This window comes from Coturnix japonica, chromosome 28, assembly GCF_054131305.1.
Source record: "Coturnix japonica strain WE chromosome 28, WE-NBRP24, whole genome shotgun sequence".
Classification (NCBI taxonomy): Eukaryota; Metazoa; Chordata; class Aves; order Galliformes; family Phasianidae; genus Coturnix; species Coturnix japonica.
Window position 1 is genome coordinate 779,579 of NC_140690.1, and position 144,179 is coordinate 923,757.

A 144,179-nucleotide genomic window follows, 5' to 3' on the forward strand; every position below is an offset into this window, starting at 1 on the left:
GCCCCACAGCAGCTCCTGCCCCATAGATCTGACCCACATCTGCCCCACAGCAGCTCCTGCCTCATACATCTGACTCACAGCATCTCCTGCCCCATAGAACTGGCCCACATCAGCCACCGCAGCTTCTGACCTATAGATCTGACCCAGATCTGAACCACAGCAGCTCCTGCCCCATAGATCTGACCCACATCTGCCCCACAGCAGATCCTGCCCCACAGACCCTACCAACATGTGCAGCACAGCAGCTCCTGCCCATAGATCTGACCCACATCTGCCCCACAGCATCTCCTGCCCCATAGATCTGACCCACATCTGCTCCACAGCATCTCCTGCCCCATAGATCTAACCCACATCTGCCCCACAGCAGCTCCTGCCTCATACATCTGACTCACAGCATCTCCTGCCCCATAGAACTGGCCCACATCAGCCACAGCAGCTCCTGACCTATAGATCTGACCCACATCTGACCCACAGCAGCTCCTGCCCCATAGATCTGACCCACATCTGCCCCACAGCAGCTCCTGCCCCATAGACCCTACCAACATGTGCAGCACAGCAGCTCCTGCCCATAGATCTGACCCACATCTTCCCCACAGCAGCTCCTGCCCCATAGATCTGACCCACATCTGCTCCACAGCATCTCCTGCCCCATAGATCTAACCCACATCTGCCCCACAGCAGATCCTGCCTCATACATCTGACTCACAGCATCTCCTGCCCCATAGAACTGGCCCACATCAGCCACAGCAGCTCCTGACCTATAGATCTGACTCACATCTGACCCACAGCAGCTCCTGCCCCATAGATCTGACCCACATCTGCCACACAGCAGCCTTTGCCCCGTAGATCTGACCCACATCTGCCCCACAGCATCACCTGCCCCATAGATCTGACCCACATGTGCCCCACAGCAGCTCCTAACACATAGATCTGACCCACATGTGCCCCAGAGCTGCTCCTGCCCCATAGATCTGAACCACAGCAGCTCCTGTCTCATAGATCTTACCCACATCAGCCCCACAGCAGATTTTGCCCTATAGTTATGCCCCACATCTGCCCAACAGCAACTCCTGCCCCATAGATCTGACCCACATGTGCCCACAGCAGCTCCTGCCCCATAGACCTGACCCACATGTTCCCCACAGCAGCTCCTGCCCCATAGATCTGACCCACAGCATCTCCTGCCACATAGATCTGACCCAAATCAGCCCCACAGCATCTCCTGCCCCATAGATCTGACCCACATGTGCCCCACAGAAGCTCCAAACTCATAGATCTGACTCACATCAGTCCAACAGCACAATTTTGCACCATAGATATGTCCCTCATATTCCCCACAGCAACTCCTGCCCCATAGATCTGACCTACATCATCCCCTCTGCAGCTCCTGCCCCATAGGTCTGACCCACATGTGCCCCACAGCAGCTCCTGCCATATAGATCTAACCACCATCAGCCCCAAAGCAGCTCCTGCCCCATAGATCTGACCCAAGTCAGCCCCACAGCAGCTCCTGCCTTATAGATATGACCCCCATCAGCCCCACAACAGCTTCTACCGCATAGATCTGACCCACATGTGCTCCACTGCAGCTCCAGTCCCGTAGATCTGAACCACAGCAGCCCATGCCCCATAGATCTGACCCTCATCAGCAACACAGCAGCTCCTGACCCATACATCTGACCCAAATCTGCCCCACACAATCTCCTGCCCCATAGATCTAACTCACATGTGCCCCGCAGCAGCTCCTGCCCATAGATCTGACCCACAGCAGCTCCTGCCCTATAGATCTGATTCAAATCTGCCCCACAGCAGCTCCTGCTCCATAGATCTGACCCACATGTGCCCCAGAGCAGCTCTGCCCCATTGATTTGACTCACATCAGCCCCACAGGAGATCCTGCCCCATAGATCTGACCCACATCAGCCCCACAGCAGATTTTGCCCCATAGATATGTGCCACGTCTGCCCCACAGCAGCTCCTGCGACATAGATCTTACCCAGATCTGCTCCACAGCAGCTGCTGCCCCAAAGATCTGACCAACATCAGCCCCACAGCAGCTCCTGCCCCATAGATCTGACCCACATCTGCCCCACAGCAGCTCCTGCCCCATAGACCCTACCAACATGTGCAGCACAGCAGCTCCTGCCCATAGATCTGACCCACATCTGCCCCACAGCAGCTCCTGCCCCATAGATCTGACCCACATCTGCTCCACAGCATCTCCTGCCCCATAGATCTGACCCCCATCTGCCCCACAGCAGCTCCTGCCTCATACATCTGACTCACAGCATCTCCTGCCCCATAGAACTGGCCCACATCAGCCACAGCAGCTCCTGACCTATAGATCTGACCCACATCTGACCCACAGCAGCTCCTGCCCCATAGATCTGACCCACATCTGCCACACAGCAGCCTTTGCCCCATAGATCTGACCCACATCTGCCCCACAGCATCTCCTGCCCCATAGATCTGACCCACATGTGCCCCACAGCAGCTCCTAACACATAGATCTGACCCACATGTGCCCCAGAGCATCTCCTGCCCCTTAGATCTGAACCACAGCAGCTCCTGTCTCATAGATCTTACCCACATCAGCCCCACAGCAGATTTTGCCCCATAGTTATGCCCCACATCTGACCAACAGCAACTCCTGCCCCATAGATCTGACCCACATGTGCCCACAGCAGCTCCTGCACCATTGACCTGACCCACATGTTCCCCACAGCAGCTCCAAACTCATAGATCTGTCGCATCAGTCCAACAGCAGATTTTGCACCATAGATATGTCCCTCATATTCCCCACAGCAACTCCTGCCCCATAGATCTGACCTACATCATCCCCTCTGCAGCTCCTGCACCATAGGTCTTACCCACATGTGCCCCACAGCAGCTCCTGCCATATAGATCTAACCACCATCAGCCCCAAAGCAGCTCCTGCCCCATAGATCTGACCCAAGTCAGCCCCACAGCAGCTCCTGCCTTATAGATATGACCCCCATCAGCCCCACAACAGCTTCTACCCCATAGATCTGACCCACATGTGCTCCACTGCAGCTCCAGTCCCGTAGATCTGAACCACAGCAGCCCATGCCCCATAGATCTGACCCTCATCAGCAACACAGCAGCTCCTGACCCATACATCTGACCCAAATCTGCCCCACACCATCTCCTGCCCCATAGATCTAACTCACATGTGCCCCACAGCAGCTCCTGCCCATAGATCTGACCCACAGCAGCTCCTGCCCTATAGATCTGATTCAAATCTGCCCCACAGCAGCTCCTTCTCCATAGATCTGACCCACATGTGCCCCAGAGCAGCTCTGCCCCATTGATTTGACCCACATCAGCCCCACAGGAGATCCTGCCCCATAGATCTGACCCACATCAGCCCCACAGCAGATTTTGCCCCATAGATATGTGCCACGTCTGCCCCACAGCAGCTCCTGCGACATAGATCTTACCCAGATCTGCTCCACAGCAGCTGCTGTCGCAAAGATCTGACCAACATCAGCCCCACAGCAGCTCCTGCCCAATAGATCTGACCCACATCTGCCCCACAGCAGCTCCTGCCCCATAGACCCTACCAACATGTGCAGCACAGCAGCTCCTGCCCATAGATCTGACCCACATCTGCCCCACAGCAGCTCCTGCCCATAGATCTGACCCACATCTGCTCCACAGCATCTCCTGCCCATAGATCTGACCCCCATCTGCCCCACAGCAGCTCCTGCCTCATACATCTGACTCAAAGCATCTCCTGCCCCATAGAACTAGCCCACATCAGCCACAGCAGCTCCTGACCTATAGATCTGACCCACATCTGACACACAGCAGCTCCTGCCCCATAGATCTGACCCACATCTGCCACACAGCAGCCTTTGCCCCATAGATCTGACCCACATCTGCCCCACAGCACCCCCTGCCCCATAGATCTGACCCACATGTGCCCCACAGCAGCTCCTGCCCCATAGATCTGAACCACAGCAGCTCCTGTCTCATTGATCTTACCCACATCAGCCCCACAGCAGATTTTGCCCCATAGTTATGCCCCAAATCTGCCCAACAGCAACTCCTGCCCCATAGATATGACCCACATGTGCCCACAGCAGCTCCTGCCCCATAGACCTGACCCACATGTGCCCCACAGCAGCTCCTGCCATATAGACCTAACCACCATCAGCCCCAAAGCAGCTCTTGCCCCATAGATCTGACCCAAGTCAGCCCCACAGCAGCTCCTGCCTTATAGATCTAACCACCATCAGCCCCACAACAGCTTCTACCCCATAGATCTGACCCACATGTGCTCCACTGCAGCTCCAGTCCCGTATATCTGAACCACAGCAGCCCATGCCGCATAGATCTGACCCTCATCAGCAACACAGCAGCTCCTGACCCATACATCTGACCCAAATCTGCCCCACACCATCTCCTGCCCCATAGATCTAACTCACATGTGCCCCACAGCAGCTCCTGCCCATAGATCTGATTCAAATCTGCCCCACAGCAGCTCCTGCTCCATAGATCTGACCCACATCTGCCCCAGAGCAGCTCTGCCCCATTGATTTGACCCACATCAGCCCCACAGGAGATCTTGCCCCATAGATCTGACCCACATCAGCCCCACAGCAGATTTTGCCCCATAGATATGTGCCACATCTGCCCCACAGCAGCTCCTGCGACATTGATCTTACCCAGATCTGCTCCACAGCAGCTGCTGCCCCAAAGATCTGACCAACATCAGCCCCACAGCAGCTCCTGCCCCATAGATCTGACCCACATCTGCCACAGAGCAGCCTTTGCCCCATAGATCTGACCCACATCAGCCACAGCATCTCCTGCCCCATAGATCTGACCAACATAAGCCCCAAAGCAGCTCCTGCCCCATAGATCTGACACACATCTGCCCCACAGCAGCTCCTGCCTCATACATCTGACTCACAGCATCTCCTGCCCCATAGAACTGGCCCACATCAGCCACAGCAGCTCCTGACCTATAGATCTGACCCACATCTGACCCACAGCAGCTCCTGCCCCATAGATCTGACCCACATCTGCCACACAGCAGCCTTTGCCCCATAGATCTGACCCACATCTGCCCCACAGCATCTCCTGCCCCATAGATCTGACCCACATGTGCCCCACAGCAGCTCCTAACACATAGATCTGACCCACATGTGCCCCAGAGCTACTCCTGCCCCATAGTTCTTAACCACAGCAGCTCCTGTCTCATAGATCTTACCCACATCAGCCCCAGAGCAGATTTTGCCCCATAGTTATGCCCCACATCTGCCCAACAGCAACTCTTGCCCCATAGATCTGACCCACATGTGCCCACAGCAGCTCCTGCCCCATAGACCTGACCCACATGTTCCCCACAGCAGCTCCTGCCCCATAGATCTGACCCACAGCATCTCCTGCCACATAGATCTGACCCAAATCAGCCCCACAGCATCTCCTGCCCCATAGATCTGACCCACATGTGCCCCACAGAAGCTCCAAACTCATAGATCTGAGTCACATCAGTCCAACAGCAGATTTTGCACCATAGATATGTCCCTCATATTCCCCACAGCAACTCCTGCCCCATAGATCTGACCTACATCATCCCCTCTGCAGCTCCTGCACCATAGGTCTGACCCACATGTGCCCCACAGCAGCTCCTGCCATATAGATCTAACCACCATCAGCCCCAAAGCAACTCCTGCCCCATAGATCTGACCCAAGTCAGCCCCACAGCAGCTCCTGCCTTATAGATCTAACCACCATCAGCCCCACAACAGCTTCTACCCCATAGATCTGACCCACATGTGCTCCACTGCAGCTCCAGTCCCGTAGATCTGAACCACAGCAGCCCATGCCCATAGATCTGACCCTCATCAGCCACACAGCAGCTCCTGACCCATACATCTGACCCAAATCTGCCCCACACGATCTCCTGCCCCATAGATCTAACTCACATGTGCCCCACAGCAGCTCCTGCCCATAGATCTGACCCACAGCAGCTCCTGCCCTATAGATCTGATTCAAATCTGCCCCACAGCAGCTCCTGCTCCATAGATCTGACCCACATGTGCCCCAGAGCAGCTCTGCCCCATTGATTTGACCCACATCAGCCCCACAGGAGATCCTGCCCCATAGATCTGACCCACATCAGCCCCACAGCAGATTTTGCCCCATAGATATGTGCCACGTCTGCCCCACAGCAGCTCCTGCGACATAGATCTTACCCAGATCTGCTCCACAGCAGCTGCTGCCCCAAAGATCTGACCAACATCAGCCCCACAGCAGCTCCTGCCCCATAGATCTGACCCACATCTGCCCCACAGCAGCTTCTGCCCCACAGACCCTACCAACATGTGCAGCACAGCAGCTCCTGCCCATAGATCTGACCCACATATGCCCCACAGCAGCTCCTGCCCCATAGATCTGACCCACATCAGCCACACAGCATCTCCCGCCCCATAGATGTGACCCACATCTGCACCACAGCAGCTCCTCCCCATAGATATGCCCTACATCTGCCCCACATCAGCTCCTGCAACATAGATCTGACCCACATCAGACCCACAGCAGGTCCTCCCCAAAGATCTGACACACATCTGCCCCACTGCTGCTCCTACACCACAGATCTGACCTACATCATCTCCACTGCAGCTCCTGCCCATAGATCTGACACACATCAGCCCCACAGCAGCTCCTGCCTAATAGATCTGACTCACAGCATCTCCTGCCCCATAGATCTGACCCACATCAGACCCAGAGCATCTCCTGCCACATAGATCTGACCCACATTTTCCCCAAAGCAGCACGTAAACCATAGATCTGACCCACATGTGCCTCACAGCTGCTCCTGCCCCATAGATCTGAACCACAGCAGATCCTGCCCCATAGATCAGACCCAAATCTTCCCTACATCAGCTCCTGGCCATAGATCTGACCCACATCAGCCCCACAGCAGCTCCTACCCCATAGATCTGACCCACATCAGACCCACAGCAGATTTTGCCCCATAGATATGTGCCACGTCTGCCCCACAGCAGCTCCTGCGACATAGATCTTACCCAGTTCTGCTCCACAGCAGCTGCTGCCCCAAAGATCTGACCAACATCAGCCCCACAGCAGCTCCTGCCCCATAGATCTGACCCACATCTGCCCCACAGCAGCTCCTGCCCCATAGATCTGACCCACATCTGCCCCACAGCAGCTCCTGCCCCATAGATCTGACCCACATCTGCCACACAGCAGCCTTTGCCCCATAGATCTGACCCACATCTGCCCCACAGCATCTCCTGCCCATAGATCTGAACCACAGCAGCTCCTGTCTCATAGATCTAACCCACATCTGCCCCACAGCAGCTCCTGCCCCATAGATCTGACCCACATGTGCTCCACAGCATCTCCTGCCCCATAGATCTGACACCCATCTGCCCCACAGCAGCTCCTGCCCCATAGACCCTACCAACATGTGCAGCACAGCAGCTCCTGCCCATAGATCTGACCCACATCTGCCCCACAGCAGCTCCTGCCCCATAGATCTGACCCACATCTGCTCCACAGCATCTCCTGCCCCATAGATCTAACCCACATCTGCCCCACAGCAGATCCTGCCTCATACATCTGACTCACAGCATCTCCTGCCCCATAGAACTGGCCCACATCAGCCACAGCAGCTCCTGACCTATAGATCTGACTCACATCTGACCCACAGCAGCTCCTGCCCCATAGATCTGACCCACATCTGCCACACAGCAGCCTTTGCCCCGTAGATCTGACCCACATCTGCCCCACAGCATCACCTGCCCCATAGATCTGACCCACATGTGCCCCACAGCAGCTCCTAACACATAGATCTGACCCACATGTGCCCCAGAGCTGCTCCTGCCCCATAGATCTGAACCACAGCAGCTCCTGTCTCATAGATCTTACCCACATCAGCCCCACAGCAGATTTTGCCCTATAGTTATGCCCCACATCTGCCCAACAGCAACTCCTGCCCCATAGATCTGACCCACATGTGCCCACAGCAGCTCCTGCCCCATAGACCTGACCCACATGTTCCCCACAGCAGCTCCTGCCCCATAGATCTGACCCACAGCATCTCCTGCCACATAGATCTGACCCAAATCAGCCCCACAGCATCTCCTGCCCCATAGATCTGACCCACATGTGCCCCACAGAAGCTCCAAACTCATAGATCTGACTCACATCAGTCCAACAGCAGATTTTGCACCATAGATATGTCCCTCATATTCCCCACAGCAACTCCTGCCCCATAGATCTGACCTACATCATCCCCTCTGCAGCTCCTGCCCCATAGGTCTGACCCACATGTGCCCCACAGCAGCTCCTGCCATATAGATCTAACCACCATCAGCCCCAAAGCAGCTCCTGCCCCATAGATCTGACCCAAGTAAGCCCCACAGCAGCTCCTGCCTTATAGATATGACCACCATCAGCCCCACAACAGCTTCTACCCCATAGATCTGACCCACATGTGCTCCACTGCAGCTCCAGTCCCGTAGATCTGAACCACAGCAGCCCATGCCCCATAGATCTGACCCTCATCAGCAACACAGCAGCTCCTGACCCATACATCTGACCCAAATCTGCCCCACACAATCTCCTGCCCCATAGATCTAACTCACATGTGCCCCGCAGCAGCTCCTGCCCATAGATCTGACCCACAGCAGCTCCTGCCCTATAGATCTGATTCAAATCTGCCCCACAGCAGCTCCTGCTCCATAGATCTGGCCCACATGTGCCCCAGAGCAGCTCTGCCCCATTGATTTGACTCACATCAGCCCCACAGGAGATCCTGCCCCATAGATCTGACCCACATCAGCCCCACAGCAGATTTTGCCCCATAGATATGTGCCACGTCTGCCCCACAGCAGCTCCTGCGACATAGATCTTACCCAGATCTGCTCCACAGCAGCTGCTGCCCCAAAGATCTGACCAACATCAGCCCCACAGCAGCTCCTGCCCCATAGATCTGACCCACATCTGCCCCACAGCAGCTCCTGCCCCATAGACCCTACCAACATGTGCAGCACAGCAGCTCCTGCCCATAGATCTGACCCACATCTGCCCCACAGCAGCTCCTGCCCCATAGATCTGACCCACATCTGCTCCACAGCATCTCCTGCCCCATAGATCTGACCCCCATCTGCCCCACAGCAGCTCCTGCCTCATACATCTGACTCACAGCATCTCCTGCCCCATAGAACTGGCCCACATCAGCCACAGCAGCTCCTGACCTATAGATCTGACCCACATCTGACCCACAGCAGCTCCTGCCCCATAGATCTGACCCACATCTGCCACACAGCAGCCTTTGCCCCATAGATCTGACCCACATCTGCCCCACAGCATCTCCTGCCCCATAGATCTGACCCACATGTGCCCCACAGCAGCTCCTAACACATAGATCTGACCCACATGTGCCCCAGAGCATCTCCTGCCCCTTAGATCTGAACCACAGCAGCTCCTGTCTCATAGATCTTACCCACATCAGCCCCACAGCAGATTTTGCCCCATAGTTATGCCCCACATCTGCCCAACAGCAACTCCTGCCCCATAGATCTGACCCACATGTGCCCACAGCAGCTCCTGCCCCATTGACCTGACCCACATGTTCCCCACAGCAGCTCCTGCCCCATAGATCTGACCCACAGCATCTCCTGCCACATAGATCTGACCCAAATCAGCCCCACAGCATCTCCTGCCCCATAGATCTGACCCACATGTGCCCCACAGCAGCTCCAAACTCATAGATCTGTCGCATCAGTCCAACAGCAGATTTTGCACCATAGATATGTCCCTCATATTCCCCACAGCAACTCCTGCCCCATAGATCTGACCTACATCATCCCCTCTGCAGCTCCTGCACCATAGGTCTTACCCACATGTGCCCCACAGCAGCTCCTGCCATATAGATCTAACCACCATCAGCCCCAAAGCAGCTCCTGCCCCATAGATCTGACCCAAGTCAGCCCCACAGCAGCTCCTGCCTTATAGATATGACCCCCATCAGCCCCACAACAGCTTCTACCCCATAGATCTGACCCACATGTGCTCCACTGCAGCTCCAGTCCCGTAGATCTGAACCACAGCAGCCCATGCCCCATAGATCTGACCCTCATCAGCAACACAGCAGCTCCTGACCCATACATCTGACCCAAATCTGCCCCACACCATCTCCTGCCCCATAGATCTAACTCACATGTGCCCCACAGCAGCTCCTGCCCATAGATCTGACCCACAGCAGCTCCTGCCCTATAGATCTGATTCAAATCTGCCCCACAGCAGCTCCTTCTCCATAGATCTGACCCACATGTGCCCCAGAGCAGCTCTGCCCCATTGATTTGACCCACATCAGCCCCACAGGAGATCCTGCCCCATAGATCTGACCCACATCAGCCCCACAGCAGATTTTGCCCCATAGATATGTGCCACGTCTGCCCCACAGCAGCTCCTGCGACATAGATCTTACCCAGATCTGCTCCACAGCAGCTGCTGCCCCAAAGATCTGACCAACATCAGCCCCACAGCAGCTCCTGCCCAATAGATCTGACCCACATCTGCCCCACAGCAGCTCCTGCCCCATAGACCCTACCAACATGTGCAGCACAGCAGCTCCTGCCCATAGATCTGACCCACATCTGCCCCACAGCAGCTCCTGCCCATAGATCTGACCCACATCTGCTCCACAGCATCTCCTGCCCATAGATCTGACCCCCATCTGCCCCACAGCAGCTCCTGCCTCATACATCTGACTCAAAGCATCTCCTGCCCCATAGAACTAGCCCACATCAGCCACAGCAGCTCCTGACCTATAGATCTGACCCACATCTGACACACAGCAGCTCCTGCCCCATAGATCTGACCCACATCTGCCACACAGCAGCCTTTGCCCCATAGATCTGACCCACATCTGCCCCACAGCACCCCCTGCCCCATAGATCTGACCCACATGTGCCCCACAGCAGCTCCTGCCCCATAGATCTGAACCACAGCAGCTCCTGTCTCATTGATCTTACCCACATCAGCCCCACAGCAGATTTTGCCCCATAGTTATGCCCCAAATCTGCCCAACAGCAACTCCTGCCCCATAGATATGACCCACATGTGCCCACAGCAGCTCCTGCCCCATAGACCTGACCCACATGTGCCCCACAGCAGCTCCTGCCATATAGACCTAACCACCATCAGCCCCAAAGCAGCTCTTGCCCCATAGATCTGACCCAAGTCAGCCCCACAGCAGCTCCTGCCTTATAGATCTAACCACCATCAGCCCCACAACAGCTTCTACCCCATAGATCTGACCCACATCTGCTCCACAGCATCTCCTGCCCCATAGATCTGACCCCCATCTGCCCCACAGCAGCTCCTGCCTCATACATCTGACTCACAGCATCTCCTGCCCCATAGAACTGGCCCACATCAGCCACAGCAGCTCCTGACCTATAGATCTGACCCACATCTGACCCACAGCAGCTCCTGCCCCATAGATCTGACCCACATCTGCCACACAGCAGCCTTTGCCCCATAGATCTGACCCACATCTGCCCCACAGCATCTCCTGCCCCATAGATCTGACCCACATGTGCCCCACAGCAGCTCCTAACACATAGATCTGACCCACATGTGCCCCAGAGCATCTCCTGCCCCTTAGATCTGAACCACAGCAGCTCCTGTCTCATAGATCTTACCCACATCAGCCCCACAGCAGATTTTGCCCCATAGTTATGCCCCACATCTGCCCAACAGCAACTCCTGCCCCATAGATCTGACCCACATGTGCCCACAGCAGCTCCTGCCCCATTGACCTGACCCACATGTTCCCCACAGCAGCTCCTGCCCCATAGATCTGACCCACAGCATCTCCTGCCACATAGATCTGACCCAAATCAGCCCCACAGCATCTCCTGCCCCATAGATCTGACCCACATGTGCCCCACAGCAGCTCCAAACTCATAGATCTGTCGCATCAGTCCAACAGCAGATTTTGCACCATAGATATGTCCCTCATATTCCCCACAGCAACTCCTGCCCCATAGATCTGACCTACATCATCCCCTCTGCAGCTCCTGCACCATAGGTCTTACCCACATGTGCCCCACAGCAGCTCCTGCCATATAGATCTAACCACCATCAGCCCCAAAGCAGCTCCTGCCCCATAGATCTGACCCAAGTCAGCCCCACAGCAGCTCCTGCCTTATAGATATGACCCCCATCAGCCCCACAACAGCTTCTACCCCATAGATCTGACCCACATGTGCTCCACTGCAGCTCCAGTCCCGTAGATCTGAACCACAGCAGCCCATGCCCCATAGATCTGACCCTCATCAGCAACACAGCAGCTCCTGACCCATACATCTGACCCAAATCTGCCCCACACCATCTCCTGCCCCATAGATCTAACTCACATGTGCCCCACAGCAGCTCCTGCCCATAGATCTGACCCACAGCAGCTCCTGCCCTATAGATCTGATTCAAATCTGCCCCACAGCAGCTCCTTCTCCATAGATCTGACCCACATGTGCCCCAGAGCAGCTCTGCCCCATTGATTTGACCCACATCAGCCCCACAGGAGATCCTGCCCCATAGATCTGACCCACATCAGCCCCACAGCAGATTTTGCCCCATAGATATGTGCCACGTCTGCCCCACAGCAGCTCCTGCGACATAGATCTTACCCAGATCTGCTCCACAGCAGCTGCTGCCCCAAAGATCTGACCAACATCAGCCCCACAGCAGCTCCTGCCCAATAGATCTGACCCACATCTGCCCCACAGCAGCTCCTGCCCCATAGACCCTACCAACATGTGCAGCACAGCAGCTCCTGCCCATAGATCTGACCCACATCTGCCCCACAGCAGCTCCTGCCCATAGATCTGACCCACATCTGCTCCACAGCATCTCCTGCCCATAGATCTGACCCCCATCTGCCCCACAGCAGCTCCTGCCTCATACATCTGACTCAAAGCATCTCCTGCCCCATAGAACTAGCCCACATCAGCCACAGCAGCTCCTGACCTATAGATCTGACCCACATCTGACACACAGCAGCTCCTGCCCCATAGATCTGACCCACATCTGCCACACAGCAGCCTTTGCCCCATAGATCTGACCCACATCTGCCCCACAGCACCCCCTGCCCCATAGATCTGACCCACATGTGCCCCACAGCAGCTCCTGCCCCATAGATCTGAACCACAGCAGCTCCTGTCTCATTGATCTTACCCACATCAGCCCCACAGCAGATTTTGCCCCATAGTTATGCCCCAAATCTGCCCAACAGCAACTCCTGCCCCATAGATATGACCCACATGTGCCCACAGCAGCTCCTGCCCCATAGACCTGACCCACATGTGCCCCACAGCAGCTCCTGCCATATAGACCTAACCACCATCAGCCCCAAAGCAGCTCTTGCCCCATAGATCTGACCCAAGTCAGCCCCACAGCAGCTCCTGCCTTATAGATCTAACCACCATCAGCCCCACAACAGCTTCTACCCCATAGATCTGACCCACATGTGCTCCACTGCAGCTCCAGTCCCGTATATCTGAACCACAGCAGCCCATGCCGCATAGATCTGACCCTCATCAGCAACACAGCAGCTCCTGACCCATACATCTGACCCAAATCTGCCCCACACCATCTCCTGCCCCATAGATCTAACTCACATGTGCCCCACAGCAGCTCCTGCCCATAGATCTGATTCAAATCTGCCCCACAGCAGCTCCTGCTCCATAGATCTGACCCACATCTGCCCCAGAGCAGCTCTGCCCCATTGATTTGACCCACATCAGCCCCACAGGAGATCCTGCCCCATAGATCTGACCCACATCAGCCCCACAGCAGATTTTGCCCCATAGATATGTGCCACATCTGCCCCACAGCAGCTCCTGCGACATAGATCTTACCCAGATCTGCTCCACAGCAGCTGCTGCCCCAAAGATCTGACCAACATCAGCCCCACAGCAGCTCCTGCCCCATAGATCTGACCCACATCTGCCACAGAGCAGCCTTTGCCCCATAGATCTGACCCACATCAGCCACAGCATCTCCTGCCCCATAGATCTGACCAACATAAGCCCCAAAGCAGCTCCTGCCCCATAGATCTGACACACATCTGCCCCACAGCAGCTCCTGCCTCATACATCTGACTCACAGCATCTCCTGCCCCATAGAACTGGCCCACATCAGCCACAGCAGCTCCTGACCTATAGATCTGACCCACATCTGACCCACAGCAGCTCCTGCCCCATAGATCTGACCCACATCTGCCACACAGCAGCCTTTGCCCCATAGATCTGACCCACATCTGCCCCACAGCATCTCCTGCCCCATAGATCTGACCCACATGTGCCCCACAGCAGCTCCTAACACATAGATCTGACCCACATGTGCCCCAGAGCTACTCCTGCCCCATAGTTCTTAACCACAGCAGCTCCTGTCTCATAGATCTTACCCACATCAGCCCCAGAGCAGATTTTGCCCCATAGTTATGCCCCACATCTGCCCAACAGCAACTCTTGCCCCATAGATCTGACCCACATGTGCCCACAGCAGCTCCTGCCCCATAGACCTGACCCACATGTTCCCCACAGCAGCTCCTGCCCCATAGATCTGACCCACAGCATCTCCTGCCACATAGATCTGACCCAAATCAGCCCCACAGCATCTCCTGCCCCATAGATCTGACCCACATGTGCCCCACAGAAGCTCCAAACTCATAGATCTGAGTCACATCAGTCCAACAGCAGATTTTGCACCATAGATATGTCCCTCATATTCCCCACAGCAACTCCTGCCCCATAGATCTGACCTACATCATCCCCTCTGCAGCTCCTGCACCATAGGTCTGACCCACATGTGCCCCACAGCAGCTCCTGCCATATAGATCTAACCACCATCAGCCCCAAAGCAACTCCTGCCCCATAGATCTGACCCAAGTCAGCCCCACAGCAGCTCCTGCCTTATAGATCTAACCACCATCAGCCCCACAACAGCTTCTACCCCATAGATCTGACCCACATGTGCTCCACTGCAGCTCCAGTCCCGTAGATCTGAACCACAGCAGCCCATGCCCATAGATCTGACCCTCATCAGCCACACAGCAGCTCCTGACCCATACATCTGACCCAAATCTGCCCCACACGATCTCCTGCCCCATAGATCTAACTCACATGTGCCCCACAGCAGCTCCTGCCCATAGATCTGACCCACAGCAGCTCCTGCCCTATAGATCTGATTCAAATCTGCCCCACAGCAGCTCCTGCTCCATAGATCTGACCCACATGTGCCCCAGAGCAGCTCTGCCCCATTGATTTGACCCACATCAGCCCCACAGGAGATCCTGCCCCATAGATCTGACCCACATCAGCCCCACAGCAGATTTTGCCCCATAGATATGTGCCACGTCTGCCCCACAGCAGCTCCTGCGACATAGATCTTACCCAGATCTGCTCCACAGCAGCTGCTGCCCCAAAGATCTGACCAACATCAGCCCCACAGCAGCTCCTGCCCCATAGATCTGACCCACATCTGCCCCACAGCAGCTTCTGCCCCACAGACCCTACCAACATGTGCAGCACAGCAGCTCCTGCCCATAGATCTGACCCACATATGCCCCACAGCAGCTCCTGCCCCATAGATCTGACCCACATCAGCCACACAGCATCTCCCGCCCCATAGATGTGACCCACATCTGCACCACAGCAGCTCCTCCCCATAGATATGCCCTACATCTGCCCCACATCAGCTCCTGCAACATAGATCTGACCCACATCAGACCCACAGCAGGTCCTCCCCAAAGATCTGACACACATCTGCCCCACTGCTGCTCCTACACCACAGATCTGACCTACATCATCTCCACTGCAGCTCCTGCCCATAGATCTGACACACATCAGCCCCACAGCAGCTCCTGCCTAATAGATCTGACTCACAGCATCTCCTGCCCCATAGATCTGACCCACATCAGACCCAGAGCATCTCCTGCCACATAGATCTGACCCACATTTTCCCCAAAGCAGCACGTAAACCATAGATCTGACCCACATGTGCCTCACAGCTGCTCCTGCCCCATAGATCTGAACCACAGCAGATCCTGCCCCATAGATCAGATCCAAATCTTCCCTACATCAGCTCCTGGCCATAGATCTGACCCACATCAGCCCCACAGCAGCTCCTACCCCATAGATCTGACCCACATCAGACCCACAGCAGATTTTGCCCCATAGATATGTGCCACGTCTGCCCCACAGCAGCTCCTGCGACATAGATCTTACCCAGATCTGCTCCACAGCAGCTGCTGCCCCAAAGATCTGACCAACATCAGCCCCACAGCAGCTCCTGCCCCATAGATCTGACCCACATCTGCCCCACAGCAGCTCCTGCCCCATAGATCTGACCCACATCTGCCCCACAGCAGCTCCTGCCCCATAGATCTGACCCACATCTGCCACACAGCAGCCTTTGCCCCATAGATCTGACCCACATCTGCCCCACAGCATCTCCTGCCCATAGATCTGAACCACAGCAGCTCCTGTCTCATAGATCTAACCCACATCTGCCCCACAGCAGCTCCTGCCCCATAGATCTGACCCACATGTGCTCCACAGCATCTCCTGCCCCATAGATCTGACACCCATCTGCCCCACAGCAGCTCCTGCCTCATACATCTGACTCACAGCATCTCCTGCCCCATAGAACTGGCCCACATCAGCCACAGCAGCTCCTGACCTATAGATCTGACCCACATCAGCCCCACAGCAGATTTTGCCCCATAGATATTTGCCACGTCTGCTCCACAGCATCTCCTGCCCCATAGAACTGGCCCACATCAGCCACAGCATCTGCTGCCCCAAAGATCTGACCAACATCTGCTCCACAGCAGCTCCTGCCCCATAGATCTGACCCACATCTGCCCCACAGCAGCTCCTGCCCCATAGACCCTACCAACATGTGCAGCACAGCAGCTCCTGCACATAGATCTAACCCACATCTGCTCCACAGCATCTCCTGCCCCATAGATCTGACCCACATCTGCCCCACAGCAGCTCTTGCCTCATAAATCTGACTCACAGCATCTCCTGCCCCATAGAACTGGCCCACATCAGCCACAGCAGCTCCTGACCTATAGATCTGACCCACATCTGACACACAGCAGCTCCTGAACTATAGATCTGACCCACATCTGACACACAGCAGCTCCTGCCCCATAGATCTGACCCACATCTGCCCAACAGCAACTCCTGACCCATAGATCTGACCCACATCTGCCCCACAACATCTCCTGCCCCATAGATCTGACCCACATCTTCCCCAGAGCAGTTCCTGCCCCATAGACCCTACCAACATGTGCAGCACAGCAGCTCCTGCCCGTAGATCTAATTCACATCTGCCCCACAGCAGCTCCTGCCCCATTGATCTGACCCACATCTGCTCCACAACATCTCCTGCCCCATAGATCTGATCCCCATCTGCCCCACAGCAGCTCCTGCCTCATACATCTGACTCACAGCATCTCCTGCCAAATAGAACTGGCCCACATCAGCCACAGCAGCGCCTGACCTATAGATCTGACCCACATCTGACCCACAGCAGATTTTGCCCCATAGATATGTGCCACGTCTGCCCCACAGCAGCTCCTGCGACATAGATCTTACCCAGATCTGCTCCACAGCAGCTGCTGCCCCAAAGATCTGACCAACATCAGCCCCACAGCAGCTCCTGCCCCATAGATCTGACCCACATCTGCCCTACAGCAGCTCCTGCCCCATAGACCCTACCAACATGTGCAGCACAGCAGCTCCTGCCCATAGATCTGACACACATCTGCCTCACAGCAGCTCCTGCCCCATAGATCTGACCCACATCTGCTCCACAGCATCTCCTGCCTCATAGATCTGACCCCCATCTGCCCCACAGCAGCTCCTGCCTCCTACATCTGACTCACAGCATCTCCTGCCCCATAGAACTGGCCCACATCAGCCACAGCAGCTCCTGACCTATAGATCTGACCCACATCTGCTCCACAGCATCTCCTGCCCCATAGATCTGACCCCCATCTGCCCCACAGCAGCTCCTGCCTCATACATCTGACTCACAGCATCTCCTGCCCCATAGAACTTGCCCACATCAGCCACAGCAGCTCCTGACCTATAGATCTGACCCACATCTGACCCACAGCAGCTCCTGCCCCATAGATCTGACCCACATCTGCCACACAGCAGCCTTTGCCCCATAGATTTGACCCACATCTGCCCCACAGCATCTCCTGCCCCATAGATCTGACCCACATCTGCCCCACAGCAGCTCCTGCCCCTTAGATCTGACCCACATCTGCCCCACAGCAGCTCCTGCCCCATAGATCTGACCCACATCTGAACCACAGTAGCTCCTGCCCCATACATCTTACCCAGATCTGCCCCACAGCAGCTCCTACCCAAAGATCTGACCCACATCATCTCGACAGCAGCTCCTGCCCCATAGATCTGACCCACATGTGCCACACAGCAGCTCCTAACACATAGATCTGACCCACATGTGCCCCAGAGCTGCTCCTGCCCCATAGATCTGAACCACATCAGCTCCTGTCTCATAGATCTTACCCACATCAGCCCCACAACAGATTTTGCCCCATAGTTATGCCCCACATCTGCCCAACAGCAACTCCTGACCCATAGATCTGACCCACTTCTGCCCCACAGCATCTCCTGCCCCATAGATGTGACCCACATCTGCCACACAGCAGCCTTTGCCCCATAGATTTGACCCACATCAGCCCCACAGCAGATTTTGCCCCATAGGTCTGACCCACATGCGCCTCACAGCAGCTTCAGCCCCATAGATCTGACCCACATGCGCCCCACAGCAGCTCCTGCCCCATAGATCTGACCCACATGCGCCTCACAGCAGCTTCTGCCCCATAGATCTAACCACCATCAGCCTTAAAGCAGCTCCTGCCCCATAGATTTGACCCACATCAGCCACACAGCATCTCCCGCCCCATAGATGTGACCCACATCTGCACCACAGCAGCTCCTCCCCATAGATCTAACACCCATCAGCCTCACAGCAGCTCCTGCCCCATAGATATGCCCTACATCTGCCCCACATCAGCTCCTGCAACATAGATCTGACCCACATCTGCAACACAGCAGCTCCTGCTCCAGAAATCTGACCAACATCAGGCCCACATTTGTTCCTGCCCCATAGATCTGACCCACAGCAGCCCCTGCCTCATAGATCTGACCCACAAGTGCCCCACAGCAGCTGCAGCCCAATAGACCTGACCCACATCTGCCCCAAAGCATCTCCTGCCCCATAGATCTTTCCTACATCAGCCCCACAGCACCTCCGGCCCAATAGATCTGACCCACATGTGCCCCACAGCAGCTCCTGCCCCATAGATCTGACCCACATCAACCATGTTGATAAACATGAAAACATACAACATGGGTTGTATCAACCATGTAATCCATGGTGTCTCTATGTGTCCCAATGTCACCCTATGGGTCCCAGTGTCTCCCTATGGGTCACTATGTGTCCCTATGTGTCCCAATGTCCCCCCTATGGGTTGCTATGTGCCTCTATGGGTTCTCTATGGGGCTCTATGGGGTGCCTATGGAGCTCTATGGGGCGTTCTGAGGTTTCTATGGGGTGTCTATGGAACGCTATAGTGTGTCTATTTGGTAAATTAGTTTCTATGGGTGGCTATGGGAGCTCTATGGGGCACAATGGGTTGCCTACGGGGCTCTATGGGATGTCTGTGGGGCTCTATGGCGCGGCTATATGTCCTTATGTGGTGTCTATGTGGCACTATGTTGTGCTATGGGGTGCTGTGAGGCACTATGGGGTGCTATGGGGCTCTATGGAGCAGTATAGGGTGTCTATGGGTCTCTATGGGGTGCAATGGGGCGCTGTGAGGCACAAGAGAGTGTCTATGAGGCTCCATGGGCTGCTATGGGGCACTATGGAGTAGCTATGGGGTGCTATGGGGTCTCTTTGGGCCCCTATGGGTCACTATGGGTCACTATGTGGTGTCTATGGGGCTCTATGGGATGGCTATGCGGTGCTGTAGGGTGGCTATGGGGTGCTTTGGGGTATCCTTGGGTTCCTATGGGGTGCTATGGGTGACTATGGGGTGCTATGGTTTGCTATGGGGCTCTATGCGGAAGAATGGGGTTTCTATGGGGCGCTATGAGGTCCCTATGGGGCTCTATGGGGAGTCTATGGGGTGTCTTTGGGGATCTATGGGTTGTCTGTGGGGCTCTATGGGGTCTGCATGGGGTCTGTATGGGGTTCAGTGAGTTTCTATGGGGCTCTATGGGGTGTCTACAGGCAGTATGGGGCGATATGGGGTGTCTATTTGGTTCAATTGGGCTCTATGGTGTGGCTGTAGGGCCTTATGTGGTGTCTATGGGGCACTGTGGGCTGCTATGGGGTGCTGTGGGGAACTATGGGGTGTCTATGGGGCTCTATGGAGCAGTATGCTGTGTCTATGGGTCCCTATGGGGTGCAATGGGGTGCTGTGGGGCACAATGGAGTGTCTATGAGGCTCCATGGGCTGCTATGGGGCACTATGGAGTAGCTATGGGGTGCTATGGGGTCTCTTTGGGCCCCTATGGGTCACTATGGGGCTCTATGGGGTATCTTTGTGTTCCTATGGGGCGCTATGGGTGACTATGGGGTCGCTATGGGTTTCTTTGAGGCACTATGGGTCTCAATGGGGTCTCTATGGGTCTCAATTTATCCTTATTGCTCCCAATGACTGTCTATGGGTCTCTATGTGTCCCTATGGGTCCCAGTGTCTCTCTATGTGTCCCTATGGGTCCCAATGTCTTCCTCTGGATCTCTATGGGTCCCTAGGGGTCCCAGTGTCTCTCTATGTCCCCCTGTCTAGGTGGTAACTCTACAGATGGTAACAAAGATGGTAACAAATGTACAGAGGTTCTAAGCGAGAGAGAAACTCACCAGTGTTGATGCCTTCGCTGAGGAAGCTGGGGCGGTCTTCACTGCAGAGCGATGTCCAAGAGATGCTGCCTCACAGAATCACAGAATTCTCAAGGTTGGAAAAGGGCTGCCAGCTTTTGTAGGAGAATAGCATGGGAGACAGTTGTGAAGGCTTTGCTGAAGTCCAAGTAGAGCACATCAACAGCCTTTCTTTCTTTCCTTCATCCATCAGATGGGTCACAGGATCGTAGAAGGAGATCAGATTGGTCAAGCAGGAGCTGCCCTTCACGAACCCATGCTGGCTAGGTCTGATCTCCTGCTCATCCCACACCTGCCGCATCTGTCATCTCCCTCAAGACAATTCGTTCCATTCCCTTCCCTGGCACCGAGGTCAGGCTAACAGGCCTGGAGTTGCCCGGATCCTCCTGACAACCTTGCTTGGAAATGGGAGTCACGTTGGCAAGCCTCCAGTCTTCTGGGACCTCACCCGGTAACAGGGAGCTCGGAAAGATAATGGAAAGCGGCTCGAGTGAGGCTCAGCCCTTAAATGAGGTCTCAGAGGAGGTGGAGTCGAGCTCCAGCCCTCCCGGGAGCACAGCTCCATGACTCTCACCTGTGCTCCCGCAGCTGACCCCACACTTGCCTCAGCTGATTAATCAGAGGTTCAGGCTGTGATTCCCAATCTCCCACACAGCCCCTGTGGGTCCCAATGTTTCCCTATGGATCTCTGGGTGTCCCTATAGGACTCTATGGGGTTATTATGCCTCTAAATGGGTCCCTATATGTCTCTATGTCTCTCTATGGGGTCCCTATGTGTCCCAATGTCCCCATATGGGTCACAGTGTCTCCCTATGGGTCAGAATGTTTCCCTACGTGTCCCAATGTCCCCCCTATGGGTTGCTATGTGCCTCTATGGGGTCTCTGTGGGGTCTCTTATGGATATCTCTGGGCCCAAATATCTTCCTACAAGTATCTATGAGTTTCAATGTGGTCCCTAGGTGCCTCTATGGGGTCTCTTATGGGTCTCAGCGGGGTCCTTATGTATCTCTATGGGTCTCACTGTCCCCCACTGTAATTCATTGGGTCCCTATGTGTCCCAATGTCCCCCTATGGGTCCCAGTGTCTTCCTACGGGTCACAATGTGTACCTATGTGTCCCAATGTCCCCCCTATGGGTTGCTATGTGCCCCTATGGGGTCTCTATGGGGTCTCTTATGGTTATCTCTGGGCCCAAATGTCTTCCTTTGGGTATCTATAAGTTTCAAAGTCGTCCAATGTGTCCCTATGGGTCTTAATGGCTCCTAATGTGTCCCTATGAGTCTATATGTGGTCTCACTGTCCCAGTGGGTCTCTATGTGTTCCTATGTGTCTATATGGAGTCTCTATCTGGTTTCTATGGGTCTTGGTGTCCCTCTATGTGTCACTTTGTGCCTCTATGGGGTCTCCATGGGTTTCTATGGGGTCTCTATGTCTCTCTTTGGGTCCCTATTGGTCCCAATAGGTCCCTATGAGTCTCTATGATGTCTCCCTTTGTCCCCATATGGGTCCCAGTGTGACCCACATGTGCCCACAGCAGCTCCTGCCCCATAGACCTGACCCACATGTTCCCCACAGCAGCTCCTGCCCCATAGATCTGACCCACAGCATCTCCTGCCACATAGATCTGACCCAAATCAGCCCCACAGCATCTCCTGCCCCATAGATCTGACCCACATGTGCCCCACAGCAGCTCCAAACTCATAGATCTGAGTCACATCAGTCCAACAGCAGATTTTGCACCATAGATATGTCCCTCATATTCCCCACAGCAACTCCTGCCCCATAGATCTGACCTACATCATCCCCTCTGCAGCTCCTGCCCCATAGGTCTGACCCACATGTGCCCCACAGCAGCCCATGCCCCATAGATCTGACCCTCATCAGCAACACAGCAGCTCCTGCCCCATAGATCTGACCCAAGTCAGCCCCACAGCAGCTCCTGCCTTATAGATATGACCCCCATCAGCCCCACAACAGATTCTACCCCATAGATCTGACCCACATGTGCTCCACTGCAGCTCCAGTCCCGTAGATCTGAACCACAGCAGCCCATGCCCCATAGATCTGACCCTCATCAGCAACACAGCAGCTTCTGACTCATACATCAGACCCAAATCTGCCCCAAACCATCTCCTGCCCCATAGATCTAACTCACATGTGCCCCACAGCAGCTCCTGCCCATAGATCTGACCCACAGCAGCTCCTGCCCTATAGATCTGATTCAAATCTGCCCCACAGCAGCTCCAGCTCCATAGATCTGACCCACATCTGCCCCACAGCAGCTCCTGCCCCATAGACCCTACCAACATGAGCAGCACAGCAGCTCCTGCCCATAGATCTGACCCACATCTGCTCCACAGCAGCTCCTGCCCCATAGATCTGACCCACATCTGCTCCACAGCATCTCCTGCCCCATAGATCTGACACCCATCTGACCCACAGCAGCTCCGGCCCCATAGATCTGACCCACATCTGCCACACAGCAGCCTTTGCCCCATAGATCTGACCCACATCTGCCCCACAGCATCTCCTGCCCCATAGATCTGACCCACATCTGCCCCACAGCAGCTCCTGCCCTATACATCTTACCCACATCAGCCCCACAGCATCTCCTACCCAATGATCTGACACACATCATCTCGACAGCAGCTCCTGCCCCATAGATCTGACCCACATCTGCCCAGCAGCAGCTCCTGCCCCATAGAATTGACCCACATCAGCCACACAGCATCTCCTGCCCCATAGATGTGACCCACATCTGCACCACAGCAGCTCCTCCCCATAGATATGCCCTACATCTGCCCCACATCAGCTCCTGCACCATAGATCTGACCCACAGCAGCCCCTGCCTCATATATCTGACCCACAAGTACCCCACAGCAGCTCCAGCCCAATAGACCTGACCCACATCTGCCGCAAAGCATCTCCTGCCCCATAGATCTTTCCTACATCAGCCCCACAGCAGCTCCTGCCTTATAGATATGACCCCCATCAGCCTCACAACAGCTTCTACCCCATAGATCTGACCCACATGTGCTCCACTGCAGCTCCTGCCCATAGATCTGACCCAGAGCAGCTCTGCCCCATTGATTTGACCCATATCAGCCTCACAGGAGATCCTGCCCCATAGATCTGACCCACATCAGCCCCACAGCAGATTTTGCCCCATAGATATGTGCCAAGTCTGCCCCACAGCAGCTCCTGCGACATAGATCTTACCCAGATCTGCTCCACAGCAGCTGCTGCCCGAAAGATCTGACCAACATCAGCCCCACAGCACCTGCTGCCCCATAGATCTGACCCATATCTGCCCCACAGCAGCTCCTGCCCCATAGATCTGACCCACATCTGCCCCACAGCAGCTCCTGCCCCATAGATCTGACCCACATCTGCTCCACAGCAGCTCCTGCCCCATAGATCTGACCCACATCTGCTCCACAGCCGCTCCTGCCCATAGATCTGACCCCCATCTGCCCCACAGCAGCTCCTGCCTCATACATCTGACTCACAGCATCTCCTGCCCCATAGAACTGGCCCACATCAGCCACAGCAGCTCCTGACCTATAGATCTGACCCACATCTGCCCCACAGCAGCTCCTGCCCCATAGATCTGACCCACATCTGACCCACAGCAGCTCCTGCCCCTTACATCTTACACAGATCTGCCCCACAGCAGCTCCTACCCAAAGATCTGACCCACATCATCTCGACAGCAGCTCCTGCCCCATAGATCTGACCCACATCAGACCCAGAGCATCTCCTGCCCCATAGATCTGACCCACATCAGACCCAGAGCATCTCCTGCCACATAGATCTGACCCACATTTTCCCCAAAGCAGCATCGAAACCATAGATCTGAACCACATGTGCCTCACAGCTGCTCCTGCCCCATAGATCTGAACCACAGCAGTTCCTGCCCCATAGATCAGACCCAAATCTTCCCTACATCAGCTCCTGGCCATAGATCTGACCCACATCATCCCCACAGCAGATTTTGCCCCATAGATATGTGCCACGTCTGCCCCACAGCAGCTCCTGCGACATAGATCTTACCCAGATCTGCTCCACAGCAGCTGCTGCCCCAAAGATCTGACCAACATGAGCCCCACAGCAGCTCCTGCCCCATAGATCTGACCCACATCTGCCCCACAGCAGCTCCTGCCCCATAGACCCTACCAACATGTGCAGCACAGCAGCTCCTGCCCATAGATCTAACCCACATCTGCCCCACAGCAGCTCCTCCCCATAGATCTGACCCACATCTGCTCCACAGCATCTCCTGCCCATAGATCTGACCCCCATCTGCCCCACAGCAGATTTTAGACCATAGATATGTGCCACGTCTGCCCCACAGCAGCTCCTGCGACATAGATCTTACCCAGATCTGCTCCACAGCAGCTGCTGCCCCAAAGATCTGACCAACATCAGCCCCACAGCAGCTCCTGCCCCATAGATCTGGCCCACATCTGCCCCACAGCAGCTCCTGCCCCATAGACCCTACCAACATGTGCAGCACAGCAACTCCTGCCAATAGATCTGACCCACATCTGCCCCACAGCAGCTCCTGCCCCATAGATCTGACCCACATCTGCTCCACAGGAGCTCCTGCCCCATAGATCTGACCCCCATCTGCCCCACAGCAGCTCCTGCCTCATACATCTGACTCACAGCATCTCCTGCCCCATAGAACTGGCCCACATCAGCCACAGCAGCTCCTGACCTATAGATCTGACCCACATCTGCTCCACAGCATCTCCTGCCCCATAGATCTGACCCCCATCTGCCCCACAGCAGCTCCTGCCTCATACATCTGACTCACAGCATCTCCTGCCCCATTGATCTGACCCACATCTTCCACACAGCAGCCTTTGCCCCAAAGATCTGACCCACATCTGCTCCACAGCATCTCCTGTCCCATAGATCTGACCCATATCTGCCCCACAGCAGCTCCTGCCCCATAGATCTGACCCACATCTGACCCACAGCAGCTCCTGCCCCATACATCTTACCCAGATCTGCCCCACAGCAGCTCCTACCCAAAGATCTGACCTACATCATCTCGACAGCAGCTCCTGCCCCATAGATCTGACCCACATGTGCCCCACAGCAGCTCCTAACACATAGATCTGACCCACATGTGCCCCAGAGCTGCTCCTGCCCCATAGATCTGAACCACAGCAGCTCCTGTCTCATAGATCTTACCCACATCTGCCCCACAGCATACTTCGACCCATAGACCTGACCCACATCTGCCCAACAGCAACTCCTGCCCCATAGATCTGACCCCCATCTGCCCCACAGCAGCTCCTGCCCCATAGATCTGACCCCCATCTGCCCCACAGCAGCTCCTGCCTCAGACATCTGACTCACAGCATCTCCTGCCCCATAGATCTGACCCACATCTGCCCCACAGCAGCTCCTGCCCCATAGACCAGACCTACATCTGAACCACAGCAGCTCCTGCCCAATACATCTTACCCAGATGTGCCCCACAGCATCTCCTACCCAAAGATCTGACCCACATCATCTCGACAGCAGCTCCTGCCCCATAGATCTGACCCACATGTGCCCCACAGCAGCTCCTAAAACATAGATCTGACCCACATGTGCCCCAGAGCTGCTCCTGCCCCATAGATCTGACCCACATGTGCCCTACAGCAGCTCCTGCCCCATAGATCTGAACCACATCTGCCCCACAGCAGCCCCTGCCCCATAGACCCTACCAACATGTGCAGCACAGCAGCTCCTGCCCATAGATCTAACCCACATCTGCCCCACAGCAGCTTCTGCCCCATAGATCTGACCCACATCTGCTCCACAGCATCTCCTGCCCCATAGATCTGACCCCCATCTGCCCCACAGCAGCTCCTGCCTCATACATCTGACTCACAGCATCTCCTGCCCCATAGAACTGGCCCATATCAGCCACAGCAGCTCCTGACCTATAGATCTGACCCACATCTGCTCCACAGCATCTCCTGCCCCATAGATCTGACCCCCATCTGCCCCACAGCAGCTCCTGCCTCATACATCTTACTCACAGCATCTCCTGCCCCATAGAACTGGCCCACATCAGACACAGCAGCTCCTGACCTATAGATCTGACCCACATCTGCTCCACAGCATCTCCTGCCCCATAGATCTGACCCCCATCTGCCCCACAGCAGCTCCTGCCTCATACATCTGACTCACAGCATCTCCTGCCCCATAGAACTGGCCCACATCAGCCACAGCAGCTCCTGACCTATAGATCTGACCCACATCTGACCCACAGCATCACCTGCCCCATAGATCTGACCCACACTGCCCCACAGCATCTCCTGCCCCATAGATCTGACCCACATCTGACCCACAGCAGCTCCTGCCCCATACATCTTACCCAGATCTGCCCCACAGCAGCTCCTACCCAATGATCTGACCCACATCATCTCGACAGCAGCTCCTTCCCCATAGATCTGACCCACATGTGCCCCACAGCAGCTCCTAACACATAGATCTGACCCACATGTGCCCCAGAGCTGCTCCTGCCCCATAGATCTGAACCACAGCAGCTCCTGTCTCATAGATCTAACCCACATCTGCCCCACAGCAGCTCCTGCCCCATAGATCTGACCCACATCTGCTCCACAGCATCTCCTGCCCCATAGATCTGACCCCCATCTGCCCCACAGCAGCTCCCGCCTCATACATCTGACTCACAGCATCTCCTGCCCCATAGAACTGGCCCACATCAGCCACAGCAGCTCCTGACCTATAGATCAGACCCACATCTGAACCACAGCAGCTCCTACCCCATAGATCTGACCCACATCAGCCCCACAGCAGATTTTGCCCCATAGATCTGACCCACATCAGCCCCACAGCAGATTTTGCCCCATAGATATGTGCCACGTCTGCCCCACAGCAGCTCCTGCGACATAGATCTTACCCAGATCTGCTCCACAGCAGCTGCTGCCCCAAAGATCTGACCAACATCAGCCCCACAGCAGCTCCTGACCCATAGATCTGACCCACATCTGCACCACAGCAGCTCCTCCCCATAGATATGCCCTACATCTGCCCCACATCAGCTCCTGCAACATAGATCTGACCCACATCTGCGCCACAACAGCTCCTGCCCCATAGATCTGACCCACATCTGCCACACAGCAGCCTTTGCCCCATAGATCTGACCCACATCTGCCCCACAGCTGCTCCTGCCCCATAGATCTGACCCACATCAGCCCCACAGCAGATTTTGCCCCATAGATATGTGCCACGTCTGCCCCACAGCAGCTCCTGCGACATAGATCTTACCCAGATCTGCTCCACTGCAGCTGCTGCCCCAAAGATCTGACCAACATCAGCCCCACAGCAGCTCCTGCCCCATAGATCTGACCCACATCTGCCCCACAGCAGCTCCTGCCCCATAGACCCTACCAACATGTGCAGCACAGCAGCTCCTGCCCATAGATCTAACCCACATCTGCCCCACAGCAGCTCCTGCCCCATAGATCTGACCCACATCTGCTCCACAGCAGCTCCTGCCCCATAGATCTGACCCTCATCTGCCCCACAGCAGCTCCTGCCTCATACATCTGACTCACAGCATCTCCTGCCCCATAGAACTGGCCCACATCAGCCACAGCAGCTCCTGCCCCATAGATCTGACCCACATCTGCACCACAGCATCTCCTGCCCCATAGATCTGACCCCCATCTGCCCCACAGCAGCTCCTGCCTCATACATCTGACTCACAGCATCTCCTGCCCCATAGAACTGGCCCACATCAGCCACAGCAGCTCCTGACCTATAGATCAGACCCACATCTGACCCACAGCAGCTCCTACCCCATAGATCTGACCCACATCAGCCCCACAGCAGATTTTGCCCCATAGATCTGACCCACATCAGCCCCACAGCAGATTTTGCCCCATAGATATGTGCCACGTCTGCCCCACAGCAGCTCCTGCGACATAGATCTTACCCAGATCTGCTCCACAGCAGCTGCTGCCCCATGATCTGACAAACATCAGCCCCACAGCAGCTCCTGCCCCATAGATCTGACCCACATCTGCCCCACAGCAGCTCCTGCCCCATAGACCCTACCAACATGTGCAGCACAACAGCTGCTGCCCATAGATCTAACCCACATCTGCCCCACAGCAGCTCCTACCCCATAGATCTGACCCACATCTGCCCCACAGCAGCTCCTGCCCCATAGACCCTACCAACATGTGCAGCACAGCAGCTCCTGCCCATAGATCTAACCCACATCTGCCCCACAGCAGCTCCTACCCCATAGATCTGACCCACATCTGCACCACAGCAGCTCCTCCCCATAAAATATGCCCTACATCTGCCCCACATCAGCTCCTGCAACATAGATCTGATCCACATCTGCGCCACAACAGCTCCTGCCCCATAGATCTGACCCACATCTGCCCCACAGCAGCTCCTGCCCCATAGACCCTACCAACATGTGCAGCACAGCAGCTCCTGCCCATAGATCTAACCCACATCTGCCCCACAGCAGCTCCTCCCCATAGATCTGACCCACATCTGCTCCACAGCATCTCCTGCCCCATAGATCTGACCCCCATCTGCCCCACAGCAGATTTTAGCCCATAGATATGTGCCACGTCTGCCCCACAGCAGCACCTGCGACATAGATCTTACCCAGATCTGCTCCACAGCAGCTGCTGCCCCAAAGATCTGACCAACATCAGCCCCACAGCAGCTACTGCCCCATAGATCTGACCCACATCTGCCCCACAGCAGCTCCTGCCCCATAGATCTGACCCACATCTGCTCCACAGCAGCTCCTGCCCCATAGATCTGACCCCCATCTGCCCCACAGAAGCTCCTGCCTCATACATCTGACTCACAGCATCTCCTGCCCCATAGAACTGGCCCACATCAGCCACAGCAGCTCCTGACCTATAGATCTGACCCACATCTGCTCCACAGCATCTCCTGCCCCATAGATCTGACCCCCATCTGCCCCACAGCAGCTCCTGCCTCATACATCTGACTAACAGCATCTCCTGCCCCATAGATCTGACCCACATCTTCCACACAGCAGCCTTTGCCCCAAAGAGCTGACCCACATCTGCTCCACAGCATCTCCTGTCCCATAGATCTGACCCACATCTGCACCACAGCAGCTCCTCCCCATAGATATGCCCTACATCTGCCCCACATCAGCTCCTGCAACATAGATCTGACCCACATCTGCGCCAGAACAGCTCCTGCCCCATAGATCTGACCCACATCAGACCCACAGCAGATCCTCCTTAAAGATCTGACACACATCTGCCCCACTGCTTCTCCTACTCCACAGATCTGACCTACATCATCTCCACTGTAGCTCCTGCCCATAGATCTGACCCACATCAGACCCAGAGCATCTCCTGCCACATAGATCTGACCCACATTTTCCCCAAAGCAACACCTAAACCATAGATCTGACCCACATGTGCCTCACAGCTGCTCCTGCCCCATAGATCTGAACCACAGCAGTTCCTGCCCCATAGATCAGACCCAAATCTTCCGTACATCAGCTCCTGGCCATAGATCTGACCCACATCAGCCCCACAGCAGCTCCTACCCCATAGATCTGGCCCACATCAGCCCCACAGCAGATTTTGCCCCATAGATATGTGCCACGTCTGCCCCACAGCAGCTCCTGCGACATAGATCTTACCCAGATCTGCTCCACAGCAGCTGCTGCCCCAAAGATCTGACCCACATCTGCCCCACAGCAGCTCCTGCCCCATGGACCCTACCAACATGTGCAGCACAGCAGCTCCTGCCCATAGATCTGACCCACATCTGCCCCACAGCAGCTCCTGCCCCATAGATCTAACCCACATCTGCCCCACAGCATCTCCTGCCCCATAGATCTGACCCATATCTGCCCCACAGCAGCTCCTGCCTCATACATCTGACTCACAGCATCTCCTGCCCCATAGAACTGGCCCACATCAGCCACAGCAGCTCCTGACCTATAGATCTGACCCACATCTGACCCACAGCAGCTCCTGCCCCATAGATCTGACCCACATCTGCCACACAGCAGCCTTTGCCCCATAGATCTGACCCACATCTGCCCCACAGCTGCTCCTGCCCCATAGATCTGACCCACATCAGCCCCACAGCAGATTTTGCCCCATAGATATGTGCCACGTCTGCCCCACAGCAGCTCCTGCGACATAGATCTTACCCAGATCTGCTCCACAGCAGCTGCTGCCCCAACGATCTGACAAACATCAGCCCCACAGCAGCTCCTGCCCCATAGATCTGACCCACATCTGCCCCACAGCAGCTCCTGCCCCATAGACCCTACCAACGTGTGCAGCACAGCAGCTCCTGCCCATAGATCTAACCCACATCTGCCCCATAACAGCTCCTGCCCCATAGATCTGACCCACATCTGCTCCACAGCATCTCCTGCCCCATAGATCTGACCCCCATCTGCCCCACAGCAGCTCCTGCCTCATACATCTGACTCACAGCATCTCCTGCCCCATAGAACTGGCCCACATCAGCCACAGCAGCTCCTGACCTATAGATCTGACCAACATCTGACCCACAGCAGCTCCTGCCCCATAGATCTGACCCACATCTGCCACACAGCAGCCTTTACCCCATAGATCTGACCCACATCTGCCCCACAGCATCTCCTGCCCCATAGATCTGACCCACATGTGCCCCACAGGAGATCCTGCCCCATAGATCTGACCCACATCTGCCCCACAGCAGCTCCTGCCCCATAGATCTGACCCACATCTGACCCACAGCAGCTCCTGCCCATACATCTTACCCAGATCTGCCACACAGCAGCTCCTGCCCCATAGATCTGACGCACATCTGACCCACAGCAGCTCCTGCCCCATACATCTTACCCAGATCTGCCCCACAGCAGCTCCTACCCAATGATCTGACCCACATCATCTCGACAGCAGCTCCTTCCCCATAGATCTGACCCACATGTGCCCCACAGCAGCTCCTAACACATAGATCTGACCCACATGTGCCCCAGAGCTGCTCCTGCCCCATAGATCTGAACCACAGCAGCTCCTGTCTCATAGATCTAACCCACATCTGCCCCACAGCAGCTCCTGCCCCATAGATCTGACCCACATCTGCTCCACAGCATCTCCTGCCCCATAGATCTGACCCCCATCTGCCCCACAGCAGCTCCTGCCTCATACATCTGACTCACAGCATCTCCTGCCCCATAGAACTGGCCCACATCAGCCACAGCAGCTCCTGACCTATAGATCAGACCCACATCTGACCCACAGCAGCTCCTACCCCATAGATCTGACCCACATCAGCCCCACAGGAGATTTTGCCCCATAGATCTGACCCCCATCTTCCCCACAGCAGATTTTAGCCCATAGATATGTGCCACGTCTGCCCCACAGCAGCTCCTGCGACATAGATCTTACCCAGATCTGCTCCACAGCAGCTACTGACCCAAAGATCTGACCAACAACAGCCCCACAGCAGCTCCTGCCCCATAGATCTGACCCACATCTGCCCCACAGCAGCTCCTGCCCCATAGACCCTACCAACATGTGCAGCACAGCAGCTCCTGCCCATAGATCTAACCAACATCTGCCCCACAGCAGCTCCTGCCCCATAGATCTGACCCACATCTGCTCCACAGCATCTCCTGCCCCATAGATCTGACACACATCAGCCCCACAGCAGCTCCTGCCTCATAGATCTGACTCACAGCATCTCCTGCCCCATAGATCTGACCCACATCAGACCCAGAGCATCTCCTGCCACATAGATCTGACCCACATTTTCCCCAAAGCAGCACCTAAACCATAGATCTGACCCACATGTGCCTCACAGCTGCTCCTGCCCCATAGATCAGAACCACAGCAGTTCCTGCCCCATAGATCAGACCCAAATCTTCCCTACATCAGCTCCTGGCCATAGATCTGACCCACATCAGCCCCACAGCAGCTCCTACCCCATAGATCTGGCCCACATCAGCCCCACAGCAGATTTTGCCCCATAGATATGTGCCACGTCTGCCCCACAGCAGCTCCTGCGACATAGATCTTACCCAGATCTGCTCCACAGCAGCTGCTGCCCCAAAGATCTGACCAACATCAGCCCCACAGCAGCTCCTGCCCCATAGATCTGACCCACATCTGCCCCACAGCAGCTCCTGCCCCATAGACCCTACCAACATGTGCAGCACAGCAGCTCCTGCCCATAGATCTGACCCACATCTGCCCCACAGCAGCTCCTGCCCCATAGATCTGACCCACATCTGCCCCACAGCAGCTCCTGCCTCATACATCTGACTCACAGCATCTCCTGCCCCATAGAACTGGCCCACATCAGCCACAGCAGCTCCTGACCTATAGATCTGACCCACATCTGCTCCACAGCAGCTCCTGCCCCATAGATCTGACCCACTTCTGCCCCACAGCAGCTCCTACCCAAAGATCTGACCCACATCATCTCGACAGCAGCTCCTGCCCCATAGATCTGACCCACATCTGCCCCACAGCAGCTCCTGCCCCATAGATCTGACCCACATCTGCCCCACAGCAGCTCCTGCCCCATAGATCTGACCCACATCTGCCCCACAGCAGCTCCTACCCAAAGATCTGAGCCACATCTGACCCACAGCAGCTCCTGCCCCATACATCTTACCCAGATCTGCCCCACAGCAGCTCCTACCCAAAGATCTGACCCACATCATCTCGACAGCAGCTCCTGCCCCATAGATCTGACCCACATCAGCCCCACAGCAGCTCCTAACACATAGATCTGACCCACATCATCCCCACAGCAGATTTTGCCCCATAGATATGTGCCACTTCTGCCCCACAGCAGCTCCTGCGACGTAGATCTTACCCAGATCTGCTCCACAGCAGCTGCTGCCCAAAAGATCTGACCAACATCAGCCCCACAGCAGCTCCTGCCCCATAGATCTGACCCACATCTGACCCACAGCAGCTCCTGCCCCATAGATCTGACCCACATCTGCCCGACAGCAGCTCCTGCCCCATAGATCTGACCCACATCTGCTCCACAGCATCTCCTGCCCCATAGATCTGACCCCCATCTTCCCCACAGCAGCTCCTGCCTCATACATCTGACTCACAGCATCTCCTGCCCCATAGAACTGGCCAACATCAGCCACAGCAGCTCCTGCCCCATAGATCTGACCCACATCTGCCACACAGCAGCCTTTACCCCATAGATCTGACCCACATCTGCCCCACAGCATCTCCTGCCCCATAGATCTGACCCACATGTGCCCCACAGCATCTCCTGGCCCATAGATCTGACCCACAACTTCCCCAGAGCAGCTCCTGCCCCATAGATCTGACCCACATCTGACCCACAGCAGCTCCTGCCCCATACATCTTACCCAGATCTGCCCCACAGCAGCTTCTGCCCCATAGATCTGACCCACATCTGACCCACAGCAGCTCCTGCCCCATACATCTTACCCAGATCTCCCCCATAGCAACTCCTACCCAATGATCTGACCCACATCATCTCGACAGCAGCTCCTTCCCCATAGATCTGACCAACATGTGCCCCACAGCAGCTCCTAACACATAGATCTGACCCACATGTGCCCCAGAGCTGCTCCTGCCCCATAGATCTGAACCACAGCAGCTCCTGTCTCATAGATCTAACCCACATCTGCCCCACAGCAGCTCATGCCTCATAGATCTGACCCACATCTGTTCCACAGCATCTCCTGCCCCATAGATCTGACCCCCATCTGCCCCACAGCAGTTCCTGCCTCATACATCTGACTCACAGCATCTCCTGCCCCATAGAACTGGCCCACATCAGCCACAGCAGCTCCTGACCTATAGATCTGACCCACATCTGACCCACAGCAGCTCCTACCCCATAGATCTGACCCACATCAGCCCCACAGCAGATTTTGCCCCATAGATATGTGCCACGTCTGCCCCACAGCAGCTCCTGCGACATAGATCTTACCCAGATCTGCTCCACAGCAGCTGCTGCCCCAAAGATCTGACAAACATCAGCCTCACAGCAGCTCCTGCCCCATAGATCTGACCCACATCTGCCCCACAGCAGCTCCTGCCCCATAGACCCTACCAACATGTGCAGCACAGCAGCTCCTGCCCATAGATCTGACCCACATCTGCCCCACAGCAGCTCCTGCCCCATAGATCTGACCCACATCTGCCCCACAGCAGCTCCTGCCTCATACATCTGACTCACAGCATCTCCTGCCCCATAGAACTGGCCCACATCAGCCACAGCAGCTCCTGACCTATAGATCTGACCCACATCTGCTCCACAGCAGCTCCTGCCCCATAGATCTGACCCACTTCTGCCCCACAGCAGCTCCTACCCAAAGATCTGACCCACATCATCTCGACAGCAGCTCCTGCCCCATAGATCTGACCCACATCTGCCCCACAGCAGCTCCTGCCCCATAGATCTGACCCACATCTGCCCCACAGCAGCTCCTGCCCCATAGATCTGACCCACATCTGCCCCACAGCAGCTCCTACCCAAAGATCTGAGCCACATCTGACCCACAGCAGCTCCTGCCCCATACATCTTACCCAGATCTGCCCCACAGCAGCTCCTACCCAAAGATCTGACCCACATCATCTCGACAGCAGCTCCTGCCCCATAGATCTGACCCACATCAGCCCCACAGCAGCTCCTAACACATAGATCTGACCCACATCATCCCCACAGCAGATTTTGCCCCATAGATATGTGCCACTTCTGCCCCACAGCAGCTCCTGCGACGTAGATCTTACCCAGATCTGCTCCACAGCAGCTGCTGCCCAAAAGATCTGACCAACATCAGCCCCACAGCAGCTCCTGCCCCATAGATCTGACCCACATCTGACCCACAGCAGCTCCTGCCCCATAGATCTGACCCACATCTGCCCGACAGCAGCTCCTGCCCCATAGATCTGACCCACATCTGCTCCACAGCATCTCCTGCCCCATAGATCTGACCCCCATCTTCCCCACAGCAGCTCCTGCCTCATACATCTGACTCACAGCATCTCCTGCCCCATAGAACTGGCCAACATCAGCCACAGCAGCTCCTGCCCCATAGATCTGACCCACATCTGCCACACAGCAGCCTTTACCCCATAGATCTGACCCACATCTGCCCCACAGCATCTCCTGCCCCATAGATCTGACCCACATGTGCCCCACAGCATCTCCTGGCCCATAGATCTGACCCACAACTTCCCCAGAGCAGCTCCTGCCCCATAGATCTGACCCACATCTGACCCACAGCAGCTCCTGCCCCATACATCTTACCCAGATCTGCCCCACAGCAGCTTCTGCCCCATAGATCTGACCCACATCTGACCCACAGCAGCTCCTGCCCCATACATCTTACCCAGATCTCCCCCATAGCAACTCCTACCCAATGATCTGACCCACATCATCTCGACAGCAGCTCCTTCCCCATAGATCTGACCAACATGTGCCCCACAGCAGCTCCTAACACATAGATCTGACCCACATGTGCCCCAGAGCTGCTCCTGCCCCATAGATCTGAACCACAGCAGCTCCTGTCTCATAGATCTAACCCACATCTGCCCCACAGCAGCTCATGCCTCATAGATCTGACCCACATCTGTTCCACAGCATCTCCTGCCCCATAGATCTGACCCCCATCTGCCCCACAGCAGTTCCTGCCTCATACATCTGACTCACAGCATCTCCTGCCCCATAGAACTGGCCCACATCAGCCACAGCAGCTCCTGACCTATAGATCTGACCCACATCTGACCCACAGCAGCTCCTACCCCATAGATCTGACCCACATCAGCCCCACAGCAGATTTTGCCCCATAGATATGTGCCACGTCTGCCCCACAGCAGCTCCTGCGACATAGATCTTACCCAGATCTGCTCCACAGCAGCTGCTGCCCCAAAGATCTGACAAACATCAGCCTCACAGCAGCTCCTGCCCCATAGATCTGACCCACATCTGCCCCACAGCAGCTCCTGCCCCATAGACCCTACCAACATGTGCAGCACAGCAGCTCCAGCCCATAGATCTAACCCACATCTGCCCCACAGCAGCTCCTGCCCCATAGATCTGACCCACATCTGCTCCACAGCATCTCCTGCCCCATAGATCTGACCCCCATCTGCCCCACAGCAGCTCCTGCCTCATACATCTGACTCACAGCATCTCCTGCCCCATAGAACTGGCCCACATCAGCCACAGCAGCTCCTGACCTATAGATCAGACCCACATCTGACCCACAGCAGCTCCTACCCCATAGATCTGACCCACATAAGCCCCACAGCAGATTTTGCCCCATAGATCTGACCCACATCAGCCCCACAGCAGATTTTGCCCCATAGATATGTGCCACGTCTGCCCCACAGCAGCTCCTGCGACATAGATCTTACCCAGATCTGCTCCACAGCAGCTGCTGCCCCAAAGATCTGACCAACATCAGCCCCACAGCAGCTCCTGCCCCATAGATCTGACCCACATCTGCCCCACAGCAGCTCCTGCCCCATAGACCCTACCAACATGTGCAGCACAGCAGCTCCTGCCCATAGATCTAACCCACATCTGCCCCACAGCAGCTCCTGCCCCATAGATCTGACCCACATCTGCTCCACAGCATCTCCTGCCCCATAGATCTGACCCCCATCTGCCCCACAGCAGCTCCTGACCTATAGATCTGACCCACATCAGCCACACAGCAAATTTTGCCCCATAGATATGTGCCACTTCTGCCCCACAGCAGCTCCTGCCCCATAGATCTGACCCACATCTGACTCACAGCATCTCCTGCCCCATAGAACTGGCCCACATCAACCACAGCAGCTCCTGACCTATAGATCTGACCCACATCAGCCCCACAGCAAATTTTGCCCCATAGATATGTGCCACTTCTGCCCCACAGCAGCTCCTGCGACATAGATCTTACCCAGATCTGCTCCACAGCAGCTGCTGCCCCAAAGATCTGACCAACATCAGCCCCACAGCAGCTCCTGCCCCATAGATCTGACCCACATCTGCACCACAGCAGCTCCTCCCCATAGATATGCCCTACATCTGCCCCACATCAGCTCCTGCAACATAGATCTGACCCACATCTGCGCCAGAACAGCTCCTGCCCCATAGATCTGACCCACATCAGACCCAGAGCATCTCCTGCCACATAGATCTGACCCACATTTTCCCCAAAGCAGCACCTAAACCATAGATCTGACCCACATGTGCCTCACAGCTGCTCCTGCCCCATAGATCAGAACCACAGCAGTTCCTGCCCCATAGATCAGACCCAAATCTTCCCTACATCAGCTCCTGGCCATAGATCTGACCCACATCAGCCCCACAGCAGCTCCTACCCCATAGATCTGGCCCACATCAGCCCCACAGCAGATTTTGCCCCATAGATATGTGCCACGTCTGCCCCACAGCAGCTCCTGCGACATAGATCTTACCCAGATCTGCTCCACAGCAGCTGCTGCCCCAAAGATCTGACCAACATCAGCCCCACAGCAGCTCCTGCCCCATAGATCTGACACACATCTGCCCCACAGCAGCTCCTGCCCCATAGACCCTACCAACATGTGCAGCACAGCAGCTCCTGCCCATAGATCTGACCCACATCTGCCCCACAGCAGCTCCTGCCCCATAGATCTGACCCACATCTGCCCCACAGCAGCTCCTGCCTCATACATCTGACTCACAGCATCTCCTGCCCCATAGAACTGGCCCACATCAGCCACAGCAGCTCCTGACCTATAGATCTGACCCACATCTGCTCCACAGCATCTCCTGCCCCATAGATCTGACCCACATCTGACCCACAGCAGCTCCTGCCCCATAGATCTGACCCACTTCTGCCCCACAGCAGCTCCTACCCAAAGATCTGACCCACATCATCTCGACAGCAGCTCCTGCCCCATAGATCTGACCCACATCTGCCCCACAGCAGCTCCTGCCCCATAGATCTGACCCACATCTGACCCACAGCAGCTCCTGCCCCATAGATCTGACCCACATCTGCCCCACAGCAGCTCCTACCCAAAGATCTGAGCCACATCTGACCCACAGCAGCTCCTGCCCCATACATCTTACCCAGATCTGCCCCACAGCAGCTCCTACCCAAAGATCTGACCCACATCATCTCGACAGCAGCTCCTGCCCCATAGATCTGACCCACATGTGCCCCACAGCAGCTCCTAACACATAGATCTGACCCACATCAGCCCCACAGCAGATTTTGCCCCATATATGTGCCACTTCTGCCCCACAGCAGCTCCTGCGACGTAGATCTTACCCAGATCTGCTCCACAGCAGCTGCTGCCCAAAAGATCTGACCAATATCAGCCCCACAGCAGCTCCTGCCCCATAGATCTGACCCACATCTGACCCACAGCAGCTCCTGCCCCATAGATCTGACCCACATCTGCCCGACAGCAGCTCCTGCCCCATAGATCTGACCCACATCTGCTCCACAGCATCTCCTGCCCCATAGATCTGACCCCCATCTGCCCCACAGCAGCTCCTGCCTCATACATCTGACTCACAGCATCTCCTGCCCCATAGAACTGGCCAACATCAGCCACAGCAGCTCCTGCCCCATAGATCTGACCCACATCTGCCACACAGCAGCCTTTACCCCATAGATCTGACCCACATCTGCCCCACAGCATCTCCTGCCCCATAGATCTGACCCACATGTGCCCCACAGCATCTCCTGGCCCATAGATCTGACCCACAACTTCCCCACAGCAGCTCCTGCCCCATAGATCTGACCCACATCTGACCCACAGCATCTCCTGCCCCATACATCTTACCCAGATCTGCCCCACAGCAGCTCCTGCCCCATAGATCTGACCCACATCTGACCCACAGCAGCTCCTGCCCCATACATCTTACCCAGATCTCCCCCATAGCAACTCCTACCCAATGATCTGACCCACATCATCTCGACAGCAGCTCCTTCCCCATAGATCTGACCCACATGTGCCCCACAGCAGCTCCTAACACATAGATCTGACCCACATGTGCCCCAGAGCTGCTCCTGCCCCATAGATCTGAACCACAGCAGCTCCTGTCTCATAGATCTAACCCACATCTGCCCCACAGCAGCTCATGCCCCATAGATCTGACCCACATCTGTTCCACAGCATCTCCTGCCCCATAGATCTGACCCCCATCTGCCCCACAGCAGTTCCTGCCTCATACATCTGACTCACAGCATCTCCTGCCCCATAGAACTGGCCCACATCAGCCACAGCAGCTCCTGACCTATAGATCTGACCCACATCTGACCCACAGCAGCTCCTACCCCATAGATCTGACCCACATCAGCCCCACAGCAGATTTTGCCCCATAGATATGTGCCACGTCTGCCACACAGCAGCTCCTGCGACATAGATCTTACCCAGATCTGCTCCACAGCAGCTGCTGCCCCAAAGATCTGACAAACATCAGCCTCACAGCAGCTCCTGCCCCATAGATCTGACCCACATCTGCCCCACAGCAGCTCCTGCCCCATAGACCCTACCAACATGTGCAGCACAGCAGCTCCAGCCCATAGATCTAACCCACATCTGCCCCACAGCAGCTCCTGCCCCATAGATCTGACCCACATCTGCTCCACAGCATCTCCTGCCCCATAGATCTGACCCACATCTGCCCCACAGAAGCTCCTGCCTCATACATCTGACTCACAGCATCTCCTGCTCCATAGAACTGGCCCACATCAGCCACAGCAGCTCCTGACCTATAGATCTGACCCACATCAGCCCCACAGCAGATTTTGCCCCATAGATATGTGCCACTTCTGCCCCACAGCAGCTCCTGCGACGTAGATCTTACCCAGATCTGCTCCACAGCAGCTGCTGCCCCAAAGATCTGACCAACATCAGCCCCACAGCAGCTCCTGCCCCATAGATCTGACCCACATCTGCCCCACAGCAGCTCCTGCCCCATAGATATGACCCACATCAGACCCACAGCAGATCCTCCTTAAAGATCTGGCACACATCTGCCCCACTGCTTCTCCTACACCACAGATCTGACCTACATCATCTCCACTGCAGCTCCGGCCCATAGATCTGACCCGCATCAGCCACACAGCAGGTCCTTCCCCATAGACCTGACACACATCAGCCCCACAGCAGCTCCTGCCTCATAGATCTGACTCACAGCATCTCCTGCCCCATAGATCTGACCCACATCAGACCCAGAGCATCTCCTGCCACATAGATCTGACCCACATTTTCCCCAAAGCAGCACCTAAACCATAGATCTGACCCACATGTGCCTCACAGCTGCTCCTGCCCCATAGATCTGAACCACAGCAGTTCCTGCCCCATTGATCAGACCCAAATCTTCCCTACATCAGCTCCTGGCCATAGATCTGACCAACATCAGCCCCACAGCAGCTCCTACCCCATAGATCTGGCCCACATCAGCCCCACAGCAGATTTTGCCCCATAGATATGTGCCACGTCTGCCCCACAGCAGCTCCTGCGACATAGATCTTACCCAGATCTGCTCCACAGCAGCTGCTGCCCCAAAGATCTGACCAACATCAGCCCCACAGCAGCTCCTGCCCCATAGATCTGACCCACATCTGCCCCACAGCAGCTCCTGCCCCATAGACCCTACCAACATGTGCAGCACAGCAGCTCCTGCCCATAGATCTGACCCACATCTGCCCCACAGCAGCGCCTGCCCCATAGATCTGACCCCCATCTGCCCCACAGCAGCTCCTGCCTCATACATCTGACTCACAGCATCTCCTGCCCCATAGAACTGGCCCACATCAGCCACAGCAGCTACTGACCTATAGATCTGACCCACATCTGCTCCACAGCATCTCCTGCCCCATAGATCTGACCCACATCTGACCCACAGCAGCTCCTGCCCCATAGATCTGACCCACATCTGCCCCACAGCAGCTCCTGCCCCATAGATCTGACCCACATCTGACCCACAGCAGCTCCTGCCCCATAGATCTGACCCACATCTGCCCCACAGCAGCTCCTACCCAAAGATCTGACCCACATCATCTCGACAGCAGCTCCTGCCCCATAGATCTGACCCACATCTGCCCCACAGCAGCTCCTGTCCCATAGATCTGAGCCACATCTGACCCACAGCAGCTCCTGCCCCATACATCTTACCCAGATCTGCCCCACAGCAGGTCCTATCCAAAGATCTGACCCACATCATCTCGACAGCAGCTCCTGCCCCATAGATCTGACCCACATGTGCCCCACAGCAGCTCCTAACACATAGATCTGACCCACATCTGACCCAGAGCTGCTCCTGCCCCATAGATCTGAACCACAGCAGCTCCTGTCGCATAGAACTGGCCCACATCAGCCACAGCAGCTCCTGCAACATAGATCTGACCCACATCAGCCCCACAGCAGATTTTGCCCCATAGATATGTGCTACGTCTGCCCCACAGCAGCTCCTGCGACAGAGATCTTACCCAGATCTGCTCCACAGCAGCTGCTGCCCGAAAGATCTGACCAACATCAGCCCCACAGCAGCTCCTGCCCCATAGATCTGACCCACATCTGCACCACAGCAGCTCCTGCCCCACAGACCCTACCAACATGTGCAGCACAGCAGCTCCTGCCCATAGATCTAACCCACATCTGCCCCAGAGCAGCTCCTGCCCCATAGATTTGACCCACATCTGCTCCACAGCATCTCCTGCCCCATAGATCTGACCCACATCTGCCCCACAGCAGCTCCTGCCTCATACATCTGACTCACAGCATCTCCTGCCCCATAGAACTGGCCCACATCAGCCACAGAATCTCCCGACCTATAGATCTGACCCACATCTGCTCCACAGGATCTCCTGCCCCATAGATCTGACCCACATCTGCCCCACAGCAGCTCCTGCCTCATACATCTGACTCACAGCATCTCCTGCCCCATAGAACTGGCCCACATCAGCCACAGCAGCTCCTGACCTAAAGATCTGACCCACATCTGCTCCACAGCATCTCCTGCCCCATAGATCTGACCCCCATCTGCCCCACAGCAGCTTTTGCCTCAGACATCTGACTCACAGCATCTCCTGCCCCATAGAACTGGCCCACATCAGCCACAGCAGCTCCCGACCTATAGATCTGACCCACATCTGCTCCACAGCATCTCCTGCCCCATAGATCTGACCCACATCTGACCCACAGCAGCTCCTTCCCCATAGATCTGACCCACATCTGACCCACAGCAGCTCCTACCAAAAGATCTGACCCACATCATCTCGACAGCAGCTCCTGCCCCATAGATCTGACCCACATCTGCCCCACAGCAGCTCCTGCCCCATAGATCTGACCCACATCTGACCCACAGCAGCTCCTGCCCCATACATCTTACCCAGATCTGCCCCACAGCATCTCCTACCCAAGGATCTGTCCCACATCATCTCGACAGCAGCTCCTGCCCCATAGATCTGACCAACATGTGCCCCACAGCAGCTCCTAACACATAGATCTGACCCACATGTGCCCCAGAGCTGCTCCTGCCCCATAGATCTGAACCACAGCAGCTCCTGTGTCATAGAACTGGCCCACATCAGCCACAGCAGCTCCTGACCTATAGATCTGACCCACATCAGCCCCTCAGCTGATTTTGCCCCATAGATATGTGCCACGTCTGCCCCACAGCAGCTCCTGCGACATAGATCTTACCCAGATCTGCTCCACAGCAGCTGCTGCCCCAAAGATCTGACCAACATCAGCCCCAAAGCAGCTCCTGCCCCATAGATCTGATTCACATCTGCCCCACAGCGTCTCCTGCCCCATAGACCTGACACACATCAGCCCCACAGCAGCTCCTGCCTCATAGATCTGACTCACAGCATCTCCTGCCCCATAGATCTGACCCACATCAGACCCAGAGCATCTCCTGCCACATAGATCTGACCCACATTTTCCCCAAAGCAGCACCTAAACCATAGATCTGACCCACATGTGCCTCACAGCTTCTCCTGCCCCATAAATCTGAACCACAGCAGTTCCTGCCCCATAGATCAGACCCAAATCTTCCCTACATCAGCTCCTGCCCATAGATCTGACCCACATCAGCCCCACAGCAGCTCCTACCCCATAGATCTGACCCACATCAGCCCCACAGCAGATTTTGCCCCATAGATATGTGCCACATCTGCCCCACAGCAGCTCCTACCCAAAGATCTGACCCACATCATCTCGACAGCAGCTCCTGCCCCATAGATCTGACCCACATGTGCCCCACAGCAGCTCCTAACACATAGATCTGACAAACATCTGAACCACAGCAGCTCCTGCCCCATAGATCTGACCCACAACTGCCACACAGCAGCTCCTGCCCCATAGATCTGACCCACATCTGCTCCACAGCATCTCCTGCCCCATAGATCTGACCCCCATCTGCCCCACAGCAGCTCCTGCCTCATACATCTGACTCACAGCATCTCCTGCCCCATAGAACTGGCCCACATCAGCCACAGCAGCTCCTGCCCCATAGATCTGACCCACATCTGCCACACAGCAGCCTTTACCCCATAGATCTGACCCACATGTGCCCCACAGCATCTCCTGGCCCATAGATCTGACCCACATCTGCCCCACAGCAGCTCCTGCCCCATAGATCTGACCCACATCTGACCCAGAGCAGCTCCTAACACATAGATCTGACCCACATGTGCCCAGAGCTGCTCCTGCCCCATAGATCTGAACCACAGCAGCTCCTGTCTCATAGATCTAACCAACATCAGCCCCACAGCAGCTCCTGCCCCATAGATCTAACCCACATCTGCCCCACAGCAGCTCCTGCCCCATAGACCCTACCAACATGTGCAGCACAGCAGCTCCTGCCCATAGATCTAACCCACATCTGCCCCACAGCAGCTCCTGCCCCATAGATCTGACCCACATGTGCCCCACAGCAGCTCCTAACACATAGATCTGACAAACATCTGAACCACAGCAGCTCCTGCCCCATAGATCTGACCCCCATCTGCCCCACAGCAGCTCCTGCCTCATACATCTGACTCACAGCATCTCCTGCCCCATAGAACTGGCCCACATCAGCCACAGCAGCTCCTGACCTATAGATCTGACCCACATCTGACCCACAGCAGCTCCTACCCCATAGATCTGACCCACATCAGCCCCACAGCAGATTTTGCCCCATGGATCTGACCCACATCAGCCCCACAGCAGATTTTGCCCCATAGATATGTGCCACGTCTGCCCCACAGCAGCTCCTGCGACATAGATCTTACCCAGATCTGCTCCACAGCAGCTGCTGCCCCAAAGATCTGACAAACATCAGCCCCACAGCAGCTCCTGCCCCATAGATCTGACCCACATCTGCCCTACAGCAGCTCCTGCCCCATAGACCCTACCAACATGTGCAGCACAGCAGCTCCTGCCCATAGATCTAACCCACATCTGCCCCACAGCAGCTCCTGCCCCATAGATCTGACCCACATCTGCTCCACAGCATCTCCTGCCCCATAGATCTGACCCACATCTGCCCCACAGAAGCTCCTGCCTCATACATCTGACTCACAGCATCTCCTGCTCCATAGAACTGGCCCACATCAGCCACAGCAGCTCCTGACCTATAGATCTGACCCACATCAGCCCCACAGCAGATTTTGCCCCATAGATATGTGCCACTTCTGCCCCACAGCAGCTCCTGCGACATAGATCTTACCCAGATCTGCTCCACAGCAGCTGCTGCCCCAAAGATCTGACCAACATCAGCCCCACAGCAGCTCCTGCCCCATAGATCTGACCCACATCAGCCCTACAGCAGCTCCTGCCCCATAGATATGACCCACATCAGACCCACAGCAGATCCTCCTTAAAGATCTGACACACATCTGCCCCACTGCTTCTCCTACACCACAGATCTGACCTACATCATCTCCACTGCAGCTCCTGCCCATAGATCTGACCCGCATCAGCCACACAGCAGGTCCTGCCCCATAGACCTGACACACATCAGCCCCACAGCAGCTCCTGCCTCATAGATCTGACTCACAGCATCTCCTGCCCCATAGATCTGACCCACATCAGACCCAGAGCATCTCCTGCCACATAGATCTGACCCACATTTTCCCCAAAGCAGCACCTAAACCATAGATCTGACCCACATGTGCCTCACAGCTGCTCCTGCCCCATAAATCTGAACCACAGCAGTTCCTGCCCCATAGATCTGACCCACAGCAGCCCCACAGCAGCTCCTACCCCATAGATCTGACCCACATCAGCCCCACAGCAGCTCCTACCCCATAGATCTGACCCACATCAGCCCCACAGCAGATTTTGCCCCATAGATATGTGCCATGTCTGCAGCACAGCAGCTCCTGCGACATAGATCTTACCCAGATCTGCTCCACAGCAGCTGCTGCCCCAAAGATCTGACAAACATCAGCCCCACAGCAGCTCCTGCCCCATAGATCTGACCCACATCTGCCCCACAGCAGCTCCTGCCCCATAGACCCTACCAACATGTGCAGCACAGCAGCTCCTGCCCATAGATCTGACCCACATCTGCCCCACAGCAGCTCCTGCCCCATAGATCTGACCCACATCTGCCCCACAGCAGCTCCTGCCCCATAGACCCTACCAACATGTGCAGCACAGCAGCTCCTGCCCATAGACCTGACCCACATCTGCCCCACAGCAGCTCCTGCCCCATAGATCTGACCCACATCTGCTCCACAGCATCTCCTGCCCCATAGATCTGACCCCCATCTGCCCCACAGCAGCTCCTGCCTCATACATCTGACTCACAGCATCTCCTGCCCCATAGAACTGGCCCACATCAGCCACAGCAGCTCCTGACGAATAGATCTGACCCACATCTGCCCCACTGCATCTCCTGCCCCATGGATCTGACCCACATCTGCCCCACAGCAGCTCCTGACCCATAGATCTGCCCCACATCTGCCCCACAGCAGCTCCTGCCACTTACATCTTACCCAGATCTGCCCCACAGGAGCTCCTACCCAAAGATCTGACCCACATCATCTCGACAGCAGCTCCTGCCCCATAGATCTGAGCCACGTGCCCCACAGCAGCTCCTAACACATAGATCTGACCCACATGTGCCCCAGAGCTGCTCCTGCCTATAGATCTGAACCACAGCAGCCCCTGTCTCATAGATCTAACCCACATCTTCCCCACAGCAGCTCCTGCCCCATAGATCTGACCCACATCTGCTCAACAGCATCTCCTGCCCCATAGATCTGACCCACATCTGCCCCACAGCAGCTCCTGCCCCATAGACCCTACCAACATGTGCAGCACAGCAGCTCCTGCCCATAGACCTGACCCACATCTGCTCCACAGCATCTCCTGCCCCATAGATCTGACCCCCATCTGCCCCACAGCAGCTCCTGCCTCATACATCTGACTCACAGCATCTCCTGCCCCATAGAACTGGCCCACATCAGCCACAGCAGCTCCTGACCTATAGATCTGACCCCCATCTGCTCCACAGCATCTCCTGCCCCATAGATCTGACCCCCATCTGCCCCACAGCAGCTCCTGCCTCATACATCTGACTCACAGCATCTCCTGCCCCATAGAACTGGCCCACATCAGCCACAGCAGCTCCTGCCCCATAGATCTGACCCACATCTGACCCACAGCAGCTCCTGCCCCATTGATCTGACCCACATCTTCCACACAGCATCCTTTGACCCATAGATCTGACCCACATCTGTCCCACAGCATCTCCTGCCCCATAGATCTGACCCACATCTGCCCCACAGCAGCTCCTACCCCTTACATCTTACACAGATCTGCCCCACAGCAGCTCCTACCCAAAGATCTGACACACATCATCTCGACAGCAGCTCCTGCCACATAGTTCTGACCCACATCTGCCCCACAGCAGCTCCTAACACATAGATCTGACCCACATGTGCCCCAGAGCTGCTCCTGCCCCATAGATCTGAACCACAGCAGCTCCTGTCTCATAGATCTTACCCACATCAGCCCCACAGCAGATTTTGCCCCATAGTTATGTCCCATATCTGCCCAACAGCAGCTCCTGCCCCATAGATTTGACCCACATCAGCCACACAGCATCTCCCGCCCCATAGATGTGACCCACATCTGCACCACAGCAGCTCCTACCCATAGATATGCCCTACATCTGCCCCACGTCAGCTCCTGCAACATAGATCTGACCCACATCAGACCCACAGCAGCTCCTGCCTCATAGATCTGACTCACAGCATCTCCTGCCCCATAGATCTGACCCACATCAGACCCAGAGCATCTCCTGCCACATAGATCTGACCCACATTTTCCCCAAAGCAGCACCTAAACCATAGATCTGACCCATATGTGCCTCACAGCTGCTCCTGCCCCATAGATCTGAACCACAGCAGTTCCTGCCCCATAGATCAGACCCAAATCTTCCCTACATCAGCTCCTGCCCATAGATCTGACCCACATCAGCCCCACAGCAGCTCCTACCCCATAGATCTGACCCACATCAGCCCCACAGCAGATTTTGCCCCATAGATATGTGCCACGTCTGCCCCACAGCAGCTCCTGCGACATAGATCTTACCCAGATCTGCTCCACAGCAGCTGCTGCCCCAAAGATCTGACCAACATCAGCCCCACAGCAGCTACTGCCCCATAGATCTGACCCACATCTGCTCCACAGCATCTCCTGCCCCATAGATCTGACCCACATCTTCCCCACAGCAGCTCCTGCCTCATACATCTGACTCACAGCATCTCGTGCCCCATAGAACTGGCCCACATCAGCCACAGCAGCTCCTGACCTATAGATCTGACCCACATCTGCTCCACAGCATCTCCTGCCCCATAGATCTGACCCCCATCTGCCCCACAGCAGCTACTGCCTCATACATCTGACTCACAGCATCTCCTGCCCCATAGAACTGGCCCACATCAGCCACAGCAGCTCCTGACCTATAGATCTGACCCACATCTGACCCACAGCAGCTCCTACCTCATAGATCTGACCCACATCAGCCCCACAGCAGCTCCTACCCCATAGATCTGACCCACATCAGCCCCACAGCAGATTTTGCCCCATAGATATGTGCCACGTCTGCCCCACAGCAGCTCCTGCGACATAGATCTGACCCACATCTGCTCCACAACAGCTGCTGCCCCAAAGATCTGACCAACATCAGCCCCACAGCAGCTCCTGCCCCATAGATCTGACCCACATCTGCCCCACAGCAGCTCCTGCCCCATAGATCTGACCCCCATCTGCCCCACAGCAGCGCCTGCCTCATACATCTGACTCACAGCATCTCCTGCCCCATAGAACTGGCCCACATCAGCCACAGCAGCTCCTGACCTATAGATCTGACCCACATCAGCCCCACAGCAGATTTTGCCCCATAGATATGTGCCACGTCTGCCCCACAGCAGCTCCTGCGACATAGAGCTTACCCAGATCTGCTCCACAGCAGCTGCTGCCCCAAAGATCTGACCAACATCAGCACCAGAGCAGCTCCTGCCCCATAGATCTGACCCACATCTGCCCCACAGCAGCTCCTGCCCCATAGACCCTACCAACATGTGCAGCACAGCAGCTCCTGCCCATAGATCTAACCCACATCTGCCCCACAGCATCTCCTTCCCCATACATCTGACCCCCATCTGCCCCACAGCAGCTCCTGTCTCATACATCTGACTCACAGCATCTCCTGCCCCATAGAACTGGCCCACATCAGCCACAGCAGCTCCTGACCTATAGATCTGACCCCCATCTGCCCCACAGCAGCTCCTGCCTCATACATCTGACTCACAGCATCTCCTGCCCCATAGAACTGGCCCACATCAGCCACAGCAGCTCCCGCCCCATAGATCTGACCCACATCTGACCCACAGCAGCTCCTGCCCCATTGATCTGACCCACATCTTCCACACAGCAGCCTTTGCCCCATAGATCTGACCCACATCTGCCCCACAGGATCTCCTGCCTCATAGATCTGATCCACATCTGCCCCACAGCAGCTCCTGCCCCATAGATCAGACCCACATCTGACCCACAGCAGCTTCTGCCCCATACATCTTACCCAGATCTGCCCCACAGCAGCTCCTACCCAAAGATCTGACCCACATCATCTCGACAGCAGCTCCTGCCCCATAGATCTGACCCACATGTGCCCCACAGCAGCTCCTAACACATAGATCTGACCCACATGTGCCCCAGAGCTGCTCCTGCCCCATAGATCTGAACCACAGCAGCTCCTGTCTCATAGATCTTACCCACATCAGCCCCACAGCAAATTTTGCCCCATAGATCTGACCCACATCTGCCCAACAGCAGCTCCTGCCCCATAGATTTGACCCACATCAGCCACACAGCATCTCCCGCCCCATAGATGTGACCCACATCTGCACCACTGCAGCTCCTCCCCATAGATATGCCCTACATCTGCCCCACATCAGCTCTTGCAACATAGATCTGACCCACATCTGCGCCACAACAGCTCCTGCCCCATAGATCTGACCCACATCAGACCCACAGCAGATCCTCCCCAATGATCAGACACACATCTGCCCCACTGCTGCTCCTACACCACAGATCTGTCCTACATCATCTCCACTGCAGCTCCTGCCCATAGATCTGACCCGCATCAGCCACACAGCAGGTCCTGCCCCATAGACCTGACACACATCAGCCCCACAGCAGCTCCTGCCTCATACATCTGACTCACAGCATCTCCTGCCCCATAGATCTGACCCACATCAGACCCAGAGCATCTCCTGCCACATAGATCTGACCCACATTTTCACCAAAGCAGCACCTAAACCATAGATCTGACCCACATGTGCCTCACAGCTGCTCCTGCCCCATAGATCTGAACCACAGCAGTTCCTGCCCCATAGATCAGACCCAAATCTTCCCTACATCAGCTCCTGGCCATAGATCTGACCCACATCAGCCCCACAGCAGCTCCTACCCCATAGATCTGACCCACATCAGCCCCACAGCAGCTCCTACCCCATAGATCTGACCCACATCTGACACACAGCAGATTTTGCCCCATAGATATGTGCCATGTCTGCAGCACAGCAGCTCCTGCGACATAGATCTTACCCAGATCTGCTCCACAGCAGCTGCTGCCCCAAAGATCTGACCAACATCAGCCCCACAGCAGCTCCTGCCCCATAGATCTGACCCACATCTGCCCCACAGCAGCTCCTAACACATAGACCCTACCAACATGTGCGGCACGGCAGCTCCTGCCCATAGATCTGACCCACATCTGCCCCACACAGCAGCTCCTGCCCCATAGATCTGACCCACATCTGCTCCACAGCATCTCCTGCCCCATAGAACTGGCCCACATCAGCCACAGCAGCTCCCGCCCCATTGATCTGACCCACATCTGCTCCACAGCAGCCTTTGCCCCATAGATCTGACCCACATCTGCCACACAGCAGCCTTTGCCCCATAGATCTGACCCACATCTGCCCCACAGCATCTCCTGCCCCATAGATCTGACCCACATCTGCCCCACAGCAGCTCCTGCCCCATAGATCTGACCCCCATCTGCCCCACAGCAGCTCCTGCCTCATACATCTGACTCACAGCATCTCGATAGCAGCTCCTGCCACATAGATCTGACCCACATGTGCCCCACAGCAGCTCCTAACACATAGATCTGACCCACGTGCGCCCCAGAGCTGCTCCTGCCCCATAGATCTGAACCACAGCAGCTCCTGTCTCATAGATCTTACCCACATCAGCCCCACAGCAGATTTTGCCCCATAGTAATGTCCCACATCTGCCCAACAGCAACTCCTGCCCCATAGATCTGACCCACATGCGCCCCACAGCAGCTCCTGCCCCATAGGTCTGACCCACATGCGCCCCACAGCAGCTCCTGCCCCATAGGTCTGACCCACATGCGCCTCACAGCAGCTCCTACCCCGTAGATCTAACCACCATCAGCCCCAAAGCAGCTCCTGCCCCATAGATTTGACCCATATCAGCCACACAGCATCTCCCGCCCCATAGATGTGACCCACATCTGCACCACAGCAGCTCCTCCCCATAGATCTAACACCCATCAGCCTCACAGCAGCTCCTGCCCCATAGATATGCCCTACATCTGCCCCACAGCAGCTCCTGCAACATAGATCTGACCCACATCTGCAACACAGCAGCTCCTGCTCCATAAATCTGACCAACATCAGGCCCATATTTGTTCCTGCCCCATAGATCTGACCCACAGCAGCCCCTTCCTCATAGATCTGACCCACAAGTGCTTCACAGCAGCTCCTGCCCAATAGACCTGACCCACATCTGCCCCAAAGCATCTCCTGCCCCATAGATCTTTCCTACATCAGCCCCACAGCACCTCCGGCCCAATAGATCTGACCCACATGTGCCCCACAGCAGCTCCTGCCCCATAGATCTGACCCACATCAACCATGTTGCTAAACATGAAAACATACAACATGGGTTGTATCAACCATGTAATCCATGGTGTCCCTATGTGTCCCAATGTCACCCTATGGGTCCCAGTGTCTCCCTATGGGTCACTATGTGTCCCAATGTCCCCCCTATGGGTTTCTATGTGCCTCTATGGGTTCTCTATGGGGCTCTTTGGGGTGCCTATGGAGCTCTATGGGGCGTTCTGTGGTTTCTATGGGGTGTCTATGGAACGCTATAGTGTGTCTATTTGGTAAATTAGTTTCTATGGGTGGCTATGGGAGCTCTATGGGGCACAATGGGTTGCCTACGGGGCTCTATGGGATGTCTGTGGGGCTCTATGGCGCGGCTATATGTCCTTATGTGGTGTCTATGTGGCACTATGTTGTGCTATGGGGTGCTGTGAGGCACTATGGGGTGCTATGGGGCTCTATGGAGCAGTATAGGGTGTCTATGGGTCTCTATGGGGTGCAATGGGGCGCTGTGGGGCACAAGAGAGTGTCTATGAGGCTCCACGGGCTGCTATGGGGCACTATGGAGTAGCTATGGGGTGCTATGGGGTCTCTTTGGGCCCCTATGGGTCACTATGGGTCACTATGTGGTGTCTATGGGGCTCTATGGGGTGGCTATGCGGTGCTGTAGGGTGGCTATGGGGTGCTTTGGGGTATCCTTGGGTTCCTATGGGGCGCTATGGGTGACTATGGGGTGCTATGGTTTGCTATGGGGCTCTATGCGGAAGAATGGGGTTTCTATGGGGCGCTATGAGGTCCCTATGGGGCTCTATGGGGAGTCTATGGGGTGTCTTTGGGGATCTATGGGTTGTCTGTGGGGCTCTATGGGGTCTGCATGGGGTCTGTATGGGGTTCAGTGAGTTTCTATGGGGCTCTATGGGGTGTCTACAGGCAGTATGGGGCGATATGGGGTGTCTATTTGGTTCAATTGGGCTCTATGGTGTGGCTGTAGGGCCTTATGTGGTGTCTATGGGGCACTGTGGGCTGCTATGGGGTGCTGTGGGGAACTATGGGGTGTCTATGGGGCTCTATGGAGCAGTATGCTGTGTCTATGGGTCCCTATGGGGTGCAATGGGGTGCTGTGGGGCACAATGGAGTGTCTATGAGGCTCCATGGGCTGCTATGGGGCACTATGGAGTAGCTATGGGGTGCTATGGGGTCTCTTTGGGCCCCTATGGGTCACTATGGGGTGTCTATGGGGCTCCATGGGGTATCTTTGTGTTCCTATGGGGTGCTATGGGTGACTATGGGGTCGCTATGGGTTTCTTTGAGGAAGAGCCAACTCCTGCCCAACGTGTGATATCTCCTGCACCACAAGTTCCAAGTCTTGCCCCACAAGTTCCACCTACCATCCCACAAGTGCCACCTCCTGCCCCACAAGTGCCACCTCCTGCCTCACAAGTTCCACATCCCGCCCCACAACTTCCAACTCCTGGCCCACAAGTGCGACCTCCTGCCCCACCATTACCACCTCCTGCCCCACAATTTCCACCTCCTGCCCCACAAGTGCCACAACCTGCTCCACAATTTCAACGTCCTGCCTTACAAGTGCCACATTCTGCCCCACAAGTGTAGGCTCCTGCTCCACAAGTGCCACCTCCCGAACCACAACCTCAACCTCTGGCCCCACAAGTCCCACCTCCCGCCCCACAAGTGCCACATCCAGCCCCACAAGTGCCACCACCCGCCCCACAAGTGCCACCTTCTGTTCCACAACTTCCACCTCCTGCCCCACAAGTTATAACTCCTGCCCCACAAGTGTTGCATTTTGCCCCACAAGTGCCACCTCCCGCCTCACAAGTGCCACCTCCCGACCCACAAGTGCCAACTCCTGCCCCGCAACTTCCATCTCCTGCTCCACAAGTGCCACCTCGAACCGCACAATTGCCACCTCCTTCCCCATATCAACCACCTCCCATCCAACAAGTGCCACCTCCTGCCCCACAAGTGCCACCTCCTGCCCTACAACTTCCACCTCCTGGCCCACAAGTGCCACCTCCTGCCCTACAACTTCCACCTCCTGGCCCACAAGTGCCACCTCCTGCCCTACAACTGCCAAACCCTGCCCCAAAACTTCCACCTCCTGCCCAACAATTTCCAACTCGTGCCCCACATTTGCCACCTCCTGCCACACAAATGCCACCTTCTGCCTCAAAATGCCACCTCCTGCCCAACAACTCCAACCTCCCGCCCCACAAGTACCACCTCCTGCTCCACAAGTTCCACCTCCTGCCCCATAAGTTCCACCTTACGCCCCACAAGTGCCATCTCTTGCCCCAAAAGCTCAATTTCCTGCCCCATCAGTGCCACCTCCCGCACCACAAGTGCCACCTCCTGCCCCATAAGTGCCAATTTCTGCCCCACAAGTGCCACTTCCCGCCTTACAAATTCCACCTCCCACCCCACATTACCACGTCCTGCCCCAAAAGTGCCAATTCCTGCTTCACAAGTGCCAGCTCATGCTTCACAAATGCCAGCTCATGCCCCACATCATCAACTTCCTGCCCCACAAGTGCCACCTCTAACCCCACAAAGACAGCCTCCTGCCCCACATCATCCACCTCCTGCCCCACAAGTGCCAATTCCTGCCCCACAAGTGCCAGCTCATGCCCCACAAGTGCCACCTCCTACCCCACAAAGACCACCTCCTGCCCCACATCATCCACCTCCTCCCCCACAAGTGACAATACCTGTTAGACAAGTGCAACCTCCAGCCCCACAACTTCAACATCCCGCCACACAAGTGCCGACTCCTGGCAACGTGTGCCACATCCTGCCCCACAAGTGTCAACTCCTGCCCCACATCGTCCACCTCCCATCCAACAAGTGCCACCTCCTGCCCCACAAGTGCCAATTCCTGCCCCACAAGTGCCAGCTCATGCTTCACAAGTGCCAGCTCCTGCCCCTCATCATCCACCTCCTGCCCCACAAGTGCCACCTCCTGACCCACAACATCAATCTCCAGCCCCACAAGAGCCGCCTCCTGCCCGACAAGTTACACCTGCTACAAGTTCCACAAGTGCCACCTCCCTGCTCACGAGTGCCACATCCCGCCCCACATGTACCACCTCCTGCATCACAACTTCCACCTCCCGCCCCACATGTACCACCTCCTGCATCACAACTTCCACCTCCCGCCCCACATGTACCACCTCCTGCATCACAACTTCCACCTCCCGCCCCACATGTACCACCTCCTGCATCACAACTTCCACCTCCCGCCCCACATGTACCACCTCCTGCATCACAACTTCCACCTCCCGCCCCACATGTACCACCTCCTGCATCACAACTTCCACCTCCCGCCCCACATGTACCACCTCCTGCATCACAACTTCCACCTCCCACCCCACATGTACCACCTCCTGCATCACAACTTCCACCTCCCGCCCCACAAATGCCACCTCCTGCCCTACAAGTGCCACCTCAGGCCCCACAAGTGCCCCCTCCCGCTCCACAAGTGCCACGTCCTGCCCCACAAGTGCCACCTCCCGCCCCTCTATGGCCACCTCCTGCCCCACAAGTTACACATCTTGCCCCACAACGTCGACCCCCGCCCCACATGTGCCTCCACCTGACCCACAAGTGCCAACTCCTGCCCCACAAGTGCCATTTCCTGCACCACATTTGTCGCGTCCTGCCCCACAATTGCCGGTTCCTGCCCCACAAGTGCCAACTCCTGCCCCACAAGTGCCACCTCCCGCCCCACTACTTCCACGTCACACCCCAAATCTTCTTACCTTCCACCCCACAAGTGCCACCTCCTGCCCCAAACCTTCAACCTACTGCCCCACAACTGCCACTTCCCACCCAGCAATTGCCACCCCCCGCCCCACAAGTGCCTCCTCCCACCCCACAAGTGCCAACCCTTACCCCACAAGTGCCAACTCCTGCCCCACATCATCCACCAACCGCCCCACAAGTGCCACCTCCCGCCCCACAAGTGCCGCCTCCAGCCACACAAGTGCTAAATCGTGCCGCACAACTTCCACCTGCCGCCCCACAACTGCCACCTCCCGCCTTAAAAGTGCCACCTCATGACCCACATGTGCCTCCTCCTGTCCCACAGTTGTCACCTCCCGCTCCACAAGTTACACCTCACCCCCCACAAGTTCTACCACCCACCCCACAAGTGCCACCTGCAGCCCCAGAATTGTCAAATCCTGCCACACAACTTCCACATCCAGCCCCACAAGTGCCACCTCCCACCCCACAACTTCCACTTCCCACCCAACAACAGCCTCCTCCTGCCCCACATGTGCCTCCTCCTGCCACACAAGTGCCACCTCCTGCCCCACAAGTGCCACTTCCTGCCCCACAAGTGCTACCTACTTCCCCACAAGTGCCACCTCCTGCCCCACATCATCCACCTCTTGCCTCACAAATGCCTCCTCCTGACCCACAATTGCCACCTGCCGCCCCACAACTTCCAACTCACACCCCACAAGTGCCACCTCCCGCCCCACAAGTGCCACAACCCGCCCCACAAATCCAACTCCTGACCCACAAGTTCCACCTCCCGCCCCACAAGTTCCACCTCCCGCACCACAAGTGCCACCTCCCGACCCACATGTGCCAACTTCTGCCCCACAAGTGCCAGCTCCTGCCCCTCAAGTGTCACCTCTTCCCCACAAGTGCCACCTTCTGCTCCACAAGTGCCACTTCCTGCCACACAAGTGATACCTCCAGCCCCACAACTGCCACCACCCGCCCCACAACTTCCACCTCCCGCCTCACAAGTGCAACATCCAGGCCCACAAGTGCCACCTCCAGATCCACAAGAATTAACTCCTGCCCCACAAGTGCCACCTTCTGCCCTTCAAGAGCCACTTCTTGCCCCACAAGTAACACTTCCTGCCCCACAAGTGCCAACCTCTGCCCAACAAGTGCTATGACCCAGCCCACAAGTGCCATCTCCTGCCCCACTAGTGCCACCTCCCGCCCCACAAGTGCCACCACCCTCCCCACAACTTCAACCTCCTTCCTCAAAACATCTACCTCCCGCCCCACAGGTGTCATCATCTGCCCCACAACTTCCACCTCACGCCCCACAAGTGCCACCTCCCGCCCCACAAGTGCCACAACCTGCCCCACAAATCCAACTCCTGACCCACAAGTTCCACCTCCCGCCCCACAATTTCCACCTCCCGCCCCACAAGTTCCACCTCCCGCCCCACAAGTGCCACCTCCCGACCCACATAATCCACGTCCTGCTCCAAAATTGCCACCTCCTGCCCCACAAGTGCCACCTCCAGCCCCACAAGTACCACCTCCTGACCCACAAGTGCCACTACGTGACCCACAATTGCCACCTCCCGTCTCACAATTGCAACTCTCGCCCAACAAGTGCCACCTCCTGCCCCAGAATTGCCACCACGCCCCCAACAAGTGCCACCTCCCGCCCCACAAGTACCACATCCCACCCCACAAGTGCAACCTCCTGCCCCACAAGTGCCAACTCTCGCCCCACAAGTGCCACCTCCTGCCCCACAAGTGCCACCTCCAGCCCCACCAGTTCCACCGCCCACCCCACAAGTACCATCTCCTGACCCAAAAGTGCCACTACGTGACCCACAATTGCCACCTCCCGTCTCACAATTGCAACTCTCGCCCAACAAGTGCCACCTCCTGCCCCACAATTGCCACCACCCCCCCAACAAGTGCCAACTCTTGCCCCACAAGTGCCAACTCCTGCCCCACAACATCCACCTCACGCTCCAAAAGTGCCACCTCCCGCCCAACAAGTGCAACATCTCGCCCCACTAGTGCCACGTCCCGGCCCAAAATTGCTGCCTCCTGCCCCACATCATCCACCTCCAGTTCCACAAATGTCACCTCCTGACCCACAACTTCCACCTCCTGCCCCACAAGTGCCACCTTCTGCCTCACAAGTGCCACCCCTTGCCCCACAAGTGCCACATCCCACCGCACAATTTCCACCTCTTGTTACACAAGTCCCACCTCCCGCCCAACAACAGCCTCCTCCTGCCCCACAAGTGCCACCTCCTGCCCCACAAGTGCCACCTCCCACCCCACAAGTGCCACGTCCTTCCCAATTGCCACGTCCTGTCCCACAAGTGCCACCTCCTGCCATACAAGTGCCACCCTCTGCCCCACAATTGCCACTTCTTGCCCCACAATTGCCAATTCTTGCCCCACAACTTCCACCTCCCACCCCATAACTTCCACCTCCCGTCCCACAGCTTCCACATCCTGCCCCACAAGTGCCCGATCCTGCCCCAGAAGTACCACCACCTGCCCCACAAGTGCCAACTCCTGCCCCACAAGTGCCACCTCGCATCCCGCAAGTGCCACATCCCGCCCCACAAGTTCCACCTCCTGCCTTACAAGTGCCCATTCCTGCTTCACAAGTGCCAGCTCATGTTTCACAAATGCCAGCTCCTGCCCCACATCATCAACTTCCTGCCCCACAAGTGTCACCTCCAACCCCACAAAGACAGCCTCCTGCCCCACATCATCCACTTCCTGCCCCACAAGTGCCAATTCCTGCCCCACAAGTGCCAGCTCCTGCCCCACAAGTGCCAGCTCCTGCCCCACAACAGCCTCCTCCTGCCCCACAAGTGCCACCACCCTCTCCACAACTTCAACCTCCTTCCCCAAAACATCCACCTCCCGCCCCACAGGTGTCATCATCTGCCCCACAAGTGGCACATCCCGCCCCACAATTGCCACCTCCTGCCCCACAAGTGCCGCCCCCAGCCCCGCAAGTGCCACCCCTCGCCCCACAATTTCCACCTCCCACCCCACAATTTTTACCTCCCGCCCCACAAGTGCCATCTCCTGCCCCACAGGTGCCACCTACTGTTCCACATCATCCACCTCCTTCCCCACATCATCCACCTCCTGTTCCACAAATGTCACCACCTGACCCACAACTTCCACATCCTGCCCCACAAGTGCCACCTCCTGCCCCACATAATCCACGTCCTGCTCCAAAATTGCCACCTCCTGCCCCACAAGTGCCAACTCCCACCCCACAAGTGCCACCTCCAGCCCCACCAGTTCCACCGCCCGCCCCACAAGTACCACCTCCTGACCCACAAGTGCCACTACGTGACCCACAATTGCCACCTCCCGTCTCACAATTGCAACTCTCGCCCAACAAGTGCCACCTCCTGCCCCACAATTGCCACCACCCCCCCAACAAGTGCCACCTCCCGCCCCACAAGTACCACATCCCGCCCCAGAAGTGCCAACTCTCGCCACACAAGTGCCAACTCCTGCCCCACAACATCCACCTCACGCTCCAAAAGTGCCACCTCCTGCCCCACAAGTGCTACTTCCTGCCTTACAAGTGCCACTTCCCGCTGCACAAGTGACACCTCCAGCCCCACAGCTGCCACAACCCGCCCCACAACTTCCACATCCCGCCTCACAACTGCAAGCTCCTGCCCCACAATTGCCACCTCCTACCACACAAGTGCCAACTCCTGCCCCACAAGTGCCACCTCATGTCCCTCAATTTTCACCTTATGCCCCAAAAGTGCCACCTCCCGCCCAACAAGTGCAACATCTCGCCCCACTAGTGCCACGTCCCGGCCCAAAATTGCTACCTCCTGCCCCACATCATCCACCTCCTGTTCCACAAATGTCACCTCCTGACCCACAACTTCCACCTCCTGCCCCACAAGTGCCACCTTCTGCCTCACAAGTGCCACCCCTTGCCCCACAAGTGCCACATCCCACCGCACAATTTCCACCTCTTGTTACACAAGTCCCACCTCCCGCCCAACAACAGCCTCCTCCTGCCCCACAAGTGCCACCTCCTGCCCCACAAGTGCCACCTCCCACCCCACAAGTGCCACGTCCTTCCCAATTGCCACGTCCTGTCCCACAAGTGCCACCTCCTGCCGTACAAGTGCCACCCTCTGCCCCACAATTGCCACTTCTTGCCCCACAATTGCCAATTCTTGCCCCACAACTTCCACCTCCCACCCCATAACTTCCACCTCCCGTCCCACAGCTTCCACATCCTGCCCCACAAGTGCTTGATCCTGCCCCAGAAGTACCACCACCTGACCCACAAGTGCCAACTCCTGCCCCACAAGTGCCACCTCGCATCCCGCAAGTGCCAAATCCCGCCCCACAAGTTCCACCTCCTGCCCCACAAGTGCCAATTCCTGCCCCACAAGTGCCAGCTCTTGCCCCACAAGTGCCACCTCCTGCCCCACAAGTGCCACCTCCTGCCTCACAAGTGCAAACTCCTGCCCCACATGTTCCACCTACCACCCCACAAATTCCAACTCCTGCCCCACAAGTGCCAGCTCCTGCCCGACAAGAGCCACTTCCTGCCCCACAAGTACCTCTTCCCTCCCAACAAGTTCCAATTTCTGCCCCACAAGTGCCACCTCCTGCCCCACAAGTGCCACCTCCTGCCCCACAAGTGCAACCTCCTGCCCCACAAATGCCACCTTTCGCCCCACAAGTGCGACCTCCCGCTCCACAACTTCCACCTCCCACTCCACAACTTCCACCTCCTGCCCTACAAGTGCCACCTCCCGACCCACAAGAGCCACCTCCCGCCCTACATCTTCCATCTCCTGGCTCACAAGTTCCACCTCCTGCCTCAAAAGAGCAACCTCCCGCCCCACAACTTCCACGTAACGCCCCATAAGTTCCACCTCCTGCCCAACAAGTGCCACCTCTCGTCCCACAAGGACCACCTCCTGCCCCACAAGTGCCACCATTTGCCTTACAAGTGCCACCTCCTGCCCAACAAGTGCCACCTCCTGCCCCACAAGTGCCACCTCTCGTCCTACAAGTGCCACCTCCTGCCCAACAAGTGCCACCACCCTCCTCAAAATGCCAACTCCCGCCCCACAAGTGCCACGTCCAGCCCCACAACTTCCACCTCCTGCCCCAAAAGTGTCAACTCCTGCCCCATAAGTTCCATATCCCGCCCCACAAGTGCCACTACCTGCCCCACTAGTGCCATCTCCATTTCCACAGGTGCCACCTCCCGCCCCACAACTTCCACGTAACGCCCCATAAGTTCCACCTCCTGCCCAACAAGTGCCACCTCTCGTCCCACAAGGACCACCTCCTGCCCCACAAGTGCCACCTCTTGCCCCACAAGTGCCAAATACTTCCCCACAACTTCCACCTTCTGCCGCACTAGTGCCAACTCCAATTCCACAAGTGCCACCTCCCACACCACAAGTGCCACCACCTGACCCACAAGTGCCAACTCCTGCCCCACAAGTGCCATTTCTTGCCCCACAAGTGCCACCTCCTGCCCCACAAGTGCCATTTCCTGCCCTACAACTTCCACCTCCTGCCCCACAAGAGCCAGTTCCAGCCCCACAAATGCCACCTCCCGCCCCACAACTTCAACATCCCGCCATACAAGTGCCACCTCCTGCCAAACGTGTGCCACATCCTGCCCCACAAGTGCCAAATCCTGCCCCGCAACTTTTACCTCCTGCTCCACAAGTGCCAACTCCTGCCCCACATCATCCACCTCCTGCCCCACAAGTGCCACCTCCAGCCCCACAAGTGCCAACTCCTGCCCCACAAGTGCCAACTCCTGCCCCACAAGTGCCACATCCCTCCCCACAAGTGCCAGCTCCTGCCCCACAAGTGCCACCTACCACGCCACAAATTCGACCTCCTGCCCCACAAGTTCAGCCTCCCACCCCACAAGTGCCAAATCCTACCACGCAACGTCCACATCCTGCTCCACAAGTGCCACCTCCTGCCCCTCATCATCCACCTCCTGCCCCACAAGTGCCACCTCCCGCCCAACAATTGTGGCCACATGACAAACAAGTGAAAAATCCCACCCCACAAGTGCCACCACATGCCCAACAGGTGCCACCTCCCACCCCACAACTTCAGTCTCCCGCCACAGAAGTGCCAACTCCTGCCCAACGTGTGATATCTCCTGCACCACAAGTTCCAAGTCCTGCCCCACTAGTTCCACCTCCCGCCCCACAAGTGCCACCTCCAGCCCCACAAGTGCCATCTCCCACCCCACAAGTACCAAATCCTGCCCCACAACTTCCACCTCCTGCCCCAGAAGTGTCATCTCCTGCCCCACATGTGTCACCTCCTGCCGCACATCATCCACCTCCAAACCCATAAGTGCCACCTCCTGCACAACAAGTGCCAATTCCTGCCCCACAAGTGCCAGCACATGCTTCACAAGCGCCAGCTCCAGCCTAACATCATCCACCTCCTGCCCCACAAGTGCCACATCCCGCCCCACAAGAGCCACTTCCTTCCCCACAAGTACCCCATCCCACACCACAAGTTCCAATTCCTGCCATACAAGTGCCTCCTCCTTCCCCACAAGTGCCACCTCCTGCTTCACAACTTCCACCTCCCGACCCACAAGTGCCACCTCCTGCCCCACAACTTCCACCTTGCGACCCACAAGTGCGAACTCCCGCCAAACAACTGACACCTCCTGCCTCACAAGTGCCAACTCCTGCCCAACAAGTGCCACCTCCTGCCCCACTAGTGCCACCTCCCGACCCACAAGTGCCACCTCCCGACCCACAAGTGCCACCTCCTGCCATGCAAGTGCCAGCTCCTGCCCCACATGTGCCACCTCTCGCCCCACTAGTGCCACCTCCCGCCCCATAAGTGCCACCTCCCTCTCCACAAATTCAGCCTCCCGCCCACAGGTGCCACCTCCCGCCCCACAAGTGCCACCTCCTGCCCCACAAGTGCCAACTCCCACCCCACAAGTGCCAACTCCCGCCCCACAAGTGCCAACTCCCGCCCCACAAGTGCCAACTCCTGCCGCACAACTGCCAATTCCAGCCCCCCAAGTGCCAGCTCATGCTTCACAAGTGCCAGCTCCTGCCCCTCATCATCCACCTCCTGCCCCACAAGTGCCACCTCCTGCCCAAAACCTGCCACCTCCCTCCCCACAATGCCACCTCCTGCCATATTAGTCCAGCCTCCTGCCCCACAAGTGCCAACTCCCGCCCCAAAAGTGCCACTTCCTGCCCCTCTATCGCCACCTCCTGCCCCAGAAGTTCCACTTCCTGCACCACAAGTCACACCTACAGCCCCACAATTTCCACCTCCTGTTTTACAAGTTCCACTTCCGCCCCACAAGTGCCACCTCCTGCCCAACAAGTGCCAGTTCATGCCCCACAAGTGCAAGGTCCTGTCCTTCAACTTCCACCTCCTGCCCCACAAGTGCCACCTCCTGCCCCACAACGACCACCTCCCGCCCCACAACTTCCACCTCCCGCCCCACAATTGCCACCTCCTGCCCCACAAGTGCCACCTCCCGCCCAACAATTGTGGCCACATGACAAACAAGTTCCACTTCCGCCCCACAAGTGCCACCTCCTGCCCCACATCGTCCACCTCCCACCCAACAAGTGCCACCACCTGCCCCACAAGTGCCAATTCCTGCCCCACAAGTGCCAGTTCATGCTTCACAAGTGCCAGCTCCTGCACTACGTCATCCACTTCCTGCTCACAAGTGCCACCTCCTGACCGACAAAGACATCCTTCTGCCCCACAAGTGCCAATTCCTGCCCCACAAGTGCCAGTTCATGCCCCACAAGTGCCACATTTGTCCACACCACTGCCTCCTCCCCCCCAAATAATCCACCTCCTGCCCCACAAGTGTCACTGACTGACCAACTTCCTCCTCCTGACCCACAAGTGCAACCTCCTGCCCCACAAGTGCCAGCTCCTGCCCCACAAGAGCCACTTCCTGCCCCACAAGTACCTCTTCCCTCCCAACAAGTTCCAATTTCCGCCCAACAAGTACTACCTCCTTCTGCACAAGTTCCACCTCCTGCCCTAAAAGCTCCATTTCCTGCCCCAGAAGTGCCACCTCCCGCCCCACAAGTGCCACCTCCTGCCCTACAACTTCCACCTCCTGGCCCACAAGTGCCACCTCCCGCCCTACAACTGCCAAACCCTGCCCCAAAACTTCCACCTCCTGCCCAACAATTTCCAACTCGTGCCCCACAATTGCCACCTCCTACCACACAAATGCCACCTTCTGCCTCAAAATGCCACCTCCTGCCCAACAACTCCAACCTCCCGCCCCACAAGTACCACCTCCTGCTCCACAAGTTCCACCTCCTGCCCCATAAGTTCCACCTTACGCCCCACAAGTGCCATCTCCTGCCCCAAAAGCTCAATTTCCTGCCCCATCAGTGCCACCTCCCGCACCACAAGTGCCACCTCCTGCCCCATAAGTGCCAATTTCTGCCCCACAAGTGCCACTTCCCGCCTTACAAATGCCACCTCCTGCCCCACAACTTTCACCTCCTGCCCCTCAAGTGCAACCTCCCTGCCCACGAGTGACACAATCTGCCCAAGTGCCACCTCCTGCCTCACAACTTCCACCTCCCGCCCCACAAGTGCCACCTCCTGTCTCACAAGTGCAACCTCCCGCCCCACAACTTCCACAACCTGCCCCACAAGTGCCACCTCCCGTCACTCAACTTCCAACTCCCACCCCACAAGTGCCACCTCCCGCCCTACAACTTCCACATCCCGCCCCACAACTTCCAACTCCTGGCCCACAAGTTATAACTCCTGCCCCACAAGTGTTGCATTTTGCCCCACAAGTGCCACCTCCCGCTCCACAAGTGCCACCTCCCGACCCACAAGTGCCAATTCCTGCCCCACATCATTCACCTCCCGCCCTACAAGTGCCACCTCCTGCCCCACAAGTGCCACCTCCCGCCCCACAAGCGCCACCTCCTGTCTCACAAGTGCAACCTCCCGCCCCACAACTTCCACAACCTGCCCCACAAGTGCCACCTCCCGTCACTCAACTTCCAACTCCCGCCCCACAAGTGCCACCTCCCGCACCACAACTTCCACCTCCTGCCTCATAACTTCCACATTCTCCCGCCCCACAACTTCCAACTCCTGGCCCACAAGTGCAACCTCCTGCCCCACCATTACCACCTCCTGCCCCACAATTTCCACCTCCTGCCCCACAAGTGCCACAACCTGCTCCACAATTTCAACGTCCTGCCTTACAAGTGCCACATTCTGCCCCACAAGTGTAGGCTCCTGCTCCACAAGTGCCACCTCCCGAACTACAACCTCAACCTCTGGCCCCACAAGTCCCACCTCCCGCCCCACAAGTGCCACATCCCGCCCACAAGTGCCACCACCCGCCCCACAAGTGCCACCTTCTGTTCCATAACTTCCACCTCCTGCCTTAGAAGTTATAACTCCTGCCCCACAAGTGTTGCATTTTCCCCCACAAGTGCCACCTCCCGCCTCACAAGTGCCACCTCCCGACCCACAAGTGCAAACTCCTGCCCCGCAACTTTTATCTCCTGCTCCACAAGTGCCACCTCGAACCGCACAATTGCCACCTCCATCCCCATATCAACCACCTCCCATCCAACAAGTGCCACCTCCTGCCCCACAAGTGCCAATTCCTGCCCCACAAGTGCCAGCTCATGCTTCACAAGTGCCAGCTTCTGCCCCTCATCATCCACCTCCTGCTCCACAAGTGCCACCTCCTGCCCCACAATGACCACCTCCTGCCCCACATCATCCACCCCCTGCGCCACAAGTGCCAATTCCTGCCCTACAAGTGCCAGCTCATTCCCCTGAAGTGCCAGCTCCTGCCCCACAAGTGTCACTGACCGCCCAACTTCCTCCTCCTGACACACAACTGCAACCTCCTGCCCCACAAGTGCCACCTCCCGCCCTACAACTTCCACCTCCCGCTCCACAACTTCCACCTCCTGCCCCACAAGTGCCACCTCCCGCCCTACAACTTCCATCTCCTGGCTCACAAGTTCCACCTCCTGCCTAAAAAGAGCCACGTCCTGCCCCACAACTTCCACGTAACGTCCCATAAGTTCCACCTCCTGCCCCACAAATGCCAACTCCTGCCCCACAAGTGCCACCTCCTGCCCAACAAGTGCCACCACCCTCCCCAAAATGCCAACTCCCGCCCCACAAGTGCCACGTCCAGCCCCACAACTTCCACCTCCTGCCCCAAAAACAAAAACTTATGGGGCAGGAGTGTCAACTCCTTCCCCATAAGTTCCATATCCCACCCCACAAGTGCCACTACCTGCCCCACTAGTGCCATCTCCATTTCCATAGGTGCCACCTCCCGCCCCACAACTTCCACGTAACGCCCCATAAGTTCCACCTCCTGCCCAACAAGTGCCACCTCTCGTCCCACAAGGACCACCTCCTGCCCCACAAGTGCCACCTCTTGCCCCACAAGTGCCAAATACTTCCCCACAACTTCCACCTTCTGCCGCACTAGTGCCAACTCCAATTCCACAAGTGCCACCTCCCACACAACAAGTGCCACCACCTGACCCACAAGTGCCAACTCCTGCCGCACAAGTGCCATTTCTTGCCCCACAAGTGCCACCTCCTGCCCCACAAGTGCCATTTCCTGCCCTACAACTTCCTCCTCCTGCCCCACAAGAGCCAGTTCCAGCCCCACAAATGCCACCTCCTGCCCCACAACTTCAACATCCCGCCATACAAGTGCCGACTCCTGCCCAACGTGTGCCACATCCTGCCCCACAAGTGCCAACTCCTGCCCCACATCGTCCACCTCCCACCCAACAAGTGCCACCTCCTGCCCCACAAGTGCCAATTCCTGCCCCACATGTGCCAGCTCATGCCCCACAAGTGCCAGGTCCTGTCCCACATCATCCACCTTCTGCCCCACAAGTGCCACCTCCTGCCCCACAACGACCACCTCCTGCCCCACATCATCCACCCCCTGCACCACAAGTGCCAATTCATGCCCTACAAGTGCCAGCTCACTCCCCTGAAGTGCCAGCTCCTGCCCCACAATGCCACCTCCTGTCCCACATGTGCTAATTCCTGCCCCACAAGTGCCATTTTCTGCCCCACAACTTCTACCTCACGGCCCACAAGAGCCAGTTCCAGCCCCACAAATGCCACCTCCTGCCCCACAACTTCAACATCCCGCCACACAAGTGCCACCTCCTGCCCCACAACTGCCAAATCCTGTACTGCAACTTCCAACTCCTGCTCCACAAGTGCCACCTCCTGCCCCACATCATCTACCTCCCACCCCACAAGTGCCACCTCCTGCCCCACAAGTTACATCTCCCGCCCCACAAGTGCCACCTCCTGCCTCACAACTTCCAACTCCCACCACAACAATTTCCACCTCCAGTCTTACAAGTTCCACTTCCGCCCCACAAGTGCCACCTCCAGCCCCATAAGTGCCTAATCATGCCCCACAACATCCACCTGTGCCCTACAAATTTCCGGCTCCACATCATCCAACTCCAGCCCCACAAGCGCCACCTCCTGCACAAAAAGATCCACCTCAAGCCCCACAGGTGCCACCTCCCGCCCCACAACTTCCACCTCCCGCCCCACAATTGCCACCTCCTGCCCCATAAGTGCCACCTCCCGCCCAACAATTGTGGCCACATGACAAACAAGTTCCACTTCCGCCCCACAAGTGTCACCTCCTGCCCAACAAGTGCCATTTCTTACCCCACAGGTTCCAAATCCTACCCCACTGGTGCCATTTCCTGCCCCACAAGTTCCACCTCCTGCCCCACAAGTGCCAATTCCTGCCCTACAAGTGCCAGCTCATTCCCCTGAAGTGCCAGCTCCTGCCCCACAAGTGCCACATTTTGCCACACCACTGCCACCTCCCCCCCAAATAATCCACCTCCTGCCCCACAAGTGTCACTGACTGACCAACTTCCTCCTCCTGACGCACAAGTGCAACCTCCTGCCCCACAAGTGCCAGCTCCTGCCCGACAAGAGCCACTTCCTGCCCCACAAGTACCTCTTCCCTCCCAACAAGTTCCAGTTTCCGCCCCACAAGTGCCACCTCCTGCCCCACAAGTGCAACCTCCTGCCCCACAAATGCCACCTTTCGCCCCACAAATGCCACCTCCCGCTCCACAACTTCCACCTCCTGCCCCACAAGTGCCACCTCCCGCCCTACAACTTCCATCTCCTGGTCCACAAGTGCCACCTCCTGCCTCAAAAGAGCCACCTCCCGCCCCACAACTTCCACGTAACGCCCCATAAGTTCCACCTCTCGCCCAACAAGTGCCACCTCTCGTCCCACAAGGACCACCTCCTGCCCCACAAGTGCCACCTCCTGCCCCACAAGTTCCACCTCTTGCCCCACAAGTGCCAAATACTTCCCCACAACTTCCACCTTCTGCCGCACTAGTGCCAACTCCAATTCCACAAGTGCCACCTCCCACACCACAAGTGCCACCACCTGACCCACAAGTGCCAACTCCTGCCGCACAAGTGCCATTTCTTGCCCCACAAGTGCCACCTCCTGCCCCACAAGTGCCATTTCCTGCCCTACAACTTCCACCTCCTGCCCCACAAGAGCCAGTTCCAGCCCCACAAATGCCACCTCCTGCCCCACAACTTCAACATCCCGCCATACAAGTGCCACCTCCTGCCAAACGTGTGCCACATCCTGCCCCACAAGTGCCAAATCCTGCCCCGCAACTTTTACCTCCTGCTCCACAAGTGCCAACTCCTGCCCCACATCATCCACCTCCTGCCCCACAAGTGCCACCTCCAGCCCCACAAGTGCCAACTCCTGCCCCACAAGTGCCACATCCCTCCCCACAAGTGCCAGCTCCTGCCCCACAAGTGCCACCTACCACGCCACAAGTGCCACCTCCTGCCCCACAAGTGCCACATCCCTCCCCACAAGTGCCACCTCCTGCCCCACAAGTGCCAATTCCTGCTTCACAAGTGCCAGCTCATGCTTCACAAGTGCCAGCTCCTGCCCCACATCATCAACTTCCTGCCCCACAAGTGCCACCTCCAACCCCACAAAGACAGCCTCCTGCCCCACATCATCCACCTCCTGCCCCACAAGTGCCACCTCTCGTCCCACAAGGACCACCTCCTGCTCCACAAGTTCCACCTCTTGCCCCACAAGTGCCAAATACTTCCCCACAACTTCCACCTTCTGCCCCACTATTGCCAACTCCAATTCCACAAGTGCCACCTCCAGCCCTACAACTGCCACTTCCAGCCCTACAAGTGCCACCTCCCACCCAACAACTTCAACATCCCACCACACAAGTGCCAACTCCTGCCCGTGTGCCACATCCTGCCCCACAAATGCCAACTCCTGCCGCACAACTGACAATTCCTGCACCAAAAGTGACAGCTCATGCTTCACAATTGCCAGCTCCTGCCCCACATCATCCACATTCTGCTCCACATGTGCCACCTCCTGCCCCACAAGTGACACATCCCGCCCCACAAGTGCCATCTCATGCCAAACTAGTGCAACCTCCTGCCCCACAAGTGCCTTATCTCGCCAGACAATTTACAGCTCCTGCCCCACAAGTGCCAGCTCATGCTTCACAAGTGCCAGCTCCTGCCCCTCATCATCCACCTCCTGCCCCACAAGTGCCACCTCCCTGCTCACGAGTGCCACATCCCGCCCCACATGTACCACCTCCTGCATCACAACTTCCACCTCCCACCCCACAAGTTCCACCTCCTCCCCACAAGTGCCACCTCCCGCCCCACAAGCGCCACCTCCCTCTCCACAAACTCCACCTCCCACGCACAAGTGCCACATCCTGCCCCACAAGTGTCACCTCCTGCCCCACAAGTGCCACCTTCCGCCCCACAAGTGCCACCTCACACCCCAACAGTGTCAACTTCCGCCCCACAAGTGACACCTCACGCCCCACAACTTCCACATCCCGCCCAACAAGTGCCACCACCTGACCCACAAGTGCCAACTCCTGCCCCACTAATGCAACTACCTGCCCCACAAGTGCCAACTCGCGCCCCACAAGTGCCAACTCCTGCCCCACAAGTTCTACCTCCTGCCTTACAAGTGCCACCCCCTGCCTCACAGCTTCCACATCCCGCCCCACAAATGCCACCTCCTGCCCTACAAGTGCCACCTCAGGCCCCACAAGTGCCCCCTCCCGCTCCACAAGTGCCACGTCCTGCCCCACAAGTGCCATCTCCCGCCCCACAAGGGCCAAATCCTGCCACGCAACTTCCACCTCCTGCCCCACATCATCCACCTCCCACCCCACAAGTGCCACCTCCTGTGGCACAAGTGCCAATTCCAGCCCTAAAAGTGCCAGCTCATGCTTCACAATTGCCAGCTCCTGCCCCACATCATCCACCTCCTGCCCCACAAGTGCCACCTCCTATCCCACATGTGCCAACTCCTGCCCCACAAGTGCCATTTCCTGCACCACATTTGCCACCTCCTGCCCCACAAGTGCCACCTCCTTCCCCACAAGTGCCACCTCCCACCCCACAAGTTTAACCTCCAGACACACAAGTGCCATCTCCCGCCCCACAAGTGCCACCTCCTTCCCCACAATTGCCACCTCCCGCCCCACAAGTTTAACCTCCAGACACACAAGTGCCACGTCCTGCCCCACAAGTGCCATCTCCCGCCCCACAAGTGCCAAATCCTGACGCGGAACTTCCACCTCCTGCTCCTCAAGTGCCATCTCCTGCCCCACAAGTGCCACCTCCCGCCCCTCTATGGCCACCTCCTGCCCCACAAGTTACACCTCTTGCCCCACAACTTCGACCCCTGCCCCACATGTGCCACCACCTGACCCACAAGTGCCAACTCCTGCCCCACAAGTGTTACCTCTCGCCCCACTTCTTCAACCTCCAGCCACACAAGTGCCAACTCCTGCCCAACAAGTGCCACCTCCCGCCCCACAAGTGCCACCTCCCGCCCCACTACTTCCACGTCACACCCCAAATCTTCTTACCTTCCAACCCACAAGTGCCACGTCCTGCCCCAAACCTTCAAGCTACTGCCCCACAACTGCCACTTCCCACCCAGCAATTGCCACCCCCCGCCCCACAAGTGCCTCCTCCCACCCACAAGTGCCAACCCTTACCCCACAAGTGCCAACTCCTGCCCCACATCATCCACCAACTGCCCCACAAGTGCCACCTCCTGCACCACAAGTGCCACCTCCTGACCCACAACTTCCAGCTCCTGCCCCAATAGTGCCAGCTCCCGGCCCACAACTTCCAGCTCCCGGCCCACAATTGCCACCTCCTGCCCCACAACTTCCATCTCCCACTCCACAAGTGCCACCTACTGCACAACAAATACCATCTCCTGCACCATAAGTGCCATCTCCTGCCCCACAGGTGCCACCTACTGTTCCACATCATCCAACTCCTTCCCCACATCATCCACCTCCTGTTCCACAAATGTCACCTCCTGACCCACAACTTCCACCTCCTGCCCCACAAGTGCCACCTTCTGCCCCACAAGTGCCTCCTCCTGCCACACAAGTGCCACCTCCTGCCCCACAAGTGCCACCTACTTCCCCACAAGTGCCACCTCCTGCCCAACATCATCCACCTCCTGCCCCACATCATCCACCTCCTGCCCCACATCATCCACCTCCTGCCTCACAAATGCCTCCTCCTGACCCACAGTTGCCACCTGCCGCCCCACAACTTCCACCTCACGCCCCACAAGTGCCACCTCCCGACCCACATGTGCCACAACCCGCCCCACAAATCCAACTCCTGCCCCACAAGTGCCACCTCCCGCCCCTCAAGTGCCACACACTGCCCCACAAGTGCCGCCCCCAGCCCCGCAACTGCCACCCCTTGCCCCACAATTTCCACCTCCCACCCCACAATTTTTACCTCCCGCCCCACAAGTGCCATCTCCTGCCCCACAGGTGCCACCTACTGTTCCACATCATCCACCTCCTTCCCCACATCATCCACCTCCTGTTCCACAAATGTCACCTCCTGACCCACAGCTTCCACATCCTGCCCCACAAGTGCCACCTCCTGCCCCACATAATCCACGTCCTGCTCCAAAATTGCCACCTCCTGCCCCACAAGTGCCACCTCCCACCCAACAAGTGCCACCTCCAGCCCCACCAGTTCCACCGCCCGCCCCACAAGTACCACCTCCTGACCCACAAGTGCCACTACGTGACCCACAATTGCCACCTCCCGTCTCACAATTGCAACTCTCGCCCAACAAGTGCCACCTCCTGCCCCACAATTGCCACCACCCCCCCAACAAGTGCCACCTCCCGCCCCACAAGTACCACATCCCACCCCACAAGTGCAACCTCCTGCCCCACAAGTGCCATCTCTAGCCCCACAAGTGCCAGCTCCTGCCCGACAAGAGCCACTTCCTGCCCCACAAGTGCCACCTCCTGCCTTACAAGTGCCAATTCCTTCTTCACAAGTGCCAGCTCATGCTTCACAAATGCCAGCTCCTGCCCCACATCATCAACTTCCTGCCCCACAAGTGTCACCTCCAACCCCACAAAGACAGCCTCCTGCCCCACATCATCAACCTCCTGCCCCACAAGTGCCAATTCCTGCCCCACAAGTGCCAGCTCATGCCCCACAAGTGTCAGCTCCTGCCCCACAAGTGCTAGCTCTTCCCTCACAGGTGCCACCTCCTGCCCCACAAGTGCCACCTCCTGCCCCACAAGTGCCAGCTCATGCCCCACAAGTGTCAGCTCCTGCCCCACAAGTGCTAGCTCTTCCCTCACAGGTGCCACCTCCTGCCCCACAAGTGCCACCTCCTGCCCAACAAGTTCCACATCTTGACCTACAAGTGTCACCTCCTGCCCCATAAGTTTCACCTCTCGCCCAACAAATGCCACCACCTCCCCCAAAAGCGCCACCTCCTGCCCCACAGGTGCCATTTCCTGCCCCACAACATCCACCTCCCACGCACAAGTGCAACCTACTGCCCCACAACTTCCACCTCCTGCCCCACAAGTGCCAACATCTGCCCCACAAGTGCCAACACCTGCCCCACAAGTGCCACCTCCCGCCCCACAAGTGCCACCTGTCACCCTGCAAGTCCAGCTCCTCTCGCCCCACAAGTGCCAGCTCATGCTTCACAAGTGCCAGCTCCTGCCCCACATCATCAACTTCCTGCCCCACAAGTGCCACCTCCAACCCCACAAAGACAGCCTCCTTCCCCACAAGTGCCACCTCCTGCCCCACAAGTGCCAATTCCTGCCCCACAATTGCCAGCTCATGCCCCACAAGTGCCAGCACCTGCCCCACAAGTGCCAGCACCTGCCCCACAAGTGCCAAATCCTGCCCTGCAACTTCCACCTCCTGCCCCACAACTTCCAGCTCCTGCCCCACATCATCCACCAACCGCCCCACAAGTGTCACCTCCTGCCCCACAACTTCCATCTCCCACTCCAAAGGTGCCACCTACTGCACAACAAATACCATCTCCTGCCCCATAAGTGCCACCTCCCGCCCCACAACTGCCACCTCCCGCCTTAAAAGTGCCACCTCCCGACCCACAAGTGCCTCCTCCTGTCCCACAGTTTTCACCTCCCGCTCCACAAGTTACACCTCACCCCCCACAAGTTCTACCACCCACCCCACAAGTGCCACCTGCAGCCCCAGAAGTGTCAAATCCTGCCACACAACTTCCACATCCAGCCCCACAAGTGCCACCTCCCACCCCACAACTTCCACTTCCCGCCCAACAACAGCCTCCTCCTGCCCCACATGTGCCTCCTCCTGCCACACAAGTGCCACCTCCTGCCCCACAAGTGCCACTTCCTGCCCCACAAGTGCTACCTACTTCCCCACAAGTGCCACCGCCTGCCCCACATCATCCACCTCCTGCCTCACAAATGCCTCCTCCTGACCCACAATTGCCACCTGCCGCCCCACAACTTCCACCTCACGCCCCACAAGTGCCACCTCCCGCCCCACAAGTGCCACAACCCGCCCCACAAATCCAACTCCTGACCCACAAGTGCCACCTCCCGCCCCACATGTGCCAACTTCTGCCCCACAAGTGCCAGCTCCTGCCCCTCAAGTGTCACCTCTTCCCCACAAGTGCCACCTTCTGCTCCACAAGTGCCACTTCCTGCCGCACAAGTGATACCTCCAGCCCCACAACTGCCACCACCCGCCCCACAACTTCCACCTCCCACCTCACAAGTGCAACCTCCAGGCCCACAAGTGCCACCTCCAGATCCACAAGAATTAACTCCTGCCCCACAAGTGCCACCTCCTGCCCTTCAAGAGCCACTTCTTGCCCCACAAGTAACATTTCCTGCCCCACAAGTGCAAACCCCTGCCCAACAAGTGCTATGACCCAGCCCAAAAGTGCCAACTCCTGCCCCACTAGTGCCACCTCCCGCCCCACAAGTGCCACCACCCTCCCCACAACTTCAACCTCCTTCCCCAAAACATCCACCTCCCGCCCCACAGGTGTCATCATCTGCCCCACAACTGCCACATCCCGCCCCACAAGTGCCACCTCCCGCCCCTCAAGTGCCACACACTGCCCCACAAGTGCCGCCCCCAGCCCCGCAAGTGCCACCCCTTGCCCCACAAGTGCCACATCCCACCGCACAATTTCCACCTCTTGTTACACAAGTCCCACCTCCTGCCCAACAAGTGCCACCACCCTCCCCAAAATGCCAACTCCCGCCCCACAAGAGCCACGTCCAGCCCCACAACTTCCACCTCCTGCCCCAAAAGTGTCAACTCCTGCCCCATAAGTTCCATATCCTGCCCCACAAGTGCCACTACCTGCCCCACTAGTGCCATCTCCATTTCCACAGGTGCCACCTCCCGCCCCACAACTTCCACGTAACGCCCCATAAGTTCCACCTCCTGCCCAACAAGTGCCACCTCTCGTCCCACAAGGACCACCTCCTGCCTTACAAGTGCCAAATACTTCCCCACAACTTCCACCTTCTGTCACACTAGTGCCAACTCCAATTCCACAAGTGCCACCTCCCACACCACAAGTGCCACCACCTGACCCACAAGTGCCAACTCCTGCCCCACAAGTGCCATTTCTTGCCCCACAAGTGCCACCTCCTGCCCCACAAGTGCCATTTCCTGCTCTACAACTTCCACCTCCTGCCCCACAAGAGCCAGTTCCAGCCCCACAAAGGCCACCTCCCGCCACACAACTTCAACAACCCGCCATACAAGTGCCACCTCCTGCCCAACGTGTGCCACATCCTGCCCCACAAGTTCCAAATCCTGCCCCACAAGTGCAACCTCCTGCCCCACAAGTGCCAACTCCCACCACACAAGTGCCAAATCCTGCCACGCAACGTCCACCTCCTGCTCCACAAGTGCCACCTCGAACCGCACAATTGCCACCTCCTTCCCCATATCAACCACCTCCCATCCAACAAGTGCCACCTCCTGCCGCACAAGTGCCACATCATAACATTATGTGCAGTGTTGATCATTAGAAGCTTCGTACTCCAGTTCCATGGAATAACAACGTTCCAAATACTCATCTCTCAGAAGAAAACTACATATCCCAGAGGGCTTCGTGGCCAAAGTTAGTCATGGGAGGAGGACATATGTATAATCTCCTCCCAGGCTGGAGCTCTCTTTTTTGGGCTGGGGACCCTACAGGGCAGCTGCCCCCTGTCATTCGCAAAGGTAAATCTAGGTAACCTGTGACAGATTTTGGTGGAGATGGCGGGCATAAGCTGCTGCTTTTTAGCTTTTAGAACAAATCTCTCTTTGCTCTCAGAGAGCTTCGTTAGGGATGTGATATCTTTTCATAGCTGCTCACTGAGAACGTGACCTTGAAAGTCCAGGCAAACTGTCAAAATTCAGGGGTAGCTGTAAACTCTGAGCATTGTTATCTTGCTTTTGTAAAGAAAACAAAGGGATTTCTTTCTCTCCCAGAGCACAGCTAGCTAGCTCTGACTTTTACAGTGCCTGCCAGCTACTGCCAGCTATGAGTCTGCTCTTTATTTTAGGAGCACTGCATAGGGGATTCAAAGCCATCATGTTCTTTGAAACTTACTGGCCCTTCTTAATTTATTGATTTCTTGTTATAGAATATATGCATTATACGACCAAGTAAGGGCCTGGTACTTCTACGCAATGTGGTATGATGTGAATTTTGACACTTGCATCCCAGATGAAATAGTTAATTTTAGAATGACTAATTTCACAATTGCTAATTTCACAGCAGCTAGTTTTACAAACACCACGATGTTCAATCTGGTTTCCAGGCTGCCTTATCAGATTGCCGCACAGTTTTTGAAAACCGAGTTAGTGTTCATCCTTGTGTTCATACTCATGTTCATGTTATCAGTATCAATATATATGAATGTACTCCTCTCCATTCGTTCTATGCGGAAGTCCCCTCCAAAACCAGAAAATGCTGACTGGCAGGGAATATGGAAAGGTTTAGGAAAAATCTTAGAAGCGTGGGGACCCGCAGTGTCATGGGATTTCACTCTTGAACACCTGAGGGACCCTGAGAAATTGAGTATTTGAGTCAGAGATCTAAGGAGGTAAACCACACTTGGGGTTTGGCTTATGCTTACCGTGCTCTATATACTACTACCCTGGAGAGGGAGAGTTTCCGATCTGAGGTTCAAGCCTCAAAAAAAAAAAAATCCCCAAGTCAACTCTGATCAGTCACAGGAGGCACCAGTAACAATATCAGTTGCCCCAGTGGAAGGAAGAAATGGAAACAGGTGTCCTTGTATCTAGGATGAGAAGAAGGAGAAGCAGAGGAGGAGGCAGCAGAAGATCCAGGTAGGGGGTCTGGATTGGCACTGAGAAATGCAAAAAAAAAAACAAAAAAAAACTAAAAAAAAAAACTAAGAGGCATGAAGAAGAGAGTGATGAGGAGGAAATCTCTATTACCATTCATCAATCTCTGAAGATGGATGAATTCCAAGGCTCAAGAAAGGAGTTTACATGGCATCAAAATGAAGGTCTCTTGCCTGATTGATTTTCTGCTGGGACAACGGGGCCAACAGCCTGTCTCTAGCTGGTAATGAATCTCGCCAACTAGGAAGCATTGCCAGAGACCCAGCTATCGACAGAGAGATTAGCAGATGTTTGGATGGAGCTGGCACCCTCTGGACTGTTAACAGCCGTGAGGGAAATGTAACCCTTCAAGGATGCTTTGAAGCCTCAGACTATTAAGTGGGATACCATCGAAAAAGGTATCCAGTACCTGAGGGAAATGACCGTGGTGGAAATGTTGTATGACCCTGATCCACAAGACCGTGATCCTGAGAGAGTGAGGACCAAGCCTAGCATGTGGCAGAAACTCACAAGTACAGCACCAGAAAGATATGCACACACACTGGCAACGACATTTGGAAGATCTGAGGAACAAGAGAGAAGACCCCGAGTTTTTGAACTGATTATGACACTTCAAAACTATGAAGAGCAGCTCCCCCCAGTACGCACCGCAGTTTCTGCCATCTCACGAGTAGAAGACTGATAGATGAAATGCACAAGAAACTATTTCCATCGACTAATTGTGATGGTCGAGTAGTAGTATCAGAAACGACTGATGAAGGTCAGTCTCCATACGGGTCACCAGGTCTAGTGAAGGACCTGATCAAAATATTCCAATCCTACTCTTCACCTGTATCATGAAAAGTTTCAGCTATTAGACACACGTGCTTTCCAGCTCAAGCAAGGAACAACAGTAAGATTGCACAGCGTGTTTCCATGTGGTGCTACCTACGGGACCACAGAGAAGACATGAGGAAGTGGCACGACCAGCCTACTCCTGTACTACGAGCACGGGTGAGAGAACTACAAAACAGACCAACCGCCAGTGGAGTTGCTCCATTCATCACAGGTAACCCATAGAGGGGCCCTGCCCTCAGTCTTGGCGGGGAGAGGGATAATAAGAGTTTATTGGACTGTGTGGATTAAATGGTCTGGCCCAACAGAACCACAGAACCACTGCTGGATACCGGTGCAAAGTGCACTCTAATGCCCTCGAATCACAAAGGGACAGAATCAATCAAACAGAATCAATGGAGTGACTGGGGGCTCTCAAGAATTGACTGTGTTGGAGGCCGAAATAAGCCTCACTGGTAAAGACTGGCAAAAACATCCTATTGTGACTGGCCCAGTGGCTCCGTGTGTCCACGAGTGCCACCTCCCGCCCCACAAGTGCCATTTCCTGCCCTACAACTTCCACCTCCTGCCCCACAAGAGCCAGTTCCAGCCCCACAAATGCCACCTCCCGCCCCACAACTTCAACATCCCGCCATACAAGTGCCAACTCCTGCCCAACGTGTGCCACATCCTGCCCCACAAGTGCCAAATCCTGCCTTGCAACTTTTACCTCCTGCTCCACAAGTGCCAACTCCTGCCCCATATCATCCACCTCCTGCCCCACAAGTGCCACCTCCAGCCCCACAAGTGCCACATCCCTCCCCACAAGTGCCACCTCCTGCCCCACAAGTGCCACCTCCCGCCCCACAACTTCCACCCCCTCCCCTCAAGTTACATCTCCTGCCCCACAAGTGCCAACACCTGACCCACAAGTGCCACCTCCTGCCCCACAACTTTACATTCCGCCCCACAATTTCCACCTCCTGTCTTACAAGTTCCACTTCCTGCCCCACAAGTGCCAGCTCAGGCTTCACAAGTGCCAGCTCCTGCACCACATCATCCACTTCCCGCCCCACAAGTGCCACCTCCTGCCCAACAATTGCCATTTCTTACCCCACAGGTTCCAACTCCTGCCCCACAGGTGCCATTTCCTGCCCCACAAGTACCACCTCCTGTCCCACATGTGCCAACTCCTGCCCCACAAGTGCCATTTCCTGCCCCACAACTTCCACCTCCCGCCCCAGAAGTGCCAGTTCCTGTCCCACAAGTGCCACCTACCACGCCACAAATTCCACCTCCTGCCCCACAGGTTCCACCTCCTGCCCCACAATGACCACCTCCTGCCCCACAACATCCACCTACTGCCCCACATCATCCACCTCCTGCCCCACAAGTGCCAATTCCTGCCCTACAAGTGCCAGCTCATTCCCCTGAAGTGCCAGCTCGTGCCCCACAAGTGCCACATTTTGCCACACCACTGCCACCTCCCCCCCCAAATAATCCACCTCCTGCCCCACAAGTGTCACTGACCGCCCAACTTCCTCCTCCTGACCCACAAGTGCAACCTCCTGCCCCACAACTTCAACATCCCGCCACACAAGTGCCGACTCCTGCCCAACGTGTGCCACATCCTGCCCCACAAGTGCCAACTCCTGCCCCACATCGTCCACCTCCCACCCAACAAGTGCCACCTCCTGCCCCACAAGTGCCAAATCCTGCCCTACGTGTGCCAGCTCATGCCCCACAAGTGCCAGGTCCTGTCCCACATCATCCACCTTCTGCCCCACAAGTGCCACCTCCTGCCCCACAACGACCACCTCCTGCCCCACATCATCCACCGCCTGCACCACAAGTGCCAATTCATGCCCTACAAGTGCCAGCTCACTCCCCTGAAGTGCCAGCTCCTGCCCCACAATGCCACCTCCTGTCCCACATGTGCTAACTCCTGCCCCACAAGTGCCATTTTCAGCCCCACAACTTCTACCTCACGGCCCACAAGAGCCAGTTCCAGCCCCACAAATGCCACCTCCTGCCCCACAACTTCAACATCCCGCCACACAAGTGCCACCTCCTGCCCCACAAGTGCCAAATCCTGTTCTGCAACTTCCAACTCCTGCTCCACAAGTGCCACCTCCTGCCCCACATCATCTACCTCCCACCCCACAAGTGCCACCTCCTGTCCCACAAGTTACATCTCCCGCCCCACAAGTGCCACCTCCTGCCTCACAACTTCCAACTCCCACCACAACAATTTCCACCTCCAGTCTTACAAGTTCCACTTCCGCCCCACAAGTGCCACCTCCAGCCCCATAAGTGCCTAATCATGCCCCACAACATCCACCTGTGCCCTACAAATTTCCGGCTCCACATCATCCAACTCCAGCCCCACAAGCGCCACCTCCTGCACAAAAAGATCCACCTCAAGCCCCACAGGTGCCACCTCCCGCCCCACAACTTCCACCTCCCGCCCCACAATTGCCACCTCCTGCCCCATAAGTGCCACCTCCCGCCCAACAATTGTGGCCACATGACAAACAAGTTCCACTTCCGCCCCACAAGTGTCACCTCCTGCCCAACAAGTGCCATTTCTTACCCCACAGGTTCCAAATCCTAGCCCACTGGTGCCGTTTCCTGCCCCACAAGTGCCATTTCCCCCCCCACATGTGCCAACTCCTGCCTTACTAGTTTCACCTACCACCCCACAAATTCCACCTCCCACCCCACAAGTTCCACCTCCTGCCCCAAAAGTGCCAATTCCTGCTTCACAAGTGCCAGCTCATGCTTCACAAATGCCAGCTCATGCCCCACATCATCAACTTCCTGCCCCACAAGTGCCACCTCTAACCCCACAAAGACAGCCTCCTGCCCCACATCATCCACCTCCTGCCCCACAAGTGCCAATTCCTGCCCCACAAGTGCCAGCTCATGCCCCACAAGTGCCACCTCCTGCCCCACAAGTGCCACCTCCTGCCCCACATCATCCACCTCCTCCCCCAAAAGTGACAATACCTTTTCCACAAGTGCCACCTCCCGCCCCACAACTTCAACATCCCGCCACACAAGTGCCGACTCCTGGCAACGTGTGCCACATCCTGCCCCACAAGTGCCAGCTCCTGCCCCACATGTTCCACCTACCACCCCACAAATTCCACCTCATGCCCCACAAGTGCCAACTCCCAACCCACAAATGCCAAATCCTGCAATGCAACTTCCACCTCCTGCTCCACAAGTGCCACCTCCTGCCCCACATCGTCCACCTCCCACCCAACAAGTGCCACCACCTGCCCCACAAGTGCCAATTCCTGCCCCACATGTGCCAGCTCATGCTTCACAAGTGCCAGCTCCTGCACTACGTCATCCACTTCCTGCTCACAAGTGCCACCTCCTGACCGACAAAGACATCCTCCTGCCCAACAAGTGCCAATTTCTGCCCCACAAGTGCCAGCTCATTCCCCTGAAGTGCCACATTTGTCCACACCACTGCCTCCTCCCCCCCAAATAATCCACCTCCTGCCCCACAAGTGTCACTGACTGACCAACTTCCTCCTCCTGACCCACAAGTGCCAGCTCCTGCCCGACAAGAGCCACTTCCTGCCCCACAAGTACCTCTTCCCTCCCAACAAGTTCCAATTTCCGCCCAACAAGTACCACCTCCTTCTGCACAAGTTCCACCTCCTGCCCTAAAAGCTCCATTTCCTGCCCCAGAAGTACCACCTCCCACCCCACAAGTGCCACCTCCTGCCCTACAACTTCCACCTCCTGGCCCACAAGTGCCACCTCCCGCCCTACAACTGCCAAACCCTGCCCCAAAACTTCCACCTCCTGCCCAACAATTTCCAACTCGTGCCCCACAATTGCCACCTCCTGCCACACAAATGCCACCTTCTGCCTCAAAATGCCACCTCCTGCCCAACTACTCCAACCTCCCGCCCCACAAGTGCCACCTCCTGCTCCACAAGTTCCACCTCCTGCCCCATAAGTTCCACCTTACGCCCCACAAGTGCCATCTCCTGCCCCAAAAGCTCAATTTCCTGCCCAATGTATTCCTATGGGTACCTATGGGTTTCAATGTGGTCCCTATGTGCCTCTATGGGGTCTCTTATGGGTCTCAGCGAGGTCCCTATGTGTCTCTATGGGTCTCACTGTCCCCCACTGAAATCCATGGGGTCCCTATGTGTCCCAATGTCCCCCTATTGGTCCCAGTGTCAGCCTATGGGTCACAATGTGTCCCTATGTGTCCCAATGTCCCTCCTATGTGTTGCTAAGTGTCTCCATGGGGTCTCTTATGAGTATCTCTGGGCCAAAATATCTACCTATTGGTATCCATAGGTTACATTACGTCCCTATGTGCCTCTTTGGGGTCTCTTAAGGGTTACAGCGGAGTCCCTATGTGTCTCTATGGGTCTCACTGTCCCCCACTATGTTCCATGGGGTCCCTATGAGTCCCGATATACCGCTATGGGTCCCAGTGTCTCCCTATGGGTCACTATTTGTTCCTAAGTGCCGAATGTCACCCCTATGTGTCCCAATGGCCCACTTTGGGGTTTCTATGGGGACTCTTATTGGTATCTCTTGGCCCAAATGTCTTCCTATGGGTATCTATGGGTTTCAATGAGGTCCCTATGTGCCTCTATGGGGTCTCTTATGGGTATCAGTGGAGCCCCTATGTGTCTCTACGGGTCTCACTGTTCCCCACTGTAATCCATGGGGTCCCTCTGTGTCCCAATGTCCACACTATGGGTTGCTATGTACCTCTATGGGGTCTCTATGTGGTCTCTTATGGGTATCACTGGGCCCAAATGTCTTCCTATGGGTATCTATGGGTTTCAATGTGGTCCCTATGTGCCTCTATGGGTCTCACTGTCCCCCACCTTAATCCATGGGGTCTCTATGTGTCCCAATATACCCCTATGGGTCCCAGTGTCTCCCTATGGGTCACTATGTGTCCCTATGTGTCCCAATATCCCCCCTATGGGTAGCTATGTGCCTCTATGGGGTTTTTTATTTGTATCTATGGGCTTAAATGTCCTCCTATGGGTATCTATGGGTTTCAATGTGGTCCCTATGTGCCTCTATGAGGTCTCTTCTGGGTCTCAGCAGAGTCTCTATGTGTCTCTACGGGTCTCACTGTCCCCCACTGTAATCCATGGTGTCCCTATGTGTCCCAATGTCACCCTATGGGTCCCAGGGTCTCCCTATGGGTCACTATGTGTCCCTATGTGACCCAATGTCCCCCCTATGGGTTGCTATGTGCCTCTATGGGTTCTCTATGGGGCTCTATGGGGTGCCTATGGAGCTCTATGGGGTTCTATGGGGCGTTCTGAGGTTTCTATGGGGTGTCTATGGAACGCTATGGTGTGTCTATGCGGCAAAATGAGTTTCTATGGGTGGCTATGGGAGCTCTATGGGGCACAATGGGTTGCCTACGGGGCTCTATGGGATGTCTATGGGGTTCTATGGCGCGGCTATATGTCCTTATGTGGTGTCTATGTGACACTATGTTGTGCTATGGGGTGCTGTGAGGTACTATGGGGTGCTATGGGGCTCTATGGAGCAGTATAGGGTGTCTATGGGTCCCTATGGGGTGCAATGGGGTGCTGTGGGGCACAATGGAGTGTCTATGAGGCTCCATGGGCTGCTATGGGGCACTATGTAGTAGCTATGGGGTGCCTTGGGGTCTCTTTGGGCCCCTATGGGTCACTATGTGTCACTAGGTGGTGTCTATGGGGCACTATGGGGTGGCTATGCAGTGCTGTAGGGTGGCTATGGGGTGCTTTGGGGTATCCTTGGGTTCCTATGGGGCGCTATGGGTGACTATGGGGTGCTATGGTTTGCTATGGGGCTCTATGCGGAAGAATGGGGTCTCTATGGGGCACTATGAGGTCCCTATGGGGTTCTATGTGGAGTCTCTGGGGTGTCTTTGGGGATCTATGGGTTGTCTGTGGGGCTCTATGGGGTCTGCATGGGGTCTGTATGGGGTTCAGTGGGTCTCTATGGGGCTCTATGGGGTGTCTACAGGCACTATGGGGCGGTATGGCGTGTCTATGTGTTTCAATTGGGCTCTATGTTGTGGCTGTAGGGCCTTATGTGGTGTCTATGGGGCACTGTGGGCTGCTATGGGGTGCTGTGGGGAACTATGGGGTGTCTATGGGGCTCTATGGAGCAGTATGCTGTGTCTATGGGTCCCTATGGGGTGCAATGGGGTGCTGTGGGGCACAATGGAGTGTCTATGAGGCTCCATGGGCTGCTATGGGTCACTATGGAGTAGCTATGGGGTGCTATGGGGTCTCTTTGGGCCCCTATGGGTCACTATATGGTGTCTATGGGGCTCTATGGGGTATCTTTGTGTTCCTATGGGGCGCTATGGGTGACTATGGGGTCGCTATGGGTTTCTTTGAGGCACTATGGGTCTCAATGGGGTCTCTATGGGTCTCAATTTATCCTTATGGCTCCCAATGACTGTCTATGGGTCTCTACGTGTCCCTATGGGTCCCAGTGTCTCTCTATGTGTCCCTATGGGTCCCAGTGTCTCTCTATGGGTCCCAATGTCTTCCTCTGGATGTCTATGGGTCCCTAGGGGTCCCAGTGTCTCTCTATGTCCCCCTGTCTAGGTGGTAACTCTACAGATGGTAACAAAGATGGTAACAAATGTACAGAGGTTCTAAGCGAGAGAGAAACTCACCAGTGGTGATGCCTTCGCTGAGGAAGCTGGGGCGGTCTTCACTGCAGAGCGATGTCCAAGAGATGCTGCCTCACAGAATCACAGAATTCTCAAGGTTGGAAAAGGGCTGCCAGCTTTTGTAGGAGAATAGCATGGGAGACAGTTGTGAAGGCTTTGCTGAAGTCCAAGTAGAGCACATCAACAGCCTTTCTTTCTTTCCTTCATCCATCAGATGGGTCACAGGATCGTAGAAGGAGATGAGATTGGTCAAGCAGGAGCTGCCCTTCACGAACCCATGCTGGCTAGGTCTGATCTCCTGCTCATCCCACACCTGCCGCATCTGTCATCTCCCTCAAGACAATTCGTTCCATTCCCTTCCCTGGCACCGAGGTCAGGCTAACAGGCCTGGAGTTGCCCGGATCCTCCTGACAACCTTGCTTGGAAATGGGAGTCACGTTGGCAAGCCTCCAGTCTTCTGGGACCTCACCCGGTAACAGGGAGCTCGGAAAGATAATGGAAAGCGGCTCGAGTGAGGGTCAGCCCTTAAATGAGGTCTCAGAGGAGGTGGAGTCGAGCTCCAGCCCTCCCGGGAGCACAGCTCCATGACTCTCACCTGTGCTCCCGCAGCTGACCCCACACTTGCCTCAGCTGATTAATCAGAGGTTCAGGCTGTGATTACCAATCTCCCACACAGCCCCTGTGGGTCCCAATGTTTCTCTATGGATCTCTGGGTGTCCCTATAGGACTCTATGGGGTTATTATGCCTCTAAATGGGTCCCTATATGTCTCTATGTCTCTCTATGGGGTCCCTATGTGTCCCAATGTCCCCCTATAGATCTCTATGTATCCATATGGGTCCCAGTGACTCCCTTTGGGTCACTAATGAGACACTATGTGTCCCAAAGTCTCCCCTATGGGTTGCTATGTGCCTCTGTGGGGTCTGTTATGGCTATCTCTGGACCCAAATGTATTCCTAAGGGTACCTATGGGTTTCAGTGTAGTCCCTATGTGCCTCTATGGGGTCTCTATGGGTCTCAGCAGTGTCCCTATGTGTCTCTATGGGTCTCACTGTCCCCCACTGTAATTCATTGGGTCCCTATGTGTCCCAATGTCCCCCTATGGGTCCCAGTGTCTTCCTACGGGTCACAATGTGTACCTATGTGTCCCAATGTCCCCCCTATGGGTTGCTATGTGCCCCTATGGGGTCTCTATGGGGTCTCTTATGGTTATCTCTGGGCCCAAATGTCTTCCTTTGGGTATCTATAAGTTTCAAAGTCGTCCTATGTGTCCCTATGGGTCTTAATGGCTCCTAATGTGTCCCTATGAGTCTATATGTGGTCTCACTGTCCCAGTGGGTCTCTATGTGTTCCTATGTGTCTATATGGAGTCTCTATCTGGTTTCTATGGGTCTTGGTGTCCCTCTATGTGTCACTTTGTGCCTCTATGGGGTCTCCATGGGTTTCTATGGGGTCTCTATGTCTCTCTTTGGGTCCCTATTGGTCCCAATAGGTCCCTATGAGTCTCTATGATGTCTCCCTTTGTCCCCATATGGGTCCCAGTGTGACCCACATGTGCCCACAGCAGCTCCTGCCCCATAGACCTGACCCACATGTTCCCCACAGCAGCTCCTGCCCCATAGATCTGACCCACAGCATCTCCTGCCACATAGATCTGACCCAAATCAGCCCCACAGCATCTCCTGCCCCATAGATCTGACCCACATGTGCCCCACAGCAGCTCCAAACTCATAGATCTGACCCACATCAGTCCAACAGCAGATTTTGCACCATAGATATGTCCCTCATATTCCCCACAGCAACTCCTGCCCCATAGATCTGACCTACATCATCCCCTCTGCAGCTCCTGCCCCATAGGTCTGACCCACATGTGCCCCACAGCAGCTCCTGCCATATAGATCTAACCACCATCAGTCCCAAAGCAGCTCCTGCCCCATAGATCTGACCCAAGTCAGCCCCACAGCAGCTCCTGCCTTATAGATATGACCCCCATCAGCCCCACAACAGCTTCTACCCCATAGATCTGACCCACATGTGCTCCACTGCAGCTCCAGTCCCGTAGATCTGAACCACAGCAGCCCATGCCCCATAGATCTGACCCTCATCAGCAACACAGCAGCTCCTGACCCATACATCTGACCCAAATCTGCCCCACACCATCTCCTGCCCCATAGATCTAACTCACATGTGCCCCACAGCAGCTCCTGCCCATAGATCTGACCCACAGCAGCTCCTGCCCTATAGATCTGATTCAAATCTGCCCCACAGCAGCTCCTGCTCCATAGATCTGACCCACATGTGCCCCAGAGCAGCTCTGCCCCATTGAATTGACCCACATCAGCCCCACAGGAGATCCTGCCCCATAGATCTGACCCACATCAGCCCCACAGCAGATTTTGCCCCATAGATATGTGCCACGTCTGCCCCACAGCAGCTCCTGCGACATAGATCTTACCCAGATCTGCTCCACAGCAGCTACTGCCCCAAATATCTGACCCACATCAGCCCCACAGCAGCTCCTGCCCATAGATCTGACCCACATCTGCCCCACAGCAGCTCCTGCTCCATAGATCTGACCCACATCTGCCCCACAGCAGCTCCTGCCCCATAGACCCTACCAACATGTGCTGCACAGCAGCTCCTGCCCATAGATCTAACCCACATCTGCCCCACCGCAGCTCCTGCCCCATAGATCAGACCCACATCTGCCCCACAGCAGCTCCTGCCCCATTGATCTGACCCACATCTGCCACACAGCATCTCCTGCCCCATAGATCTAACCCACATCTGCCCCACAGCATCTCCTACCCTATAGATCTGACCCACATCTGCCCCACAGCAGCTCCTGCCCCATAGATCTGACGCTCATCTGACCCACAGCAGCTCCTGCCCCATTGATCTGACCCACATCTGCCACACAGCATCTCCTGCCCCATAGATCTAACCCACATCTGCCCCACAGCAGCTCCTGCCCCATAGATCAGACCCCCATCTGCCCCACAGCAGGTCCTGCCTCATACATCTGACTCACAGCATCTCCTACCCCATAGATCTGACCCACATCTGACCCACAGCATCTCCTGCCCCATAGATCTGACCCACATCTGACCCACAGCAGCTCCTGCCCCATAGATCTGACCCACATCTGCTCCACAGCATCACCTGCCCCATAGATCTGACCCCCATCTGCCCCACAGCAGATCCTGCCTCATACATCTGACTCACAGCATCTCCTGCCCCATAGAACTGGCCCACATCAGCCACAGCAGCTCCTCACCTATAGATCTGACCCACATCAGCCCCACAGCAGATTTTGCCCCATAGATATGTGCCAAGTCTGCCCCACAGCAGCTCCTGCCCCATAGATCTGACCCACATCTGACCCAAAGCAGCTCCTGCCCCATAGATCTGACCCCCATCTGCCCCACAGCAGCTCCTGCCCCATAGATCTGACCCACATCTGCTCCACAGCATCTCCTGCCCCATAGATCTGACCCCCATCTGCCCCACAAGAGCTCCTGCCTCATACATCTGACTCACAGCATCTCCTGCCCCATAGAACTGGCCCACATCAGCCACAGCAGCTCCTGCCCCATAGATCTGACCCACATCTGACCCACAGCAGCTCCTGCCCTATAGATCTGACCCACATCTGCCACACAGCAGCTCCTGCCCCATAGATCTGACCCACATCTGCCCCACAGCATCTCCTGCCCCATAGATCTGACCCACATCTGCCCCACAGCAGCTCCTGCCCTATAGATCTGACCCACATCTGACCCACAGCAGCTCCTGCCCCATACATCTTACACAGATCTGCACCACAGCAGCTCCTACCCAAAGATCTGACCCACATCATCTCGACAGCAGCTCCTGCCCCATAGATCTGACCCACATGTGCCCCACAGCAGCTCCTAACACATAGATCTGACCCACATGTGCCACAGAGCTGCTCCTGTCCCATAGATCTGAACCACAGCAGCTCCTGTCTCATAGATCTTACCCACATCAGCCCCACAGCAGATTTTGCCCCATAGTTATGTCCCACATGTGCCCAACAGCAGCTCCTGCCCCATAGATCTGACCCACATCAGCCACACAGCATCTCCCTCCCCAGAGATGTGACCCACATCTGCACCACAGCAGCTCCTCCCCATAGATATGCCCTTCATCTGCCCCACATCAGCACTAGCAACATAGATCTGACCCACATGTGCCCCACAGCAGCTCCTGCCCCATAGATCTGACCCACATCAGCCCCACAGCAGATCCTCCCCAAAGATCTGACACACATCTGCCCCACTGCTGCTCCTACACCACAGATCTGACCTACATCATCTCCACTGCAGCTCCTGCCCATAGGTCTGACCCGCATCAGCCACACAGCAGGTCCTGCCCCATAGATCTGACCCACATCTGCCCCACAGCAGCTCCTGCCCCATAGATCTGCCCCACATCTGCCCCACAGCATCTCCTGCTCCATAGATCTGACCCACATCTGACCCACAGCAGCTCCTGCCCCTTACATCTTACACAGATCTGCCCCACAGCAGCTCCTACCCAAAGATCTGACCCACATCATCTCGACAGCAGCTCCTGCCCCATAGATCTGACCCACATGTGCCCCACAGCAGCTCCTAACACATAGATCTGACCCACATGTTCCCCAGAGCTGCTCCTGCACCATAGATCTGAACCACAGCAGCTCCTGCCCATAGATCTGACCCACATCTGCCCCACAGCATCCCCTGCCCCATAGATCTGACCCACATCTGCTCCACAGCATCTCCTGCCCCATAGATCTGACCCCCATCTGCCCCACAGCAGCTCCTGCCTCATACATCTGACTCACAGCATCTCCTGCCCCATAGAACTGGCCCACATCAGCCACAGCAGCTCCTGACCTATAGATCTGACCCACATCTGCTCCACAGCATCTCCTGCCCCATAGATCTGACCCACATCTGCCACATAGCAGATTTTGCCCCATAGATATGTGCCACGTCTGCCCCACAGCAGCTCCTGCGACATAGATCTTACCCAGATCTGCTCCAAGCAGCTGCTGTCCCAAAGATCTGACCAACATCAGCCCCACAGCAGCTCCTGCCCCATAGATCTGACCCACATCTGCCCCACAGCAGCTCCTGCCCCATAGACCCTACCAACATGTGCAGCACAGCAGCTCCTGCCCATAGATCTAACCCACATCTGCCCCACAGCAGCTCCTGCCCCATAGATCTGACCCCCATCTGCCCCACAGCAGCTCCTGCCTCATACATCTGACTCACAGCATCTCCTGCCCCATAGAACTGACCCATATCTGCCACACAGCAGCCTTTACCCCATAGATCTGACCCACATCTGCACCACAGCAGCCTTTGCCCCATAGATCTGACCCACATCTGCCCCACAGCATCTCCTGCCCCATTGATCTGACCCACATCTGCCCCACAGCAGCTCCTGCCCCATAGATCTGACCCACATCTGCCACACAGCAGCCTTTGCCCCATAGATCTGACCCACATCTGCCCCACAGCATCTCCTGCCACATTGATCTGACCCACATCTGCCCCACAGCTGCTCCTGCCCCATAGATCTGACCCACATCTGACCAACAGCAGCTCCTGCCCCATACATCTTACCAAGATCTGCCCCACAGCAGTTCCTACCCAAAGATCTGACCCACATCATCTCGACAGCAGCTCCTGCCCCATAGATCTGACCCACATGTGCCCCACAGCAGCTCCTAACACATAGATCTGACCCACATGTTCCCCAGAGCTGCTCCTGCCCCATAGATCTGAACCACAGCAGCTCCTGTCTCATAGATCTTACCCACATCAGCCCCACAGCAGATTTTGCCCCATAGTTATGTCCCACATGTGCCCAACAGCAGCTCCTGCCCCATAGATTTGACCCACATCAGCCACACAGCATCCCCCGCCCCATAGATGTGACCCACATCTGCACCACAGCAGCTCCTCCCCATAGATATGCCCTACATCTGCCCCACATCAGCACCTGCAACATAGATCTGACCCACATCTGCGCCACAACAGCTCCTGCCCCATAGATCTGACCCACATCAGCCCCACAGCAGCTCCTGCCTCATACATCTGACTCACAGCATCTCCTGCCCCATAGATGTGACCCACATCAGACCCAGAGCATCTCCTGCCCCATAGATCTGACCCACATCTGCCACACAGCAGCCTTTACCCCATAGATCTGACCCACATCTGCCCCTAAGCATCTCCTGCCCCATAGATCTGACCCACATCTGCCCCACAGCAGCTCCTGCCCCATAGATCTGACCCACATCTGACCCACAGCAGCTCCTGCCCCATACATCTTACCCAGATCTGCCCCACAGCAGCTCCTACCCAAAGATCTGACCCACATCATCTCGACAGAAGCTCCTGCCCCATAGATCTGACCCACATGTGCCCCACAGCAGCTCCTAACACATAGATCTGACCCACATGTGCACCAGAGCTGCTCCTGCCCCATAGATCTGAACCACAGCAACTCCTGTCTCATAGATCTAACCCACATCTGCACCACAGCAGCTCCTGCCCCAAAGATCTGACCCCCATCTGCCCCACAGCAGCTCCTGCCTCATACATCTGACTCACAGCATCTTGCCCCATAGAACTGGCCCACATCAGCCACAGAAGCTCCTGACCTATAGATCTGACCTACATCTGACCCACAGCAGCTCCTGCCCCATAGATCTAACCCACGTCTGCCACACAGCAGCCTTTGCCCCATAGATCTGACACACATCTGCCCCACAGCATCTCCTGCCCCATAGATCTGACCCACATCTGCCCCACAGCAGATCCTGCCCCATAGATCTGACCCACATATGACCCACAGCAGCTCCTGCCCCATACATCTTACCCAGATCTGCCCCACAGCAGCTCCTAACACATAGATCTGACCCACATGTGCCCCAGAGCTGCTCCTGCCCCATAGATCTGAACCACAGCAGCTCCTGTCTCATAGATCTAACCCACATCTGCCCCACAGCAGCTCCTGCCCCATAGATCTGACCCACATCTGCCCCAGAGCAGCCTTTGCCCCATAGATCTGACCCCCATCTGCCCCACAGCAGCTCCTGCCTCATACATATGACTCACAGCATCTCCTGCCCCATAGAACTGGCCCACATCAGCCACAGCAGCTCCTGACCAATAGATCTGACCCACATCAGCCCCACAGCAGATTTTGCCCCATAGATATGTGCCACGTCTCCCCCACAGCAGCCCCTGCGACATAGATCTTACCCAGATCTGCTCCACAGCAGCTGCTGACCCAAAGATCTGACCCACATCATCTCGACAGAAGCTCCTGCCCCATAGATCTGACCCACATGTGCCCCACAGCAGCTCCTAACACATAGATCTGACCCACATGTGCACCAGAGCTGCTCCTGCCCCATAGATCTGAACCACAGCAACTCCTGTCTCATAGATCTAACCCACATCTGCACCACAGCAGCTCCTGCCCCAAAGATCTGACCCCCATCTGCCCCACAGCAGCTCCTGCCTCATACATCTGACTCACAGCATCTTGCCCCATAGAACTGGCCCACATCAGCCACAGAAGCTCCTGACCTATAGATCTGACCTACATCTGACCCACAGCAGCTCCTGCCCCATAGATCTAACCCACGTCTGCCACACAGCAGCCTTTGCCCCATAGATCTGACACACATCTGCCCCACAGCATCTCCTGCCCCATAGATCTGACCCACATCTGCCCCACAGCAGATCCTGCCCCATAGAGCTGACCCACATATGACCCACAGCAGCTCCTGCCCCATACATCTTACCCAGATCTGCCCCACAGCAGCTCCTAACACATAGATCTGACCCACATGTGCCCCAGAGCTGCTCCTGCCCCATAGATCTGAACCACAGCAGCTCCTGTCTCATAGATCTAACCCACATCTGCCCCACAGCAGCTCCTGCCCCATAGATCTGACCCACATCTGCCCCAGAGCAGCCTTTGCCCCATAGATCTGACCCCCATCTGCCCCACAGCAGCTCCTGCCTCATACATATGACTCACAGCATCTCCTGCCCCATAGAACTGGCCCACATCAGCCACAGCAGCTCCTGACCAATAGATCTGACCCACATCAGCCCCACAGCAGATTTTGCCCCATAGATATGTGCCATGTCTCCCCCACAGCAGCCCCTGCGACATAGATCTTACCCAGATCTGCTCCACAGCAGCTGCTGACCCAAAGATCTGACCAACATCAGCCCCACAGCAGCTCCTGCCCCATAGATCTGACCCGCATCTGCCCCACAGCAGCTCCTGCCCCATAGACCCTACCAACATGTGCAGCACAGCAGCTCCTGCCCATAGATCTAACCCACATCTGCCCCACAGCAGCTCCTGCCGCATAGATCTGACCCACATCTGCTCCACAGCATCTCCTGCCCCATAGATCTGACCCACATCTGCCCCACAGCAGCTCCTGCCTCATACATCTGACTCACAGCATCTCCTGCCCCATAGAACTGGCCCACATCAGCCACAGCAGCTCCTGACCTATAGATCTGACCCACATCTGACCCACAGCAGCTCCTAATACATAGATCTTACCCACATCAGCCCCACAGCAGATTTTGCCCCATAGTTATGCCCCACATCTTCCCAACAGCAACTCCTGCCCCATAGATCTGACCTACATGTGCCCACAGCAGCTCCTGCCCCATAGACCTGACCCACATGTGCCCCACAGCAGCTCCAAACTCTTAGATCTGACTCACATCAGTCCAACAGCAGATTTTGCACCATAGATATGTCCCTCATATTCCCCACAGCAACTCCTGCCCCATAGATCTGACCCACATGTGCCCCACAGCAGCTCCTGCCATATAGATCTAACCACCATCAGCCCCAAAGCAGCTCCTGCCCCATAGATCTGACCCAAGTCAGCCCCACAGCAGCTCCTGCCTTATAGATCTAACCACCATCAGCCCCACAACAGCTTCTACCCCATAGATCTGACCCACATGTGCTCCACTGCAGCTCCAGTCCCGTAGATCTGAACCACAGCAGCCCATGCCCCATAGATCTGACCCTCATCAGCAACACAGCAGCTCCTGACCCATACATCTGACCCAAATCTGCCCCACACCATCTCCTGCCCCATAGATCTAACTCACATGTGCCCCACAGCAGCTCCTGCCCATAGATCTGACCCACAGCAGCTCCTGCCCTATAGATCTGATTCAAATCTGCCCAACAGCAGCTCCTGCTCCATAGATCTGACCCGCATGTGCCCCAGAGCAGCTCTGCCCCATTGATTTGACCCACATCAGCCCCACAGGAGATCCTGCCCCATAGATCTGACCCACATCAGCCCCACAGCAGATTTTGCCCCATAGATATGTGCCACGTCTCCCCCACAGCAGCCCCTGCGACATAGATCTTACCCAGATCTGCTCCACAGCAGCTGCTGACCCAAAGATCTGACCAACATCAGCCCCACAGCAGCTCCTGCCCCATAGATCTGACCCACATCTGCCCCACAGCAGCTCCTGCCCCATAGACCCTACCAACATGTGCAGCACAGCAGCTCCTGCCCATAGATCTAACCCACATCTGCCCCACAGCAGCTCCTGCCGCATAGATCTGACCCACATCTGCTCCACAGCATCTCCTGCCCCATAGATCTGACCCACATCTGCCCCACAGCAGCTCCTGCCTCATACATCTGACTCACAGCATCTCCTGCCCCATAGAACTGGCCCACATCAGCCACAGCAGCTCCTGACCTATAGATCTGACCCACATCTGACCCACAGCAGCTCCTAATACATAGATCTTACCCACATCAGCCCCACAGCAGATTTTGCCCCATAGTTATGCCCCACATCTGCCCAACAGCAACTCCTGCCCCATAGATCTGACCTACATGTGCCCACAGCAGCTCCTGCCCCATAGACCTGACCCACATGTGCCCCACAGCAGCTCCAAACTCTTAGATCTGACTCACATCAGTCCAACAGCAGATTTTGCACCATAGATATGTCCCTCATATTCCCCACAGCAACTCCTGCCCCATAGATCTGACCCACATGTGCCCCACAGCAGCTCCTGCCATATAGATCTAACCACCATCAGCCCCAAAGCAGCTCCTGCCCCATAGATCTGACCCAAGTCAGCCCCACAGCAGCTCCTGCCTTATAGATCTAACCACCATCAGCCCCACAACAGCTTCTACCCCATAGATCTGACCCACATGTGCTCCACTGCAGCTCCAGTCCCGTAGATCTGAACCACAGCAGCCCATGCCCCATAGATCTGACCCTCATCAGCAACACAGCAGCTCCTGACCCATACATCTGACCCAAATCTGCCCCACACCATCTCCTGCCCCATAGATCTAACTCACATGTGCCCCACAGCAGCTCCTGCCCATAGATCTGACCCACAGCAGCTCCTGCCCTATAGATCTGATTCAAATCTGCCCAACAGCAGCTCCTGCTCCATAGATCTGACCCGCATGTGCCCCAGAGCAGCTCTGCCCCATTGATTTGACCCACATCAGCCCCACAGGAGATCCTGCCCCATAGATCTGACCCACATCAGCCCCACAGCAGCTCCTGCCCCATAGATCTGACCCCCATCTGCCCCACAGCAGCTCCTGCATCATACATCTGACTAACAGCATCTCCTGCCCCATAGAACTGGGCCACATCAGCCACAGCAGCTCCTGACCTATAGATCTGACCCACATGTGCTCCACAGCATCTCCTGCCCCATAGATCTGACCCCCATCTGCCCCACAGCAGATCCTGCCTCATACATCTGACTCACAGCATCTCCTGCCCCATAGAACTGGCCCACATCAGCCACAGCAGCTCCTGACCTATAGATCTGACCCACATCTGCCCCACAGGAGATTTTGCCCCATAGATATGTGCCACGTCTGCCCCACAGCAGCTCCTGCGACATAGATCTTACCCAGATCTGCTCCACAGCAGCTGCTGCCCCAAAGATCTGACCAACATCAGCCCCACAGCAGCTCCTTCCCCATAGATCTGACCCCCATCTGCCCCACAGCAGCTCCTGCCCCATAGACCCTACCAACATGTGCAGCACAGAAGCTCCTGCCCATAGATCTGACCCACATCTGCCCCACAGCAGCTCCTGCCCCATAGATCTGACCCACATCTGCTCCACAGCATCTCCTGCCCCATAGATCTTACCCACATCTGCCACACAGCAGCTCCTGCCCCATAGATCTGACTCACAGCATCTCCTGCCCCATAGAACTGGCCCACATCAGCCACAGCAGCTCCTGACCTATAGATCTGACCCACATCTGACCCACAGCAGCTCTTGCCCCATAGATCTGACCCACATCTGCCACACAGCAGCCTTTGCCCCATAGATCTTACCCACATCTGCCCCACAGCAGCTCCTGCCCCATAGATCTGACCCACATCAGCCCCACAGCATCTCCTGCCCCATAGATCTGACCCACATGTGCCCCACAGCAGCTCCTAACACATAGATCTGACCCACATGTGCCCCACAGCAGCTCCTGCCCCATAGATCTGAACCACAGCAGCTCCTGTCTCATAGATCTTACCCACATCAGCCCCACAGCAGATTTTGCCCCATAGTTATGCCCCACATCTGCCCAACAGCAACTCCTGCCACATAGATCTGACCCACATGTGCCCACAGCAGCTCCTGCCCCATAGATCTGACCCACAGCATCTCCTGCCACATAGATCTGACCCAAATCAGCCCCACAGCATCTCCTGCCCCATAGATCTGACCCAAATCAGCCCCACAGCATCTCCTGCCCCATAGATCTGACCCACATGTGCCCCACAGCAGCTCCTAACACATAGATCTGACCCACATGTGCCCCACAGCAGCTCCTGCCATATAGATCTAACCACCATCAGCCCCAAAGCAGCTCCTGCCCCATAGATCTGACCGAAGTCAGCCCCACAGCAGCTCCTGCCTTATAGATCTAACCACCATCAGCCCCACAACAGCTTCTACCCCATAGATCTGACCCACATGTGCTCCACTGCAGCTCCAGTTCCGTAGATCTGACCCACAGCAGCCCATGCCCCATAGATCTGACCAACATCAGCCCCACAGCAGCTCCTGCCACATAGATCTGACCCACATCTGCTCCACAGCATCTCCTGCCCCATAGATCTGACCCCCATCTGCCCCACAGCAGCTCCTGCCTCATACATATGACTCACAGCATCTCCTGCCCCATAGAACTGGCCCACATCAGCCACAGCAGCTCCTGCCCCATAGATCTGACCCACATCTGCTCCACAGCATCTCCTGCCCCATAGATCTGACCCCCATCTGCCCCACAGAAGCTCCTGTCTCATACATCTGACTCACAGCATCTCCTGCCCCATAGAACTGGCCCACATCAGCCACAGCAGCTCCTGACCTATAGATCTGACCCACATCTGACCCACAGCAGCTCCTGCCCCATAGATCTGACCCACATCTGCCACACAGCAGCCTTTGCCCCATAGATCTGACCCACATCTGCCCCACAGCATCTCCTGCCTCATATATCTGGCCCACATCTGCCCCACAGCAGCTCCTGCCCCATAGATCTGACCCACATCTGCCCCACAGCAGCTCCTGCCCCATAGATCTGACCCACATCTGCCCCACAGCAGCTCCTGCCCCATAGATCTGACCCACATCTGCCCCACAGCAGCTCCTGCCCCACACATCTTACCCAGATCTGACCCTCAGCAGCTCCTACCCAAAGATCTGACCCACATCATCTCGACAGCAGCTCCTGCCCCATATATCTGACCCACATATGCCCCACAGCAGCTCCTAACACATAGATCTGAACCACATGTGCCCCAGAGCTGCTTCTGCCCCATAGATCTGAACCACAGCAGCTCCTGTCTCATAGATCTTACCCACATCAGCCCCACAGCAGATTTTGCCCCATAGTTATGTCCCACATCTGCCCAACAGCAACTCCTGCCCCATAGATCTGACCCACATGCGCCCCACAGCAGCTCCTGCCCCAAAGGTCTGACCCACATGCGCCTCACAGCAGCTCCTGCCCCATAGATCTAACCACCATCAGCCCCAAAGCAGCTCCTGCCCCATAGATTTGAGCCACATCAGCCACACAGCATCTCCCGCCCCATAGATGTGACCCACATCTGCACCACAGCAGCTCCTCCCCATAGATATGCCCTACATCTGCCCCACATCAGCTCCTGCAACATAGATCTGACCCACATCTGCGCCACAACAGCTCTTGCCCCATAGATCTGACCCACATTAGACCCACAGCAGATCCTCCCCAAAGATCTGACACAAATCTGTCTCACTGCTGCTCCTACACCACAGATCTGACCTACATCATCTCCACTACAGCTCCTGCCCATAGATCTGACCCGCATCAGCCACACAGCAGGTCCTGCCCCATAGACCTGACACACATCAGCCCCACAGCAGCTCCTGCCTCATAGATCTGACTCACTGCATCTCCTGCCCCATAGATCTGACCCACATCAGACCCAGAGCATCTCCTGCCACATAGATCTGACCCACATTTTCCCCAAAGCAGCACCTAAACCATAGATCTGACCCACATGTGCCTCACAGCTGCTCCTGCCCCATAGATCTGAACCACAGCAGTTCCTGCCCCATAGATCAGACCCAAATCTTCCCTACATCAGCTCCTGCCCATAGATCTGACCCACATCAGCCCCACAGCAGCTCCTACCCGATAGATCTGACCCACATCTGCCCCACAGCAGCTCCTGCCCCATAGATCTGACCCACATTTGCTCCACAGCATCTCCTGCCTCATACATCTTACTCACAGCATCTCCTGCCCCATAGAACTGGCCCACATCAGCCACAGCAGCTCCTGATTTATAGATCTGACCCACATCTGCTCCACAGCATCTCCTGCCCCATAGATCTGACCCACATCTGCCCCACAGCAGCTCCTGCCCCATAGATCTGACCCACATCAGCCCCACAGCAGCTCCTACCCCATAGATCTGACCCAAATCTGCCCCACAGCAGATTTTGCCCCAAAGATCTGACCAACATCAGCCCCACAGCAGCTCCTGCCCCATAGATCTGACCCACATCTGCCCCACAGCAGCTCCTGCCCCATAGATCTGACCCCCATCTGCCCCACAGCATCTCCTGCCCCATAGATCTGACCCCCATCTGCCCCACAGCAGCTCCTGCCTCATACATCTGACTCACAGCATCTCCTGCCCCATAGAAATTGCCCACATCAGCCACAGCAGCTCCTGACCTATAGATCTGACCCACATCTGCTCCACAGCATCTCCTGCCCCATAGATCTGACCCACATCTGCTCCACTGCATCTCCTGCCCCATAGATCTGACCCCCATCTGCCCCACAGCAGCTCCTGCCTCATACATCTGACTCACAGCATCTCTTGCCCCATAGAACTGGCCCACAACAGCCACAGCAGCTCCTGACCTTTAGATCTGACCCACATCTGCTCCACAGCATCTCCTGCCCCATAGATCTGACCCCCATCTGCCACACAGCAGCCTTTACCCCATAGATCTGACCCACAACTGCCCCACAGCATCTCCTGCCCCATAGATCTGACCCACATCTGCCCCACAGCAGCTCCTGCCCCATAGATCTGACCCACATCTGACCCACAGCAGCTCCTGCACCATACATCTTACCCAGATCTGCCCCACAGCAGCTCCTACCCAAAGATCTGACCCACATCATCTCGACAGCAGCTCCTGCCCCACAGATCTGACCCACATGTGCCCCACAGCAGCTCCTAACACATAGATCTGACCCACATGTGTCCCAGAGCTGCTCCTGCCCCATAGATCTGAACCACAGCAGCTCCTGTCTAATAGATCTAACCTACATCTGCCCCACAGCAGCTCCTGCCCCATAGATCTGAACCACATCTGCTCCACAGCAGCTCCTGCCCCATAGATCTGACCCACATCTGCCCCACAGCAGCTCCTGCCCCATAGATCGAACCACCATCAGCCCCAAAGCAGCTCCTGCCCTATAGATGTGACCCACATCTGCACCACAGCAGCTCCTCCCCATAGATATGCCCTACATCTGCCCCACATCAGCTCCTGCAACATAGATCTGACCCACATCTGCAACACAGCAGCTCCTGCTCCATAAATCTGACCAACATCAGGCCCACATTTGTTCCTGCCCCATAGATCTGATCCACAGCAGCCCCTGCCTCATAGATCTGACCCACATGTGCCCCACAGCAGCTCCTGCCCCATAGATCTGACCCACATCAACCATGTTGATAAACATGAAAACATACAACATGGGTTGTATCAACCATGTAATCCATGGTGTCCCTATGTGTCCCAATGTCACCCTATGGGTCCCAGTGTCTCCCTATGGGTCACTATGTGTCCCTATGTGTCCCAATGTCCCCCCTATGGGTTGCTATGTGCCTCTATGGGTTCTCTATGGGGCTCTATGGGGTGCCTATGGAGCTCTATGGGGCGTTCTGAGGTTTCTATGGGGTGTCTATGGAACGCTATGGTGTGTCTATTTGGTAAATTAGTTTCTATGGGTGGCTATGGGAGCTCTATGGGGCACAATGGGTTGCCTACGGGGCTCTATGGGATGTCTGTGGGGCTCTATGGCGCGGCTATATATCCTTATGTGGTGTCTATGTGGCACTATGTTGTGCTATGGGGTGCTGTGAGGCACTATGGGGTGCTATGGGGCTCTATGGAGCAGTATAGGGTGTCTATGGGTCTCTATGGGGTGCAATGGGGCGCTGTGGGGCACAAGAGAGTGTCTATGAGGCTCCATGGGCTGCTATGAGGCACTATGGAGTAGCTATGGGGTGCTATGGGGTCTCTTTGGGCCCCTATGGGTCACTATGGGTCACTATGTGGTGTCTATGGGGCTCTATGGGGTGGCTATGCGGTGCTGTAGGGTGGCTATGGGGTGCTTTGGGGTATCCTTGGGTTCCTATGGGGCGCTATGGGTGACTATGGGGTGCTATGGTTTGCTTTGGGGCTCTATGCGGAAGAATGGGGTTTCTATGGGGCGCTATGAGGTCCCTATGGGGCTCTATGGGGAGTCTATGGGGTGTCTTTGGGGATCTATGGGTTGTCTGTGGGGCTCTATGGGGTCTGCATGGGGTCTGTATGGGGTTCAGTGAGTTTCTATGGGGCTCTATGGGGTGTCTACAGGCACTATGGGGCGATATGGGGTGTCTATTTGGTTCAATTGGGCTCTATGGTGTGGCTGTAGGGCCTTATGTGGTGTCTATGGGGCACTGTGGGCTGCTATGGGGTGCTGTGGGGAACTATGGGGTGTCTATGGGGCTCTATGGAGCAGTATGCTGTGTCTATGGGTCCCTATGGGGTGCAATGGGGTGCTGTGGGGCACAATGGAGTGTCTATGAGGCTCCATGGGCTGCTATGGGGCACTATGGAGTAGCTATGGGGTGCTATGGGGTCTCTTTGGGCCCCTATGGGTCACTATATGGTGTCTATGGGGCTCTATGGGGTATCTTTGTGTTCCTATGGGGCGCTATGGGTGACTATGGGGTCGCTATGGGTTTCATTGAGGCACTATGGGTCTCAATGGGGTCTCTATGGGTCTCAATTTATCCTTATGGCTCCCAATGACTGTCTATGGGTCTCTATGTGTCCCTATGGGTCCCAGTGTCTCTCTATGGGTCCCAATGTCTTCCTCTGGATGTCTATGGGTCCCTAGGGGTCCCAGTGTCTCTCTATGTCCCCCTGTCTAGGTGGTAACTCTACAGATGGTAACAAAGATGGTAACAAATGTACAGAGGTTCTAAGCGAGAGAGAAACTCACCAGTGGTGATGCCTTCGCTGAGGAAGCTGGGGCGGTCTTCACTGCAGAGCGATGTCCAAGAGATGCTGCCTCACAGAATCACAGAATTCTCAAGGTTGGAAAAGGGCTGCCAGCTTTTGTAGGAGAATAGCATGGGAGACAGTTGTGAAGGCTTTGCTGAAGTCCAAGTAGAGCACATCAACAGCCTTTCTTTCTTTCCTTCATCCATCAGATGGGTCACAGGATCGTAGAAGGAGATGAGATTGGTCAAGCAGGAGCTGCCCTTCACGAACCCATGCTGGCTAGGTCTGATCTCCTGCTCATCCCACACCTGCCGCATCTGTCATCTCCCTCAAGACAATTCGTTCCATTCCCTTCCCTGGCACCGAGGTCAGGCTAACAGGCCTGGAGTTGCCCGGATCCTCCTGACAACCTTGCTTGGAAATGGGAGTCACGTTGGCAAGCCTCCAGTCTTCTGGGACCTCACCCGGTAACAGGGAGCTCGGAAAGATAATGGAAAGCGGCTCGAGTGAGGCTCAGCCCTTAAATGAGGTCTCAGAGGAGGTGGAGTCGAGCTCCAGCCCTCCCGGGAGCACAGCTCCATTACTCTCACCTGTGCTCCCGCAGCTGACCCCACACTTGCCTCAGCTGATTAATCAGAGGTTCAGGCTGTGATTCCCAATCTCCCATACAGCCCCTATGGGTCCCAGTGTCTCTCTATGGATCACTATGTGTTCCTAAGTGCCGAATGTCCCCCCTATGTGTCCCATTGGCCCCCTTTGGGGTTTCTATGGGGACTCTTATTGGTATCTCTGGGCCCAAATGTCTTCCTATGGGTAGCTATGGGTTTCAATGAGGTCCCTATGTGTTTCTATGGGGTCTCTTATGGGTATCAGTGGAGCCCCTATGTGTCTCTACGGGTCTCACTGTTCCCCACTGTAATCCATGGGGTCCCTCTGTGTCCCAATATCCACACTATGGGTTGCTATGTACCTCTATGGGGTCTCTATGTGGTCTCTTATGGGTATCTCTGGGCCCAAATGTCTTCCTATGTGCATCTATGGGTTTCAGTGTGGTTCCGATGTGCCTCTATGGGGTCTCTATGGGTCTCAGAAATGTCCCTATGTGTCTCTATGGGTCTCACTGTCCCCCACTGTAATCCATGGGATCCCTATTTGTCCCAATGTCCCCCTATGGGTCCCAGTGTCTCCCTATGGGTCACTATGTGTCCCTATGTGTCCTAATATCCCCCCTATGGGTAGCTATGTGCCTCTATGGGGTCTCTTATTTGTATCTATGGGCTTAAATGTCCTCCTATGGGTATCTATGTGTTTCAGTGTGCTCCCTATGTGCCTCTATGGGGTCTCTTATGGGTCTCAGCAGAGTCTCTATGTGTCTCTACGGGTATCACTGTCCCCCACTGTAATCCATGGTGTCCCTATGTGTCCCAGTGTCACCTTATGGGTCCCAGTGTCTCTTAATGGGTCACTATGTGTCCATATGTGTCCCAATGTCCCCCCTATGGGTTGCTATGTGCCTCTATGGGTTCTCTATGGGGCTCTATGGGGTGCCTATGGAGCTCTATGGGGTTCTATGGGGCGTTCTGAGGTTTCTATGGGGTGTCTATGGAACGCTATGGTGTGTCTATGTGGCAAAATGAGTTTCCATGGGTGGCTATGGGAGCTCTATGGGGCACAATGGGTTGCCTACGGGGCTCTATGGGATGTCTATGGGGCTCTATGGTGCGGCTATATGTCCTTATGTGGTGTCTATGTGGCACTATGTTGTGCTATGGGGTGCTGTGAGGCACTATGGGGTGCTATGGGGCTCTATGGAGCAGTATAGGGTGTCTATGGGTCCCTATGTGGTGCAATGGGGCGCTGTGGGGCACAAGGGAGTGTCTATGAGGCTCCATGGGCTGCTATGGGGCACTGTGGAGTAGCTATGGGATGATTTGGGGTCTCTTTGTGCCCCTATGGGGCTCTATGTGTCACTATGTGGTGTCTATGGGGCTCTATGGGGTGGCTATGCGGTGCTGTAGGGTGGCTAGTGGGTGCTTTGGGGTATCCTTGGGTTCCTATGGGGCGCTATGGGTGACTATGGGGTGCTATGGTTTGCTATGGGGCTCTATGCGGAAGAATGGGGTCTCTATGGGGCGCTATGGGGTCCCTATGGGGCTCTATGGGGAGTATCTGGGGTGTCTTTGGGGATCTATGGGTTGTCTGTGGGGCTCTATGGGGTCTGCATGGGGTCTGTATGGGGTTCAGTGGGTCTCTATGGGGCTCTATGGGGTGTCTACAGGCACTGTGGGGCGATATGGGGTGCCTATGTGGTTCAATTGGGCTCTATGGTGTGGCTGTAGGGCCTTATGTGGTGTCTATGGGGCACTGTGGGCTGCTATGGGGTGCTGTGGGGAACTATGGGGTGTCTATGGGGCTCTATGGAGCAGTATGCTGTGTCTATGGGTCCCTATGGGGTGCAATGGGGTGCTGTGGGGCACAATGGAGTGTCTATGAGGCTCCATGGGCTGCTATGGGGCACTATGGAGTAGCTATGGGGTGCTATGGGTTCTCTTTGGGCCCCTATGGGTCACTATGGGGTGTCTATGGGGCTCCATGGGGTATCTTTGTGTTCCTATGGGGCGCTATGGGTGACTATGGGGTCGCTATGAGTTTCTTTGAGGAAGTGCCAACTCCTGCCCAACGTGTGATATCTCCTGCACCACAAGTTCCAAGTCTTGCCCCACAAGTTCCACCTACCATCCCACAAGTGCCACTTCCTGCCCCACAAGTGCCACCTCCTGCCCCACAAGTGCCACCTCCCGACCCACAAGTGCCACCTCCTGCCGTGCAAGTGCCAGCTCCTGCCCCGAAAGTGCCATCTCCTGCTCCACATGTGCCACCTCTCGCCCCACAAGTTCCAGCTCCCGCCCCATAAGTGCCACCTCCCTCTCCACAAATTCCACCTCCCGCCCACAAGTGCCACAGCGCTCCCCACAAGTGCCACCTCCTGCCCCACTAGTGCCACCTCCCGCCCCACAAGTGCCAACTCCAGCCCCACAAGTGCAACCTCCCACCCCACAAGTACCAAATCCTGCCCCACAACTTCCACCTCCTGCCCCAGAAGTGCCATCTCCTGCCCCACATGTGTCACCTCCTGCCCCACATCATCCACCTCCAAACCCATAAGTGCCACCTCCTGCACAACAAGTGCCAATTCCTGCCCCACAAGTGCCATTTCCCCCCCCACATGTGCCAACTCCTGCCTTACAAGTTTCACCTCCCACCCCACAAATTCCACCTACCACCCCACAAGTTCCACCTCCTGCCCCAAAAGTGCCAATTCCTGCTTCACAAGTGCCAGCTCATGCTTCACAAATGCCAGCTCATGCCCCACATCATCAACTTCCTGCCCCACAAGTGCCAGCTCATGCCCCACAGGTGCCACCTCTTACCCCACAGGTGCCACCTCCTGCCCCAAAAGTGACAATACCTGTTCCACAAGTGCCACCTCCAGCCCCACAACTTCAACGTCCCGCCACACAAGTGCCGACTCCTGGCAACGTGTGCCACATCCTGCCCCACAAGTGCCAGCTCCTGCCCCACATGTTCCACCTACCATCCCACAAATTCCACCTCATGCCCCACAAGTGCCAACTCCCAACCCACAAATGCCAAATCCTGCAATGCAACTTCCACCTCCTGCTCCACAAGTGCCACCTCCTGCCCCACATCGTCCACCTCCCACCCAACAAGTGCCACCACCTGCCCCACAAGTGCCAATTCCTGCCCCACAAGTGCCAGTTCATGCCCCACAAGTGCCACATTATTCCACACCACTGCCTCCTCCCCCCCAAATAATCCACCTCCTACCCCACAAGTGTCACTGACTGACCAACTTCCTCCTCCTGACCCACAAGTGCCACCCCCTGACCCACAAGTGCCAGCTCCTGCCCCACAAGAGCCACTTCCTGCCCCACAAGTACCTCTTCCCTCCCAACAATTTCCAATTTCCACCAAACAAGTACCACCTCCTTCTGCACAAGTTCCACCTCCCGCCCCACAAGTTCCACCTCCTGCCCTAAAAGCTCCATTTCCTGCCCCAGAAGTGCCACCTCCCGCCCCACAAGTGCCACCTCCCGCCCTACAACTGCCAAACCCTGCCCCAAAACTTCCACCTCCTGCCCAACAATTTCCAACTCGTGCCCCACAACTGCCACCTCCTGCCACACAAATGCCACCTTCTGCCTCAAAATGCCACCTCCTGCCCAACAACTCCAACCTCCCGCCCCACAAGTACCACCTCCTGCTCCACAAGTTCCACCTCCTGCCCCATAAGTTCCACCTTACGCCCCACAAGTGCCATCTCCTGCCCCAAAAGCTCAATTTCCTGCCCCATCAGTGCCACCTCCTGCCCAATAAGTGCCAATTTCTGCCCCACAAGTGCCACTTCCCGCCTTACAAATGCCACCTCCTGCCCCACAACTTTCACCTCCTGCCCCACAAGTGCAACCTCCCTGCCCACGAGTGACACAATCTGCCCAAATGCCACCTCCTGCCTCACAACTTCCACCTCCCGCCCCACAAGTGCCACCTCCTGTCTCACAAGTGCAACCTCCCGCCCCACAACTTCCACAACCTGCCCCACAAGTGCCACCTCCCGTCACTCAACTTCCAACTCCCGCCCCACAATTGCCACCTCCCGCCCTACAACTTCCACATCCCGCCCCACAACTTCCAACTCCTGGCCCACAAGTGTGACCTCCTGCCCCACCATTACCACCTCCTGCCCCACAATTTCCACCTCCTGCCCCACAAGTGCCACAACCTGCTCCACAATTTCAACGTCCTGCCTTACAAGTGCCACATTCTGCCCCACAAGTGTAGGCTCCTGCTCCACAAGTGCCACCTCCCGAACCACAACCTCAACCTCTGGCCCCACAAGTCCCAACTCCCGCCCCACAAGTGCCACCTCCTGCCCCATAAGTGCCAATTTCTGCCCCACAAGTGCCACTTCCCGCTTTACAAATTCCACCCCCCACCCCACAAGTGCCACCTCCTGCCCCAAAAGTGCCAATTCCTGCTTCACAAGTGCCAGCTCATGCTTCACAAATGCCAGCTCCTGCCCCACATCATCAACTTCCTGCCCCACAAGTGCCACCTCTAACCCCACAAAGACAGCCTCCTGCCCCACATCATCCACCTCCTGCCCCACAAGTGCCAATTCCTGCCCCACAAGTGCCAGCTCATGCCCCAAAAGTGCCACCTCCTAGCCCACAAAGACCACCTCCTGCCCCACATCATCCACCTCCTCCCCCACAAGTGACAATACCTGTTAGACAAGTGCAACCTCCAGCCCCACAACTTCAACATCCCGCCACACAAGTGCCGACTCCTGGCAACGTGTGCCACATCCTGCCCCACAAGTGTCAACTCCTGCCCCACATCGTTCTCCTCCCGTCCAACAAGTGCCACCTCCTGCCCCACAAGTTCCAATTCCTGCCCCCCAAGTGCCAGCTCATGCTTCACAAGTGCCAGCTCCTGCCCCTCATCATCCACCTCCTGCCCCACAAGTGCCACCTCCTGACCCACAACATCAATCTCCCGCCCCGCAAGACCCGCCTCCTGCCCGACAAGTTACACCTGCTACAAGTTCCACAAGTGCCACCTCCCTGCTCACGAGTGCCACATCCCGCCCCACATGTACCACCTCCTGCATCACAACTTCCACCTCCCGCCCCACATGTACCACCTCCTGCATCACAACTTCCACCTCCCGCCCCACATGTACCACCTCCTGCATCACAACTTCCACCTCCCGCCCCACATGTACCACCTCCTGCATCACAACTTCCACCTCCCGCCCCACAAATGCCACCTCCTGCCCTACAAGTGCCACCTCAGGCCCCACAAGTGCCCCCTCCCGCTCCACAAGTGCCACGTCCTGCCCCACAAGTGCCACCTCCCGCCCCTCTATGGCCACCTCCTGCCCCACAAGTTACACCTCTTGCCCCACAACGTCGACCCCCGCCCCACATGTGCCACCACCTGACCCACAAGTGCCAACTCCTGCCCCACAAGTGCCATTTCCTGCACCACATTTGTCGCGTCCTGCCCCACAATTGCCGGCTCCTGCCCCACAAGTGCCAACTCCTGCCCCACAAGTGCCACCTCCCGCCCCACAAGTGCCACCTCCCGCCCCACAAGTGCCACCTCCCGCCCCACTACTTCCACGTCACACCCCAAATCTTCTTACCTTCCACCCCACAAGTGCCACCTCCTGCCCCAAACCTTCAACCTACTGCCCCACAACTGCCACTTCCCACCCAGCAATTGCCACCCCCCGCCCCACAAGTGCCTCCTCCCACCCCACCAGTGCCAACCCTTACCCCACAAGTGCTAACTCCTGCCCCACATCATCCACCAACCGTCCCACAAGTGTCACCTCCTGCCCCACAACTTCCAACTCCCACTCCACAAGTGCCACCTACTGCACAACAAATACCATCTCATGCCCCATAAGTGCCACCTCCTGCCCCACAACCGCTACCTCCTGCCTCATATCATTCACCTCCCGCCCCACAATTTCCACCTCCTGCTCAACTAGTGCCACGTGCTGCCCCACAAGTTCCATTTCCCGCCCCACAAGTGCCACCTCCCGCCCCACAAGTGCCGCCTCCAGCCACACAAGTGCTAAATCGTGCCGCACAACTTCCACCTCCCGCCCCACAACTGCCACCTCCCGCCTTAAAAGTGCCACCTCCCGACCCACAAGTGCCTCCTCCTGTCCCACAGTTGTCACCTCCCGCTCCACAAGTTACACCTCACCCCCCACAAGTTCTACCACCCACCCCACAAGTGCCACCTGCAGCCCCAGAAGTTTCAAATCCTGCCACACAACTTCCACATCCAGCCCCACAAGTGCCACCTCCCACCCCACAACTTCCACTTCCCGCCCAACAACGGCCTCCTCCTGCCCCACAAGTGCCACCTCCTGCCCCACAAGTGCCACTTCTTGCCCCACAAGTGCTACCTACTTCTCCACAAGTGCCACCTCCTGCCCCACATCATCCACCTCCTGCCTCACAAATGCCTCCTCCTGACCCACAATTGCCACCTGCCGCCCCACAACTTCCACCTCACGCCCCACAAGTGCCACCTCCCGCCCCACAAGTGCCACAACCCGCCCCACAAATCCAACTGCTGACCCACAAGTTCCACCTCCCGCCCCACAAGTTCCACCTCCCGCCCCACAAGTTCCACCTCCCGACCCACATAATCCACGTCCTGCTCCAAAATTGCCACCTCCTGCCCCACAAGTGCCACCTCCAGCCCCACCAGTTCCACCGCCCGCCCCACAATTACCACCTCCTGACCCACAAGTGCCACTACGTGACCCACAATTGCCACCTCCCGTCTCACAATTGCAACTCTCGCCCAACAAGTGCCACCTCCTGCCCCACAATTGCCACCACCCCCCCAACAAGTGCCACCTCCCGCCCCACAAGTACCACATCCCACCCCACAAGTGCAACCTCCCACCCCACAAGTGCCAACTCTCGCCCCACAAGTGCCAACTCCTGCCCCACAACATCCACCTCACGCTCCAAAAGTGCCACCTCCTGCCCCACAAGTGCTACTTCCTGCCTTACAAGTGCCACTTCCCGCTGCACAAGTGACACCTCCAGCCCCACAGCTGCCACAACCCGCCCCACAACTTCCACATCCCGCCTCACAACTGCAAGCTCCTGCCCCACAATTGCCACCTCCTACCACACAAGTGCCAACTCCTGCCCCACAAGTGCCACCTCATGTCCCTCAATTTTCACCTTATGCCCCAAAAGTGCCACCTCCCGCCCAACAAGTGCAACATCTCGCCCCACTAGTGCCACGTCCCGGCCCAAAATTGCTACCTCCTGCCCCACATCATCCACCTCCTGTTCCACAAATGTCACCTCCTGACCCACAACTTCCACCTCCTGCCCCACAAGTGCCACCTTCTGCCTCACAAGTGCCACCCCTTGCCCCACAAGTGCCACATCCCACCGCACAATTTCCACCTCTTGTTACACAAGTCCCACCTCCCGCCCAACAACAGCCTCCTCCTGCCCCACAAGTGCCACCTCCTGCCCCACAAGTGCCACCTCCCACCCCACAAGTGCCACGTCCTTCCCAATTGCCACGTCCTGTCCCACAAGTGCCACCTCCTGCCGTACAAGTGCCACCCTCTGCCCCACAATTGCCACTTCTTGCCCCACAATTGCCAATTCTTGCCCCACAACTTCCACCTCCCACCCCATAACTTCCACCTCCCGTCCCACAGCTTCCACATCCTGCCCCACAAGTGCTTGATCCTGCCCCAGAAGTACCACCACCTGACCCACAAGTGCCAACTCCTGCCCCACAAGTGCCACCTCGCATCCCGCAAGTGCCAAATCCCGCCCCACAAGTTCCACCTCCTGCCCCACAAGTGCCAATTCCTGCCCCACAAGTGCCAGCTCTTGCCCCACAAGTGCCACCTCCTGCCCCACAAGTGCCACCTCCTGCCTCACAAGTGCAAACTCCTGCCCCACATGTTCCACCTACCACCCCACAAATTCCAACTCCTGCCCCACAAGTGCCAGCTCCTGCCCGACAAGAGCCACTTCCTGCCCCACAAGTACCTCTTCCCTCCCAACAAGTTCCAATTTCCGCCCCACAAGTGCCACCTCCTGCCCCTCAAATGCAACCTCCTGCCCCACAAGTGCCACATTTCACCCCACAAATGCCACCTCCCGCTCCACAACTTCCACCTCCTGCCCCACAAGTGCCAGCTGCTGCTCCACATCATCCAACTCCCGCCCCAGAAGTGCAGCCCCACAACATCTGCCTCCTGCCCCAAAAGTGTCAACTCCTGCCCCATAAGTTCCATATCCCGCCCCACAAGTGCCAGCTCTTGCCTCACAGGTGCCACCTCCTGCCCCACAAGTTCCAACTCTCGTCTAACAAGTGCCACCTCCTGCCCAACATTTACCACCTCCCGCTCCACAAGTGCCACCTCCTGCCCAACAAGTGCCATTTCTTACCCCACATGTTCCAACTCCTGCCCCACAGGTGCCATTTCCTGCCCCACAAGTACCACCTCCTGTCCCACATTTACCAACTCCTGCCCCACAAGTGCCATTTCCTGCCCCGCATCTGTTGCATATCACCCCACAAATTCCACCTCCCGCCACACAAGTGCCACCTCCCGCTTCACAACTTCCACATCCTGCCCTACAAGTGCCACCTCCCGCCATAAAATGCCACCTCCCGTCCCTCTATCACCACCTCCTGCCCCACAAGTTACACCCCCACCCCACAGATACCACCACCTGCCCCACAAGTACCACCTCCTGCAAACAAATGCCATTTCTTAAACCACAGGTCCAAACTCCTGCCCCACAAGTGCCACCTCCTGTCCCACATGTGCCACCTCCTGCCCCACAAGAGCCACCTCCCGACCGACAAATGCCACCTCCCGCCAAACAACTGACACCTCCTGCCCCACAAGTGTCACTTCCTGCCCAACAAGTTCCACCTCTTGACCTACAAGTGCCACCTCCTGCCCCATAAGTTTCACCTCTCGCCCAACAAATGCCACCACCTCCCCCAAAAGCGCCACCTCCTGCCCCACAGGTGCCACTTCCTGCCCCACAATATCCACCTCCCACGCACAAGTGCAACCTACCGCCCCACAACTTCCACCTCCTGCCCCACAAGTGCCACCTCCTGCCCGACAAGAGCCACTTCCTGCCCCACAAGTACCTCTTCCCTCCCAACAAGTTCCAATTTCCTCCCTGCAAGTGCCACCTCCTGCCCCACAAGTGCAACCTCCTGCCCCACAAATGCCACCTTTCGCCCCACAAACGCCCCCTCCCGCTCCACAACATCCACCTCCTGCCCCACAAGTGCCACCTCCCGACCCACAAGTGCCACCTCACGCCCAACATCTACCACCTCCCACCCAACAAGTGCCACCTCCCGCCCTACAACTTCCATCTCCTGGCCCACAAGTGCCACCTCCTTCCTCAAAAGAGCCACCTCCCGCCCCACAACTTCCACGTAACGCCCCATAAGTGCCACCTCTCGTCCCACAAGGACCACCTCCTGCCCCACAAGTGCCACCTCCTGCCCCACAAGTGCCACCTCCTGCCCCACAAGTGTCAACTCATGCTCCACAAATGCCACCTCCTGCTCCACAAGTTCCACCTCTTGCCCCACAAGTGCCAAATACTTCCCCACAGCTTCCACCTTCTGCCCCACTAGTGCCAACTCCAATTCCACAAGTGCCACCTCCAGCCCTACAACTGCCACTTCCAGCCCCACAAGTGCCACCTCCCGCCCAACAACTTCAACATCCCACCACACAAGTGCCAACTCCTGCCGCACAACTGACAATTCCTGCCCCAAAAGTGACAGCTCATGCTTCAAAATCGCCAGCTCCTGCCCCACATCATCCACCTTCTGCTCCACAAGTGCCACCTCCTGCCCCACAAGTGCCAACACCTGCCCCACAAGTGCCACCTCCTGCCCCGCCAGTGCCACCTGTCACCCTGCAAGTCCAGCTCCTGCCCCACAAGTGCCAGCTCATGCTTCACAAGTGCCAGCTCCTGCCCCACAAAGACAGCCTCCTGCCCCACATCATCCACCTCCTGCCCCACAAAGACCACCTCCTGCCCCACATCCTCCACCTCCTCCACCACAAGTGACAATATTTGTTCCACAAGTGCCACCTCCCGCCCCACAAATGCCAAATCCTGCCCTGCAACTTCCACCTCCTGCCCCACAAGTGACAATTCCTGCCCCACAAGTTCCAGCTCATGCTTCACAAGTGCCAGCTCCTGCCCCACATCATCCACTTCCTGCTCACATGTGCCACCTCCTGTCCGACAAAGACCACCTCCTGCCCCACATCATCCACCCCCTGCCCCACAAGTGCCACCTCCTGCCCCACAACGACCACCCCCTGCACCACAAGTGCCAATTCCTGCCCTACAAGTGCCAGCTCATTCCGCTGAAGTGCCAGCTCCTGCCCCACAAGTGCCACAGTTTGACACACCACTGCCACCTCCCCCCCAAAATAATCCACCTCCTGCCCCACAAGTGTCACTGACCACCCAGCTTCCTCCTCCTGACACACAACTGCAACCTCCTGCCCCACAAGTGCCAGCTCCTGCCCGACAAGAGCCATTTCCTGCCCCACAAGTACCTATTCCCTCCCAACAAGTTCCAATTTCCGCCCCACAAATGCCACCTCCTGCCCCACAAATGCCACCTTTCGCCCCACAAATGCCACCTCCCGCTCCACAACTTCCACCTCCTGCCCCACAAGTGCCACCTCCTGACGCACTAGTGCCACCTAACGCCCAACATCTACCACCTCCCACCCCACAAGTGCCACCTCACGCCCTAAAACTTCCACCTTCTGCCCCACAAGTGCCACATCCTGCCCCACAAGTTCCAGCTCCTGCCCCACATGTTCCACCTACCACCCCACAAATTCCACCTCATGCCCCACAAGTGCCAACTCCCAACCCACAAATGCCAAATCCTGCAATGCAACTTCCACCTCCTGCTCCACAAGTGCCACCTCCTGCCCCACATCGTCCACCTCCCACCCAACAAGTGCCACCACCTGCCCCACAAGTGCCAATTCCTGCCCCACATGTGCCAGCTCATGCTAAACAAGTGCCAGCTCCTGCACTACGTCATCCACTTCCTGCCCCACAAGTGCCAATCCCTGCCCCACAAGTGCCAATTCCTGCCCCACAAGTGCCAATTCCTGCCCCACAAGTGCCACATTTGTCCACACGACTGCTTCCTCCCCCACAAATAATCCACCTCCTGCCCCACATGTGTCACTGACTGACCAACTTCCTCCTCCTGCCCCACAAGTGCCAGCTCCTGCCCCACAAGAGCCACTTCCTGCCCCACAAGTACCTCTTCCCTCCCAACAAGTTCCAATTTCCGCCCCACAAGTGCCACCTCCTGCCCCACATCATCCACCTCCCGCCCCACAATTGCCACCTCCTGCCCCACAAGTGCCACCTCCCGCCCAACAATTGTGGCCACATGACAAACAAGTTCCACTTCCGCCCCACAAGTGCCACCTCCTGCCCAACAAGTGCCATTTCTTACCCCACAGGTTCCAAATCCTACCCCACTGGTGCCATTTCCTGCCCCACAAGTGCCATTTCCCCCCCCACATGTGCCAACTCCTGCCTTACAAGTTTCACCTCCCACCCCACAAATTCCACCTCCCACCCCACAAGTTCCACCTCCTGCCCCAAAAGTGCCAATTCCTGCTTCACAAGTGCCAGCTCATGCTTCACAAATGCCAGCTCATGCCCCACATCATCAACTTCCTGCCCCACAAGTGCCAGCTCATGCCCCACAGGTGCCACCTCTTACCCCACAGGTGCCACCTCCTGCCCCACATCATCCATCTCCTCCCCCAAAAGTGACAATACCTGTTCCACAAGTGCCACCTCCCGCCCCACAACTTCAACATCCCGCCACACAAGTGCCGACTCCTGGCAACGTGTGCCACATCCTGCCCCACAAGTGCCAGCTCCTGCCCCACATGTTCCACCTACCACCCGACAAATTCCACCTCATGCCCCACAAGTGCCAACTCCCAACCCACAAATGCCAAATCCTGCAATGCAACTTCCACCTCCTGCTCCACAAGTGCCACCTCCTGCCCCACATCATCCACCTCCCACCCAACAAGTGCCACCACCTGCCCCACAAGTGCCAATTCCTGCCCCACAAGTGCCAGCTCATGCTTCACAAGTGCCAGCTCCTGCACTACGTCATCCACTTCCTGCCCCACAAGTGCCACCTCCTGACCGACAAAGACATCCTCCTGCCCCACAAGTGCCAATTCCTGCCCCACAAGTGCCACCACCTGCCCCACAAGTGCCACATTATTCCACACCACTGCCACCTCCCCCCCCAAATAATCCACCTCCTGCCCCACAAGTGTCACTGACTGACCAACTTCCTCCTCCTGCCCCACAAGTGCCAGCTCCTGCCCCACAAGAGCCACTTCCTGCCCCACAAGTACCTCTTCCCTCCCAACAAGTTCCAATTTCCGCCCAACAAGTACCACCTCCTTCTGCACAAGTTCCACCTCCTGCCCTAAATGCTCCATTTCCTGCCCCAGAAGTGCCACCTCCCGCCCCACAAGTGCCACATCCTGCCCTACAACTTTCACCTCCTGGCCCACAAGTGCCACCTCCCGCCCTACAACTGCCAAACCCTGCCCCAAAACTTCCACCTCCTGCCCAACAATTTCCAACTCGTGCCCCACAATTGCCACCTCCTGCCACACAAATGCCACCTTCTGCCTCAAAATGCCACCTCCTGCCCAACTACTCCAACCTCCCGCCCCACAAGTGCCACCTCTTGCTCCACAAGTTCCACCTCCTGCCCCATAAGTTCCACCTTACGCCCCACAAGTGCCATCTCCTGCCCCAAAAGCTCAATTTCCTGCCCCATCAGTGCCACCTCCCGCACCACAAGTGCCACCTCCTGCCCCATAAGTGCCAATTTCTGCCCCACAAGTGCCACTTCCCGCCTTACAAATGCCAACTCCTGCCCCACAACTTTCACCTCCTGCCCCACAAGTGCAACCTCCCTGCCCACGAGTGACACAATCTGCCCAAGTGCCACCTCCTGCCTCACAACTTCCACCTCCCGCCCCACAAGTCCCACCTCCTGTCTCACAAGTGCAACCTCCCGCCCCACAACTTCCACAACCTGCCCCACAAGTGCCACCTCCCGTCACTCAACTTCCAACTCCCGCCCCACAAGTGCCACCTCCCGCCCTACAACTTCCACCTCCCGCACCACAACTTCCACCTCCTGCCTCACAAGTTCCACATTCTCCCGCCCCACAACTTCCAACTCCTGGCCCACAAGTGCGACCTCCTGCCCCACCATTACCACCTCCTGCCCCACAATTTCCACCTCCTGCCCCACAAGTGCCACAACCTGCTCCACAATTTAACGTCCTGCCTTACAAGTGCCACATTCTGCCCCACAAGTGTAGGCTCCTGCTCCACAAGTGCCACCTCCCGAACCACAACCTCAACCTCTGGCCCCACAAGTGCCACCTCCCGCCCCACAAGTGCCACATCCCGCCCCACAAGTGCCACCACCCGCCCCACAAGTGCCACCTTCTGTTCCACAACTTCCACCTCCTGCCCCACAAGTTATAACTCCTGCCCCACAAGTGTTGCATTTTCCCCCACAAGTGCCACCTCCCGCCTCACAAGTGCCACCTCCCGACCCACAAGTGCCAATTCCTGCCCCGCAACTTCCATCTCCTGCTCCACAAGTGCCACCTCGAACCGCACAATTGCCACCTCCTTCCCCATATCAACCACCTCCCATCCAACAAGTGCCACCTCCTGCCCCACAAGTGCCAATTCCTGCCCCACAAGTGCCAGCTCATGCTTCACAAGTGCCAGCTCCTGCCCCTCATCATCCACCTCCTGCCCCACAAGTGCCACCTCCTGACCCACAACATCAATCTCCAGCCCCACAAGAGCCGCCTCCTGCCCGACAAGTTACACCTGCTACAAGTTCCACAAGTGCCACCTCCCTGCTCACGAGTGCCACATCCCGCCCCACATGTACCACCTCCTGCATCACAACTTCCACCTCCCGCCCCACATGTACCACCTCCTGCATCACAACTTCCACCTCCCGCCCCACATGTACCACCTCCTGCATCACAACTTCCACCTCCCGCCCCACATGTACCACCTCCTGCATCACAACTTCCACCTCCCGCCCCACATGTACCACCTCCTGCATCACAAATTCCACCTCATGCCCCACAAGTGCCAACTCCCAACCCACAAATGCCAAATCCTGCAATGCAACTTCCACCTCCTGCTCCACAAGTGCCACCTCCTGCCCCACATCATCCACCTCCCACCCAACAAGTGCCACCACCTGCCCCACAAGTGCCAATTCCTGCCCCACAAGTGCCAGCTCATGCTTCACAAGTGCCAGCTCCTGCACTACGTCATCCACCTCCTGCCTCACAAATGCCTCCTCCTGACCCACAATTGCCACCTGCCGCCCCACAACTTCCACCTCACGCCCCACAAGTGCCACCTCCCGCCCCACAAGTGCCACAACCCGCCCCACAAATCCAACTCCTGACCCACAAGTGCCACCTCCCGCCCCACAAGTTCCACCTCCCGACCCACATGTGCCAACTTCTGCCCCACAAGTGCCAGCTCCTGCCCCTCAAGTGTCACCTCCTCCCCACAAGTGCCACCTTCTGCTCCACAAGTGCCACTTCCTGCCGCACAAGTGATACCTCCAGCCCCACAACTGCGACCACCCGCCCCACAACTTCCACCTCCCGCCTCACAAGTGCAACCTCCAGTCCCACAAGTGCCACCTCCAGTTCCACAACAATTAACCCCTTGCCCCACAAGTGCCACCTCCCACCCCACAAGTGCCACGTCCTTCCCAATTGCCACGTCCTGTCCCACAAGTGCCACCTCCTGCCGTACAAGTGCCACCCTCTGCCCCACAATTGCCACTTCTTGCCCCACAATTGCCAATTCTTGCCCCACAACTTCCACCTCCCACCCCATAACTTCCACCTCCCGTCCCACAGCTTCCACATCCTGCCCCACAAGTGCCCGATCCTGCCCCAGAAGTACCACCACCTGACCCACAAGTGCCAACTCCTGCCCCACAAGTGCCACCTCGCATCCCGCAAGTGCCACATCCCGCCCCACAAGTTCCACCTCCTGCCTTACAAGTGCCAATTCCTGCCCTACAAGTGCCAGCTCATTCCCCTGAAGTGCCAGCTCCTGCCCCACAAGTGCCACAGTTTGCCACACCACTGCCACCTCCCCCCCCAAATAATCCACCTCCTGCCCCACAAGTGTCACTGACCACCCAACTTCCTCCTCCTGACACACAAGTGCAACCTCCTGCCCTACAAGTGCCAGCTCCTGCCCGACAAGAGCCACTTCCTGCCCCACAAGTGCCACCTCCTGCCTTACAAGTGCCAATTCCTGCTTCACAAGTGCCAGCTCATGCTTCACAAATGCCAGCTCCTGCCCCACATCATCAACTTCCTGCCCCACAAGTGTCACCTCCAACCCCACAAAGACAGCCTCCTGCCCCACATCATCCACCTCCTGCCCCACAAGTGCCAATTCCTGCCCCACAAGTGCCAGCTCATGCCCCACAAGTGTCAGCTCCTGCCCCACAAGTGACAGCTCTTGCCTCACAGGTGCCACCTCCTGCTCCACAAGTGCCACCTCCTGCCCCACAAGTGCCACCTCCCGCCAAACAACTGACACCACCTGCCCCACAAGTGCCACCTCCCACCAAACAACTGACACCTCCTGCCCCACAAGTGTCAACTCCTGCCCAACAAGTTCCACATCTTGACCTACAAGTGTCACCTCCTGCCCCATAAGTTTCACCTCTTGCCCAACAAATGCCACCACCTCCCCCAAAAGCGCCACCTCCTGCCCCACAGGTGCCATTTCCTGCCCCACAACATCCACCTCCCACGCACAAGTGCCAACACCTGCCCCACAACATCCACCTCCCACGCACAAGTGCCAACACCTGCCCCACAAGTGCCAACACCTGCCCCACAAGTGCCACCTCCCGCCCCACAAGTGCCACCTGTCACCCTGCAAGTCCAGCTCCTCTCGCCCCACAAGTGCCAGCTCATGCTTCACAAGTGCCAGCTCATGTTTCACAAATGCCAGCTCCTGCCCCACATCATCAACTTCCTGCCCCACAAGTGTCACCTCCAACCCCACAAAGACAGCCTCCTGCCCCACATCATCCACCTCCTGCCCCACAAGTGCCAATTCCTACCCCACAAGTGCCAGCTCATGCCCCACAAGTGCCAGCTCATGCCCCACAACAGCCTCCTCCTGCCCCACAAGTGCCACCTCACATCCCACAAGTGCCACATCCCGCCCCACAAGTTCCACCTCCTGCCTTACAAGTGCCAATTCCTGCCCTACAAGTGCCAGCTCATTCCCCTGAAGTGCCAGCTCCTGCCCCACAAGTGCCACATTTTGCCACACCACTGCCACCTCCCCCCCAAATAATCCACCTCCTGCCCCACAAGTGTCACTGACCGCCCAACTTCCTCCTCCTGACACACAAGTGCAACCTCCTGCCCCACAAGTGCCAGCTCCTGCCCGAGAAGAGCCACTTCCTGCCCCACAAGTACCTCTTCCCTCCCAACAAGTTCCAGTTTCTGCCCCACAAGTGCCACCTCCTGCCCCACAAGTGCCACCTCCTGCCCCACAAATGCCACCTCCTGCCCCACAAGTGCAACCTCCTGCCCCACAAGTGCCACCTCCCGTTCCACAACTTCCACCTCCCACTCCACAACTTCCACCTCCTGCCCTACAAGTGCCACCTCCCGACCCACAAGTGCCACCTCCCGACCCACAAGAGCCACCTCCCGCCCTACAACTTCCATCTCCTGGCTCTCAAGTTCCACCTACTCCCTCAAAAGAGCCACCTCCCGCCCCACAACTTCCACGTAACGCCCCATAAGTTCCACCTCCTGCCCAACAAGTGCCACCTCTCGTCGCACAAGGACCACTTCCTGCCCCACAAGTGCCACCTCCTGCCTTACAAGTGCCACCTCCTGCCCAATAAGTGCCACCTCCTGCCCCACAAGTGCCACCTCTCGTCCCACAAGTGCCACCTCCTGCCCAACAAGTGCCACCACCCTCCTCAAAATGCCAACTCCCGCCCCACAAGTGCCACGTCCAGCCCCAAAACTTCCACCTCCTGCCCCAAAAGTGTCAACTCCTGCCCCATAAGTTCCATATCCCGCCCCACAAGTGCCACTACCTGTCCCACTAGTGCCATCTCCATTTCCACAGGTGCCACCTCCCGCCCCACAACTTCCACGTAACGCCCCATAAGTTCCACCTCCTGCCCAACAAGTGCCACCTCTCGTCCCACAAGGACCACCTCCTGCCCCACAAGTGCCACCTCTTGCCCCACAAGTGCCAAATACTTCCCCACAACTTCCACCTTCTGCCGCACTAGTGCCAACTCCAATTCCACAAGTGCCACCTCCCACACCACAAGTGCCACCACCTGACCCACAAGTGCCAACTCCTGCCCCACAAGTGCCATTTCTTGCCCCACAAGTGCCACCTCCTGCCCCACAAGTGCCATTTCCTGCCCTACAACTTCCACCTCCTGCCCCACAAGAGCCAGTTCCAGCCCCACAAATGCCACCTCCTGCCCCACAACTTCAACATCCCGCCATACAAGTGCCACCTCCTGCCCAACGTGTGCCACATCCTGCCCCACAAGTGCCAAATCCTGCCCCGCAACTTTTACCTCCTGCTCCACAAGTGCCAACTCCTGCCCCACATCATCCACCTCCTGCCCCACAAGTGCCACCTCCAGCCCCACAAGTGCCACATCCCTCCCCACTAGTGCCACCTCCTGCCCCACAAGTGCCACCTCCTGCCCCACAACTTCCACCCCCTCCCCTCAAGTTACATCTCCTGCCCCACAAGTGCCAACACCTGACCCACAAGTGCCACCTCCTGCCCCACAACTTTACATTCCGCCCCACAATTTCCACCTCCTGTCTTACAAGTTCCACTTCTGCCCCACAAGTGCCACCTCCAGCCCCATAAGTGCCTAATCATGCCCCACAACATCCACCTGTGCCCTACAAATTTCCGGCTCCACATCATCCAACTCCAGCCCCACAAGCGCCACCTCCTGCACAAAAAGATCCACCTCAAGCCCCACAGGTGCCACCTCCCGCCCCACAACTTCCACCTCCCGCCCCACAGTTGCCACCTCCTGCCCCATAAGTGCCACCTCCCGCCCAACAATTGTGGCCACATGACAAACAAGTTCCACTTCCGCCCCACAAGTGTCACCTCCTGCCCAACAAGTGCCATTTCTTACTCCACAGGTTCCAAATCCTACCCCACTGGTACCATTTCCTGCCCCACAAGTGCCATTTCCCCCCCCACATGTGCCAACTCCTGCCTTACAAGTTTCACCTCCCACCCCACAAATTCCACATCCCACCCCACAAGTTCCACCTCCTGCCCCAAAAGTGCCAATTCCTGCTTCACAAGTGCCAGCTCATGCTTCACAAGTGCCAGCTCCTGCCCCACATCATCAACTTCCTGCCCCACAAGTGCCACCTCCAACCCCACAAAGACAGCCTCCTGCCCCACATCATCCACCTCCTGCCCCACAAGTGCCAATTCCTGCCCCACAATTGCCAGCTCATGCCCCACAAGTGCCAGCACCTGCCCCACAAGTGCCACCTCTTGCCCAACAGGTGCCACCTCCTGCCTCACAAATGCCAAATCCTGCCCTGCAACTTCCAACTCCTGCCCCACAAGTGCCAATTCCTGCCCCACAAGTTCCAGCTCATGCTTCACAAGTGCCAGCTCCTGCCCCACATCATCGACTTCCTGCTCACATGTGCCACCTCCTGTCCGACAAAGACCACCTCCTGCCCCACATCATCCACCCCCCGCCCCACAAGTGCCACCTCCTGCCCCACATCATCCACCCCCTGCCCCACAAGTGCCACCTCCTGCCCCACAACGACCACCCCCTGCACCAAAAGTGCCAATTCCTGCCCCACAAGTGCCAGCACCTGCCCAACAAGAGCCACTTCCTGCCCCACAAGTACCTCTTCCCTCACAACAAGTTCCAATTTCCGCCCCACAAGTGCCACTACCTGCCCCACAAATGCAACCTCCTGCCCCACAAGTGCCACCTTTCGCCCCACAAATGCCACCTCCCGCTCCACAACTTCCACCTCCTGCCCCACAAGTGCCACCTCCCGACCCACAAGTGCCACCTCACGCCCAACATCTACCACCTCCCACCCCACAACTTCCATCTCCTGGCCCACAAGTGCCACTTCCTGCCTCAAAAGAGCCACCTCCCGCCTCACAACTTCCACGTAACGTCCCATAAGTTCCACCTCCTGCCCCACAAGTGCCAGCTGCTGCTCCACATCATCCAACTCCCACCCCACAAGTGCCATGTCCAGCCCCACAACATCTGCCTCCTGCCCCAAAAGTGTCAACTCCTGCCCCATAAGTTCCATATCCCGCCCCACAAGTGCCACCTCCCACCCCACAAGTGCCACCTCCTGCCCCACAAGTTCCAACTCTCGTCTAACAAGTGCCACCTCCTGCCCAACATTTACCACCTCCCGCTCCACAAGTGCCACCTCCTGCCCAACAAGTGCCATTTCTTACCCCACATGTTCCAACTCTTGCCCCACAGGTGCCATTTCCTGCCCCACAAGTACCACCTCCTGTCACACATTTACCAACTCCTGCCCCACAAGTGCCATTTCCTGCCCCACATCTGTTGCATACCACCCCACAAATTCCACCTCCTGCCACACAAGTGCCACCTCCCGCTTCACAACTTCCACATCCTGCCCTACAAGTGCCACCTCCTGCCATAAAATGCCACCTCCCGTCCCTCTATCACCACCTCCTGCCCCACAAGTTACACCCCCACCCCACAGGTACCACCACCTGCCCCACAAGTACCACCTCCTGCAAACAAATGCCATTTCTTAAACCACAGGTCCAAACTCCTGCCCCACAAGTGCCACCTCCTGTCTCACAAGTGCAACCTCCCGCCCCACAACTTCCACAACCTGCCCCACAAGTGCCACCTCCCGTCACTCAACTTCCAACTCCCGCCCCACAAGTGCCACCTCCCGCCCTACAACTTCCACCTCCTGCCCTACAAGTGCCACCTCCTGCATCACAACTTCCACCTCCCGCCCCACATGTACCACCTCCTGCATCACAACTTCCACCTCCCGCCCCACATGTACCACCTCCTGCATCACAACTTCCACCTCCCGCCCCACATGTACCACCTCCTGCATCACAACTTACACCTCCCGCCCCACATGTACCACCTCCTGCATAAAAACTTCCACCTCCCGCCCCACATGTACCACCTCCTGCATCACAACTTCCACCTCCCGCCCCACATGTACCACCTCCCGCACCACAACTTCCACCTCCTGCCTCACAAGTTCCACATCCCGCCCCACAACTTCATTCTCCCGCCCCACAACTTCCAACTCCTGGCCCACAAGTGCGACCTCCTGCCCCACCATTACCACCTCCTGCCCCACAATTTCCACCTCCTGCCCCACAAGTGCCACCTCCCGCCCTACAACTTCCACCTCCCGCACCACAACTTCCACCTCCTGCATCACAACTTCCACATCCCGCCCCACATGTACCACCTCCTGCCCTACAAGTGCCACCTCCTGCATCACAACTTCCACCTCCCGCCCCACATGTACCACCTCCTGCATCACAACTTCCACCTCCCGCCCCACATGTACCACCTCCTGCATCACAACTTCCACCTCCCGCCCCACATGTACCACCTCCTGTATAACAACTTCCACCTCCCGCCCCACATGTACCACCTCCTGCATAACAACTTCCACATCCCGCCCCACATGTACCACCTCCCGCACCACAACTTCCACCTCCTGCCTCACAAGTTCCACATCCCGCCCCACAACTTCATTCTCCCGCCCCACAACTTCCAACTCCTGGCCCACAAGTGCGACCTCCTGCCCCACCATTACCACCTCCTGCCCCACAATTTCCACCTCCTGCCCCACAAGTGCCACAACCTGCTCCACAATTTCAACGTCCTGCCTTACAAGTGCCACATTCTGCCCCACAAGTGTAGGCTCCTGCTCCACAAGTGCCACCTCCCGAACCACAACCTCAACCTCAGGCCCCACAAGTCCCACCTCTTGCCCCACAAGTGCCACATCCCTCCCCACAAGTGCCACCACCCGCCCCACAAGTGCCACCTTCTGTTCCACAACTTCCACCTCCTGCCCCACAAGTTATAACTCCTGCCCCACAAGTGTTGCATTTTGCCCCACAAGTGCCACCTCCCGCCTCACAAGTGCCACCTCCCGACCCACAAGTGCCAATTCCTGCCCCACATCATTCACCTCCCGCCCCACAAGTGCCACCTCCTGCCCCACAAGTGCCACCTCCCGCCCCACAAGCGCCACCTCCTGTCTCACAAGTGCCACCTCCTGTCTCACAAGTGCAACCTCCCGCCCCACAACTTCCACAACCTGCCCCACAAGTGCCACCTCCCGTCACTCAACTTCCAACTCCCGCCCCACAAGTGCCACCTCCCGCACCACAACTTCCACCTCCCGCACCACAACTTCCACCTCCTGCCTCACAAGTTCCACCTCCTGCCTCACAAGTTCCACATTCTCCCGCCCCACAACTTCCAACTCCTGGCCCACAAGTGCGACCTCCTGCCCCACCATTACCACCTCCTGCCCCACAATTTCCACCTCCTGCCCCACAAGTGCCACAACCTGCTCCACAATTTCAACGTCCTGCCTTACAAGTGCCACATTCTGCCCCACAAGTGTAGGCTCCTGCTCCACAAGTGCCACCTCCCGAACCACAACCTCAACCTCTGGCCCCACAAGTGCCACCTCCCGCCCCACAAGTGCCACCACCCGCCCCACAAGTGCCACCTTCTGTTCCACAACTTCCACCTCCTGCCTTACAAGTTATAACTCCTGCCCCACAAGTGTTGCATTTTGCCCCACAAGTGCCACCTCCCGCCTCACAAGTGCCACCTCCCGACCCACAAGTGCCAACTCCTGCCCTGCAACTTCCATCTCCTGCTCCACAAGTGCCACCTCGAACCGCACAATTGCCACCTCCTTCCCCATATCAACCACCTCCCATCCAACAAGTGCCACCTCCTGCCCCACAAGTGCCAATTCCTGCCCCACAAGTGCCAGCTCATGCTTCACAAGTGCCAGCTCCAGCCCCTCATCATCCACCTCCTGCTCCACAAGTGCCACCTCCTGCCCCACAATGACCACCTCCTGCCCCACAAGTGCCACAACCTGCTCCACAAGTGCCAATTCCGGCCCTACAAGTGCCAGCTCATTCCCCTGAAGTGCCAGCTCCTGCCCCACAAGTGTCACTGACTGCCCAACTTCCTCCTCCTGACACACAACTGCAACCTCCTGCCCCACAAGTGCCACCTCCCGCCCTACAACTTCCACCTCCCGCTCCACAACTTCCACCTCCTGCCCCACAAGTGCCACCTCCCGCCCTACAACTTCCATCTCCTGGCTCACAAGTTCCACCTCCTGCCTAAAAAGAGCCACGTCCTGCCCCACAACTTCCACGTAACGTCCCATAAGTTCCACCTCCTGCCCCACAAGTGCCAACTCCTGCCCCACAAGTGCCACCTCTTGCCCAACAAGTGCCACCACCCTCCCCAAAATGCCAACTCCCGCCCCACAAGTGCCAAGTCCAGCCCCACAACTTCCACCTCCTGCCCCAAAAACAAAAACTTATGGGGCAGGAGTGTCAACTCCTGCCCCATAAGTTCCATATCCCACCCCACAAGTGCCACTACCTGCCCCACTAGTGCCATCTCCATTTCCATAGGTGCCACCTCCCACCCCACAACTTCCACGTAACGCCCCATAAGTTCCACCTCCTGCCCAACAAGTGCCACCTCTCGTCCCACAAGGACCACCCACCTCCTGCCCCACAAGTGCCACCTCTTGCCCCACAAGTGCCAAATACTTCCCCACAACTTCCACCTTCTGCCGCACTAGTGCCAACTCCAATTCCACAAGTGCCACCTCCCACACCACAAGTGCCACCACCTGACCCACAAGTGCCAACTCCTGCCCCACAAGTGCCATTTCTTGCCCCACAAGTGCCACCTCCTGCCCCACAAGTGCCATTTCCTGCCCTACAACTTCCACCTCCTGCCCCACAAGAGCCAGTTCCAGCCCCACAAATGCCACCTCCTGCCCCACAACTTCAACAGCCCGCCATACAAGTGCCACCTCCTGCCCAACGTGTGCCACATCCTGCCCCACAATTGCCAAAACCTGCCCCGCAACTTTTACCTCCTGCTCCACAAGTGCCAACTCCTGCCCCACATCATCCACCTCCTGCCCCACAAGTGCCACCTCCAGCCCCACAAGTGCCACATCCCTCCCCACAAGTGCCACCTCCTGCCCCACAAGTGCCACCTCCCGCCCCACAACTTCCACCCCCTCCCCTCAAGTTACATCTCCTGCCCCACAAGTGCCAACACCTGACCCACAAGTGCCACCTCCTGCCCCACAACTTTACATTCCGCCCCACAATTTCCACCTCCTGTCTTACAAGTTCCACTTCCTGCCCCACAAGTGCCAGCTCAGGCTTCACAAGTGCCAGCTCCTGCACCACATCATCCACTTCCCGCCCCACAAGTGCCACCTCCTGCCCAACAATTGCCATTTCTTACCCCACAGGTTCCAACTCCTGCCCCACAGGTGCCATTTCCTGCCCCACAAGTACCACCTCCTGTCCCACATGTGCCAACTCCTGCCCCACAAGTGCCATTTCCTGCCCCACAACTTCCACCTCCCGCCCCAGAAGTGCCAGTTCCTGTCCCACAAGTGCCACCTACCACGCCACAAATTCCACCTCCTGCCCCACAATGACCACCTCCTGCCCCACAACATCCACCTCCTGCCCCACATCATCCACCTCCTGCCCCACAAGTGCCAATTCCTGCCCCACATCATCCACCTCCTGCCCCACAAGTGCCAATTCCTGCCCTACAAGTGCCAGCTCATTCCCCTGAAGTGCCAGCTCCTGCCCCACAAGTGCCACATTTTGCCACACCACTGCCACCTCCCCCCCCAAATAATCCACCTCCTGCCCCACAAGTGTCACTGACCGCCCAACTTCCTCCTCCTGACCCACAAGTGCAACCTCCTGCCCCACAACTTCAACATCCCGCCACACAAGTGCCGACTCCTGCCCAACGTGTGCCACATCCTGCCCCACAAGTGCCAACTCCTGCCCCACATCGTCCACCTCCCACCCAACAAGTGCCACCTCCTGCCGCACAAGTGCCAATTCCTGCCCCACATGTGCCAGCTCATGCCCCACAAGTGCCAGGTCCTGTCCCACATCATCCACCTTCTCCCCCACAAGTGCCACCTCCTGCCCCACAACGACCACCTCCTGCCCCACATCATCCACCCCCTGCACAACAAGTGCCAATTCATGCCCTACAAGTGCCAGCTCACTCCCCTGAAGTGCCAGCTCCTGCCCCACAATGCCACCTCCTGTCCCACATGTGCTAACTCCTGCCCCACAAGTGCCATTTTCAGCCCCACAACTTCTACCTCACGGCCCACAAGAGCCAGTTCCAGCCCCACAAATGCCACCTCCCGCCCCACAACTTCAACATCCCGCCACACAAGTGCCACCTCCTGCCCCACAAGTGCCAAATCCTGTTCTGCAACTTCCAACTCCTGCTCCACAAGTGCCACCTCCTGCCCCACATCATCTACCTCCCACCCCACAAGTGCCACCTCCTGCCCCTCAAGTTACATCTCCCGCCCCACAAGTGCCACCTCCTGCCTCACAACTTCCAACTCCCACTACAACAATTTCCACCTCCAGTCTTACAAGTTCCACTTCCGCCCCACAAGTGCCACCTCCAGCCCCATAAGTGCCTAATCATGCCCCACAACATCCACCTGTGCCCTACAAATTTCCGGCTCCACATCATCCAACTCCAGCCCCACAAGCGCCACCTCCTGCACAAAAAGATCCACCTCAAGCCCCACAGGTGCCACCTCCCGCCCCACAACTTCCACCTCCCGCCCCACAATTGCCACCTCCTGCCTCATAAGTGCCACCTCCCGCCCAACAATTGTGGCCACATGACAAACAAGTTCCACTTCCGCCCCACAAGTGCCACCTCCTGCCCAACAAGTGCCATTTCTTACCCCACAGGTTCCAAATCCTACCCCACTGGTGCCATTTCCTGCCCCACAAGTGTCATTTCCCCCCCCACATGTGCCAACTCCTGCCTTACAAGTTTCACCTCCCACCCCACAAATTCCACATCCCACCCCACAAGTTCCACCTCCTGCCCCAAAAGTGCCAATTCCTGCTTCACAAGTGCCAGCTCATGCTTCACAAATGCCAGCTCATGCCCCACATCATCAACTTCCTGCCCCACAAGTGCCACCTCTAACCCCACAAAGACAGCCTCCTGCCCCACATCATCAACTTCCTGCCCCACAAGTGCCAATTCCTGCCCCACAAGTGCCAGCTCATGCCCCACAAGTGCCACCTCTTGCCCCACAAGTGCCACCTCTTGCCCCACAAGTGCCACCTCCTGCCCCACAAGTGCCACCTCCTGCCCCACATCATCCACCTCCTCCCCCAAAAGTGACAATACCTTTTCCACAAGTGCCACCTCCCGCCCCACAACTTCAACATCCCGCCACACAAGTGCCGACTCCTGGCAACGTGTGCCACATCCTGCCCCACAAGTGCCAGCTCCTGCCCCACATGTTCCACCTACCACCCCACAAATTCCACCTCATGCCCCACAAGTGCCAACTCCCAACCCACAAATGCCAAATCCTGCAATGCAACTTCCACCTCCTGCTCCACAAGTGCCACCTCCTGCCCCACATCGTCCACCTCCCACCCAACAAGTGCCACCACCTGCCCCACAAGTGCCAATTCCTGCCCCACATGTGCCAGCTCATGCTTCACAAGTGCCAGCTCCTGGACTACATCATCCACTTCCTGCTCACAAGTGCCACCTCCTGACCGACAAAGACATCCTCCTGCCCCATAAGTGCCAATTTCTGCCCCACAAGTGCCAGCTCATTCCCCTGAATAATCACATTTGTCCACACCACTGCCTCCTCCCCCCCAAATAATCCACCTCCTGCCCCACAAGTGTCACTGACTGACCAACTTCCTCCTCCTGACCCACAAGTGCCACCTCCTGCCCCACATCATCCACCTCCCACCGAACAAGTGCCACCACCTGCCCCACAAGTGCCAATTCCTGCCCCACAAGTGCCAGCTCATGCTTCACAAGTGCCAGCTCCTGCACTACGTCATCCACTTCCTGCCCCACAAGTGCCACCTCCTGACCGACAAAGACATCCTCCTGCCCCACAAGTGCCAATTCCTGCCCCACAAGTGCCACCACCTGCCCCACAAGTGCCACATTATTCCACACCACTGCCACCTCCCCCCCCAAATAATCCACCTCCTGCCCCACAAGTGTCACTGACTGACCAACTTCCTCCTCCTGCCCCACAAGTGCCAGCTCCTGCCCCACAAGAGCCACTTCCTGCCCCACAAGTACCTCTTCCCTCCCAACAAGTTCCAATTTCCGCCCAACAAGTACAACCTCCTTCTGCACAAGTTCCACCTCCTGCCCTAAAAGCTCCATTTCCTGCCCCAGAAGTGCCACCTCCCGCCCCACAAGTGCCACCTCCTGCCCTACAACTTCCACCTCCTGGCCCACAAGTGCCACCTCCCGCCCTACAACTGCCAAACCCTGCCCCAAAACTTCCACCTCCTGCCCAACAATTTCCAACTTGTGCCCCACAATTGCCACCTCCTGCCACACAAATGCCACCTCCTGCCTCAAAATGCCACCTCCTGCCCAACAACTCCAACCTCCCGCCCCACAAGTGCCACCTCCTGCTCCACAAGTTCCACCTCCTGCCCCATAAGTTCCACCTTACGCCCCACAAGTGCCATCTCCTGCCCCAAAAGCTCAATTTCCTGCCCAATGTATTCCTATGGGTACCTATGGGTTTCAATGTGGTCCCTATGTGCCTCTATGGGGTCTCTTATGGGTCTCAGCGAGGTCCCTATGTGTCTCTATGGGTCTCACTGTCCCCCACTGAAATCCATGGGGTCCCTATGTGTCCCAATGTCCCCCTATTGGTCCCAGTGTCAGCCTATGGGTCACAATGTGTCCCTATGTGTCCCAGTGTCCCTCCTATGTGTTGCTAAGTGTCTCCATGGGGTCTCTTATGAGTATCTCTGGGCCAAAATATCTACCTATTGGTATCCATAGGTTACATTACGTCCCTATGTGCCTCTGTGGGGTCTCTTAAGGGTTACAGCGAAGTCCCTATGTGTCTCTATGGGTCTCACTGTCCCCCACTATGTTCCATGGGGTCCCTATGTGTCCCAATATACCCCTATGGGTCCCAGTGTCTCCCTATGGGTCACTATTTGTTCCTAAGTGCCGAATGTCCCCCCTATGTGTCCCAATGGCCCACTATGGGGATTTTATGGGGACTCTTATTGGTATCTCTGGGCCCAAATGTCTTCCTATGGGTATCTATGGGTTTCAATGAGGTCCCTATGTGCCTCTATGGGGTCTCTTATGGGTATCAGTGGAGCCCCTATGTGTCTCTACGGGTCTCACTGTTCCCCACTGTAATCCATGGGGTCACTCTGTGTCCCAATGTCCACAATATGGGTTGCTATGTACCTCTATGGGGTCTCTATGTGGTCTCTTATGGGTATTTCTGGGCCCAAATGTCTTCCTATGGGTATCTATGGGTTTCAATGTGGTCCCTATGTGCCTCTATGGGTCTCACTGTCCCCCACCTTAATCCATGGGGTCTCTATGTGTCCCAATGTCCCCCTATGGGTCCCAGTGTCTCCCTATGGGTCACTTTGTGTCCCTATGTGTCCCAATGTCCCCCCTATGGGTTGCTATGTGCCTCTTTGGGTTCTCTATGGGGCTCTATGGGGTGCCTATGGAGCTCTATGGAGTACTATGGGGCGTTCTGAGGTTTCTATGGGGTGTCTATGGAACGCTATGGTGTGTCTATGTGGCAAAATGAGTTTCTATGGGTGGCTATGGGAGATCTATGGGGCACAATGGGTTACCTATGGGGCTCTATGGGATGTCTATGGGGCTCTATGGCGCGGCTATATATCCTTATGTGGTGTCTATGTGGCACTATGTTGTGCTATGGGGTGCTGTGAGGCACTATGGGGTGCTATGGGGCTCTATGGAGCAGTATAGGGTGTCTATGGGTCCCTATGGGGTGCAATGGGGCGTTGTGGGGCACAAGGGAGTGTCTATGAGGCTCCATGGGCTGCTATGGGGCACTGTGGAGTAGCTATGGGATGATTTCGGGTCTCTTTGTGCCCCTATGGGGCGCTATAGGTCTCTATGTGGTGTCTATGGGGCCCTATGGGGTGGCTATGCGGTGCTGTAGGGTGGCTATGGGTTGCTTTGAGGTATCCTTGGGTTGCTATGGGGCGCTATGGGTGACTATGGGGTGCTATGGTTTGCTATGGGGCTCTATGCGGAAGAATGGGGTCTCTATGGGGCGCTATGAGGTCCCTATGGGGCTCTATGGGGAGTCTATGGGGTGTCTTTGGGGATCTATGGGTTGTCTGTGGGGCTCTATGGGGTCTGCATGGGGTCTGTATGTGGTTCAGTGGGTCTCTATGGGGCTCTATGGGGTGTCTACAGGCACTATGGGGCGATATGGGGTGCATATGTGGTTCAATTGGGCTCTATGGTGTGGCTGTAGGGCCTTATGTGGTGTCTATGGGGCACTGTGGGCTGCTATGGGGTGCTGTGGGGAACTATGGGGTGTCTATGGGGCTCTATGGAGCAGTATGCTGTGTCTATGGGTCCCTATGGGGTGCAATGGGGTGCTGTGGGGCACAATGGAGTGTCTATGAGGCTCCATGGGCTGCTATGGGGCACTATGGAGTAGCTATGGGGTGCTATGGGGTCTCTTTGGGCCCCTATGGGTCACTATGGGGCTCTATTGGGTATCTTTGTGTTCCTATGGGGCGCTATGGGTGACTATGGGGTCGCTATGGGTTTCTTTGAGGCACTATGGGTCTCAATGGGGTCTCTATGGGTCTCAATTTATCCTTATGGCTCCCAATGACTGTCTATGGGTCTCTATGTGTCCCTATGGGTCCCAGTGTCTCTCTATGGGTCCCAATGTCTTCCTCTGGATCTCTATGTGTCCCTAGGGGTCCCAGTGTCTCTCTATGTCCCCCTGTCTAGGTGGTAACTATACAGATGGTAACAAAGATGGTAACAAATGTACAGAGGTTCTAAGCGAGAGAGAAACTCACCAGTGGTGATGCCTTCGCTGAGGAAGCTGGGGCGGTCTTCACTGCAGAGCGATGTCCAAGAGATGCTGCCTCACAGAATCACAGAATTCTCAAGGTTGGAAAAGGGCTGCCAGCTTTTGTAGGAGAATAGCATGGGAGACAGTTGTGAAGGCTTTGCTGAAGTCCAAGTAGAGCACATCAACAGCCTTTCTTTCTTTCCTTCATCCATCAGATGGGTCACAGGATCGTAGAAGGAGATCAGATTGGTCAAGCAGGAGCTGCCCTTCACGAACCCATGCTGGCTAGGTCTGATCTCCTGCTCATCCCACACCTGCCGCATCTGTCATCTCCCTCAAGACAATTCGTTCCATTCCCTTCCCTGGCACCGAGGTCAGGCTAACAGGCCTGGAGTTGCCCGGATCCTCCTGACAACCTTGCTTGGAAATGGGAGTCACGTTGGCAAGCCTCCAGTCTTCTGGGACCTCACCCAGTAACAGGGAGCTCGGAAAGATAATGGAAAGCGGCTCGAGTGAGGGTCAGCCCTTAAATGAGGTCTCAGAGGAGGTGGAGTCGAGCTCCAGCCCTCCCGGGAGCACAGCTCCATTACTCTCACCTGTGCTCCCGCAGCTGACCCCACACTTGCCTCAGCTGATTAATCAGAGGTTCAGGCTGTGATTACCAATCTCCCACACAGCCCCTGTGGGTCCCAATGTTTCCCTATGGATCTCTGGGTGTCCCTATAGGACTCTATGGGGTTATTATGCCTCTAAATGGGTCCCTATATGTCTCTATGTCTCTCTATGGGGTCCCTATGTGTCCCAATGTCCCCACTATGGTTTGCTATGTGCCTCTATGGGGTCTCTATGGGGTCTTTTATGAGTAACTATCGTCCCAAATGTATTCCTAAGGGTATCTATGGGTTTCAATGTGGTCCCTATGTGCCTCTATGGGGTCTCTTATGGGTCTCAGCGGGGTCCTTATGTATCTCTATGGGTCTCACTGTCCCCCACTGTAATCCAAGGGGTCCCTATGTGTCCCAATGTCCCCCTATGGGTCCCAGTGTCTTCCTACGGGTCACAATGTGTACCTATGTGTCCCAATGTCCCCCCTATGGGTTGCTATGTGCCCCTATGGGGTCTCTATGGGGTCTCTTATGGTTATCTCTGGGCCCAAATGTCTTCCTTTGGGTATCTATAAGTTTCAAAGTCGTCCTATGTGTCCCTATGGGTCTTAATGGCTCCTAATGTGTCCCTATGAGTCTATATGTGGTCTCTTTGTCCCAGTGGGTCTCTATGTGTTCCTATGTGTCTATATGGAGTCTCTATCTGGTTTCTCTGGGTCTTGGTGTCCCTCTATGTGTCACTTTGTGCCTCTATGGGGTCTCCATGGGTTTCTATGGGGTCTCTATGTCTCTCTTTGGGTCCCTATTGGTCCCAATAGGTCCCTATGAGTCTCTATGATGTCTCCCTTTGTCCCCATATGGGTCCCAGTGTGACCCACATGTGCCCACAGCAGCTCCTGCCCCATAGACCTGACCCACATGTTCCCCACAGCAGCTCCTGCCCCATAGATCTGACCCACAGCATCTCCTGCCACATAGATCTGACCCAAATCAGCCCCACAGCATCTCCTGCCCCATAGATCTGACCCACATGTGCCCCACAGCAGCTCCAAACTCATAGATCTGACTCACATCAGTCCAACAGCAGATTTTGCCCCATAGATATGTCCCTCATATTCCCCACAGCAACTCCTGCCCCATAGATCTGACCTACATCATCCCCTCTGCAGCTCCTGCCCCATAGGTCTGACCCACATGTGCCCCACAGCAGCTCCTGCCATATAGATCTAACCACCATCAGCCCCAAAGCAGCTCCTGCCCCATAGATCTGACCCAAGTCAGCCCCACAGCAGCTCCTGCCTTATAGATATGACCCCCATCAGCCCCACAACAGCTTCTACCCCATAGATCTGACCCACATGTGCTCCACTGCAGCTCCAGTCCCGTAGATCTGAACCACAGCAGCCCATGCCCCATAGATCTGACCCTCATCAGCAACACAGCAGCTCCTGACCCATACATCTGACCCAAATCTGCCCCACACCATCTCCTGCCCCATAGATCTAACTCACATGTGCCCCACAGCAGCTCCTGCCCATAGATCTGACCCACAGCAGCTCCTGCCCTATAGATCTGATTCAAATCTGCCCCACAGCAGCTCCTGCTCCATAGATCTGACCCACATGTGCCCCAGAGCAGCTCTGCCCCATTGATTTGACCCACATCAGCCCCACAGGAGATCCTGCCCCATAGATCTGACCCACATCAGCCCCACAGCAGATTTTGCCCCATAGATATGTGCCACGTCTGCCCCACAGCAGCTCCTGCGACATAGATCTTACCCAGATCTGCTCCACAGCAGCTGCTGCCCCAAAGATCTGACCAACATCAGCCCCACAGCAGCTCCTGCCCCATAGATCTGACCCACATCTGCCCCACAGCAGCTCCCGCCCCATAGACCCTACCAACATGTGCAGCACAGCATCTCCTGCCCATAGATCTGACCCACATCTGCCCCACAGCAGCTCCTGCCCCATAGATCTGACCCACATCTGCTCCACAGCAGCTCCTGCCCCATAGATCTGACCCCCATCTGCCCCACAGCAGCTCCTGCCTCATACATCTGACTAACAGCACCTCCTGCCCCATAGAACTGGCCCACATCAGCCACAGCAGCTCCTGCCCCATAGATCTGACCCAAATCTGACCCACAGCAGCTCCTGCCCCATAGATCTGACCCACATCTGCCCCACAGCATCTCCTGCCCCATAGATCTGACCCACATCAGCCACACAGCAGATTTTGCCCCATAGATATGTGCCACGTCTGCCCCACAGCAGCTCCTGCGACATAGATCTTACCCAGATCTGCTCCACAGCAGCTGCTGCCCCAAAGATCTGACCAACATCAGCCCCACAGCAGCTCCTGCCCCATAGATCTGACCCCCATCTGCCTCACAGCAGCTCATGCCCCATAGACCCTACCAACATGTGCAGCACAGCAGCTCCTGCCATATAGATCTAACCACCATCAGCCCCAAAGCAGCTCCTGCCCCATAGATCTGACCCAAGTCAGCCCCACAGCAGCTCCTGCCTTATAGATCTAACCACCATCAGCCCCACAACAGCTTCTACCCCATAGATCTGACCCACATGTGCTCCACTGCAGCTCCAGTCCCGTAGATCTGATCCACAGCAGCCCATGCCCCATAGATCTGACCCTCATCAGCAACACAGCAGCTCCTGACCCATACATCTGACCCAAATCTGCCCCACACCATCTCCTGCCCCATAGATCTAACTCACATGTGCCCCACAGCAGCTCCTGCCCATAGATCTGACCCACAGCAGCTCCTGCCCTATAGATCTGATTCAAATCTGCCCCACAGCAGCTCCTGCTCCATAGATCTGACCCACATGTGCCCCAGAGCAGCTCTGCCCCATTGATTTGACCCACATCAGCCCCACAGGAGATCCTGCCCCATAGATCTGACCCACATCAGCCCCACAGCAGATTTTGCCATATAGATATGTGCCACGTCTGCCCCACAGCAGCTCCTGCGACATAGATCTTACCCAGATCTGCTCCACAGCAGCTGCTGCCCCAAAGATCTGACCAACATCAGCCCCACAGCAGCTCCTGCCCCATATATCTGACCCACATCTGCCCCACAGCAGCTCCTGCCCCATAGACCCTACCAACATGTGCAGCACAGCAGCTCCTGCCCATAGATCTAACCCACATCTGCCCCACAGCAGCTCCTGCCCATAGATCTGACCCACATCTGCCCCACAGCAGCTCCTGCCCCATAGATCTGACCAACATCTGCTCCACAGCAGCTCCTGCCCCACAGATCTGACCCCCATCTGCCCCACAGCAGCTCCTGCCTCATACATCTGCCTCACAGCATCTCCTGCCCCATAGAACTGGCCCACATCAGCCACAGCAGCTCCTGACCTATAGATCTGACCCACATCTGCTCCACAGCATCTCCTGCCCCATAGATCTGACCCCCATCTGCCCCACAGCAGCTCCTGCCTCATACACCTGACTCACAGCATCTCCTGCCCCATAGAACTTGCCCACATCAGCCACAGCAGCTCCTGCCCCATAGATCTGACCCACATCTGACCCACAGCAGCTCCTGCCCCATAGATCTGACCCACATTTGCCACACAGCAGCCTTTGCCCTATAGATCTGACCCACATCTGCCCCACAGCATCTCCTGACCCATAGATCTGACCCACATGTGCCCCACAGCAGCTCCTAACACATAGATCTGACCCACATGTGCCCCAGAGCTGCTCCTGCCCCATAGATCTGAACCACAGCAGCTCCTGTCTCATAGATCTTACCCACATCAGCCCCACAGCAGATTTTGCCCCATAGTTATGCCCCACATCTGCCCAACAGCAATTCCTGCCCCATTGATCTGACCCACATGTGCCCACAGCAGCTCCTGCCCCATAGATCTGACCCACATGTTCCCCACAGCAGCTCCTGCCCCATAGATCTGACCCACAGCATCTCCTGCCCCATAGATCTGACCCACATGTGCCCCACAGCAGCTCCTGCCATATAGATCTAACCACCATCAGCCCCAAAGCAGCTCCTGCCCCATAGATCTGACCCAAGTCAGCCCCACAGCAGCTCCTGCCTTATAGATCTAACCACCATCAGCCCCACAACAGCTTCTACCCCATAGATCTGACCCACATGTGCTCCACTGCAGCTCCAGTCCCGTAGATCTGAACCACAGCAGCCCATGCCCCATAGATCTGACCCTCATCAGCAACACAGCAGCTCCTGACCCATACATCTGACCCAAATCTGCCCCACACCATCTCCTGCCCCATAGATCTAACTCACATGTGCCCCACAGCAGCTCCTGCCCATAGATCTGACCCACAGCAGCTCCTGCCCTATAGATCTGATTCAAATCTGCCCCACAGCAGCTCCTGCTCCATAGATCTGACCCACATGTGCCCCAGAGCAGCTCTGCCCCATTGATTTGACCCACATCAGCCCCACAGGAGATCCTGCCCCATAGATCTGACCCACATCAGCCCCACAGCAGATTTTGCCCCATAGATATGTGCCACGTCTGCCCCACAGCAGCTCCTGCGACATAGATCTTACCCAGATCTGCTCCACAGCAGCTGCTGCCCCAAAGATCTGACCAACATCAGCCCCACAGCAGCTCCTGCCCCATAGATCTGACCCCCATCTGCCTCACAGCAGCTCCTGCCCCATAGACCCTACCAACATGTGCAGCACAGCAGCTCCTGCCCATAGATCTGACCCACATCTGCCCCACAGCAGCTCCTGCCCCATAGATCTGACCCACATCTGCTCCACAGCATCTCCTGCCCCATAGATCTGACCCCCATCTGCCCCACAGCAGCTCCTGCCTCATACATCTGACTCACAGCATCTCCTGCCCCATAGAACTGGCCCACATCAGCCACAGCAGCTCCTGACCTATAGATCTGACCCACATCTGACCCACAGCAGCTCCTGCCCCATAGATCTGACCCCCATCTGCCCCACAGCATCTCCTGCCCCATCGATCTGACACACATCAGCCCCACAGCAGATTTTGCCCCATAGATCTGACCCACATCAGCCCCACAGCAGATTTTGCCCCATAGATATGTGCCACGTCTGCCCCACAGCAGCTCCTGCGACATAGATCTTACCCAGATCTGCTCCACAGCAGCTGCTGCCCCAAAGATCTGACCAACATCAGCCCCACAGCAGCTCCTGCCCCATAGATCTGACCCCAGTCTGCCCCACAGCAGCTCCTGCCCCATAGACCCTACCAACATGTGCAGCCCAGCAGCTCCTGCCATATAGATCTAACCACCATCAGCCCCACAGCAGCTCCTGCCCCATAGATCTGACCCCCATCTGCCCCACAGCATCTCCTGCCTCATACATCTGACTCACAGCATCTCCTGCCCCATAGAACTGGCCCACATCAGCCACAGCCGCTCCTGACCTATAGTTCTGACCCACATCTGACCCACAGCAGCTCCTGCCCCATAGATCTGACCCACATCTGCCACACAGCAGCCTATGCCCCATAGATCTGACCCACATCTGCCACACAGCATCTCCTGCCCCATAGATCTGACCCACATCTGCCCCACAGCAGCTCCTGCCCCATAGATCTGACCCACATCTTACCCAGATCTGCCCCACAGCAGCTCCTACCCAAAGATCTGACCCACATCATCTCGACAGCAGCTCCTGCCCCATAGATCTGACCCACATGTGCTCCACAGCAGTTCCTAACACATAGATCTGACCCACATGTGCCCCAGAGCTGCTCCTGCCCCATAGATCTGAACCACAGCAGCTCCTGTCTCATAGATCTTACCCACATCAGCCCCACAGCAGATTTTGCCCCATAGTTATGCCCCACATCGTCCCAACAGCAACTCCTGCCCCATAGATCTGACCCACATGCGCCCCACAGCAGCTCCTGCCCCATAGATCTAACCACCATCAGCCCCAAAGCAGCTCCTGCCCCATAGATTTGACCCACATCAGCCACACAGCATCTCCCGCCCCATAGATGTGACCCACATCTGCACCACAGCAGCTCCTCCCCATAGATCTAACACCCATCAGCCTCACAGCAGCTCCTGCCCCATAGATATGCCCTACATCTGCCCCACATCAGCTCCTGCAACATAGATCTGACCCACATCTGCAACACAGCAGCTCCTGCTCCAGAAATCTGACCATCATCAGGCCCACATTTGTTCCTGCCCCATAGATCTGACCCACAGCAGCCCCTGCCTCATAGATCTGACCCACAAGTGCCCCACAGCAGCTCCAGCCCAATAGACCTGACCCACATCTGCCCCAAAGCATCTCCTGCCCCATAGATCTTTCCTACATCAGCCCCACAGCACCTCCGGCCCAATAGATCTGACCCACATGTGCCCCACAGCAGCTCCTGCCCCATAGATCTGACCCACATCAACCATGTTGATAAACATGAAAACATACAACATGGGTTGTATCAACCATGTAATCCATGGTGTCCCTATGTGTCCCAGTGTCACCCTATGGGTCCCAGTGTCTCCCTATGGGTCACTATGTGTCCCTATGTGTCCCAATGTCCCCCCTATGGGTTGCTATGTGCCTCTATGGGTTCTCTATGGGGCTCTATGGGGTGCCTATGGAGCTCTATGGGGCGTTCTGAGGTTTCTATGGGGTGTCTATGGAACGCTATAGTGTGTCTATTTGGTAAATTAGTTTCTATGGGTGGCTATGGGATCTCTATGGGGCACAATGGGTTGCCTACGGGGCTCTATGGGATGTCTGTGGGGCTCTATGGCGCGGCTATATGTCCTTATGTGGTGTCTATGTGGCACTATGTTGTGCTGTGGGGTGCTGTGAGGCACTATGGGGTGCTATGGGGCTCTATGGAGCAGTATAGGGTGTCTATGGGTCTCTATGGGGTGCAATGGGGCGTTGTGGGGCACAAGAGAGTGTCTATGAGGTTCCATGGGCTGCTATGGGGCACTATGGAGTAGCTATGGGGTGCTATGGGGTCTCTTTGGGCCCCTATGGGTCACTATGGGTCACTATGTGGTGTCTATGGGGCTCTATGGGGTGGCTATGCTGTGCTGTAGGGTGGCTATGGGGTGCTTTGGGGTATCCTTGGGTTCCTATGGGGCGCTATGGGTGACTATGGGGTGCTATGGTTTGCTATGGGGCTCTATGCGGAAGAATGGGGTTTCTATGGGGCGCTATGAGGTCCCTATGGGGCTCTATGGGGAGTCTATGGGGTGTCTTTGGGGATCTATGGGTTGTCTGTGGGGCTCTATGGGGTCTGCATGGGGTCTGTATGGGGTTCAGTGAGTTTCTATGGGGCTCTATGGGGTGTCTACAGGCACTATGGGGCGATATGGGGTGTCTATTTGGTTCAATTGGGCTCTATGGTGTGGCTGTAGGGCCTTATGTGGTGTCTATGGGGCACTGTGGGCTGCTATGGGGTGCTGTGGGGAACTATGGGGTGCTGTGGGGAACTATGGGGTGTCTATGGGGCTCTATGGAGCAGTATGCTGTGTCTATGTGTTCCTATGGGGTGCAATGGGGTGCTCTGGGGAACAATGGAGTGTCTATGAAGCTCCATGGGCTGCTATGGGGCACTATGGAGTAGCTATGGGGTGCTATGGGGTCTCTTTGGGCCCCTATGGGTCACTATGGGGCTCTATGGGGTATCTTTGTGTTCCTATGGGGCGCTATGGGTGACTATGGGGTCGCTATGGGTTTCTTTGAGGCACTACGGGTCTCAATGGGGTCTCTATGGGTCTCAATTTATCCTTATGGCTCCCAATGACTGTCTATGGGTCTCTATGTGTCCCTATGGGTCCCAGTGTCTCTCTATGGGTCCCAATGTCTTCCTCTGGATCTCTATGGGTCCCTAGGGGTCCCAGTGTCTCTCTATGTCCCCCTGTCTAGGTGGTAACTATACAGATGGTAACAAAGATGGTAACAAATGTACAGAGGTTCTAAGCGAGAGAGAAACTCACCAGTGGTGATGCCTTCGCTGAGGAAGCTGGGGCGGTCTTCACTGCAGAGCGATGTCCAAGAGATGCTGCCTCACAGAATCACAGAATTCTCAAGGTTGGAAAAGGGCTGCCAGCTTTTGTAGGAGAATAGCATGGGAGACAGTTGTGAAGGCTTTGCTGAAGTCCAAGTAGAGCACATCAACAGCCTTTCTTTCTTTCCTTCATCCATCAGATGGGTCACAGGATCGTAGAAGGAGATCAGATTGGTCAAGCAGGAGCTGCCCTTCACGAACCCATGCTGGCTAGGTCTGATCTCCTGCTCATCCCACACCTGCCGCATCTGTCATCTCCCTCAAGACAATTCGTTCCATTCCCTTCCCTGGCACCGAGGTCAGGCTAACAGGCCTGGAGTTGCCCGGATCCTCCTGACAACCTTGCTTGGAAATGGGAGTCACGTTGGCAAGCCTCCAGTCTTCTGGGACCTCACCCGGTAACAGGGAGCTCGGAAAGATAATGGAAAGAGGCTCGAGTGAGGCTCAGCCCTTAAATGAGGTCTCAGAGGAGGTGGAGTCGAGCTCCAGCCCTCCCGGGAGCACAGCTCCATTACTCTCACCTGTGCTCCCGCAGCTGACCCCACACTTGCCTCAGCTGATTAATCAGAGGTTCAGGCTGTGATTACCAATCTCCCATACAGCCCCTCTGGGTCCCAATGTTTCCCTATGGGTCTCTAGCTGTCCCTATAGGTCTCTATGGGGTTATTATGCCACTAAATGGGTCCCTATGTGTCTCTATGTCTCTCTATGGGGTCCCTATGTGTCCCAATGTCCCCCTATGGATCTCTATGTATCCATATGGGTCCCAGTGACTCCCTTTGTGTCACTAATGAGTCACTATGTGTCCCAACGTCTCCCCTGTGGGTTGCTATGTGCCTCTGTGGGGTCTCTTATGGGTATCTCTGGACCCAAATGTATTCCTATGGGTACCTATGGGTTTCAATGTGGTCCCTATGTGCCTCTATGGGGTCTCTTATGGGTCTCAGCTGTGTCCCTATGTGTTTCTATGGGTCTCACTGTCCCCCACTGTAATCCATGGGATCCCTATGTGTCCCAATGTCCCCCTATGGGTCACTATGTGTCCCTATGTGTCCCAATGTCCCCCCTATGGGTTGCTATGTGCCACTATGGGGTCTCTATGGGGTCTCTATGGGGTCTCATGGATATCTCTGGGCCCAAATGTCTTCCTATGTGTATCTATGGGTTTCAATGTGGTCCCTATGTGCCCCTATGGGGTCTCTTATGGGTCTCAGCTGTGTCCCTATGTGTCTCTATGGGTCTCACTGTCCCCCACTGTAATCCATGGGATCCCTATGTGTCCCAATGTCCCCCTATTGGTCCCAGTGTCAGCCTATGGGTCACAATGTGTCCCTATGTGTCCCAATGTCCCTCCTATGTGTTGCTAAGTGTCTCCATGGGGTCTCTTATGAGTATCTCTGGGCCAAAATATCTACCTCTTGGTATCCATAGGTTACATTACGTCCCTATGTGCCTCTATGGGGTCTCTTAAGGGTTACAGCGGAGTCCCTATGTGTCTCTATGGGTCTCACTGTCCCCCACTATGTTCCATGGGGTCCCTATGTGTCCCAATATACCCCTATGGGTCCCAGTGTCTCCCTATGGGTCACTATGTGTTCCTAAGTGCCGAATGTCCCCCCTATGTGTCCCAATGGCCCACTTTGGGGTTTCTATGTGGACTCTTATTGGTATCTCTGGGCCCAAATGTCTTCCTATGGGTATCTGTGGGTTTCAATGAGGTCCCTATGTGCCTCTATGGGGTCTCTTATGGGTATCAGTGGAGCCCCTATGTGTCTCTACGGGTCTCACTGTTCCCCACTGTAATCCATGGGGTCCCTCTGTGTCCCAATGTCCACACTATGGGTTGCTATGTACCTCTATGGGGTCTCTATGTGGTCTCTTATGGGTATCTCTGGGCCCAAATGTCTTCCTATGTGCATCTATGGGTTTCAATGTGGTCCCGATGTGCCTCTATGGGGTCTCTATGGGTCTCAGCAATGTCCCTATTTGTCTCTATGGGTCTCACTGTCCCCCACTGTAATCCATGGGATCCCTATTTGTCCCAATGTCCCCCTATGGGTCCCAGTGTCTCCCTATGGGTCACTATGTGTCCCTATGTGTCCTAATATCCCCCCTATGGGTAGCTATGTGCCTCTATGGGGTCTCTTATTTGTATCTATGGTCTTAAATGTCCTCCTATCGGTATCTATGGGTTTCAATGTGGTCCCTATGTGCCTCTATGGGGTCTCTTATGGGTCTCAGCAGAGTCTCTATGTGTCTCTACGGGTATCACTGTCCCCCACGGTAATCCATGGTGTCCCTATGTGTCCCAGTGTCACCTTATGGGTCCCAGTGTCTCCCTATGGGTCACTTTGTGTCCCTATGTGTCCCAATGTCCCCCCTATGGGTTGCTATGTGCCTCTATGGGTTCTCTATGGGGCTCTATGGGGTGCCTATGGAGCTCTATGGGGTTCTATGGGGCGTTCTGAGGTTTCTATGGGGTGTCTATGGAACGCAATGGTGTGTCTATGTGGCAAAATGAGTTTCTATGGGTGGCTATGGGAGCTCTATGGGGCACAATGGGTTACCTATGGGACTCTATGGGATGTCTATGGGGCTCTATGGCGCGGCTATATGTCCTTATGTGGTGTCTATGTGGCACTATGTTGTGCTATGGGGTGCTGTGAGGCACTATGGGGTGCTATGGGGCTCTATGGAGCAGTATAGGGTGTCTATGGGGCCCTATGGGGTGCAATGGGGCGCTGTGGGGCACAAGGGAGTGTCTATGAGGCTCCATGGGCTGCTATGGGGCACTGTGGAGTAGCTATGGGATGATTTGGGGTCTCTTTGTGCCCTTATGGGGCGCTATGGGTCACTATGTGGTGTCTATGGGGCTCTATGGGGTGGCTATGCGGTGCTTTGGGGTATCCTTGGGTTCCTATGGGGCGCTATGGGTGACTATGGGGTGCTATGGTTTGCTATGGGGCTCTATGCGGAAGAATGGGGTCTCTATGGGGCGCTATGAGGTCCCTATGGGGCTCTATCGGGAGTCTATGGGGTGTCTTTGGGGATCTATGGGTTGTCTGTGGGGCTCTATGGGATCTGCATGGGGTCGGTATGGGGCTCAGTGGGTCTCTATGGGGCTCTATGGGGTGTCTACAGGCACTATGGGGCGATATGGGGTGCATATGTGGTTCAATTGGGCTCTATGTTGTGGCTGTAGGGCCTTATGTGGTGTCTATGGGGCACTGTGGGCTGCTATGGGGTGCTGTGGGGAACTATGGGGTGTCTATGGGGCTCTATGGAGCAGTATGCTGTATCTATGGGTCCCTATGGGGTGCAATGGGGTGCTGTGGGGCACAATGGAGTGTCTATGAGGCTCCATGGGCTGCTATGGGGCACTATGGAGTAGCTATGGGGTGCTATGGGGTCTCTTTGGGCCCCTATGGGTCACTATGGGGCTCTATGGGGTATCTTTGTGTTCCTATGGGGCGCTATGGGTGACTATGGGGTCGCTATGGGTTTCTTTGAGGCACTATGGGTCTCAATGGGGTCTCTATGGGTCTCAATTTATCCTTATGGCTCCCAATGACTGTCTATGGGTCTCTATGTGTCCCTATGGGTCCCAGTGTCTCTCTATGTGTCCCTATGGGTCCCAGTGTCTCTCTATGGGTCCCAATGTCTTCCTCTGGATCTCTATGGGTCCCTATGGGTCCCAGTGTCTCTCTATGTCCCCCTGTCTAGGTGGTAACTCTACAGATGGTAACAAAGATGGTAACAAATGTACAGAGGTTCTAAGCGAGAGAGAAACTCACCAGTGGTGATGCCTTCGCTGAGGAAGCTGGGGCGGTCTTCACTGCAGAGCGATGTCCAAGAGATGCTGCCTCACAGAATCACAGAATTCTCAAGGTTGGAAAAGGGCTGCCAGCTTTTGTAGGAGAATAGCATGGGAGACAGTTGTGAAGGCTTTGCTGAAGTCCAAGTAGAGCACATCAACAGCCTTTCTTTCTTTCCTTCATCCATCAGATGGGTCACAGGATCGTAGAAGGAGATGAGATTGGTCAAGCAGGAGCTGCCCTTCACGAACCCATGCTGGCTAGGTCTGATCTCCTGCTCATCCCACACCTGCCG